This window comes from Ambystoma mexicanum, chromosome 10, assembly GCF_040938575.1.
Source record: "Ambystoma mexicanum isolate Mex_15411 chromosome 10, UKY_AmexF1_1, whole genome shotgun sequence".
In the NCBI taxonomy this organism is placed as follows: Eukaryota; Metazoa; Chordata; class Amphibia; order Caudata; family Ambystomatidae; genus Ambystoma; species Ambystoma mexicanum.
The window spans coordinates 949,518,195-949,662,373 of NC_090932.1; positions in this window are offsets into that span (position 1 = coordinate 949,518,195).

The following is a 144,179-nucleotide window of genomic DNA, read 5'->3' on the forward strand; positions in this document are numbered from 1 at the left end:
CGGTTTTAGCGCACGTGCCTGACGCAGACAATCGCACGCGGACACTCTGCGCCAGCCGCTTGCGACACTTTTCTGCGAAATTCTATGAATTACCCTGCGAAGCTCCCCATTGGACACCTGATACTGGCATGTTTGTTTTTGTTCAATTGTATTCAATTTTGAGTTTTATAAATTGCGTTCTACAATCTCAAATGGATGCCCTACCACCAAATTGTTCTTGTTTAATGTGTCCTTTTAAAAACTATTATTGTTCAGTAATACTGTGTTTCAGGAATTCCTCTGGAAGTGCGACTGGCCTTTCCACTGCCATTTGCACTGATGTATTTTGCTTTAACACGGATGGTGGTTAAGCATTCAACCAAGATATATTCACCCAGATTGGTTTTCACAGTCATACAGAGTGTAACAGTTACACAGCGTGTATACTGCTTGGACAACACAGACACCCCACTAGTGATCTTATGGTAATTCCATTTGCATGCCAAGAGCTATGAAAAATGATCATACGCACCACAAAGAAGTAAACATATCTGCTGTTACCCTTGCATTTGCTGTTTAAACTACTGAATGCAATTAGGAAGCATTCTTGTGAACCACAATCGTTTTCTCATTGGATATATCAGTCCACTTATTTGGATTCAGTAACTTTTTTGCTCTAACTACTGCCTTACATATGCCAATATTGCTACTTATGAAAGGCACAGCGTATTTGATCTAGCTACTCAAAAACTGCCAGTTGATAATGTAGAATCTTCTCTGCCCAAATCCAAATGATATCTTTCTGATCTTTCTAGAGATCGTGACTGGGATGTTTATCATCTCTTTGCATCATAACATTATTCTAGAGACTAATGAATGCCTTGACTCTCAGGATATGCCTACTACATCCAAGGTTCTTAGACATTGTACTTCATCATGGACACAACACTTTCTCTTCAATCATACACACAATTAGGGTTATAGCCAGAAACTAATTTTCTCTTTCAAAGATGCTTTTAGGTTACATCATCAAGGATCAATTGGCTGTTCAGACACATGTGTGTTTCTATAATATTCTGACCACTTGTCTGGTCAGACAATATAAACATTTTGCTTACCATTTCGGGTGTAGAATGTTTTTTTAAGAAACTTAATTTTAATTGTGAACTGTTTTATGAAGCTTCTATGCTTGCTATGTCTCCCATGTCATTAAGTATACTTCTACTCAACATGCAAGAAAAAAATAATAATGGATATGTAAAGAAAATAAAAATGAATTACTACAGAGATTCACATTCTGTGTTCAAAAACAATTTCAACAGACATTGTATCCCAGATTCTTTGTTCTACTGCATCAATCAAATGTTCAAATTCTACTCAGGCCCTTCACCATTTTAACAGTAAGATATCTACAGCTATTGACGCTGGGGCCACTGTAAAATTGTTCACATGCTAATCTAAATCTAATTGTAATAGTTTTGTTTATCTCTATGGAAGTACAGTGCCATGCGTCAATCTCAGGAACGTATCAGGGAAAAGATATTGACAAAGCAAATAAACCTATTTATTTGTGTTCTTTAAGATGTTATACAACTTAAATCTTCTAAGACATGTTCTTTCCTATGCAGTCCTAAATTTTCAGTTTGCACTATTTCATTGCCATTCAAATAATTGGAAGATCTGGCAAATATTTTCCTGAGGAAAACTGTTGGTATGTTTAACAATATAATAATACATGAGGCTTCCATTGCTCCAATATCTTACTCAACATTGTGTCACAGTTTCACTTGCCTGTGTTTTCCCACTTATAAAACAATATTAAACAATATGTTTGAAATAGCAAAACCTCTTGTTCGCCAATAGATCCATACCCACGTCACCCACGTCAACTAAGAAAATCAGTGCTTTTGTTTATTGGTAACATTCTAAATCAAGCAGTTAAACATGTTCAAAAGTTGTGCTAGTTGATCTGAACATGTTATGCCTCTACTTACAGAAGCTGGTCTCAGGTGCTACTGTTGTAACCAAATCTTGGCCCACTTCCCAGTTAATCTTTCCTTGAATGATCCGGGAATACCAGGTGGCTGATCATCTCATCAAATTGTTGAAGACAAGGGCTTATTAAATCCTTTTGAGGTGGGATAATTAGGCAATAAGTCCTGAGCTGGCGGGCCATAACTGCATATGGTAATGCCCCCAGGGCCCATTGTTACCATATGCGGTAATGGCCCACCAGTGAGTGGTCTATTGACATTAGTATTTCGGGCTCGGGATCCCCGGGATACTAATGTTTTTTTTTCTTTTTGATGTGCCGTTAGTATATTACAGCAGCAGTTGCACTACGCGCTAGTGACAATAAAACTAGACCGTGCATACTGCTTCTTTGCTGTGGAACAGCAGCACTCCATTTTGGACTCTGCTGTTTCATAGCAATGCATAGGAAACAACTAGTAAGTGTTTACTTATCCATTGTTATGTAACAGCAGGGCTCCATTTTGGGCTCTTGTTGTTCCGTAGCAATGATTAGGAAACCACTAGTTTGTGCATACTGATTCAATATTAAAGAACAGCTGGACTCCATTTGGAGATCCAATTGTGCAATAGCGATAAAAGTTAAAAAAGGGCACTTGTTGAATAGTGCGTGATTAGCATAATGAATTCTATGGACACATAGTGGCAATATAAAGTTAATGTTAGAAATAAAGAGAAAACATTTAAATCTATAGTGAGGCTTTTATTATTGAAAAAACAACTGGAAAATAACATATTAAGTTGAAGGTGATTTGGCCAGAGCGTCAGGAGGATGCCATGCGGGCACAGAGGCAGTCCGATTTGCCAACGGCATGGTTGTTACCTTTTTCTTTTATGTTTTGTTGGAAAGTATTTTGGAATAAAACGGACAGACTGCCTGTTGATGAAGGAAACGGAGCGATGCATGGGCTGAACGCAGAAAATGGCGTAGTCGGAATGCTAGGTAGGTAAAAAGCGTCACCGGTGCAAGGTGCACCTAGTTGCATTGCTAGACTTACCATGTAGTAAGGCTTGGAAAACAGCCAATCGATGAGAAGATCATCTTGCTTTGTATGTGGACTGTATACTAATTGCCACTAATGGGTACAGATAAAATCTTGGTTTTACAATATAATCATCTATGGTAAGTGGCTGATGCTGGGATTGCCTTGGCACTCATTGTGTTATATTTCCCAGCAATCTTTGACACAATTAATCAGAAACTACTGTTTGTTTTTCTCAACTTTTTGGGCATTATTGGTGTTGCTCTGTCCTGACTACTCATCTTTTCCAGAATGTCTCCCACTCAGTTGCCCTATCTCGATTTGAGTGACATTATTGTATATTGAAAATGAGAATTAATATTAATCAGCATACATTTTGAGAAACTAGAACATATATTATATGAAAAGAAGTTTAACAATTCGAAAGTGCCTATCTGAAAGGATATCCTAACTAGCAAACAATAACATACCATATTGTTTCATTAACATATACCTACATTTTATTACTCACATGTAGTGAAAATTCTCAATAAAAACAATCATATAAGATTATCATATCACATAAAACAATTACAAAAGTAAAAAAGCAACACAAGTATATCTGTATAAGTGGGTCCTAATTGTATGATTTTTCTAAGGTCAATAACAGTGTCAACAATTCACACTCAGATCCTTAAGCCAAGAAGAATCTGGCTGTTTCATATTCATTGATGTATTCAATAGAAACTAGAACACACATATTCTAATGTTTGTTTCCAGCAAGGCAGCTAGGCAAGTGTGTTTTAAATAATGTCTGGTAATTGAAAATTCTCTGTTAGGTGACTAATGTTGGTAATTATGTTTTACTGATAATGTTAGATCTGGATGGCAAGTCCCTTTATGATCACGCCAGAAAGAATACAACCCTCTAGGGAAAAAGGCCAAGATATTGCTTATAAGGATAAAAGGTTTAATTGTACGAAAGACGAGGGTGTCAGCAGAGGATGAATCATCTGTATGAGATATCCTGAACTGTCACAAATGACGTCATTCATAGGGTCTAAACCCACACAGCTGATTGGTGAGACCATAAACAAGGTCCTGCTCCATAGGGGATGCTAGGCTATGATTAGTTGCATTCTCTGCAGTCTGTTCCTACGTGGGTCAGCTGGGCTCATCTCCCCACGTACTGAAGGTCAGGCTCTTCACATGTTGCTGTTCCATGGCTACCTATTATACACTAATATTACCAGTACATCCACATGGCATGCACCTGGGATGCTCAGGAAATGGCACCAGGGGGAGGAGTGCCACACAACCATGCTGACCCACACATTCTGTGCTCTGTCTATATCACACCCCTGGCACACCAAGGCTTCCACCCACATTTTGATCTTTAATGTATCGCTGCCTGTACCTCATACTATAAAGGGTGTATTTATGGGAAGAGGTGAAATGGTTGTGCATGTTAAGATCTTTTATGACCATTGGTTTACTGTTGACGGGCTGGGGTCACTTCACTATCGTGGAATGCAGGGGTTCATGGACTGGGTCACTGGTGGGTGCAATTACTGCTAGTGGGATGAGTCGGGGGTAGAGTAGAGGTCTGCTGTTAGTCTGGCTGTGATGAACATGCTGTGAGGAGCCTGGCCCTGTCTCATGGCCTTGCAGGGCACATTCATTTCTGTGATAATAAGTAATTGCAACAGTTAAGGGACAACAGGAAGTTTCTATGAGAATTAGCAGCATGGGGACATCTAGCCTCATCATTTGGGCATGGTCGGTTTCTTCGCCGGGCCTACATTTACTGTGCAGCCATGTATGTCTGCCTGTGTCTTCCATAACAAAAAGATTGTGTCTCTTTATATGCCCTAAATCTAGGCATCTATAATTCCAGCAATATTGTATCAGTGCCAGATTTTTTAACATGGTCCTTTCAGTCCTAGCACATTGCACCTATGGGATTCACCTCACTCTAAAGCAACTAGGGCGGGGGTGGTATAGACTCATTTTCATCCCAACATGGAACAAGGACAGACAGGGGAAAAGTGTTTGGGAACCAGGGGAGGGGGAAAAATGGAAGGTTGAGCAAAAAGAGGGAAAGAAAGACAGCCATTGACAGAAACAGAGAGCAAGAGAGAGAGAGATAGAGAGTTGTTAAATGTATACAGCTTATGCTTTTAGGAGCAATGTGTGGTTTTCTCATTTTGTATATGCATTTATATGGCCAGCAATAATCTAAGTAAGGTGAGGTAGACTGGTTAACTCTGTTTTAGGTTATTGGCATTGAATTTGGTAGGGCCCTGCAAATGTCTGACAGGTGTATGCAATATAAAAGCCCTTTCACTTGTACTGCAAGAGGGGTTGAAAACATTACATCCTATGGCCCATGGAACCAGGGATTTTTCCACTTGTGCGCAAATCTTCTGACATACACCAATGCCCTTGTCAACAGTGGTTGGGCATGGCCTGTGTCAGATGGTGGAACCGTGGTGTTTTGTGTGTCGTCTGGGTGAGGTGATGCAATTTGTTGCACATGTTAGGTTTGTCAAATAATCCTTGAACTCCTCTCCCAGAATTATTGCAGCTCTAATGGCATCTGATGCCCGCCTCACAGGGGAGATGGGAGTTTGCATGCGTCTGCCTGTCACTATCTCATGTGGTGAGAGGTGATGGTCCTTACTTGACTGAGTGCATAAATTGAACAGGGCCAATGGCAGGCAGTGTACCCAGTTCTTTTTCAGGGTGTTTTACAATTTAGAAAGCCTACTCTTGAGGAGGCCTTGATGTGTTCCACAACACCATTAGCTTGGGGGTGATAAATGGAACACATGCAGTGCTAATTGCCTAACAGTGCTGTGATTTCCACAGAGAGTTCATCAAAAATGTGAGTGCCGTTGTCTGATATCAAAATATCACACACACCACATCGGAGGAATCCCTCACATCTGAGTAATGCATGGGTAATACTTACATAATGCATGGTTAATCTTTTCATTACTAGTGTCTCATACCCCCCACTTTTACGTGCACCACTACTGCCCCAGCATGTCTATGTCCTGGTCAATTGTTGCTAAACCAAAAGTACCTCACCCTCCTCTAAAGGGCTGTGTTTAGCTTTGGGGGGCCATCCTTCTTGCCCTCATAGGTGGCACAGTTGTGTTGCTGTAAGTCTTCATATGTGCACGGTTCAATTAGGAACGAGGCAGGGTTCACTGTTATACATTTTATAACATGAATATGTGTGCTTGACAGGATAATCTCATACGCTGATGCCTGCTGGGTGGTGAGAGTGGACTTGGATCATTCTATGATAGCAAATTCTGAGTGTTCCACATATGTCACTGAGCACCACATCACAATTATGGAGCTCTTCTCAACTGCAAAGGCAGCAAGAGCTTGTTTGCATGCAAATTGTCCTTGCATCACTGATTCTAGGGTACCGCTGCAGTAGGGCAGTGGCTTGTGGCATCAGTACCGATGTGATAAGTGTACTGTTTGAGTGTACAAATATGTAGAACTTTTGCGTGTAGTCTGGGGTGGGAAGAACAGGGGCCATCGAAATTACTTCTTTTAGATCATTGAAACTCTGAATCATGTTTGCGGTCCATTCTTTTTGACTGCTTTCTTTTTGTGCTTCCTTGAGGCCATGTAAGAGTGACCTTATGTATGCTGCATAATCTAGAATCCAGGCCCTGCAATGGTTACATAACCCCAAGAATGTCTGCATATCTTTGACTGTAACTGGTCTAGGCATTGCACGCACTGCCGCTGCCCTGTCAGGGATAATTATTTTGCTCGTAATGAGGCCCAATGTCTTTATTACATAACGTAATTGAACTGTTTTCATAAGCCCACATGCATTTCAAATTTTTCAGTTCACAGCAATCATCAGGGCTCTAAAATGACAATTACTTTGTTGCAGTGAACATGTATATGAAACATATCTTTCCTATGCACAATGGATAGTAATATAAAAAAAAACAGCCATGTTTGGTATTTACACTAAATTGAAAAAAAGCTAAATTTAATCCCAATCAGTAATTATTTATTTATTTGTGATTCTGGTTGCTCTAACTCAACTCTAAACAATATTATACACAAACACACAGTAAAACCGTATCAAATTCATATGAATAAACCCACATATTATCTCAAATATATATCATATAAAAGTTCAAATGAATTCAACACCTTGTTAAAATAGCTAAAAAAGAAGTTATGTTTGTATATTTTCTTGACAACCTGATTGTTACTTCAGCTTTGTCACACTTGACTCTTGAAGAATTGTTAACACTGCAATTGCGACCAAAGTTTTGTCTCCACTAGAGATCTATGCAACAAAAATGTTCAACATTCAGTGCTTCAGAATTGTCTATAAAGCGCCCCAAATATAAAATTCTGCTGATTGTGAATTCTGTGCAATAAAACACAATGGGCCTCATTAGGACCCTGGCGTAAAGGGTTTGCGCCAGCGTTACCTGCGCCGACCCCTTACCGCCAACTACGAGTTCCCATAGCGCCATGGTCATTTTTCCGCCCGCTTTTTGCGGGCGTAAAAATCCATGGCGCTATGGGACCTTGGTGTTAATTACGCCACCGTAATTTACGGTGGCGTAATTAACTCCTTCCCCACTCCCATTATACCCTATGGGGCCGAAATGGGAATGGGGAAGGGTAAATGGGTCAATGGGGACTTACCGCCCCGCCGACCTCGGAATGGGGCGGTAAGTCCACCATCCGCCATGGCGTAAACGGACTTTACGCCATGGCCGGTAAATCCGTCGATGGCGGAAAAAATCCGCCAGGGTCGTAATGAGGGCCAATATATTCTCTATTCTGTTTGATTCTTACATAATGTGCAACCTAGTCCTTTCTTCTTCAGCTGAAATCTGATCTAACAGATCTCACCCATGGGGAGCAGGTTCACCCTGTATCATAAAAACTGCATGGCCCGATACGAGTTTGGAAATTTGTCCAGGTATTTTGTGATACTTCCCAATGACTAGTCCAGAGGTGACAAGCTATAGTACAATTTAAACTGTCTCATGCTTGTCATTGTGGCCATCCAGTCAGTTCTTAGCAGAGCCTTCCTAGCTTCATTTGGCGACTCCTCCAAGTCAGCCGTTGGCAATTCCAAATTAGCCAGGATGTCATCCGTTCTCCTCCTAAATTTGGCAGCATCCTTAAGTCCCCCTTGCATTCAGGACACCCACCAATTCCTCATACAGTGAGTCTTTCGTAGAAACTAAGAACTTTTATTTTTTCAAGTGATACAATCCCCTGGTCTAATGTACATTTCAATGAGGTTTGTCCTAATTCAATCCTCAATGAGGCCATTGGCACACAATACGGCAGGCCTAGTGCCCGGTTCGATACTCTGGGCTCAATTTTATCAAATGGGAGCTAGCATAATTTGTCATTAATCTCTACACCATACAAAAGTCCTGGAATCAAACGCACAAGTTAAACCGAAATATCTTCAGACACCCCCTAGCAACACTTCCCTGAAGTTTTGTGAACAAGTAATGCACAGTAACACTTTAGCAGAAAGATAAGTGAATGAATTGCACTCCACAAGTTAAAACAGTAGGAAGGAAGAGGGGTTTAGAAGATTTAGGTGCATCAACACATTTCTCATTGAAAACCAATCTAGTGAGAGCAGATCTAACAAATCAGCCAGAGTCAAAAGGCCTGAGCCAGAGTCAGTGGTACAGGACCAAGAGCTTAGGAGCAAACATGTTCTTGTAGCTGCAGTTAAGTCTTTAGTAGAAAAATATTGAAGAATTGAAGAGGTAGATGCAAGGCGAAAGACAATGTTAAGAGAGAGGGCGGCCAACCCAACAAGTAGATAAAGGATTTAAAACACCTTTAGGGCTACCACGGGGAAAGGGAGGCCTGGCGGAACAATGTACCTTAAACGTGAAGAAGTGGCTCCTGCGGTGGCGGTTGTTCCTGGTAGTTCCTGCAGTTCGAGGGGTCCAGCAGGGGAAGAGAGGCTCTCGTTGTGGAGGAAGGTTCGAGTCACTGCACTACCCAGGGATGAAACCAGCCGGGGTGCTGCCAAACAAAGTTTAAAAGGTATGCTCCTTTTAATCGTGGTCCGGGTCGATAGCTGCCTGGCTATCCGGTCTGCAAGTGCTGTGCACTGTCGATTCGACCAAGGCAGGTCCGGAGAAGCGATGGGTGAACTGGTTGTTCCCACCAGCTCAAGGGAAGAAGGCTCTTTCGATGAATATCTCCTCTCGTCGTGTGGAAGAAAAGTGGTGAGACGATCCGGCAGGGCTTCCCCGGTGGTGTAGATGCTGAAAATGTCTGTGGCTTCTCTCCCCTTTGGTTCCGTAGTTCCAGTGGCGACGTCTTGCTCTTCCAGTCCTCAGGACCCTGCTTTTATGCAGAAAGAGACCCATTCATACAGCCTAGCTGTCACTCACACACTGGAGTGGTCTTCTTGGCGGGAGACCCTCCTGCCTATCAGGTTAGAGTGCGACCTGAGATGATGTGGCAACTCTGTCCAGGGGTTCTACTCCCCCTCCCAAACAACCGACCAACCCCAGACTCAGAGGCGCCGAAAGGAGGGCTTCTTGGCAGAAGCCCGCCAAAAGAGTGAACAAAGGATCCCCAACCTGGGTTAGGAGTATGGAGTAAGACTTGAGAAAGAAGTTATATTAAAGTTCTGGCAAATGAAACCTACTGGAGTAAAGTTAATAATAAAATAAACCGGCGGCATGGAACCAAACATATACTCAGTAGCATTGACAGGGGAAAAGGACGCAACATCAGGTGTGAATGTCGTCTCGGGGGTGTCAGGGGAGCATGCCAGCCCTGAGAAAAAGGCAGCACACAACCTAGACTTGGGAATTAGTGGTGGCGCCCCACAGCACAATATATGTTTGGTGTCTTCTACATTGCCTCAGAGTAACTCCAGGTGATGGGCCCATGTCGCAATCCATACCTGCGCAATCTTGTAGATTTCATAATCTCGTTTAGCTAGTAACTTGCACCTGCTTTCTTTATGATTGTGAATAGTAGTGCAGTGCAAGACTGGACACCTAGCACTGGGCCCGTCCTGGATAGTTAACTAGGCTAAGGTGCTTCTGGTTCCTTACTTCACTGCCCCTGGCTGTCGGGGTTTAGGCACGCTTTGCAAATTCTTCTCATGACCAATTACTTGACATGGGTCCCTTCGACAGGCATCACCAGTCCAAACGTTCACTCAGCCTTCACTTTATTCAAAGCAAAACGTCATGTGTTCCCCACAAACATGTATGGGAAGAACATAATCTCTGCTTACCAGCTTCTCCCAGGTTCACAGCGGACCACGGCAGACCACTCTCCAGCTCCACTCCACGCGGCGCTATGCACAGGCTTGTTTATTTTCTGATGATCCTGTAACCTAAGAAATGTAACATGTTCATGTACCTGTAACCCAAGATTTATTTCTATGCAAGCGCCCAGTTGCTTAACAGCCAGGCGCACTCTATAAATAAATAAACAATACAATACAATGATGCTAAGGGTTTCCTGCCCCGTCGCTTCTCCGAACTTATAAAGTCAGCAAAGAAAGACTTCAGAGAGAAGTGTTTGCAGCAGGCACATCAGACCACTCTCCAGCTCCACATTGAGTGCTGCTCCGCATCAGTTTGGTTATTTTATGATGCTGCCACTGGTCTCCTGCACCGTCGCTCCTCCCAACTAAGACAGCCACCAAGGAAAGACTCCAGAGAGAAGTGTTTGCAGCAGCCACAACAAACCACTGTCCAGCTCCACTCCATGCAGCATCCTCACAGATTTGGTTATTTTATGATGATGCCGCAGGTCTCATGCACCGTTGCTCCTCCCAAATAAGACAGCCAGCAAAGAAAGACTCCAGAGAGAAGCATTTGCAGCAGGCACACAGACCACTCTCCACTCCACTTAGTAATCCTTTTCTCATAAAGCACATTTAAATCAAAATGCTTGTAGAAAACCACATAAGAAAGTATCATACCTACCAAAAGAATAAAAGCCACCAATAAAATAAAGAACATCTTACATAAAATAGTTGTATTTCTGTGTCATTCCAGGAAACATTATTGGTAAATCTGAAAGCACAGACTGGCTAATAATCACAGACGTGAAGAGGAATGACAGTAAAATTAAGACCAGAAAGGTTTAATCATGAGGCGAGTTCCTTCCAATAGATATGAAAGCCACCTGAATGTCTTAATTTAAGTATAAGGTTGCAAAACGTTCTGCTAAATCAATAAAAATAACGTGAAGGCTTAAACTCTAATTGGAGTGGTCATGGCTCTATAGCAGCTTGATCAATCTCAATGGTTGCATAATGAAAAATCTTACTGGTCAGAAAAACAGAGTCTTGTACTATTTTGGCTGTGTTACGGTACCCAGATGTCCATACTGTAAGCTATCCATTTTAGCTTTGTGGCTCATGAGTTTTTATGGAAAACAGCATTTCTGTTTGTTTCAGTGTTGGTAACTGGAAAACTACATCACTCCTTTTATTAAAGCTATAGTTCATGGTAGGTTTAAAAATGCTAACATAATTAACAGGTTCTATGTTTATGTGTCTCCCATTTGAGGTTGCTGTGAAAATTGTCTGCTTTTCAGGCCAGCTTGAGGTGCCCTCAGAACAGCCAAAAATACCCATTGCATGCATGCATCTTCATGGGTTTTCACCCTTCAATCTCCGGTACCATGCACATCCAACCGTCCCAATCCCACCTTCTTACTGTGCCTTCCTCTTCGTGTCCACTGTTCTCCCTGCATGGCAAAAACCACTCATTCATCTGTTACCCATCTTCTGCCTTGACTCTCTCCAGCCCCAACCCCCTATTTCTAAAACTGACCAACTGCACCACCCCAGCCCAAACCACTAACCTGTTTCACCCTCGTAGGACTTCCAGTTCTGTCTAGAAGACCTGCTCGCCATCCTGCATCTTTCTGTTCTGTGTTGGCAGACTCTGTGGGTGGCCTTTCCTGTGTGTCCTCTTTCAGGAGCCACACAGGAAACACTGTCCACAGACCCCATATGAATGAACGTTAAAAGACTATCCAGCCACTGGACCACTCTTTCAGTGACATTTTTAACAAGATAGATGTATATACAAATCAGGATGGTTAGCCGAGAAATGTTAGGCTGGCTAATCACACAAGGGTTGAGCTTGCCGTGGCCAATCCCTTGTCTGATTATGGTGTGTCAGAAATACAGGCACATGATATGTCCTCTAAATTGCTCTGTCATACTATATTGACTCCAACCTCTTCTTCCCAATGTAATGTCATGGAAAAACACTGAACGTTTGTTCTCGTGGTCAAGTGGAGGAAGAACAATCTGATTTGTACTTTTAAAGGATGTTCCCATGGAAACAAGACTGTTTTTCGAAGAGCTTTGTCTCGTGTGCTGACAGACCATCATGGGATCATTGGCAATGCTAACAAAATGTTGACCCTAATGTGCATCCTCTCAGACTGTATGTTCTGTAGGGGTGAAGCCTTACAATCCCTTTTGCTGATCCTTGTAATCAAAATGTATTTTGGAACATGGGTGAGGTCTTGTCTGAAATTGGCTTTACATTTATTTGGACAATGGAGCTAATATTGCCATCTTCATGAACACTGGTAGCTCCCCAAAGCAGCTCAGTGCTTAAAGAATGGGAGCAACAGCACCAGGAAATCCCAGTGGCTCATGTGTCCTAATTAATTATTCTTCACTCAATATTATGGACATGAATCGCGGGGTCATGCAGATGTTTCTACTGAAGTCACCACAGAGGAAGCTATCAGCTCAAGCTGAAGACCTTGTTTTAATGAATCTGCATGTTATTCTCCCTAAGTGGAGGTACTCCTCTGGGTACTGTTTCTCAATTGTCTCCTGGAACATTGCTGGACTAAACAGACAACTAAGTGACCCTGACATTTTTTTAAATGTTTGTTTATTTGGGTTTGTCAATGTATTGTTCCAGGAGACTTGGTTGATCTACCCAGTTATATTGGATGGCTTTGGTAGCTTATACTCCCTACAAAACAAATGTTTGAGTGGGAGAAATAAATATGTCCTGGCTCTTCTGCTTGCAAATGGGCTTCTTGATCACTACTCCCTGCTATCCACAACTGACACTCTTTAGGCTGTCTTTATAAAGGTAGCTACTGGCCGTTCATTCCACATTTATGGTCTGGGCACAGATGCTATGGGTCTTCCTGACCTTATTAGAAGTATTTGGATTTTGGTGCAACTGAGGATCATAATTGCTTTGCCTCCATACTACTATAATATACAGCAACACGTGCTGAAATACTCAGAATGAGTAGGTCTGGAGAGGTTTTCCTCAGACCAGCATGGTCATTCAACTACACAGTAGCAGATTTGCTTAAATACATTGATTACGTTTTGACTCGGGACTGGCACTGTTAACTTTACTTTCATGTAGACAGTCATCCTGAAAGCAACTACGATAGGTTAATTCTATTTATTCACGCACCCATGGGAAGGGCATTGTGGCACAAGGGGAGTCCTACTAGCATCCCATCCAGTACATTGGGATAAATTAAACAAAGATTATATCTGATACAGATTCAATTATCCTGGATTGGCGCTTCTGGATATATGGTAGACTTATGCTGATTGCAATCTGGATTGTTCAACTGGCTGGTACAAATAGAATGTAGGATCTTGAAGAGTTGTATTTGAAAAGTATTGAAGACTTCATCCGGGATTTTTTCTGAGATTAGTAGGTATAGTCCCAACCATGAAAGAATGACTAGATAGGCGAAAAAGTCTTGGCAACGTCCAGCCGGGGAAATGCTCGAGGATGCAGCTTGTAGCAAAAATGTAGTGTTTTTTTTTTTTTAAATTGGATCTCATGGTTATGGTTACCAATAGTAGCTTGATTCAAGTAATGCTTGTGAGACTATTTGGGTGCATTGTTTAACCTAATGTTTAATCCCTCAGTTGAGACTGATGACAATTTGTCTTTGAGTCAATCACAAAATAAACTGGCATTGAATGAAGGTCTCAGGTGGCGATTTAGTGCTTTCAGAAATGTTTAAATGTAATCCTGCAGTTTGGGTTTGGTCTTTACTTTAATGTATTTGCCAAAGAATATTTCCAACCAACATGTTGGGGCAAGGCAATTGTTGTACCCTTCTTGAAGAAGAGTGATAAACTGGACCTGTGCTAGTATCGTCCGATTTCCCTGCTTGGCTCCTCAGTCAAATGGTTTGGCTCATAGGTTTTTACAAGTGTTTCTGACCGGATTAAAATAAATGAAATTCTGTTTGACGGGAAGTGCACATTCCATAAGGAGTAGGCACTGTGTAACACGTTTTCAACCTCAGACTCATACTGGATACATGTGTTCTTGGTTACAGGTGCCCCATATATTTTGGCTTCATGGGCCTGAGCTCAGCATTGGAAATCATCAGAAATTATGGAAATTGCTGTCTGTTTTGGGACTAACTATTCTACTACTTTGCTTCCTGGTGGCACATCATGATTATTTTAAAGCTAAGATGTATCTTGCCCAATCTGGTGAGTTGTCAGCTATGGTGTTGATGTCTAGGGTTACTCATCTGCTGCCCAAATACTAAACAATGCAAATAATTTCCTTGAACATTTATTTGGGGTGTCAAGGGTTGCCCCAATTATCTCCTGCATTTCGACTCTGGTTTCTGCTACCTTGCAGACCTGCTTAATTTAAAACCATTGCAATTGTGGGTAACACTTTGGGACATCAGTGATTACCATCTTACTCAGTGGATGATATAGGATTTGATATTGCCTGATGTTGGACATTGTAGCCCCTGGCTGTAATTATTTAACAAGAACTTTCCTTGTTGGATTATTCCATGAACCCTCAAAGGTGGTGCAAGTAGATATGAGACCTTTATGTGCTAGATCCTTTCATCAAAAGACAATGCAGCGTCTTAACCTTGAATTTGGTAAGCACTCAGTACAACACTATTTTGAACATGATTATGTTACTGTTGTTAGAAACCAGCGGGCATCTCACCCCCTATCCCCCAGGGATCTCTCACTCAGGTGGCCAGGGCACTGCCTTCAGCTTTGGATTCAGACCGTGGGCCGGACCCATGCGGGATCACCTGGGTGAGGGGTCTTCAGGGAGTGTGGGTGAGACAGCCGATGGTAAGACGCTGTATTCCCCCCTCTTTTTTTCATCTACCCCATCCTATGTTTTAGGATTTTCTGAAGTCCCAACCCCCCACCCCCTTTTTACACAACCACTGGGCCGAGCAAGAGGGTGACTAAGAGTAACCAGACTAACTCTTTCACATCGTACTGGACATGTCCCGTTAATCAGGTGAGGCAAAGTCAGGCACTTTAACTTAACTGCATACACCTGATACCTGTCAACTCTCCTCACATGAATAAAAGGAAAGGCCTAAAGACACACTCTCAGCAAGGTGGAAAACGAGAAGGAGCAGAACTTCCGGCATGAAAGCAGACCTACTGGAGCACAGCAACAGACTAAGGGATGACAGTAGTGGTTCAAAAACCTCAAGTCTTCCCTATAGGAGGTCATTGCCTCTGACAGGCCACAAAAGAGACATGGAGAATGCCAGACCCACCGAATGAAGATTGCATTGTGTTTCAAGGACACCAGCGACCCTCCCGGGTGAACAGCAGAGTTGGGGAGGCGAGGTCAAGCCTGTGGTACCAACCTTGAATCGAAAATCAGAAAGCGCCAAGCAAGAAAGAAGCACTCACTGCCAGTGAGTTGGCAAGTGACATGAGAGACTGGTGTGTTTTAAAGTGAATGAAGTAGCAACATCATATTACAAGTGAAGGCTGCATGTGTGTGGATGAAATGCGCAGAAAGGCAGAGCCGTGAATGAACTTTAAAGTGAAATATAGATGTAAGATAAGTGATACTAAGTAACAGAGTGGTCCAGTGAAAGGAAGTAGCCCATTCAAAAGTCTCTGTGAAAGGTTCATTGTTTGAAGCAAAAAGGCAAACAAAAATCAAGAATGAAAGTAAATAGTGAACATTGAATCTAAGTAGTCCTGCAGCGGTCTAGAAAGAAAGCCACACACATTCGAAAGACTTCAACATCCTAAAGTGGTCCGAGCCCAATTGAGGGAGACCGATGTATATTAAGCTTGGGGAAAGGAGCTCCCTTGTAACTTCGTGTGAACTGTATCGTGAGAGGTCTGAGCCAGGCAGAGTGGAACCTACGAGGACATTGTGCTTAAATGTCTGAGCCCCGCAGAGGGTGACATTTGTGACATTTTGGTTGAAACATTATTTTGAAAGCCAGAGAAAGGAACTTTAAAACATGGAAGACCATGCAGGCCTCTCTCCACCGTTGTGAACTGTGTACTGTGTTGAAAGCTGAGCCAGAGTGTGTCTTCCTGCCTAAAAGGATTGCCTTACCTCTTGAGTCCTAACGTGGGGAGGAGAGCTGGTTCAGCCACCTTATCATTAGAACACTAACTTTTTCTTTTGCATAAATGTTCAACTTTTTACACTTTTTGTACACGAGATAGGGCAGGCATTAGGTTTTTTTTTTTAGCATAGGCCATTTTGATTTGACAGACACCACTAGGACTGTTTGTTTATCGTTTGATGGTTGAGAGTACTCCCATCTTAGTTATATTGCAGAATTGGAGTTTATCCAACCCCAACTTTATCAAAAAAAGTTTTACAAATTGTATCCATTGTGTCACTGTCAATACTTTTGATACCATGCCTTCCCTACACTGTACAGATAGTTATTGCAGTAAAATCTTTAGTGGGAAAATTGAACATGCTTATGAAAGATAGCTGTCAACAATGTATTAAATGGGTGTCAGGAAATGTTGTCGGAGGTGGAGTGGTCGCTGGATAGTTTGGAATGCGAACCACAAAATGTGAAGAGGGCAATTTGGGAAAATGATTGCATCACAACAGGTGAAATCAGTAAGAGTTATTCCTTACATAGTAATGTTTGCAAAGTAGAGAACCCATTGCTAGAATGTGAGTCTTATATTCAGAGATTCACATGCCCTTTTTGAAGGAAACAATTCCTGAGATTTGGTATTAATATTCTGCCAACCATGAAAATAGAAGGTGCCTGAGTGGGAGTTGACAAAAGCAGTAGGATATTTAGATATTGAGGGACAATAGCCTTATAGAAACACTAGAACATCTTTTAACAACCTGCGCTCAAAAATTTTCTATTTGTATTTTAATAAATGTCTATAATCCAGCTTCTATTTGGAACATGAGTTTAGATGGAAAACACATTTCTTTAACTCTAGCAGTTTTAGGATGTGTTGATGAAATTCTGAACTGCAAATTAACATTGTAGCATGGATCAAATTGTAAAACAGTAGTTGGATTTTATGGATTGTTTTTGTTATTTTTCTTTTGTATATATTGTATACATTATGTTTTTTATTTCTTTTCTATTGGAATGTGTAGGTTTGTTGTGAACCATGTGCACATATAAATTAATATAATATAAATGATTTTAGTTTTGTGAATCATACAAGAGGTATTCAACTTAAGGGGGAATTTTCTTTCACTGGCCTCAGTAGCTCACAGGTGGAAATCAAGGAAATATCTGTATGCTTCCCTAACATGTGTATGTGGTGCTAGCTCAGAGATTACTTTATTTTAAATGATTTAAGGACAAAAGTCCTCATAGAAATACTCTGCAATCTAAGGACTGTAATTGCCGCAAAGAAGCTTTCACTTTCCCTCCCAACGAAGAACATGGCCTATGCTTTATTCACTTTTATTGATAATGGTTTGCCACTAAGGAGGAATGTTGTTTTTGTAATGTTCAGCAGTAACATGTTTTTATTTATCTGTTAATATCGTTGTTTTACTTTTGTGATTATCTAATCTTTCAAAATAAAGCTTTGGTGAAGTGAAGTGAAACACAAATCAGTAGAAACAACTTTTGGGTAACATTTTTGAATGTATTAATAGATGTCTATTTTGGCAGGCGTCTTTATTTGTAACCCATGTTTTCTGATATGTGGCTGTGGCTTTAACAGAGAGAGAGCACTTTTTTGTTCTTGGAATGCAACAGAATGAGGGATGGTTCCAATTTGTCTGGTGTTTTAAGAATTTGTCAGGTCAAGCTTGACCAGTCATGAATTTGTGTGTTTCCTTTGTGTTAGAAATGTGTGTTTGTGATTGTTAGTTGAACGCTTGGTTGGATGGGCAAAGAAGCTGGATGCAGGATATAGGATGAGACAAACTCGTTATCTTATATGACTGAGATGCACCCATTCAGGAGTCCTGTGCACAAGATCTTGCACAAGTAGACTGGTCAGTGGTATAGCCAGCAGAGAGAGCAGTAGAGGGAACCCTAAGTTTGTCGACTTCCTCCCGCTTTTGTCTCCTCTCATATTTCATATCTCTGGTATCAGGATAGCCTCCCAGTTCTGGTCTCATTCCCCCTCCCGACATCTTGTTTTACCTATGGCTGACAGTGTCTGCCTCATCATTCCTACTTTCTCTTTCTAAAGAGCTTGTCTCCTTCTCCTTGGGCCGTTCTTTACTCTTGTATCGTTCTAACTCCTATTCATTTCCTTCCACATCTCCTGATGTTTTTTCATCCCTCTCTCTTGCTATCACCAGCTTCTAGTAGCACCTCCAAGCGTGTTTCTGCTTTTGATATTATTTCATGAGAGGTATTCCCTTCTCCCCTTGCGCAATTGTACTTCCCTCCTCCTCTGTACCATCATCACTACCACCATTGCCAGTGAATGTTCCTATCTGTACTTCTACTGTTTCATTTTCTCCACATGATGTTACCACAACCTCTGTGTCACTTGGCCTCCAACGTTATAATCAAATCATCCCATTTTGGTTTCAGAACCTTGTCCTGTACCCTAGATCTTTGCCACATTTTCCAGGCAAATTTCTCCTCTTGTTGTTTCCACATCCTATTGCAATCTCTCTCCATATGGTTTTATCATCTGACCTCTCCACTTCTCATTTTACCACCTCCACCCTCTTATCTCTTGTTGCCTAGCTTTAAATGCTGCCACCCTCTAGCTTCCTCTAGCTTCCTCCATGTTTCCAGCCTCTGCCTTCTACAACTCTCTGTAGTGTCAGGGCCATTGACAAAATTATTTCTCTTGCTCCTCAGACACACTCTGCTGTAATAGGGATTCTGGGTTTTATACTGTCTTTCCTTTTGCACCTGATTGGGATGTTTAGAGAGGGTCTACCCCTGCGGTCCGTAATTAGTACATGGCTGCTAATGGTTGCAGTTCTTGAGTACATTTGGGCTGTTTTGGCTGCAGTGGGCCATCTAAGAATATAGTGGCCTGTCTGCCACATTTTCCTCTCTGACCTTCTCTGCTGTTACAGTGCTGAGTTCAGGTCTCCTCTTCCTCCAGCTGATTAACTGCTTGGGAATATGAGCTGTACACTCTTTTAAAAGTATGTTGTTCACATGATGAAATTACAGCACTCTGCCAAGGAAAATGATTTTGTGGTTTTATTTACTCATTGAACAATTTGAGGTCAGAAAGTCACAAACTTGCAACATTGCATCAATGGGATTCCCATATTCACTGCATGTTCCTTATGTGCTGTGAAATTATTTCCTTAATGTTGCAGACCCACTTGTAGCAATATTAGCAAGCTTATTTTTAAAGGTGAGTGAATAAAATTGATATAAGTAAGGGTGGTTCTGGAAGTTTCTCTCTACCGTCCTCTATCCCGGGTTAGAGTCCCAACCAGAGTCTTTAGCTCACCATCCTTTCACAGAAGAGACATTTCCACCACATATCAGTCTTTTCCTGCCCAAGGGCAGTCCAGCGCCAAAATGCCTGGCAATTCTCTTCTGACCAAGAGTTCCAACAGCAACCCCAGACACGTGTTTCGGCCTGGTTGGGTCTCATCAGTGAGGTGGAGCTGTGCCTCTCTAAGAACAGTGAGCAAGTGTTTCACATCTGGGATACTGTAGTAACTTATAGGGTAATTCATAGAATGCAGCGCACAATTGGCGCACGAGGCTGGCGCACAATGTGCGCGTGCGAATCCCTGCACCAGCCGCGTGCGCTAAAATCCATTCCCGCGCACAGCGTATTCATGGATTCCAGCCACCAAAACCAGCCGTGGCGCACAGTGGCGCAGCGACCCTGCAGCAGCGCCAGTTACGCCCCCAAGAACGGCTCTCGCGCAGGGAAAATCCATCAAAATCCCCAATCCAGTGCAAAGGGCTGCGCTAACCCTGTACCAGCACGGCAAATGGGCTACGTGTATCACTGTGGTGCGCTGGAAGTACCTCACGCGATTGGCCCTGTGCGAGCAGGGTATGTGTATTTCAGGGGTGCGCGGGAAGTTCCACATGCGATTTCAGCAGGGTACGTGTATTTCAGGGGTGCGCAGGAAGTTCCACACGCGATTTCAGCAGGGTACGTGTATTTCAGGGGTCTGCGGGAAGTTCCACATGCGATTTCAGCAGGGTACGTGTATTTCAGGGGTGCGCGGGAAGTTCCACACGCGATTGGCCCCGTGCGAGCAGGGTACGTGTATTTCAGGGGTGCGCGGGAAGTTCCACACGCGATTTCAGCAGGGTACGTGTATTTCAGGGGTGCGCGGGAAGTTCCACACGCGATTTCAGCAGGGTACGTGTATTTCAGGGGTGCGCGGGAAGTTCCACACGCGATTGGCCCCGTGCGAGCAGGGTACGTGTATTTCAGGGGTGCGCGGGAAGTTCCACACGCGATTTCAGCAGGGTACGTGTATTTCAGGGGTGCGCGGGAAGTTCCACACGCGATTGGCCCCGTGCGAGCAGGGTACGCGTATTTCAGGGGTGCGCGGGAAGTTCTACACCCAATTCCAGCAGGGTACGTGTATTTCAGGGGTGCGCGGGAAGTTCCACACGCGATTTCAGCAGGGTACGCATATTTCAGGGGTGCGCGGGAAGTTCCACACGCGATTTCAGCAGGGTACGCGTATTTCAGGGGTGCACGGGAAGTTCCACATGTGATTTCAGCAGGGTTTCAGGTGCGGGGGAAGTTTCACACGCAATTTCAGCAGGGTACAAGTATTTCAGGGGTGCGCGGGAAGTTCCACACGCGATTACAGCAGGGTACGTGTATTTCAGGGGTGCGTGGGAAGTTCCACACGCAATTTCAGCAGGGTACATGTATTTCGGGGTGCGGGGGAAGTTTCACACGCGACATCAGCAGGGTACGTGTATATCAGGGGTGCGCGGGATGTTCCACACGCAATCTCATCAGGGTACGTGTACTTCAGGGTGCGGGGGAAGTATCACACGCAACATCATCAGGGTACGTGTATTCCAGGGGTGCGCGGGAAGTTCCACACGCGATTCCATCAGGGTACGTGTATTACAGGGGTGGGCGGGGAGCACCACACGTGAATTGCACGTGTAGGTCCTCCCAGGTGTTCCCTCTACACCCTCCACGGCCCCTGCAGGTGGCTCACACCACAGGGGCCTACCCTGCACATGTCCTGCAGGCACCCCATCCACCATGGCCATGCCCCCCAGCCAACCCACATGTCAACTTGCACTACTGCCCACCAACGCATGTCCCCCTGCACCCCCAGCCACCAGGGGCACCCTCCACCAGGCCCCCACCCATGTCATACACCCCCCAGCCCCCAGCACTGTGGGGCACCTGCCAGCAGGCCCCCACCCATGTCCAACTCATGTTCCCCACCACCCCCACCTCCCAGCACTGTGGGGCACCTGCCAGCAGGCCCCCACCCATGTCCAACTCATGTTCCCCACCCCCCACCGCCCAGCACTGTGGGGCTCCTGCCAGCAGGCCCCCACCCATGTCCAACTCATGTTCCCCACCACCCCCACCCCCAGCACTGTGGGGCACCTGCCAGCAGGCCCCCATCCATGTCCAACTCATGTTCCCCACCCCACCACCCCCCAGCACTGTGGGGCACCTGCCAGCAGGCCCCCACCCATGTCCAACTCATGTTCCCCAACATCCCCACCCCCCAGCACTGTGGGGCCCCTGCCAGCAGGCCCCCACCCATGTCCAACTCATGTTCCCCACCCCCCCAACCCCCAGCAGTGCAGGGGCACCCTCCACCAGGCCCCCACCCATGTCTCCAACCCCCCCACCCCCCAGCACTGTGGGGCACCTGCCAGCAGGCCCCCACCCATGTCTCCCACCCCCCCCACCCCCCAGGAGTGTGGGGCACCTGCCAGCAGGCCCCCACCCATGTCCAACTCATGTTCCCCACCACCCCCACCCCCCAGCACTGTGGGGCACCTTCCAGCAGGCCCCCACCCATGTCCAACTCATGTTCCCCACCACCCCCACCCCCCAGCACTGTGGGGCACCTGCCAGCAGGCCCCCATCCATGTCCAACTCATTTTCCCGACCCCCCCACCCCCCAGCACTGTGGGGCACCTGCCAGCAGGCCCCCACCCATGTCCAACTCATGTTCCCCACCACCCCCACCCCCCAGCAGTGCTAGGGCACCCTCCAGCAGGCCCCCACCAAGTCTCCCACCCCCCACCCCCCAGCACTGTGGGGCACCTGCCAGCAGGCCCCCACCCATGTCTCCCACCCCCCACCCCCCAGCAGTGCAGGGGCACCCTCCACCAGGCCCCCACCCCCCACCCCCCAGCACTGTGGGGAACCTGCCAGCAGGCCCCCACCCATGTTCAACTCATGTTCCCTACCACCCCCACCCCCCAGCACTGTGGGGCACCTGCCAGCAGGCCCCCACCCATGTCCAACTCATGTTCCCCACCCCCCCCACCCCCCAGCACTGTGGGGCACCTGCCAGCAGGCCCCCACCCATGTCTCCCACCCTCCCCACCCCCCAGCAGTGCAGGGGCACCCTCCACCAGGCCCCCACCCATGTCTCCCACCACCCCCACCCCCCAGCACTGTGGGGCACCTGCTGTTAGGGAGAATTCTCTGTTTAGGCTGAATGTCCTAACCTAGTGAGTCCCCCAGCAGCTTTGCTGGATTTCTGGAGTTTGTTTTTTTTCCATCCTGCCAAGAGTGAGACTCTTTTTCTCCCACTCTTGGACATGTACGTGGGTAATTCCTTTGAATGTCAATGTGTTCTATGGGCTATGGGGTCTTTTACTTCATAGGGTCTCATATGTTTTTCTATGTGTGTTACACCGCACCCTACATGCCATAACACTGGGGCGTCCTAGCGGGCCTCCACCATAGACTCCATACCCGGGGACTGACTACTGTCTCCCCGGGCATGTAAAGTCACCATTGGCTTTACTAGACCTAAATTTACTAACAGAACTAGTACAAACCATCTTATTGTGGACCTACTAGTAGGGGTAATTCGATTACTCCTGGATCTGTTTTTCAAGGGGGCACTGTCCCGTCCCCCCTCGTCGTGTTTTGGCTGCTGGCAGTGGAAACTACTTGTTATGTTCGACCCCGAACATAACCCTATGGGATTTGTCCCATTGTTGGAGATTGATCATTTTTCTCGTTAATCTCTAACGTACCACCAATCTACTTATCTTAAATAAGTTTATCGAATGGTATTTTCTGCCAGAACTCGGTTTGTAAAATGGCGTCTGTGTTCGTCTCTGTGACTCCTAAACCAAAGGTCGAGCCCTTTGTTCCACTTTTGGGGGGCTCTGTACAGAGACCCTCCAAAGTGGTGCCATTCTGTCTGGGTTACCACAGGGGTGTGGGAGGGGGTTTAGGCACCCAGGACCGAGTTGCCTTCCCAACTCCGGTCGCACTCTGGAGTGATTGGCCCAAGTGGTGAGCCTCCCCGCTCACCACGTAGTATGTGTTGATTGACAGCTAGGCTGAATGAATGGGGGTTTTCTACATAAATGCAGGGCTTTTGGGACTGGATCTTCAGAAGTCGCCACAGGACCTAAGAATCCGACGAGGGTAACGCTGAGCCGACCTGCACGACGGCACCTCCGGTGGAGCCCTGCGGAACCGACTCACCACTTCCCGACGACAGAGGAGATCTCCCTGCTGGAGAGTCTCTTCCCCTGACTGGTGGGAACAACCAGTCCCCTTTGCTTTTTATTCGCCTCAGGACGCAGTGATCGAATTGCCCGTGCAGAGCACCTCGGCAACCGGATAGCCACTACCCCTGTACCGCGACCAAAAGGTGTTGCCTTGTGACGGAGCACTCCGCGGCTGGTCTCTTCCCTGGTGGTGCACCGGACTTCACTTTCCTTCGACGACGAGATCATCTCTACTCTTGGCAAAGACCTGACGTGCATCCACCACCAGGAATCACTGCCCCCGCCGGAGCTGCCCTCCACACAAAGTACCGTGTCCGCCTGGCTTCCCTTTTGATCGGTTCGAGTGAGGTGTCTTAATCCTCTCCTTTCCGTTGGGTCGCCTCCAAGCTTTCTCACGTATTTTTCTGAACTAGTTCAATCTGCCGATAACAATTTGCTACAAAGACTCGAACGCATTTCCACTAAGAGACTTTTGTGACATATCGCCTTGCCTCTCTCCAAGTGGGCCTGGCCTCTGAACTTTATGGTCTATTGTGGTTCTTGCCGTCTTGCCTTGCATTTTTCCCGCAAAGTATTGAACTGTGTTGATTTCTTAACCTGCCTATTTTTCTCTCCCGTCCTAACTAATATTAGAGTGCCATCTAGGTTGAGGCATACACCTCTGTCTGTAAAGAAGTGGTGCCAGAAAAACCTAGACTTGTCGACATATTGCTAGGGGGATTGATCGCTTCTTCTTCATAGAGTAATTGTGATTGATTTTTTTGCCATGATAGTGCCATAGTGTTTTTGATAGATGTTTCGTTATAAATAAATACCTTAATATCTTTACACTGAGTCTCGTTGAGTGTTTGCTTGTCTTACTGTGAAGAATTGCCCTATCTTGTATACTCCACATACTGCTTAACTCTTCTTGAGAGAGGTCTGACTGCTCAGCCACAGCTACCAACAGAGAATCTGTGTGGTGCAGACTGCTACCAAGTGGGTTTACTGCCAAACACCTGTAGTCCTAAATCTTTTGCAGTGGTCCCAGAGGGAACTGCACAGATTTCCGCCTAACACTGGTGTACAGCGGTGGGATTTGTATCGAGTATACAGTTTAGAGTGCTTTTCGACACTTTAGGATAACTAACCACAAAACTTAGTACTAAAAAGCAACTTTCAGAAACATGTCTACGATGGGAATTTACAGTCAAGAGTCTTTGTCAGATGAAAATACTGAGAGTTTGCAAGCTCTCTGTAGGCAAGAGAATCTTCCTGTAAGAGGCAAGAAGTTAGAACTAATAGAGAGATTGCTGGCGAACCAAAGTCTGGGTACTGGTTCAGAGGAACCAATCTCTCCAGCAAATGTAGATAACAGTGATGGTGTTGATCTAAATCGTAATTCTGATGATAGCGATGAAGAGGCTGACGAGGACGGAGAGGCTAACGAAACTGTCTCCCCTGTGACGTGACGCGCGCAGGTGTTTCCCTCATTGCACGTGATGACAGAACACATGTGGATTTCCACCAATCGCGTGTGAAAGTTCCCGTGCACCCCGGAGCACACGTACCCATGCTAATCGCGTGTGGAACTTCCCGTGCACCCCGAAACACACGTACCCAGGCCAATCGCGTGTACGCTCACTTCCCTCCGATCACACGCGATGACACTCGGACGAGCAGTTTTTCACGCGCGCTGAAATGGCCATGCACGCCTGTACGCGTCACGTCACAGTGGCTCTTGCGCTTGAGGGGCCTTCTGTCCAATGAAAATGCGTATGCGTGCAGACGCGCTCACGCGCTAAGGGCCTTTGGTCCAATGAAATCGCATATGCGTGCTGTCGTGCATACGCGCTAAGGGCCTTTCCTCGAATTACACGCAGACGTGCAGGATTTTCACGTGCCAAATCACTCCGTATCAAGCTGGCCACGCGTAAGCACACGGAAGACCACGCTCCTGCCCAGAAGGCCGAACTACTGCCCCACAGAGCCCTGTGCACGCTCCCACCTGCCATCTGCTGCTGCCTGACTGCCTGCTGCCCACGTGCCCTGCCATTTGCTGCCTGCACATCAGCCAGGGGTGCTGTTGCTATGACCACCCCTGCTGGAACCGAAGACTCCCGACTGGGATTCCATCGCTCCACAGCCCAGCCCCAGGACCCAGTTGCCCACCCACTCCTGCCTCTGGGGTTGTCATGTCGGGGCAAACATCATCTGAGACCACTGACAACCCCGAGCCAGAGAGGCAGAGGGGCACCAGCTTCAGTGCCAGCGAAGTTGGTGTCCTGGTGGAGCAAGTCCTGGGGCAGTATGATGGGGCAGTATGATGCCCTCTTTGGAAGTTCCCTCAGAAGTTCCAGACTCGGATTTGGACTGACATCGTGACTGCCATCAACGCGGAGGGGGTGGCAGTCCGCGACTTCCAACATGTCAAGGAGCACTGGGAGGACTTCAGGTCCAGGACCCTGAACAAGGCCCGGCGCCTCTTGAAGGCAGCGGATGCCAAGGGGCGCCAGGGCCACTTGTCGGAAGAACAGATGAGGGTCCTGGAACGCATATCCCCAGCGCTGCACGTCCAGGTCCTTGAGAGGCAGACCCGTCTGGAGTCGAGAGGTAAGTGTACATGCATCCTGATTGTGAGCTGTGCGTGTGGCGATTTTTCAGTAGTGTGCAGGTTGCACATCTGTTTGTATGGGGTCGAGTATGGGTGGAGGTGTACAGGGCCGTGGGGCTAACACATGCGAGGGCTGGAATGTGTGAGACATGGATGGTGCTTGTGTGTGTAGGCTTGCATGCCAAATACAGTTGTGTGGGCACACATGTTTGGATGAATGTGTATGTAAGTAGACATGTCCGTGATGTCACGCATGTATGTTGTTTTCAGCTGCATGTATCAGCACTGTGTACATGTGCATCTGTGTGTATTTGACAAGGGTGCAACAGTGATGCAACATGGATTCATGTGACAGCGGTATGTGGAAGTCTGATTGGCAGATGTGTCATGGATGCCCATCTGAACACTGCGACACTTGGCAGAGGTGTACACATGCATGCAAGTGTGGTGGTGTGTGTACATGTGTGGTGCACTTCCTGTGTTGCATGTGATGTCTGGCTCACCTTTGCCTGCTCATGCTGTTGTATGTGTATGGATGGTGCTGGCAGTTGCGATATGGCTGTGGTATGGCTCATGTGTACGAGTTGAAATGACATGTGTGTTGGGGATTCTGATGGCATGTCTGAGGTTTTCCAATGCCACTCATGTACAACTGTCATGTGTGTATGCGTCCATTTTACAGTGCCCTGAGGCCTGTGTTTTATTTCTCCCTGTCTGCAGCGTCAACTGATGAAGAGGGCGGAGAAGGTGCTGTGGAGCACAGCGGCGGGGATCCCACCGCCAGCCGGAGACGCAAGGCTCGGCTCCCCTCCCCTGTTGTCATCTCGTCGGGGAGTGAGGAGTCGGTGCCGCGTCCCAGGCCACAGCTGCCGGGGGGAGGTCCAAGAGGTGGAGGTTGGAGTTGGACTCCTCGGCAGCAGAAGAGGCAGCTGGGACCCAACAGGGCCCAATGGGGGAAGATGGCACGGAGTCATCCAGGTTGGTGGGGGGTTTGGTGGAGGAGGAGGCCGTGCAAGCAACAGAGACGGGGTCTGGAGGTCGGGATCCCACTGGTGCTAGTGGTGCAGTGCAGGACCAGGGACAGGAGGCAGCACAGTCCGCCGCGGAGGTGCCTGTGTGCAATCCTGTCCCTGATCCTGTCCCTGCATCATCTTGCACCAGCAGGGATGCCTACGTCCACACCCGTTTTCAGGCAGGGGATGAGCTCACGACAACTGGCCTTCCTCTGCCTGCGGACGTGGCTATCCGGGTTGAGCCTGTTCTGAGTGGTGTGGCGTTGCGTCAACGGGGCATGCGAGGTGACCTGCAGTCTTTTCATGAGGAGACTGCACGTCATCTCGAATGGCTCGTTGACCACGTCAGCCTGCTGGGACAGGTCACCCAGGCCGGATTCCTCCGTATGATGGTGCTTGCTACGAACCCCTCCTCAACTGAACCCCCTACGTGCCAGTCGTCCTCCGTGCCATCTTCCCACCCATCAGTCACCTGGGTGCCCTGTGGAGCTACCCCTGACGGTGCGGCCAGGCTGGTGGAGGAGGCATCCCTTCCACAGTCGGGATTCGGACGTCTATCAGGGGTGGCCACATCAACGGCTGCACCCCAGCCGGCGGAGGATGTGCAGGCAGCAGGAGGAAGTGCACGGGCAGTGGCACAGGAGCAGCAGCAGCGTGGTCGGAGCATGAAGGCTCGGGGCCTTCAACATCGGAGGGGCAGGCATCGGCCGGAGGGCAGGAGGACCCAGGACAGAGAGTGTCTTCCGTGTGGCAGCGGTTGGGCCACGCCATAGATGCGGAGCGTCAGCGGGCGGAAGAGGCACGGCTCACAATGGTCAGGGCGGAGAACTCCATGCGGAGGGCCCTGAGGTGGGCCGAGTGCCTCGAGGCAATCCGCAGGGGTTTGGAGGTGGACACGTCGACGGCCCTGCGGACCCTCGGGGCCATGGTTGAGGAATGCCTCCGGGACATTGAGCAGGAGTTCGATGATGCCCTGGCCCGGGACATCCACAAGTGAACCGTCAAACTAGCCCTCTGCCCTTGTACATAGTAATGTAGGTGGTATTAGGTTTCATTTTTTTGGGGATTTATTTTGGACCTTTCGGACATTGGCCACATTTTTGTATATAGTTTATTGTATTAGTTAGTGTAGTTAGATAGGTTTCCTTTCTTTTGTTGGGATAATGGACCCTGGCTTGTTCGTATGTACATAGTTCACTGTTGGATTGCATTTTTCTTTCACATTTTAACCATGGAGCAATGGCTTTCAATTTTATTTCCCATTGGATTTTGTTTTCTGGACAGTGACTTTGGACACCATTACTTTGGATTTTGATTTTTGGTTTTCTTTTTTTCACGGACATGCTTCTTTTCATTTTTGTACATTCCCGTTTCTGTTTCTTTATTTTTGGTTCTATTTATGTTTCCTTTAATACATATTTTTTTTATCAGACTTCAATGTGTAGTATCATCTCATTGGTTTCATGCATATCATGATATAGGTTTTGAGATTCACTGACACCCATTGGGTGTATGTGAGGGAAATGTGTTTGTTTCGGAACTTGCAATTGGTGTTCTGTCATGTAATTGACAATTATGAGTGGGTGGATGCAATACTTGGGTGGGTGTTTTGCATTTGGAAGCTGACCATAGGGACCAGGGATCTAGATTGTGATGACATGTTGGCTGGGGAACATGAGTTGGACAAGGGTGGGGGCCTGCTGGCAGGTGCCCCACAGTGCTGGGGGGTGGGGGGGTGGGGAACATAAGTTGGACATGGGTGGGTGCCTGGTGGTGGGTGCCCCTGCACTGCTTGGGGGTGGGGGGGTGGGAGACATGGGTGGGGGCCTGGTGGAGGGTGCTCCTGCACTGCTGGGGGGTGGGGGTGGTGGGGAACATGAGTTGGACATGGGTGGGGGCCTGCTGGCAGGTGCCCCACAGTGCTGGGGGGTGGTGGTGGTGGGGAACATGAGTTGGACATGGGTGGGGGCCTGCTGGCAGGTGCCCCACAGTGCTGGGGGGTGGGGGTGGTGGGGAACATGAGTTGGACATGGGTGGGGGCCTGCTGGCAGGTGCCCCACAGTGCTGGGGGGTGGGGAGGTGGGGAACATGAGTTGGACATGGGTGGGGGCCTGCTGGCAGGTGCCCCACAGTGCTGGGGGTTGGGGGGGGTGGGAGACATGGGTGGGTGCCTGCTGGCAGGTGCCCCACAGTGCTGCGGGGTGGGGGTGTGGGAGACATGGGTGGGGGCCTGGTGGAGGTGCCCCTGCACTGCTGGGGGGTGGGGGGGTGGGAGACATGGGTGGGGGAGTGCTGGGGGGTGGGGGGGTGGTTGACATGGGTGGGGGCCTGGTGGAGGGTGCCCCTGCACTGCTGGGGGTTGGGGGGTGGGGAACATGAGTTGGACATGGGTGGGGGCCAGCTGGCAGGTGCCCCACAGTGCTGGGGGGTGGGGGTGATGGGGAACATGAGTTGGACATGGGTGGGGGCCTGCTGGCAGGTGCCCCGCAGTGCTGGAGGGTGGGGGTGGTGGGGAATATGAGTTGGACATGGGTGGGGGCCTGCTGGCAGGTGCCCCACAGTGCTGGGGGGTGGGGGTGGTGGGGAACATGAGTTGGACATGGGTGGGGGCCTGCTGGCAGGTGCCCCACAGTGCTGGGAGTGGGGAACATGAGTTGGACATGGGTGGGGGCCTGCTGGCAGGTGCCCCAAAGTGCTGGGGGGTGGGGGTGGTGGGGAACATGAGTTTGACATGGGTGGGGGCCTGCTGGCAGGTGGCCCACAGTGCTGGGGGGGGTGGGGGGGGTGGGGAACATGAGTTGGACATGGGTGGGGGCCTGCTGGCAGGTGCCCCACAGTGCTGGGGGGTGGGGGGGGTGGGACACATGGGTGGGGGCCTGCTGGCAGGTGCCCCACAGTGCTGGGGGGTGGGGGGGTGGGAGACATGGGTGGGGGCCTGGTGGATGGTGCCCCTGCACTGCTGGCGGGTGGGGGGGTTTAGACATGGGTTGGGGCCTGGTGGAGGGTGCCCCTGCACTGCTGGGGGTTGGGGGGGACATGAGTTGGACATGGGTGGGGGCCTGCTGGCAGGTGCCCCACAGTGCTGGGGGGTGGAGGTGGTGGGGAACATGGGTTGGTGAGTTGGACATGGGTGGGGGCCTGCTGGCAGGTGCCCCACAGTGCTGGGGGGCGGGGGGGGTAGGGAACATGAGTTGGACATTAGTGGGGGCCTCCTGGCAGGTGCCCCACAGTGCTGGGGGGTGGGGGGGTGAGAGACATGGGTGGGGGCCTGCTGGCAGGTGCCCCACAGTGCTGGGGGGTGGGGGTGGTGGGGAACATGAGTTGGACATGGGTGGGGGCCTGCTGGCAGGTGCCCCACAGTGCTGGGGGGTGGGGAGGGTGGGGTACATGATTTGGACATGGGTGGGGGCCTGCTGGCGGGTGCCCCACAGTGCTGGGGGTGGGGGGGTGGGAGACATGGGTGGGGGCCTGCTGGCAGGTGCCCCACAGTGCTGGGGGGTGGGGGGAGTGGGGGCCTTGTGGAGGGTGCCCCTGCACTGCTGGGGGGTGGGGGGGTGGGAGACATGGGTGGGGGCCTGCTGGCAGGTGCCCCACAGTGCTGGGGGTCGGTGGGGTGGGAGACATGGGTGGGGGCCTGGTAGAGGGTGACCCTGCACTGCTGGGGGATGGGGGTTGTGGGAGACATGGGTGGGGGCCTGGTGGAGGTTGACCCTGCACTGCTGGGGGGTGGGGGTGGTGGGAGACATGGGTGGGGGCCTGGTGGAGGGTGACCCTGCACTGCTGGGGGGTGGGGGTGGTGGGAGACATGGGTGGGGCCTGCTGGCAGGTGCCCCACAGTGCTGGGGGGTGGAGGGGTGGGAGACATGTGTGGGGGCCTGGTGGAGGATGACCCTGCACTGCTGGGGGGTGGGGGGGTGGGAGACATGGGTGGGGGCCTGGTGGAGGGTGACCCTGCACTGCTGGGGGGTGGGGGTGGTTGGAGTCATGGTTGGGGGCCTGGTGGAGGGTGACCCTGCACTGATGGGGGGTGGGGGTGGTGGGAGACATGGGTCGGGGCCTGGTGGAGGGTGACCCTGCACTGCAGGGGGGTGGGGGTGGTGGGAGACATGGGTGGTGCCTGGTGGAGGGTGACCCTGCACTGCTGTGGGGTGGGGGTGGTGGGAGACATGGGTGGGGGCCTGCTGGCAGGTGCCCCACAGTGCTGGGGGGTGGAGGGTGGGAGACATGGGTGGGGGCCTGGTGGAGGGTGACCCTGCACTGCTGGAGGGTGGGGGTGGTGGGAGACATGGGTGGGGGCCTGGTGGAGGGTGACCCTGCACTGCTGGGGGTGGGGGTGGTGGGAGACATGGGTGGGGGCCTGGTGGAGGGTGACCCTGCACTGCTGGGGGTGGGGGTGGTGGGAGACATGGGTGGGCGCCTGGTGGAGGGTGACCCTGCACTGCTGGGGAGTGGGGGTGGTGGGAGACATGGGTGGGGGCCTGCTGGCAGGTGCCCCACAGTGCTGGGGGGTGGGAGACATGGGTGGGGGCTGGTGGAGGGTGACCCTGCACTGCTGGGGGGTGGGGGGGTGGGAGACATGGGTGGGGGCCTGGTGGAGGGTGAGCCTGCACTGCTGGGGGGTGGGGGTGGTGGGAGACATGGGTGGGGGCCTGCTGGCAGGTGCCCCACAATACTGGGGGGTGGGGTTGTGGGGAACATGAGTTGGACGTGGGTGGGGTGGTGGCGGGTGCCCCTGCACTGCTGGGGGGTGGGGGTGGTGGAAGACATGGGTGGGGGCCTGGTGGAGGGTTACCTTGCACTGCTGGGGGGTGGGGGTGGTGGGAGACATGGGTGGGGGCCTGGTGGAGGGTGCCCCTGGTGGCTGGGGGTGCAGGGGGACATGCGTTGGTGGGCAGTAGTGCAAGTTGACATGTGGGTTGGCTGGGGGGCATGGCCATGGTGGATGGGGTGCCTGCAGGACATGTGCAGCGTAGGCCCCTGTGGTGTGAGCCACCTGCAGGGGCCGTGGAGGGTGTAGAGGGAACACCTGGGAGGACCCACACGTGCAATTCACGTGTGGTGCTCCCCGCGCACCCCTGTAATACACGTACCCTTATGAGATCGCGTGTGGAACTTCCTGCGCACCCCTGTAATACACGTACCCTGATGGAATTGCGTGTGGAACTTCCCGCGCACCCCTGGAATACACGTACCCTGCTGATGTTGCGTGTGATACTTCCCCCGCACCCTGAAATACACTTACCATGATGAGATTGCGTGTGGAACTTCCCGCGCACCCCTGTAATAGACGTACCCTGATGGAATCAGGTGTGGAACTTCCCGCGCACCCCCGGAATACACGTACCCTGCTGATGTCGCGTGTGACACTTCCCCCGCACCCCTGTAATACACGTACCCTGATGGAATCACATGTGAGACTTCCCGCGCACCCCGAAATACACGTAGCCTGGACATTCGCGTGTGGAACTTCCCGCGCACCCCTGTAATACACATACCCTGATGGAATCACGTGTGATACTTTCCGCGCACCCCTGATATGCACGTACCCCACTCAATCACGTGTGTAACTTCACGCGCACCCCCGAAATACACGTACCCTGCTCAATCGTGTGTGTAACTTCCCGCGCACCCCCGAAATACACGTACCCCGCTCAGTCGCGTGTGTAACTTCCCGAGCACCCCCGAAATACATGTACCCCGCTCAATCGCGTGCGTAACTTCCCGCGCAACCCCGAAATACACGTACCCCGCTCAATCGCGTGTGTGACTTCCCACGCAACCCCTAAATACACGTACCCCACTCAATCGCGTGTGTAACTTCCCGCGCACCCCCCGAAATACACGTACCCCGCTCAATCGCGTGTGTAACTTCCCGCACACCCCCGAAATACACGTACCCCGCTCAATTGCGTGTGTAACTTCCCGCACACCCCCGAAATACACGTACCCTGCTCAATCGCGTGTGTAACTTCCCGCGCACCCCCGAAATACACGTGCCCCGCTCGCACAGGCCCAATTGCTGTTTGTTGCCACTTTTGTAATGCGCAGGGACGCTACCGCCTGCCTTCGTGTGGCAGACGTGTTTCGGCTTGTGCATGTCTTTGGCTGTGCGTGGCTTTGCCCTTTTCGATTCCATGAATACGTGTGGTTCTAGTGCGTGTGGGCGTTCCGTCTGCTTCCCTGCAGTACATCCCCAGTTACGCCCTTATTTTCGCGTGTTGTTCCCCTCACTTTCTGGTGTATGCGCCGAGGTTGTACGCTTTCACTGTGCGTGTCGCGGACGCCTTTCGGGATGTTGCAGTGACGTGTGCGCCATGCACGGGTTTGGCGCACATCCCGAGGTAAACACGCGCAGGGACTTCCATGAATCGCACGCGTGCACGTGCACCTGTTTTTTTGCGCTTGCGCCTGCTTGCGCCTGCTTGCGCAAAGATTTTCGGCGCACGTTTGTTCCATGAATGGGCCCCTTAGTGTGAAAACCAAAAGCTACTTAATACGCAAGTAAGGGGGATTCTGGGAGTTTGTCTCTACCGGCATACAACCCAGGTTTGATTCTCAACCAGAGTCTTTAGCTCACCATCCTTTCACAGAAGAGAAATGTCCACTACATATCAGTCATTGTCCTGTCCTGCCTGCCTTAAACTGACTACAGTTACAGAAACTGGAGTATTTTCCAGGATTTAGACTTTGGCTCTCATTAGTGAGTGGGAGATGGGGGGAGTATCACTGCCCTGCATGGTCTCAGTACAGGTTTGGGGAGTGCCATGGCATGTTGTTTGAGTGTGAAGGGTTAAGGGCTCCAGGATAGGCCTGGAATGTGGTACTATTATTGTTCCCAGCTACAAGACAAGGGCAAAGGGCGATTAGCCAGGTTATCAGCCCCATTCCACCCCCTTTCCATCATCCACTGGCTTGGGGTGTAGCCGGCTCAATGAACCACCCCATTGGTGCTCCCTAGAACTATGTAGGGGAGTTCAATATAGGTGGCTTATTTTTTAGGATTCATTTTGCTGCATGCTGTTACTATGTTGCTTCAGATGCAAGTTTTTCTACCTGTACCTGTATTGCAGTTATTTCTATGATTTGTGATGTTGTAATTTGATTGGCTATAATTATATGTGTTGTTTTATATTTATATGCTGTTGTGGTGTGCTGTTGCAGTGAGTGGTTCATTTTTGGCACAGTATTCTGCATATTTACATTCAGTGCTTCTGTGCACTATTGAGAGTGTGGAGGTCTTGTTAAAGGACTATTCAACATTTTGTTGTGCTCATCAAACCAGAGTGTGCATGCAAGAATGGGTGGTATGGTAATGTTTATTTGTACAGCACCTATACACAAGGCGAGTGTTTCAAAGCGCTCACAGAGGAAGGGGACATGGGTATTGCTGTTATTTCTATGATTTGTGATGTTGTAATTTGATTGGCTATAACTTTATGTTTTGTTTTACATTTATATGCTGTGATTTTGTGCTGGTGTGGTGAGTGGTTCCTTTTTGGCACAGTATTGTCCATATTTACATGCTGTGATTATGCGCTCTATTGCGAGTGCTAGAGGACTGGCGAGGGAGACCAGGGACCTGTGAGAGTAAGCCCGACGGCCAGGTAGCATGCTGCGTTGAAATGGCGGGAGAGAGGAATAAACCAGAGAGAGAGATTAGCAGGGTTGAGGGAAAGAGAGAAGGAAGAGGAGAAGAGGAATGTCTTAAAGAGTTTCCGGAACTTCAGGAGATCAGGCTCAAGACGGAGGGCGGCAGGGAGGCTATTACAGTGTGTCTGTGTGTGTGTGTGGGGGGGGAGCGGGGGGCTGTGGGTGATTTTCTAAACTTTTCAGAATATTTTTTGTTCCGTAAAATATGTTTCCCCATCCACCCTACTGCACATACACAATCGTCCCAGATCTTGTGCTTGTCTTTCCAACCCAAATGCTTAATTCAAATATTTGGTGTGGCAGATTATATGCTGCATCTCACAAGATGTTTTTAATTCTGTGGTTTAAATCGTGTATCTTTGATTACATACAACCTTTGAAATTTAATATCCGTATATAAAGTATCAACATGACAAACTTAATATAAACTATTAATGTAATAGAGTTCCTTAACATAAATACATATTTTCCCCTAAAATAACATAAGGTAAATAATGAGCCTTGGTACTGCTATAATTAGTGCAGCTTGCTAAGTTCTATTACAAGTTATCCTGTCAAAAAAATAAATCCAAATTGTTCACTTACCTTCAAGACATTTTGAATACATAATTAAATGTTTTGCAGTTTCCACAGCATATACATTCTAACAAATGTGTCAAAGATTGTAATCTTTATTTCGTAGATGTGGCTTTTTATTTAGGACATGAGGTTCTGTTAAATATTTTGGCGAACATCCTTGTTTCCATGGATATCTAATTTATTCGTTTAATATTACATACCTATGTGTTACTAGCTCATCTTCCATCCAATCATTTCCTCATGCTTTCTTTTTTATCACGCTTGTTTATGCAATGTATTGGTAGCCTCCAAGCTCAATTCTAAAATAAGCAATTTACATTGCTGTATAAAATTGGATTAATTCTGACACATTATACTTTTTATCCAAGTTATGAGTCCAGGGGAAGGTTGCATGATCACCCTTGATTCATTGAGTTGGTGTTTCCCACAAGGTTATACCTGATTCAAAGCAGATGGTTGATATTGGGAAACAGCGAGGTAACCTAAAATGATGTTGCCATACGTTCCCTTTATAATCTGAGAACCAATTAAAATAGTGATTTAATCCAATTTCAAGGCCATAGGGTATGTACAGATTTAATTGATGGGATCATCGACAATCTCTGATGTTTTAATAGAATGTTTTATATTTGGCAATTAAAAGGTTTCACTTTACTTGTTTCCCTCTAACGAATATGTTATTCTCCATTCTGATTGCACATATTCGAAGCTAGATATCATATTGCACCCATTACTTTCAAACTGACATCATATCATTGCCATTTAAACTTTCTAAATTTTTATTTAGTTTAAAATGTATATTACTTGATTTGTGTTCATAATCAAATAGTCAATCTCTTCAACTACTTTCAAACTTTGTTGCGAGCAGAAAGGTGGCATGTCCATTAAAACAATATCTTCCAACCAACAAACTGTCATTAGGCCCAAATTAGGAGAAAGTACAGTACTTACACTTAGGTCCTCTTGGATGTCTGCTATGTAAAGACTAGAAATTGTACGGCAAAGGCTACAGGTTTGTGTTATGTTATGTTATGTTATATTTAGTTGTCTTATACTGTGCACCGTTACCATTGGCATGGTCTACAGGCGCTCACATGGTTCTTTAAGAGAGTGGGTTGGGTAGTTAGTGAGAGAAGAGGGAGTAGAATAGAGGTTATGCTTTTCTGTTGGCTCTTGTAGAACTAGGAGGAACAGGAGTCGAGAGCGGGTATGGTTTTTGGTTGTGTTTTGATTGTGCGCACTCAGGCTATTGTATCCGGATGGGCAATGTCCAGTGATTGGGTGTTTATTTGTGTCAGCTAGTTTTGTGGTGTATGTACGGGTTGTGTGTTTCAGTGTGAATTAGACTAAGCCAAGGATCAAGGGAGGTAATTGTGGGTATACTGGAGAGGTGTTGGAAATGGGTGGGTTAGTAGTTGGTGGCTTCCCTTCGGTCCCCATTGGTATTGCTAACAGTGGCCATGTTGTGCTGTCATTGGGAGTTCAAAAGCCATGTAATCAGTCATTTTTTGAAGAGGAGGTAGTCTTCTGTCATCCTAATTTACTCCAGAATTGTGGTCTGTAGATTAGCAATTAGACGTGAGAATGCAGTTCCTCCAAATTCCCTTTTTTATGGTTTTGTTTCGATTTCTAGGTCGTCATTTCATCTTAGGTCTCTTCCTAGTTGGTAGTGATTTGTCTCCATGTCCGTGTAATTATTTATGTGCAATGCAGAGGGCTTTGAATTTATTGTAAATGATTAATTTACTAGCAGCTAATGTAGACTTCTAAGAGCTGGTGTGAAATGGTCTCTTCTGTTTGGTCTCCTTGCTGCACTGTCTTTTAGGTCTTTATGTTTTTTGGTCAGTTGTTCTGGCATTCCAAGGTAGAGGCTGTTTGCATAGTTGATTCTTGATAATACTACAGAGATGATTGCGAGGGTTCTATGTGGGAAGGCGGGATAGTGGAGAATCCCTCTAAATAGTCTCAGGAGGTAGAAGTATTTCTATGTAATAGCTTTCACTTGTATTTTCAGTAAGAGTCTGTTGTCCTTGAATAGTCCTATGTTTTTTACCACATTTGATGTTGGGTTGTGATGCCGGGTGGCCAGTCCAGTTGTGAGCTGGTTATGTTGTCCTCTGGAGGAGAGATCAATATTTCTGTTTTGGCCAGGTTTAATTTGAGGTTGTTTGTTGCCATCCAGCTTTGTATGTCGGTGAGGAAATTGTTGAGGGTGTTGCTTGTGTCTTGGGTCGTGGCTATCTTGATAATGCATAATACGCCCATTCAGCCAAGACTTTGGCCAGTGGCCACAACCCACAAACATAAACCAGCCACCCAAGGCCCTCTGCACTTCTCTACACATACTATTACAGTACTTACAGCCAGTGGGCAGACTCTTGGGTACATGTGTCTAGTGGCTGGTCACAACCACCACAGCATAATACAGCCATGCACCCAGGAATATGCACAGTGGCTGTAAGAGGCTACCACCCACACACATAAAGCAGCCTGAGGCCATGTCCACTTCAGTATGCACACTATTACAGTACTTGCAACCGATGGGCAGACTCTTGGGTACATGGCTGCTGGCCATGCACCCACGAGGCTAGGAGCTTGCGACAACCACCACAGCACCCACTGGCACCCAAGAATCTACCCAGTGGCCACAACCCACACACATAAACCAGCCGCCTGAGGCCCTGTCCACTTCTGTACACATACTATTGCAGTACTTTGCAACCAGTGGGAAGACTCTTGGGTACATGCCAAGTGTCTAGCAGCTTGCCACAACCACCAGATCATAATACAGCCTATACAAACATCCTCATGTCATCTAAATTCCACTCTCCTAATGAAGCCTGCCTGCAGTCACCAGATAAACTGCTCACCCGAGGACCTACCTTCGAACTGCTGCAGTGTCCGCAAACTGCCGCAGACAGAACACAGTCTTCTTCCACCTAAAAAAATACGTCATATGAATCATCCTTCACTCCCCCACCCTTTCCGGCTCCTCTTCCAAACACCAAATTTCCCAAAACATTGTTCCCAGCCCAGTTTGCTGCTGCGCTCTCCACAGATATTCACAGATACAACATGGTGTTCTTTTCGGGAAATCAGAGTCCTGTTCGTGGATCGTACGATGGGGGAATAGACAATGTTATCATTTGTCACACTGTTACACTTTGAATATGGTAAACATGGATATTTTCCTGTTTGCATGCTCCTACTACCATTTTGAGGACGCATAGCATCAGCTTTCACCAACATGTCTTTCAAATAATTGCTCATTTTGAATGCAATTGTAGGCTATGATGAAAACAGAGAGTTCAATTTGTTATCAACTCTCAGAATATCCCAATGTCTAAACATTATGATTTTTGATAATTTGACTTTGCATGGAAAATATAGACACAAATGCAAGCATAGTTTGTGTTCATAGTCTTTGTGTGTGTAACAGAGATTCTTTTGTTTTGACTACCACTTTAGTTCTCGCTTCATCTAGTTCATTTGTCAGATAACCTTCAGATCAAAATGTATCTAGCATTTTTTCTCATTTGAGCATCACCTTGCTGGTGGTAAACCAAAATATATTTAACTCTCAAAAGTTACCCATATGTCACAGATAATTGAAAATGTAATCAATGAAGGAAATGTACATTATCAGTAGAGTTATGGAAAACATGTTTTAAAGAATGGCGAATGACGTATCACATCCAATTCAAGAACGGTATGCCTGGAGTGGCCACATTAACACTAACATGTATCTGATAATCAACTTAATGCAAGTAACTCAAACAATCTTGTAAAGATTCAAAAGAGCCGTTCCAAACAAGTCATCAAGATAACATCCCTTTATTTTAGATATTTGTGCCAAACTGGGTAAAAAAAGCACATGATCTGTATAACATATGTGGATATATCAGTTTGATGTACCTTATGTCTTTAGCTAATGTTGATGCTGTGTTTGAACGTTGGAGAGTAGAGCAACATTGGAGAATACATCCAGCGAACTAAATGTACCCGAATGTACAAGTTACAAAAGTCCCTTTAAAATGAGCGCATAGAATGGAAGCTAGCAGCCACACATACACACAAAGATATTTCCTTGTGTAGACCCAACAAAAGCACATGTAGCCATGCTTTAGTGAGCCATAGTACGTTCACCTTATAGCTGAACTTAACGAAGTGTCCTTGGTAAAAACAGCTGCATTTAATCTTAGTTAGGAAAACATAAACAAGTATTAATAATGATAATGACTGACAATTACCCTTTTACACTAACCTAGCAGACAGTACATGTAGGCCTGGAAATCTAGTTAACCAGCTCACAAGGATGAAAATTCTCACCCCATAGCAGAAAACTTTAGGCAGGCCCTTTCAAGGAAGCACACACATCTCAATTTGCAACTTCCCAGAACAGAAAAAAAATGTTGCACAGTGATTGCTTAACACAAGGTGGGCAATCCACTTCCCAAGCTTGAGTTGCAGTAGTGAGGTCATGAAATAGCAACAGAGAGAGTTAGCAGACCCCAGACCTAAAGGATATAACACTGTACACTGATTGGCTAAAGCATGTCGGCCTAGACGAGTTCCTAAACCAGTATTCAATAGAGATATAACCATTTATGCTCCTGAGCAGTACATCAAAATGTAGGTCACATAAATAAGGCACAACACTTCCCTCTGTAGGATACATTGCACAAATAGAGCACCAATTGCTAAGTGAGAAGTCATGCAAAACCTTATTACACATGAAGTAGAATTGATTAGGAATCAGTGATCTTTACAGATGTTTACACGCAACCCTCACAGTGTGTACATAATAGTAGTAACGACAACTTTGTGAAATTACAAGTTATATAAATGCATGCACATATATGCATATATACACATACACAAATCTTTGTCATTTTAAGAGAATGAAGTTGGCAAGCAGCTAAGCCCTAGCACGAAATGTTAAAGGCAGGATACATGAAATTATGACAAAGTAAGCCAGGCAAGATGATGTTTCCATCAATGAGTTGCAAAGAGTACAAAGTGTACAGTTCACAATGATGAGAATGGTAGTATGGTGCCAATTACTTTGGTCAATGAGAAAGGATGTTGGTTATGAGTTCAATGTCACACTGTAACATCACACATAGGGATTGGTTGAAGTGTACATAATCATTCACTCCACACATACTCCTCTTGGAGCCACCCATTGCAAACTGTGTTTAATAGACATATGTTTAAAAAGAGTGTCATCCAATCAGAAAATGTGTGAAAGTAGATGAGCTCAATGCAAAATAGTTAATAATTTAGTTTGCTCTCGAGGCAAAAATAAATCAATGTAGTTAGGCTATACGCGTGGAAGCATCTATACTGCCAATGACAATAGCCTATAGGAGACTTAGAAACTGTGATATATTCATAACATTTGTTGTCTTTTCTTTTCTGTAATTTGCTATTTAACCGGCCATTTTACATTATGTAGTTGCATGTCATTTAGATAAATCCCTTCCTAGGCTGTATAATAAATGTTTGTTTTTATCATATTGGCTGCATTCATTTGTTGGCTCTTTTGGATTGATTTTTACTGCTTGGATAGTGCCTTGTCTTAAATAATTGATGGTCCGAGTACATGGATCCAGATTTTCCCAAAATCTGTGAGCTCCTCCTCCTCACATTGGGGCAAGCAAGGCCTGCCTGGAGAGAGCAGCAGACTGTGCAAACCACAAGGAGGTAGCAGGCCCTGGGGTAAACTAGAAGGCCTGCCTGATCGCTGCAGGCCTTTGCCCGCCCCCTGAAGTGCAGGTCATTGTGGACAGCGGCAGCCCCAGAAGGCTTCAGATGAACATAGTGAGCCAGTGCACCTGATCAGAGAACTACAATGGGGAAGTGAGTATACATGCGGAAGTTGAGTGAATGATGTTGTGAATCACATGGGTTGTTTTGCTATGTTTTTGTTTCTGTTTATTAGATATTGAAGAGTGTTCCTTTAGCAAGTAGAGGTGATGACACTTAATTTCAAAACTTGGTAAGTGAAATGTACACACTCCCCAGTAAAGGAAGGAGGGGCAGCACTGCTTTCGAAATAAGAGTAGGAGGTCCTGCAGCAGCGAGGACCGTACCCTCTGCCCATGGTAAGGGGTCAGAGGCAGAGAATAGTCAAAAGTTGTAGAACTGTTGAGTTTCTCTTGCATTGTACATACATTTACATATTGATGAATGATCAGAGGCAAATTCTGGTAAGACTTTGAGTGGGGGAAACATTGGGGTGGAGAAACATTTGGGGGAGGTGTGGTTTGTGTTCAGGTTTTGGTTTTCATATTGCATTTTACCTTTTGCAGTTTTCAAAGCAGGTTAGGGGTGCACCATAGAGGGGCAGCCCTTTAAGGTACTGTTGAAGGCATTGGGCCTCATTACATGTATGGCGATAAGGCAACAATGGCGCCAGTATCGCTGCCGTCACTGTTGCTACCGTACCGCCATACTAGAAGTTCTGCTCGTGGGTGCCCTTGCAGCTACCAGGTCTGAACTGGTGGGCGTACCGGCATCTGCAAGCAGAACATGATGGTAGCACTGGTACCGTTATTAATGGTACCGGTGCTACCACCCTCCTCATTCCTATTAAGCCCTATGGGCTCAAATGGGAATGGGGATGTACCTGGCCCGGCACCTGCGAAAGGGCAATTACCGGGTCTGGATGGGCCGTAATAGCCCGGTAATTGTCTTTTCGAGGGTGCCGGACCTAGATGAGAGTTTGGAGGTAGCCTTGCTGGTAAAACCGGCAAGGCTACCTCCAACCTCGTAATGAGGATCATTGTTTTGATTTTGTTTAATGTGCAAAAGGTCATACTGATCAGATGTGTCTGTGCTTTGTCATAAAGAAGAACAATGAGCATTCCATTAGAAAACATGTGTAAAGAGTTACCAATTTATAGAAAAAAGATATAAAATATACTAACACATGGGCAGTAGGAACAGAAGGATTTTTCTTTACAGCTTGGCCAGCTGAGGACACTCATGACAACAGCATCATAGAGCACATTTATACCCATGTATTGTCCACGAATAAGGGTAAGGAGCTGCAAAATAGACAAAGCATATTAGAACTTTGGAGGTTACACAAGGAAGACAAGAGTAATACAAAAGGAAAGGGGAGTATTGAGGGTTTATGCATCCATCCTGTGTCAGGTAGCACAAATATGATACAGGCTTCAACTCCTGCCCAGTTGGTATACTGCACAAGTGTAGAGAAAGGCACCCAGTCAGCAAATGCTCCAGCATCTGCGCAGCAGACAGCCCTGTCCATAATAGGCCACTATCACGTAAAAGTAGGAACTGAAGAACCAAAGCATCAGGATGTAGACTATGATTTGGAGATGATTGAAAGTGAAGATGAGTAGAATGACATTGAGGAGAACTGGGAATCTGAAGAGGATCAGGAAGAGAAGACTCCTCGGGAGAGACGATTAAGACCTTGCCCTTGAACCATGACAGTAATTAGCGGGAGGACAAAGTCTAGAAAACATCATATACCAAAACAGGGAAGACAGTCCCATTAATAAAGAAGGGAGTGAGCAGATCACAAAATATACCATACCTACATATGGACATGCATAATTCAAATACGATGCTACCAACACTTAGAGCAGGGGCATGTAAGTGGATCAGTGCAGTAGAAAAACATACAGCAGGGGCTACCTTAGCAATTGGAGACATGGAGAGGCTATTAGCCAGCATAATCGGAGATGAGACAAACACAATTTGGGAACGAGCAAAGTATCCAGTGGTTGGATTGGAGAATGATATACATGATGGGTCTCCATTTAATAACTGCAGAGCAAGCAGATGGGATGCATTGAGAAGGGCATACCCTGACAGACATGATGTAGGAGCTATAATGGCATGCACAATGAAACATGACAAAGCCCCTGCATTTTATTTACAGGCCATCCAATAAATGTGCTGAGAGGAGACAAGGGACACATGGGAAAAGAATATACAATTTTTCTACCATGTATTATGAAAAGGTCTTCCTACTGCAGTCCAAGTAGATTTAAATAGCATTGTAGGCATTGAAGCAAAAGGATAGGGTGAGGTACAAGTGCACATAGTGCATTTTGGAAGTGCCAGCACGAGAATGAGAGAACAGCAGAAGAAAAAGTGCAGCGTGCATAAGCCAAACTAGTGCAAAAGAAGGTCACGAAAGTGAGTATGGAGGGAGTGGTAGTAACTAACTCTACAGATGCACAGCAGCAGACAGGATCAACACAAGAATGGACAAATACACAGGCAAATAATAATAAGAGAGATAACTCACAGAAGGGTGAGGTGGAGGATTTGGGGAGGTCAACCTCGATTAGGAGGGACACATGGCCAAGGATTTTTGATGCAAACCCAAATGCAATATCACCCAGGAGCAGCCACAGTTTTGCATTATACAAAAGGGCCAAAATAGGGATTGTATGCACCACAGCAAGATACAGCCCGTACCCATGTATGCCCAAGGACCTGCACAGTCCCAGAACGTAGCCTCAGTACAAATGATCACACCCACACAGGGACAGCCCATACAGTATCCAACCCAACATGTCATGCAAAATGTCACCCAACAGACTCCAGCACAAGCCACTACAGTACAATGGAAACAGAGTGCCCTTCCATGAAGGACTGTAACACACTCCACTGGAGCTAGTGTCATAGGCAACAATGCCTTGCCACTTCCAGGGTCCAATACATACACACAATAAGATAGCTCATGGCAAGCCCTGATGTGCCAACGTCTCTCAATCACTCCACGTGCAGACAAGGAACCCAAAGTTGGGGTGAAGGTAGGGAGCAGAATAGTAGACAGCAGAGCCACTCGATCTTGCATAAGGGAAGGACGGTTTCCATTGACAAACAGCAGAATGGACACTTAAGGATTTTCTGGGGCAATTGTGAAGGTTCCTTTTACATAAGACATATCCCTCACTCTCGGGAGTCAATAGATAGTCGCACCATTATTGTAAAGTACAGAAATGCCACACATTTACTTGTGAGGGATCTCTTTCAGAATCTAAAGATGACCATGTCATTCACTGACAAAGGAATTGTGTGTTCTATACCAGGCATGCATTTCAACTGAATAGCCACAGTAATTCAGGCACTGTGCAGCACAACCACAATGCAAGCATTACCATTGTATGATGCTCTATTCACATATGTAGTGACCATTTTGATTTGTTGGTTACCAGGTGTGCACAAAGTAATATTTCACCTGCCAGGAGAGTTTGTATTCAGACAAGCAGTGCCACACAAGGAAGGCCCAGGAACAGTCTTCACATTACACATGGAGGCAGTGATCCAGAGGAGGACAGACTCATCATATCAAGCACACATTGTCCTCACACTGCCACTAAGAGAAGTCACATACAAACAACTATTTGGAAACATGGATACAAATGGAGAAATAGTTTTTAAAATAAGCTACCTTTCCTTATGGTCATACAGCATAGCGAAGTACCACAGAAGATACTGACAGCCGCAACAACAACACCACAAATACATGAGGACTTAGCCCAAGTGCCTAGATGAATATGGACCAGTAACACACATGACGTAGGGTAACTAATCTGCATAGGTGCAGTTAAAATCAAACTCAAACCAGGTGCCATATTCCCTAGAGTAAAGCAGTAGCCATTGTCCAAAGAAGTAGATGAGGGAATGTATGACACCATCAATGCACTACTTGAACAAGGCACCTCAGCTCTGCAGCTGCCTTCTCCACAGAAGCAGCAGTCTGGATTACCTCTGTCATAGAAGGTTGAGTCCTTAAAGTTTTCTCTAATCAAGCACGTGCACCGTCTGCTCCCATCAACACCGGAGTACCCCGAGGTTCATGTGTCTCCCCCATGCTGTACAATATCAAAGCCGCTTTTCAACCTCCTAGATGCTCAAGGCATAATGTACACCAACCACACAGACAACACCCAAATCCTACTCCCATTACAAGGCATTACACCAAAGACTCTGCCTTGCAAAATTCCACATATACCACCATCCAAACATGGATGGCCACCCATGGCCACTGCCTTAACGACGAGTCGACAGAACTGCTCCTAGTCGTCGGACCTCACTCTGTACTAAAAAAACTTGAGCCAGAATACACTGCCTTCGACATAGACGGCACTAACATCACTGTATCACCTGCTGTGAAAACCTTGGGTGTCTACTTAGATGCCACCCTCGCTCTCTCTCACCAAGTAACTGTCATATCCTCATCAGCAACATACTCTACCAAACTCCTTATTGCAGCCAGATCTCACTCATCGGAAGATAGCTGCGTAACCATTGCTCGGGCGTTCTTAAGTGCCAGATTGGATTACTGTATGCCCTTTTCGCAGGTACATCCTCACACAACATACAAAAGCTCCAGACTATTCAAAATAATGCTTTGTGAGCTGCCCTAAACTTAGATAGACGTGATTACATATCAGACACCAGGAAAGAGGTACACTGGCTTTTCATTTGGCAAAGAATCCTATTCAAGACACTTAATATCTCACAAAGGTGTATATAAAAATGGCCCCACTGTCTCTAACCCAAAAGGTTGCTATGCACCAAACAGACTGGCCTAACAGAGCTACAACCAAAATTCAAGCGCACCAGCACAGCAGGCTCCAGCTTCCTCATCCTTGCTGCTAAACAATGGAACACCCCCCCATAGGCACTAAGAGAAGAAGAATACTACTAGGCATTTTGCAAAGCCGTAAAAACCTGGTTGTTCACCTAAATCCCGCTTCATTCACGAAATATTCCAATGCTCTAAATTGTACCTTCTCTGTAATTTATGAATAATAGCTGTCATTATTCTACCTGCCTGCTTAGACATGTATCTCTGCCAAGTTAAGTTTTCATGAAATTGTTGGCCCACGGGCTCTGTGTAACTGGTTCAAACACCCTGATGCATGAGGGAATGTGTGCATTATACAAATGTAAAAATAAATAAATAACATAATAGTGCCTTCAGATTCACCATGAAACATGGCTATATACCCCAGAAGAAAGCAAAGTGATCATCATGCAGAATTATCCATGATCTTCGCCTTCTGAAGGATATAGTGGAAGATGAATATCCGCTAGTGCCAAAACCTGGATGAATATTGTGCAACACCCACTGAAGCAGCTTACTTTTCAGTGATGAATCTCAAGAATGCATTCTTCACAGTACAACTACATCCAGACTCACAATACTTCACTGTGTTTTCATATCACGGAAAAATATTCCAGCACACTCGTTTGCCACAAGAGTACTGCGAATACCCCATTTCTTTAGCAGGATCCTTCAGACAGACTAAGGAAACATGACCAGTGCAGTTCTACAATACTTATATAATGGGCCTCATTACAACCTTGGTGCTAAGTGCACCAACTTTACCACCATGGTGTAAACTCCGTTTACACCATGGTGGATGGCGGATTTACCGCCCCATTCCAAGGTGAGTGGGGCGGTAAATCCCCATTTCCCATTTTCCCTTCCCCATTCCCATTTTTGCCCCATAGGGCATAATGGGAGTGGGGAAGGCGCTAATTACGCCGCCGTAAATTACGGCGGCGTAATTAGCACCATGGCTGGTTAGCGCCATGGATTTTAACGCCTGCTAAAAGCAGGCGTTAAAATCAGAATCAGGCGTTAAGGGTTAACGGTGGCGTTAACCCTTAACGCCTGAGTTGTAATGAGGCCCAATGACTTGCTGGTGTGCAGCACAAGAGAAGAACAGTGCAGAAAGGACACCGTACATCTCCTGACAATACTTGAAGACAAAACATACAAGATGGACAGAGACACGTTACAATACTGCCAGAAAGAAGTGGTATGCTTGGGACAGATTATATCATCATCAGTAAGGAGTAATAGCAGGAAGGAACACGCCACAGCCTAAAACAGAAATGCAGCAGTTCCTAGGCCTATGCAATTATTGCAAAACATGGGTATTCAATTACTCAACATATGTCAGAACATTATTGCAGGCACTCAAGGAAGCACAACAAATTAAAGGATCAATTGTCTGGACGGAAGAGATGGCGGAATGTGTTGAAGACCTAAAAATATGTCACCACACATTCCTTACAAAGTCGGAAGATTAAAGGGATCATCAAAAAGAACTGGCCTATGCTACAGATGGATCTAACTCTACAACCCCTATTCATAGAACCACCAACCTTCGCATATCATAACAGCAAAGCCCTACGGAACAGCCTGATGAATGCAGAAATATGTACATCTGAATCCAACAGCAGGGCATTCAAAGGGACACATCCATGCCTCAATTGTCAACATTGTGCAAATATAATAACAGGGAACACCATTACGCATCCACATCCTTGCAAAAACATCATGTTGAGACACTCCTCCACATGCGACTCTAAAAATATAGTCTACGCATTGACATGCCCATGTGGATACTACTACGTTGGAATCACCACAAGAAAAGCAAAAATCCGGTGTATGGAACACAAATCCAACATGAGGACGAGAAATCCCAAATCACTGGTAGCAATGCATTTTTATGAAGCCCGCCATACGATTGAGAAACTAAAATGCGTGATCCTGGAAAACAGCAGGGTTGCAGGGCAGGGGTGGTGACCTGATTAGGAAATTGCTCCAACGAGAGGTACTATGGATAGATCTTTAAGACTGCATCCAACCGAGAGGAATGAACAGTGAATTAGACCTTATGTGTTTTGTCTAAACCAGGCCCTTTTCTTTCCCTTAGTGGCCCGCAACATTTAGCTTGGCTGACCATGCATGAACAGTGGAGATTCTGGAACCTATGCTAAGGGGTGGCACCCTTTACAGGTTAGGTCCTACCTCCCATAATGAATAATGTCTTAATGCTTTCATAAACCTCTGCAGAGAGGTACGGACTATTAAGCATGATGACCTATCAATGTGGATTCCCACCTAAGAGATGTGTTCTAATTGTGTCTGAACATTGCTTATGTACAATGTATAATTCATGTATAATTCAAGTTCTCATGAACCCTTCGGTATAGGGACTGACCATTGCGTATTATTAACTGTCAAATGTGATGTTCCGCTAAAAATATGTGGTATGATTGTAACCATTTTAAAGTGACAACTGTGCATGTGTGGAATTGGTGCCTACATAAGTGTGATTTAACAGCATATTCATGATGTACAATTAATGTGGAGTCACACCTATGCGATGCGTTCTAATTTTGTGTGAACATTGCCTATGTACAATGTCATATTTGTGCCCTCATGAATTGTTTTGGATAAGGACTGACCATTGTGCACTTATAACTGTTAAATGCAGAGTTTTGCCAGCGAGATGTGTTCTGAATGTGGTTGAACATTGCTTACATGACACACCTGATCTGGGCAAAAATTGCACATTGATAACTGCACATGTGTGGCAGGTTGCCTCCATGAATGTGGTTCAATAGTATACTCCTTGTACTAATGACCATGCCCATAACATGTTTAAGATTGTTTGGAAATGACTGGGCCATTTTTATGCCCAGGGTTAAGTCTTTTATTGAACACATTTCTAGTCCATGTAGCTTTGGGTCAGATCCACCCAGTAGTGACTACTCACCTGCATGTCTTGGTTCCCATAAGTCTATTTAGGGCGGCCATCTGCCTACTTTCAAGGTTTTGTATTGTTGCCATGTATGCATGGGTTGTTGGCTTCAAGGTTTGGATTGCTGTCATTAACACGTTGAGTGCGACTGACCCGGGTACTTACCTAGTCTATGCTCTGTGGACTAGGGACACTTGAAGAAACACAGCTGATTGAATTTTGTCCTCAACAGAACAGGGATGGGGCACCTGACCAACTTTGTTCGGATATGTGCTCCTCCCCCTGTCTTTACATACTATATGGATTGCTCTAATCAATTGATTAGTACAACATGAGACTCACCGTCACTACAGATTTCTACACCAAGTATACATAGGACTACTGCTCTTGTCCACTTTATGTAATGAACATACAATGCACACACAGGCATTGTGTGTCACTATAGCGGCACTCCCACACCAAGATGGCCACTTTACGACTCGTTTGTGCATATGCAAGCTTATTTTACCAACCGTATTATACACAGAATCCTGGGAGCACTCTTGCAATGATTTCTTGCGGTCGAAGGACATTGTTCACATAGGTAGGTTCCTTCTTGCTGCTCTCTCGAGCTTCCATACATACAGCCAGATTAATAGACAGTCTCACCACTCCACTTATCCCTGTCATATATACGCCCACCATGTAGCATATTTGTACTTATCAGCTATAACTATAGACAATCACGCCACTCCAGTGTTTTTTTGTAAATTATCTGTTCGCCCAGCAGCACGTTTGTTCCGATAACATCAACTTGGCACATACACATACTGGTACCGATTATATGCAGAATAGGCATATCGAGCATAGATTAGGTATATTTATGCTGGCCGCACTACACTGAGACTCAAGACACAGCGCTGTGCCGCATTACGCACAGCGCTGACAACATCCTTTCACTGTATGTCTCCGACAGATCACTTCGATCGCTCTATTACATACACAGCAGACAGCAGATGCCTACAGTGATTTATACGTGGTTGTTATGAGCGGCACCAAGATTTTGTTGATAATATCAATACCACTACTGTATGAAGACAGTATGCATTCTTGAATAACGTTCCCACAGGCTGATGAGGCCCTGAGGTCAGTAATTCTATTGAACATTATGCTCCTCAGTAGACAAATATATGTGAAGGTTCTCCCTGACACTAAGTTGTTATATATTATTTTTAGGTCCTCCACCTGGGCCACATTAAGGACACAAGGAATGAATTGCATAAGGAATAATAGGCACCAAAGCCCTGAAGACGGATTCTTTGAAAATCCGAAACATGTCGGCAATTATTTTAACTCCTAAGGAGCCTTTTAGATGCAAATGGAGACATGCACAATCATTTTGTGAATGATGTTGTTATGAATTAGAAATATGGTGGTGTATGTTGTGTAAACACACCCACAGATCCTATTCATTGTATAAGAACAAATACGAACAGTGGAACTATACACCGGTTTTTGTTGATTGAACTTGATTTTCCATTTATGAACTCTATATCTATAATTACAATTTTTTAAAAAGTACATTATTGTGGTGTCATTTTGTTTCATGACATTCTGATGCATTTAAAGTGCTCAATGAATGAACATTTGACATGCTTTAGCGGAATTTATTGAGCAAATAACAATAGTAACAGTAGGATTTAACTCCAACACGTGTTCCGGGCCAACTGGCCTTCCTGAGGCTCGGGAGAGGGAGACAAAAAAAGGGGGGGCAGAACAGACAAACTTACTAGTCCTAGTACATTTAGGTCATGCATGCGTACATACAGAGGTGCAAGGAAGGGGTGGGTGGGACACATACATGTCTAGTCCAGCAGGGCTCTGGGTTAAGTGCAGAGAGGTTGCCCTGATCATGGAGCATAGGCTGAAAGTGCATAATGCTCAACATAGTGTAGCTGTCCGGAGGCAAGTGGAAAAGTCTGGCAGGGGAGCCTGTGGCCTATTAATCACTGGAGATGAACCAGGCAACCAGCCAAAACTGAACAGAGTTAGGGAGGAGAAGAAGGAAGGAGGATGGAGAGAAAAAAGACAGAGGTTAGCTCGGGAGAGAGAAGGAGGAAGAGAAGACAAAGGTCTTGAGTCGTTTCCAGAACTTAAGGTGCGTAGCGGAGGACTCTAGAGGGAGAGTATTTAGGAAGAGATTGTTGTAGATAGTGCAGACCCTGGCACCAGAAAGCCTTGTGGATTATGCAGAGGGTCTTGAACACAGAGAGCTAGTGGAGGGATTTCAGTGCCAAAGAGTTGCAGTCCATGGGCTTAAGGCCAAGCATAAGTCTTGTGGTTCTGTTCTGGATGAGTTGTAGAGGACAGAGAGTAGAAGTAGGAAGATAGAGAAATAAGCTGTTGCATTAGTCCAGCCCAGAGAGAACCAGGGCTCTCGAGGTGGTGAGCCTCTAGGGGAAGTGAGAAAAACTTGAATTCCTCTGAGGAGGTGCAGTTGGTAGTGTTACTTTTTGGAGATGTGAGAAGAGAAGGAGATGGTGGAGTGGAAGATTACCCCTAGATTTTTTGCCTCATTGGTAGGTGAGGGCGCAGGGCCAAGGGCGGCCGGCCAGTGTGAAAGTGTTCATTCTCGGTAGAGGAGCTCCCATACCTTGTACATATACACTCAGAGATGGCCTCGTAGCCAGGCATAAATGTTAGCTGAGTGAATAATTCAATAATGTATTTGATGAACATTGTTCAGAGGATACCAAGGTGTGGTATGATCTCCTGAAAGCTGTCAATAGGGCACAAGTAAATGAGCGATGTTATATATGTGGGCTTATCCCACTTGCAGCTGGCACCCCCAGACTATTCTTATCTCAGGAATGGCCGACTTTAGAGGCAAAGTGCTTAGAACATTCAATAATTTGCTGAATGCTAGGGCAATTCCTGGGAAACACAGTTCGAATAACAATTGAAAAGAGATCCAAAGATGAGTGTGAAGTGATGGGAAGATAAGAAGAAGCACAATGTCCAGCAAAACCGCAAATGCTTATAGAGGGTGCAACATTTTGGAACGGGAAATGGGAGAAGAGGTAGGGAGTGTTTAATGCCGAGGGATGAATGTGATTTAGGAAAGAAGAAATAATGTAAATAGATAAGAGCTGTAGACATGTATGTGCATTGCATATTAAATGGTTCATCATGATGCACTTGTAAAAGTACTGAAACTCAATCGATCTTTGTTTTGTTTCAGAGGCAAATGGAGTGTGCCTGTTGGCACCAACAGTAATTGCACCCAAACATACCTGATGCCAGCACTAAGCGAGGAAACCGCCACCATCATAGGCTTCCTATGGAAGTGCAGCACCAAGGCCTATTTCTACATACCACCATTTTGGAATGGCCTCTACTTTATTTTACATTTACATGCCCCTGTGACGATAATACCTGAGAAGCATTTACAATTGCCCAAAGGACAATCCTAGTTCCCTGAACATCCCCCAACAGTTGTAAGACACATGAAGCTGATGAATCCGTGGGAAAGGTACCTGCATATTACCGATTGTTTTCAAAGACTGAGGTGTTCTTCACCTCACTGCTAGCTCCAGTGATACAGACTGCTACCAATTAAAAACAGATCCAGTTCATCCACTGGAACTGGATGGAGATATCCAATGCCACAGATAATGGTTTTAATGCAATATGTGAGGAACTTCACACCCTCAGACTCATGGCATGGCAAAATTGAATGGGTCTTGATCTACTAACAGCAATGGAGGGCGGTGTCTTTGGGAAAATAGGAAGCACCTGATGTACCTATGCACCTCTCAATGATGCAGACAATTGATCTTTTACCCTTCCAAAAAACAGATGAACAAGTTGGCAATAGACATGGAGAGAGCAGGAGAAATTGTCAAGGATGAAGACTGGTTAACAGTTCTTACATCATGAATGCCCAATGGCTCATAACCATTTGGCAAATTTTGTTTACTATCCTTGTTCTTTTAATAATACTCTGGTGTACTTATTAAATAATTGTAACCTGTTGTGTGTACCATGGTAATACATTAACCTCCTTACAGTTATGATAGGTAGTGTCACTCCTTGTCAGAAAGCTGAAAGCTGCCAACAGGTAGGATAAACAAAGAAGTACTCTAAAATAGGCACTGTTACCCAGAAGAAGCCCTTTGGTCACCACCTGAAGACCAAGATAATTACTTATAGTGCTACCTAAACGCCAAATGAGATTGGCCAACAGTTACTTAAGATGTACCCCCTGGGATTATGCCAGGTGTGGAGGAGATTTAGTGATGTGTGTAAAATATGGATACCCAGAAGAGTGTATGATTGGCTGCAGGAAGAAGATGAATATGAGAGAGAATTAGCGAGGGGGTTCATCCCTCATGGGTTGAAAGGTGCGGATGTTCAGTACTATGAGAATTCTGGAGAGTACAGCAACATTGGAGAATACTTCAGTGCTCGAAACATGCACGAAAGTACAAGCTGCAAATGTTCCTGTAAAATTAATGCATAGCGTGGAAGCATGCAGCCACACATACACACATAGGAATTTCCTTGTGTAGGCCCAACAAAAAAACACATAGCCATGCTTCAGTGAGCCATAGCGCATTCACCTTATAGCTGCCCTTAGTAAAAAAACAGCAGCATGTTAACATTAATTAGGGAAACACACAATCATATTAATAATAATTATGAATGACAATGACAGTTTTACAGTAATTAAGCAGACATTACATGTAGGCCTCTAAATCTTCACCCCTGTAGCAGAAAACATTAGCCTGACCCTTGTAAGGAAGTGCCCACATCTCAAGTTGCAACTTCCCAGAGTGTTAAACGGGATATAATATTGTGCCTCCTTTATTGTATGTATTGGCCTAAGCCCAGTCGCTCTGCAAAGAAAATCGCGTTGCAAAGTTCCGATCTTAGATCGACTTTGCCGCCATTTTCGGTCTGTCTGCCATTTTGATTTCTAGAGTGATTCTGTGTTCTAAAATGGTGGACAGGGTTTCCCGCTTGTAACTAAGCCGTCCTGCACTTTGTGCGTTAGTTAATGTGTAAACTGTCCATTCGCCGAATGTTTGGGTTGAGTAAAGAGACCTTGTCCCATGTCTAACTTGTAGACAGAGAATTATCTGTGCCAACAAGTCCGATCCGCGGACATACATCAACTACAATGTTATACCAATACTGAACATGGACACTAGCTGAACTGCATTGTATAGGACATGTGTTAAGGCTTATTGTTAATCCCGTGAATACACTGTTGCCATTGTGACTTATGCATATGTAAACTGAGGATGATCCATATGCATATAGTTGGACAAGACAGAATTGAACTCGGCACAAAGTCCAGACTATAGAGGGGCTGGACATTATGTTTGGAAATGTATAAAATGTACAACTGTTAGACATCCAGTACCTCTCACTTTTCACACCGAAAGGGCTGGTATTTGCTGTGATGTACTGAGATAGCTATCTGTATCTGATACTTTGTTTCTTTGTAACTGTACAGTTTTAGAATAAAGATCTCTGAATCTTTATAAGCCTATGTTTGGTGTATTTCCTTTTGGGGTACTTAGCCTCAATATTTCATTTTGCTTTAACAAAATGCTGCATAATGATTGGTTAAGACAAGGGGGGCGATCCACTTCCCAGGCTTGAGTTGCAGTAGTGAGGTCATGAAAAAAAACAAAGAGAGATAGCAGACCCCAGAGCTGAAGGAAAGAACACTGAGTATTGATTCAACAACATACATTGGCCTAGCCAAGTTCCCAAGCCATTATTCAAAAGAGATATAACAATTTATTATGTTCCTGAACAGTGCATCAACATGTATAATCATGGAGGACACAAGCCAGTGGAAGCAGAACAATAAACAGTATGAAATCATGCCTAACAAGATAGAACAAATAACACTGCCTCTGTAGGATCGATTGCACTAATATAGCACCAATTGCTAAGTGAGAAACCATGCAACACCTTATTACACATGAAGTAGAATTGATTAGGATTCAGTGATTTTCACAGAGGTTAAACCCTCACAGTGGGTACATAATAGTAAACAACTTCATGACATCACAAGTTATATAAATACACACACATATATGTATATATACACATACACAAATCCTTGTCATTGTAAGAGAATGGGGGTTACAAGCAGCTAAGTCCTAGCATGAAAATACAAAGGCAGGATAGATGAAATAATAAGAACGGAAGCCAAGCAATGAATGTTTCCAATGAAGAGTCGCAAAGTGTACTTGACATAAACAGTTCACAATGATGAGAATGGTAGGATGGTGACAATCACTTAGGTCAATGAGAAAGGATGTAAGGTTATGAGTTCAAGGTCACACTGTCACATCTCACATAGGGATTGGTTGAAGTGTACGTAATCATTCACTCCACACATGCTCCCTTTGGAGCAACCAATTACAAGCTGTATTTAAGGGATACATGTTTAAAAAGAGTCTCATCCAATAAGAGAACATGTGAAAGGAGGTGCACTCAATTCAAATGAGTTAATTGTTAAACATTTATTTTGGTCACAAGGCTAAAATAAACCAATGAAGTTAGGCAATACATGGAAGCACCTATAGTGTCAATGACAACAGCCAATAGGAGACTTAGAAACTGAGAATTATTCATAACATTTGTTGGCTTTTCTTGTCTGTAATTTGCTATAAAAACAGCCATTTTACTTTATGTAGTTCAATGTTTTTTGGACAATTTCCTTCCTAGGCTGTTATAATACATTTGTGTTTTCCTCACATCATGTGCATTAGTTTTTTGGATCTTTGGATGGATTTTTACTGCTTGAATTCTGATATGCTGAACAATGCTTATATCTAAAATATGGGGTCTGTGAAATAAACTATAATTCACACAGAATAAACTCTGTAGAAGTTCCTAACTGTTCTTCTTTCAATGGAAACCATTCTACTGCTTCCATCTTTAAGTCATACAGTACTGAAGCATGCAAACTCTTGACATCTACTGTAAATATGCAATTGTTTATCAACATGTGTAAAAAAATATGGATTGTCTACTTAATATATGTAGAGGTCCTTTGAACTAAATATTGCAAACAATACTCTAAAGATCTAAGTGGTTGTAAAGTAGCATTCTCCGTTGAGACAATAGATCTCCCTGGAAGATTAACCAAATATTTGCACATAATTGGAAGTAGTACTATAAGGTAAGTTATATACAAGAATTTCCTAGTCTTTGCATAGGTCCATTCCTGCAATTCTGCAAGTTCCAATAATTATCAAAAGTCTAATGTGAACAGCTTTAGTAAGGTCACTGTCCAACTTAGAATATCATCTATCACAAGCTCTATCCGACATAACTAGTTAGTAATATTTGTATATCAGTCATTAATAAGTTCATCAAATCTAATAACTCTGGCAGGATTCTGCCTACATCTATCCTTTAATTCAATATTATCGGGATTGTGTGCTGTGCTTCAGAGAAAAGTATAAGCAGAAACCAAGCAGACAATTCTTGGGCCACTCAGACACACGCACACAATTCCCAGGCAGTGTGAGTCTTGATCAGTCTGTCAACAATCACAGTAATCACTTCTTTGGGTTTGCTATTATGCTCCCTGAAAAACACACATATGTTGGTGGCACCACGGCAGTCATCATTCCCACCTCTGTTGTTTTATGTTTTATTGTATGTAGCATCATCAGCTTTGACTTTATGAGATGACAAGGTGTGAAAAGTATGTCATTGAGACTAGGGATCATTTTATGTTATCTTAAAATACTGGCTTTTGCAAAAGCACAGCTTTTGCTAGATTCCTGTCTTCTTGAAGCTTTTGTAGTTTTATGCTCGGGTTCTTTTATTCTGTCTTTACATCAGTGGTGCCACGTAGATTGATTGCAGGATAGCATAATCATGACTAGTGCCTAGAAACGATTTGGAATATACAGTTGTGGCAATCCTAAGCTTTTTTAATGTAAAATGATGGTGGTTTTCTGTCCCCGTAAGCATGCTTTGATAAACATTCCTTACTTTCCAATGCACCATGCTGAAATGTATAGTGAATGCATGTGTACTCTGCTGGACTGTGTCTACTCACACACCAGAAGCTGCAATTTGACTTGGCCGCATCACATAGCACATGAGGAGTAACATGGACATTCCTAAAAGAGTCCATTGGAGTCAAATTGATTCCAACTGCCATGGGTTCCCTTTTCAAGTGATGGCACCCATGTTCAATATACCATTAACTCCATACCCTTCATTATCTGGTGGAATTACATTACTTAAAAACACATTCAACAATATCTATTTAGATATGGTAGCATATGTGGACATATAATTAAACTGCCACATCCCAATGTAATGTAATGTTTGTGTCCTCTTGGTATCCACTGTGACCTTGAAGTGGAGAGCATTTTGTAAATGTGTGTCTGGTTGTAGAAGTTTCATGCACAACAAATAGGGGGCCTACTCAGGATGTCCTTTGTCAAATGACTAGGGGCCCTGACACCTTTCCCATGAGAAAAGGCCATAACATCTCAGGGGATGGGTGGGAGCTGTGAAATGCCAAATAATAGGGAAATCATGCAAGGGACATACATCTAGGGGTCTCTTTCATCTGAGGGGACAGGGGAAAGGGTGAGGTGCAGTGTATCTAAAAGAGGACATATACTCCGGGCAACTAAATTTGCCCATGCACCCACTTCTTTGTGAGATACATTACCTTCCTTCATTCAAGGCACTCTAGTGATTAAATCACAAGGTGTAGCCACTCTATTAGTAGCCAAGATTGGCCCTCTTACAGAAGGTTTGATGTGGATCAAGCTGCTGTGGAAAAGGGACTGCATTAGAGATGAGACGTCCCCTTTGGAAACATCTTTGAGAATTATTTTTGAAAAAACCTTTGGGACACTATATTTGATTATCCACTTTTAGAATCACTTTGGAAATATTTTGCAACAGCTGGGAATGATTGAACTTAAACCTTGTTGTGGAAAAGTCTGCCCCAAATCCCATCCATTGGGTGAAGGTGTGGATTGGCAAGGATGTTGCAAGTCGATACCTAACCACTGCTGATGGACATTTGAAAGAACCTGCTGGATGAAAGCCTAGCTGCTGCTGAATATTGGCACGCAGGACTGCTTAGGTGGAAAAACCTGCAAGTGTTTGTCGGGATGAACTCCTAATTACCTCAACCCAAGCGGGCCCACCACTAGAGGAACGAGTGCACATTTTGTATGTAAAACAAGTGTATTGTACAATCATCTAGGGAGCAGTTTGATGGTGCTGAGGAGCCAAACTAACCTGAGTCTCAACGACCCATATCAGTTGATGCATTTTATAAATTTTTGCAACAGTTAAAACACTTACAGATAATTTATTACAATCCAGGCCCCCACAAATTGATTGTACAAAATCACTACCATCTTCAGCTCATGTGAAGAACACATCACCTTTTATGATTTGTCCATGGTAGTTTATGACATCATTAACCAGTTAAACATTTGTATGCAAAAATAATTCATTACTAGTAATAACCGGCCTAAACACGTTTTACCATAGCTCTTAATTGTGCATGGTTCACAAAATTAGGTTTGAAGAAAGCAGTGTAAACAACTTCTTCGAACTAGTGATTACTATCTCATCCCCTGGTCCCTGGTCCCCATTGGAATATTCTAATCTAAATAATTGCCATTTCATTTCCCATGGCACATCTTGAGAACACAATTGCAACTCCTGGTTTTCAATTACTTAACTTGCAAGCATTGACTCATCCCATGTTTTACTGCTAGTCCAAACCAAATAGCAAAAAACACATCCGTCAAGTTCCCCTGCATTCAAGAGATCACATCTACTTTCTGAGATACTTATCAGACAATAAAAAAACTATGACCATCTCCTTAAGCTGGGTTGACCATCGCCAAGGACTTAGTTACTTATTCACCAGTCCTCTGGCCTTTGAAACTCAGCTGAACCAGTTTGTCAAAGTCATCCCCTGTCTGCCGTGCTTTAATCTGTTTATAGAAAGCCCACAACATGTAGATTCATAAATCCACTTTACATATGTTTTCAGTGTTCATGCATGTTTAATAAATTTCATCGTTCCTTTACAGTGGATTCTTGCAGGACAGGCCCCCTTTCTCGCATGGACATTATAAAAACTGCTCATTGCCTGCTTCTAGGCACTCCATAGCACATCATGCCTGAATCACGTTTGTATTTCATTTAGCGGTTTTAGCATTCGTCTTTCTGCACACATGCAAAGCTAATATGTGTCAGTTTGCCCAAAAAGTAACTTTAAGTAACATATCCCCTTCACATTTAGTGATACTCGATGCATATGAAATTGCAACATCGCTAGAAATGTACCACACCGCCAGTCACAACGATTGCACGCGCAACAAAATCCCCTCTTGATTGTGAGGACCTTTTGTGACCACGCCAACATTTTTCCTGGCAAACTACCAGGCTAGGAAGGGCAGAAGACAGTCTCCCCTTTTCATATGGAACCAGAGGAAGCACCCCCCCTCCCAGAGTGAAAGGACCAACTGAAGCTACCCTTGGAACTTTCTGCAAATTAAAACCATTTAGAGTGCTTCAAGTTCTTATGAGACACCACTAAACCTGTCTTTAATACATAGGGAAACAAAAGAGTTGATGGCTGGAAGGTTTAGAATAAATCTTGACCTCTGGCATTGCTCTGGGCAACCCTCCAGACCATCGTTCTTCGCCTGCCAAGCCATTACAAAAGGGGAAAAACCATATGCAAATCAGGCTTGCTCCCACCCCCAAAGGGGTAGTCCAGCCCGAACTGCTAGGTCACATCCCTTTTGCACGAGACCACAAGCATCCCCAGACATGTTTCAGCCTTGTTGGGCGTCATCAGTGAGGAGTAGCTTGGGTCTCTAGGCCCAGCAGGCAATGGACCCACGTCTGGGCATACCCTTCCCACTCGGGGTGACAATAGCAAAACAAAAGAGTTGATGGCTGGAAGGTTTAGAATAAATATTGACCTCTGGCATTGCTCTGGGCAACCCTCCAGACCATCGTTCTTCGCCTGCCAAGCCATTACAGAAGGGAAAGACCATATGCAAGGGGACCTCGTAATTTTGCGTAATGGGATTAACGGGTCCGCCTCCTTTAGCGGAGCCCGTTAACCCATAACGCAAAACTCGCAATGAGGCCCATAGAGTTTAGGACAACACTGATCAATGCTTGGTTGGAGCCCACTCAAAGCCATGAAGTAATAAAGCTGAATCTCTAATTTCTTTGCATAACCTGCCAGTCACAAGCTTCGAGTTAGAAGTCACTGCAGTTTGTTGAACTTCACCATCTTCTGGAATTCTGCCCAGCCAGCTTGCCGCCTCAACCTCGACTCAATGCACTGGTAATCTCCCGGAACCGTGGCTCAATACTATTGAGACTCAGATAGAAGAAAATTAGTGGTTATCCATCCTGGCTTTTTCTATGTGCCATTGTGACATAAAAGACCCATTTTATGCATTAAAAAGATATTCACAACTCGTGAATGGTGGATTGACCATACACAATCAGCATGTCCTGGGCACGATTGTGCCTTGACCGCTGTGGTTAAAAAAGAATGTAAACAAAGATCGTCACCAGCATTACAATAAAAAGGGGACTAGGTTCCTTTTCGGATGAATGAAACCATTTTTTAACATGTTTTACATGGCCGCCATGTTCCGAAAACGGACCCACTCCCTTTTCTATTGTTATGGCGGCAGCAATTTTTTCCCACTTTTTTTCATTCTGACAGGAGAAGTGCTCATGCTGAGCTTATTGCCGTTTCTGCATAGATTCCACACGCCACCACCGGGGCAGACATGGCGTTTAACAGCCTGCAGCCCAAGCTGAGGCCCTTGCTTCAATCGGGCCTACCAAAGTTTGGGTTGGTGACCCGTTAAATGCTATGTCCGCCTTGACGGCGTGGTGATTGACTTTATACAAGACGACATGTAGACTGGTGATTTTCAATACTGATTGCATTCTCTGTGTACCACCCGGAAGGGGTGTGTTGTTATGTTTTTAATAGTGTATCTCTCCTTTTAGTTTAATAAAGATCTTGTTTTTATCGAACCTCAAGTGGACATTTGTTTTATTGCTATTTTTGAAGCTTCCCTCCTGGCGGGTCATGCCCCCTTGAAGAGTATTCCCTCCTGGTGTGCCTATGTCACCTTTATGATGGAGATCACTGCTGTTGTAATAGTATTGTGTGCCTGAGTAAGAGCCTAGAAACCTTACTCATCCCTGTACTCCTGCAGGGCAGTATTCGTGTTGCCACAGCACTGAATCGGACATTGGGACTCCTCACCCCCCCCCCAGTAGTTGCATTTTTGATATCTATTTTGCCTTGAACTTTAGTTTTATATTGTTGCTTTCTTGTTTGTTATTTCACTGCATTGATAAAGTTGTCCTTTTTGATATAATAAAGAATATTCAAAAATAAGCAAATAATAAATATAATGATGATGCCTTCATACACTTTCGAAAAAGTGCACCATTAAAGATGAACCCCTCCATCATTCGTCTGGGTAATGAACCAACAAAATTGAGTTTGACACATGTGACCGTATCTCAAGGTCTTGCCATCTACGTTTTACTTCTATTAGCCACTTTGAGCCTGATTTACAAAAGTTTTCCAATAATAACATATTTTTGTAAATCAGGCCAAATTGCACTTTCCAGTTGGCAGTAAGATAGCTCATTAAGTTGAGCGCTAACCCCTGATATCTGTAAACAAGTGCAGAGACAGGTTTGAATCCTATTAAAGTCATTTCAGCCCTCCTTCATCTGAGGTTGAAAATGAAGGGCCTCATTCACAAAGGAGTTACATGTAATAACTCCTGGCGTACTCTGACTAACTCCCAGAGAGAGACTATTTGATGAACCAACAGGTTCCTAGTTAAAAAAAAAACATACTTACTCCTGGAAAAAAAAGGTGAGTTACTATAAATAATTTATTTGTAAATCAAGTGCTCTCTTTCCAGGATTAATTCTGAGTGACTCTTGGAGGCTCGTGGTGGGAGCTGCATTCTACCTTTATCAGGTGAGAGTGAAGTGATGACCTACAGAAGGTGTTTTTGTTTTTAAGTTCGAACATGGTTTCTCAACTTGTCATTAAGCTGGAGTTCTTTATGTTACGCATACGGTGATTGTAGACATGGATTTTAGACATGGCTCAATTTGTTTATGCTGTTTTGCAGAATTTACATATCAGTTAAATTTGACAGATTTGTAATGTTTTCTTCATTTCTCCTAGAAACACATTTAACAATGTGTCTAATGATCAGCTCTGCCTGTTCTCTTGAAGCTGTGGCTCTTGTTCGTGTGTCTATTTCTATACAGTATATATACGTAGAAGATGTATCCGTGACATGCTGTTTTATTTTCCTTCTAGAAGGTTCTAAATGTAGCTGTGTGCTTGCAGGCGGACATTCTACCTACCGCTTTGCTGAAAAACCCTATTAATGTACGGTAGAGCGCTTTCAAATGCTGAGAACCCACTCACAGGCAACACCCTCATCCTCACCTTGACCATCACACAGTAAACAAAACCGTAACCCTCCTCCCATAATTATTTACGTATTGTATTGTCATTTTTCAATCCGCCATTTGTGAAATGGATTCACTTCCTGATCACACAAATATGCCTGTGCTGGGAGGTAAGATGATACTCCAGTACGTGAACTAGCATTGTGCGAATTGGGCGTCTCGCCCTTGAACATATTCACCAGCACGTCTCTAAATATGTGGTCACCTGCCAGAGTATCTTCTACATGTCTCGCTCTGCAATCTTATCAGCATTAATACTTCTCCTGCGACTACTGCACTAGCCACCCCACTGCCATCCTGCCCCACTGCCTTAGCCACCCTACTGTCCACCTGCCCTACTGCACTACCCACCCCACTACTTTCCTCCCACTACTGAAATTGCAACCCCACTGCTCTCATCCCACGACTGCACTAGCCAACCCACCGCCATCCTGACCTACTGCATTAGACACCCTATTGCCCCCCACCCTACTGCACTAGCCACCCCAGACCCCACTGATGTTCTCCCACTGCTGCACTAGCCATCCCACTACTCTCCTCCCACTACTGAAATAGCCACCCCACTGCTCTCTACCCACTACTGCACTAGCCAACCCACTGCCATCCTGACCTACTGCACTAGACACCCTACTGCCCTCCCACCCTACTGCACGAGCCACCCCAACTGTTGTTCTCCCACTGCTGCACATGACATCCCACTCCTCTCCACCCACTGCTGCAATAGCCAACTCTCTGCTCTCCTTCCCCTACGGATTGGACACCTCACTGCCCTCCTACCTTGCTGCACTAGCCTCCCAACCACTCTACTCTACTCCCACTACTGCACTAGCCAACCCACTGCCACCCTGCTCTACTGCACTAGACACTCCACTTTTCTCCTCCCACTACTGCCCTCTCTTAGAGTCACCAGCTCTAAGGGGCCAACGCAAAATGTTAACGTCTCTTTGTTCATCACCAAGCCTCTTGTGGCCCTTGTTTCTACTTCATATCTGTCACAAAACAGACATGATTCAAATGTGTATTTCAATTATTTGTCTTTCTTATTTGTGTCCGAGTGTGCCGAGTCAGCACAACAGGTTGTTTCTTTTTTCTCTGAGGATAAAAACCCTTTTGCCAGACTCTGACTTCATCATACAAGCTCCTCGGGAATGTACTGTAAAGTCCAGAGGTACATTTGTGAAATGTGTATCAGAAAACCAGAGGTAATTCTTTTTTCGGTATTGCCTGGAGATAAAGAGGGGGTAAGTTGTCAGGTTGATGCCCTGCTGAGTTTCTGTGGATGCCCACTCCCGCTGTGCTCCTTAGACTCTTCCAAGTGTTTTACCGAATCTCATATGCACTGCTGCCCACACCTGCCCCACTCTGCAGACATGCACCCATGTATTAGAAAGCAATTGTAGTGTCACACAGAACAACGTATATGCAACTCAAGAGTGAACAAAGGTCAAGGTTTTATGGTGTCCGCCTTCTGATTAGTCAGAATGTAGTCAACACTCAAAGGGGCTTATGTTCGTTGAACCGCATGAAAAATTAACATAACACTTGGATGCATTCCATTTATTTCATGGCTTATTTTCAACCATATGTGTAGTGGATTGGAGGCACGGGTCGTAAATTAAGATTCCGCCGCCCATGCCATGAAAATACTCATTTGTATTTTCATGCTGGCACACATGTTGTGGCTTTCTATGCAATCTGCCTTATTTTTACACTAGCAAAAAGCAGGCAGATTCCATCGGAATCCATTTCACCTCAGGTCACCTTCATTCAATTTGTGCAGTGGAGGACAAAATGATGGCGTAAAGGTGAGTACAGCACCACTGTACTCTCCCCTTTTGCACTCTGCTGTGCAAATGAGCAATATTATGAGGCACTTACCTGCATACTTAAAAGTGTAAATGTAACATGCCCAACCCAGTCTTTATACAGAACTTGAAACTCAGACTCAAAACGAGCTCCAGTATCAATGTTACAGTTTTCTATTCCTCTTTCCAGTGAATGCTCCGCATATTTTGGAGGAGATCGTTTTTGTTTCCAACACACATATTGGAGAAAGGACATGGTTACAAGCTGTAGTATGTTTCTGAAATCATGGGAACACGAGGTCAATGAAGGTAACCAGCCCAATGTAGACCCTGGTGGGGCAAGGGCCAACTGGCATAAGCAACATGAGGGAAAGACTCAGCCACATTCGTAATTAACAATTCCTTGGCAACACAGATAAGGACTATTTACTTTACCTTATTACTCTCTCTTCTTCCTTTCTCTTAATTGTCCCATCGCTTTTATGAAGGTGCACTGATTCACAGTGGTGGAGGCCTATCTTTGACAGTAAACTGTAGCTTACAAGTGATTTGTTTAGCCCCTGTGTGCCAAATGACCCGTAGAGAATATAGCATTGCAGATTCTCTCTTAGAGTGTCCCTCCACATGGGTCAGAGGTATACTTTGCATGCATGTGTTGGGAAGCATAATGGGGAGGTGACCCACCCATGACTAGCAGAGAGAGTGCACAGACCTTTCCATAAAGATGAGGGCACATGTCAATTGCTGTTTTTGGCCCCAGACCAGGAGGCCAAAGGATCTAACGCCATCCAACAAGAACTCCTTCCCTGCTGTCACAAGAATAACACTTCTGAAAACCATAAGCCTCTGCTGGCCTGGGTCACCAGAACTACTCACTTAGACTGTCAGCTCTACACTGACACCTTCCTTTCTAAAGGATGCACTTCATTCTAGAGGCTTTTACCAGAGGAACAATGTCATCAATCCTGTTCAGGGCAGGAAGCACATGCAAGCAGTTTGCTAAACTACTAGTCCTGGACTCCTTTTTGAGTAATACACTCCTGCAGCAGAAGACATGCTTTAGAAATGTTTAGATAATACCTACCCTACTTAGTGACCTATCAAAGATGATTACATAACCAAAACCATGGAACAAAAACATTAATTTAAATCAAGTCGGTGATAGCATAGATGTAAAATGCATGTTACAATTAATTGGAGACCGGATGTGAAAATTCCGATCAATCTATCGGTTGACAATTCATGCACCATGACCTCACAGCAAAAGTGAGGGATGTCCTTGTTGCTTCACACAGTGGACATATAGTTGAAATTGTGTTTTTTCTCTTTGCAGCCAAACCTTACATTGGTTGCAGTTTGCGTGATAACTGTCTCTTTTTTATATGACTGAATCGTATTCCAAATGAAGATTATTGTGTTTGTGTCACGATTCCATTACGGGTCCAGCACGGTCGGGCCCAGGGGACAGGTGTTGGATTCTGGTAAAACACTCTATCTTGCCTTCATGGACCTAGAACAGGCATTTGATGGAGTCATCAGGGGAAGCTATGGGCAACGTTTAGGAAATGGGGATGCCTGTTAGACCTGGTTGAAGCCATGGAAGCATTGTATACTTACACCTCTGTTCAGTTCCAAATGTCTAATAAGTGGTTGCTCTCAGATAAAATCAACACCTTCTGTGGACTGAAACAGTGGTGTGCCCTGGTGCCACTTTTTTGTGTCTGTATATAGCTGATCTAGTGGAGTCACATGGTGCGGTAAGGGCCTTTCCTCCAATGATCAATGGTAGGGAGGTACTGTGGATTCTTTTTGCTAATGATCTCGCCTTCTTAGATCAGATGCAGATCAGTTTGCAAAGGAGGCTGAGTGCCTTTGAGACTTTTTTGAGCTTGAATGGCGTGATAACCAATGTCGGGAAATCTAAAATTGTGGTTATGAAATCTGCTGGCAAAAGGAAGTGTGAGAGGTTTACTTGGAGAGTGCAGGGTACCTCTCTAGAAATTGTCAACTCCACATTACATCTGGGAATAACAATAAATAGGAGTTGAAGTGAAATAGACTACTATCAGCATTTAAGATCTAGTCTGTCAATAGTGATAAATCAGGGAAAGAGCTTCCATGGAAAATTTTGGAAATTCACTCTTATCCCAATAGTTTCATTCTATAAACAAAAGGTTGCCCAATTCCTAACATATGGTGTTTTTAATAGTTTCTCTCTCCTTTAAGTTTAATAAAGGTCTTATTTTTATAGTAGTCAAGTAGAAATTTGTTTTATTTTTATTTTTGATTCTTCCCTCCTGGTGGGTCATGCCCCCTTGAAGAGTATTACCTGCCCCTCAACCCATTGTACCATAAAAGGCGAAGGAGGTATACCATTCATGGTGTGCCTATGTCACCTTTATGATGGAGATCACTGCTGTTGTAATAGTATTGTGTGCCTGAGTAAGAGCCTAGAAACCTTACTCATCCCTGTACTCCTGCAGGGCAGTATTCGTGTTGCCACAGCACTGAATCGGACATTGGGACTCCTCACCCCCCCCCCAGTAGTTGCATTTTTGATATCTATTTTGCCTTGAACTTTAGTTTTATATTGTTGCTTTCGTGTTGTTACATATTTCACTGTATTGATGAAGTTGTCCTTTTTGATATAATAAAGAATAGTCAGAAATAATCATATTATAAATATAATGATGATGCCTTCATACACTTTCGAATAGGTGCACTATTATCGAAGCACCCCTCCATCATTCGTCTGGGTAATGAACCAACAAAAGTGAGTTTGACCAATATGACCGTATCACAAGGTCTTGCCATGTACTTTTTGCTTCAATTAGCCACTATGGGCCTGATTTACAAAACGTTTTCCAAACGGATTGCACAATTATAAAATATGTTTGCAAATTAGGCCAAATTGCACTTTCCAGTTGGCAGTAAGATAACTCATTAAGTTGAGCACTAACCCTAGATATTAGTGGGAAAGTGCAGAGACAGGTTTGAATCCTATTAAAGTCATTTCAGCCCTCCATTATTCCGAGGTTGAAAATGAAGGGCCTCATTCATAAAGGAGTTACCTGTATTAACTCTTGGTGTACTCTGACTAACTCCTAGAGATTAACCAAAAGGTTCCTAGTTAAAAACACATAATTACTCCTGGAAAAGTTGAGTTGTGATATATAATCTCTGTGTAAATCAAGTGCTCTCTTTCCAGGATTAATTCTGAGTGACTCTTGGGTATTGAATATTTGATTCACAATGTAGTTTCAGGTAGTAACTGACTAAATATTATTTCCAGGATTAAGTCAGAGTTAATGTTAGTGACTTATTTTTTAATGTGATAGACCACTCCAGGCGTACTATAGGTAGTGTATTTGTAAACAGCCCTTTAATGCATGCACCACATCAATCGCGTTACTGTGCTGGGGATGCTCGTGCTGGGAGCTGCATTCTACTTTTATCAGGTGAGGGTGAAGTGATGGCCTACAGAAGGTTTTTTTTTTAAAGGTCGCACATGGTTTCTCAACTGCAGTGCGATTGCATTCACAACTTGTCATGAAGCTGGAGTTCTTCATTTTACGCATGCGGTGATTTTAGTCATGTCTCAATTTGTTTATGCTGTTTTGCAGCATTTACATATCAGTTACATTTGACAGCTGTGTAATGTTTTCTTCAATGCTCTCATTGCTCCCAGAAACACATTTAACAATGTATCTAATTATCGGCGCTGCCTGTTCTCTTGAAGCTGTGGCTCTTGTTCGTGTGTCTATTTCCATACAGTATATATACGTAGCAGATGTACCTGTCAAATGCAGTTTTTTTGTATCCTTCTAGAAGGTTCTAAAAGTAGCTGTGTGCTTGCAGGTAGATTATTCTCAACAACCCTATTAATGTACGTTAGAGGACTTCAAATGCTGAGAACCCACTCACAGGCAACACCCTCATCCTCACCTTGACCATCACACACTGAACAAAACCGTAACCCGCGTCCCATAATTATTTACGTATTGTAGTGTCATTTTTCAAGCCGCCATTTGCGAAATGGATTCACTTCCTGATCACACAAACATGCCTGTGCTGGGAGGTAAGATGCTACTCCAGTACGTCAACTAGCATTGTGCGAATTGGGCGTCTCGCCCTGGAACATATACACCAGCACATGTTTCTAGATATGTGGTCACCTGCCAGCCACAAAAGAGCACGTTGTCTTCTACATGTCTCGCTCTGCACTGTTCTCCTCCGACTACTGCACTAGCCACCCCACTGCCATCCTGCCCCACTTCCCTAGCCACCCTACTGTCCACCGCCCTACTACACTAGCCAACCCACTACTTTCCGCCCCCTACTGAAATAGCCACTCCACTGCTCTCCTCCCACTGCTGCCCTCTCTTAGAGCCACCAGTTCCAAGGGCCAACGCAAAATGTTAACGTCTCTTTGTTCATCACCAAGCCTCTTGTGGCCCTTGTTTCTACTTCATATCTGTCATAAAACAGACATGATTCAAATGTGTATTTCAATTATTTGTCTTTCTTATTTGTGTCCGAGTGTGCCGAGTCAGCACAACAGGTTCTTTCTTTTTGCTCTGAGGATAAAAACCCTTTTGCCAGACTCTGATTTCATCATTCAAGCTCCTCGGGAATGTACTGTAAAGTCCAGAGGTACATTTGTGAAATGTGTATCAGAAAACCACAGGTAATTCTTTTTTCGGTATTGCCTGGAGATAAAGAGGGGGTAAGTTGTCGGGTTGATGCCCTGCTGAGTTTCTGTGGATGCCCACTCCCGCTGTGCTCCCTAGACCCTTCCAAGTGTTTTACCGAATCTCATATGCACTGCTGCCCACACCTGCCCCACTCTGCAGACATGCACCCATGTATTAGAAAGCAATTGTAGTGTCACACAGAACAACGTATATGCAACTCAAGAGTGAACAAAGGTCAAGGTTTTATGGTGTCCGCCTTCTGATTAGTCAGAATGTAGTCAACACTCAAAGGGGCTTATGTTCGTTGAACCGCATAAAAAATTAACATAACACTTGTATGCATTCCATTTATTTCATGGCTTATTTTCAACCATGTGTGTAGTGGATTGGAGGCACGGGTCGTAAATTAAGATTCCGCTGCCCATGCCATGAAAATACTCATTTGTATTTTCATGCTGGCACACATGTTGTGGCTTTCTATGCAATCTGCCTTATTTTTACACTAGCAAAAAGCAGGCAGATTCCATCGGAATCCATTTCACCTCAGGTCACCTTCATTCAATTTGTGCAGTGGAGGACAAAATGATGGCGTAAAGGTGAGTACAGCGCCACTGTACTCTCCCCTTTTGCACTCTGCTGTGCAAATGAGCAATATTATGAGGCACTTACCTGCATACTTAAAAGTGTAAATGTAACATGCCCAACCCAGTCTTTATACAGAACTTGAAACTCAGACTCAAAACGAGCTCCAGTATCAATGTTACAGTTTTCTATTCCTCTTTCCAGTGAATGCTCCGCATATTTTGGAGGAGATCGTTTTTGTTTCCAACACACATATTGAAGAAAGGACATGGTTACAAGCTGTAGTATGTTTCTGAAATCATGGGAACACGAGGTCAATGAAGGTAACCAGCCCAATGTAGACCCTGGTGGGGCAAGGGCCAACTGGCATAAGCAACATGAGGGAAAGACTCAGCCACATTCGTAATTAACAATTCCTTGGCAACACAGATAAGGACTATTTACTTTACCTTATTACTCTCTATTCTTCCTTTCTCTTAATTGTCCCAGCGCTTTTATGAAGGTGCACTGATTCACAATGCTGGAGGCCTATCTTTGACAGTAAACTGTAGCTTACAAGTGATTTGTTTAGCCCCTGTGTGCCAAATGACCCGTAGAGAATATAGCATTGCAGATTCTCTCTTAGAGTGTCCCTCCACATGGGTCAGAGGTATACTTTGCATGCATGTGTTGGGAAGCATAATGGGGAGGTGACCCACCCATGACTAGCAGAGAGAGTGCACAGACCTTTCCATAAAGATGAGGGCACATGTCAATTGCTGTTTTTGGCCCCAGACCAGGAGGCCAAAGGATCTAACGCCATCCAACAAGAACTCCTTCCCTGCTGTCACAAGAATAACACTTCTGAAAACCATAAGCCTCTGCTGGCCTGGGTCACCAGAACTACTCACTTAGACTGTCAGTTCTACACTGACACCTTCCTTTCTAAAGGATGCACTTCATTCTAGAGGCTTTTACCAGAGGAACAATGTCATCAATCCTGTTCAGGGCAGGAAGCACATGCAAGCAGTTTGCTAAACTACTAGTCCTGGACTCCTTTTTGAGTAATACACTCCTGCAGCAGAAGACATGCTTTAGAAATGTTTAGATAATACCTACCCTACTTAGTGACCTTTCAAAGATGATTACATAACCAAAACCATGGGACAAAAACATTAATTTAAATCAAGTCGGTGATAGCATAGATGTAAAATGCATGTTACAATTAATTGGAGACCGGATGTGAAAATTCCGATCAATCTATCGGTTGACAATTCATGCACCATGACCTCACAGCAAAAGTGAGGGATGTCCTTGTTGCTTCACAGAGTGGACATATAGTTGAAATTGTGTTTTTTCTCTTTGCAGCCAAACCTTACATTGGTTGCAGTTTGCGTGATAACTGTCTCTTTTTTTATATGACTGAATCGTATTCCAAATGAAGATTATTGTGTTTGTGTCACGATTCCATTACGGGTCCAGCACGGTCGGGCCCAGGGGACGGATGTTGGATTCTGGTAAAACACTCTATCTTGCCTTCATGGACCTAGAACAGGCATTTGATGGAGTCATCAGGGGAAGCTATGGGCAACGTTTAGGAAATGGGGATGCCTGTTAGACCTGGTTGAAGCCATGGAAGCATTGTATACTTACACCTCTGTTCAGTTCCGAATGTCTAATAAGTGGTTGCTCTCAGATAAAATCAACACCTTCTGTGGACTAAAACAGTGGTGTGCCCTGGTGCCACTTTTTTGTGTCTGTATATAGCTGATCTAGTGGAGTCACATGGTGCGGTAAGGGCCTTTCCTCCAATGATCAATGGTAGGGAGGTACCGTGGATTCTTTTTGCTAATGATCTCGCCTTCTTAGATCAGATGCAGATCAGTTTGCAAAGGAGGCTGAGTGCCTTTGAGACTTTTTTGAACTTGAATGGCGTGATAACCAATGTCGGGAAATCTAAAATTATGATTATGAAATCTGCTGGCAAAAGGAAGTGTGAGAGGTTTACTTGGAGAGTGCAGGGTACCTCTCTAGAAATTGTCAACTCCATATTACATCTGGGAGTAACAATAAATAGGAGTTGAAGTGAAATAGACTACTATCAGCATTTAAGATCTAGTCTGTCAATAGTGATAAATCAGGGAAAGAGCTTCCATGGAAAATTTTGGAAATTCACTCTTATCCCAATAGTTTCATTCTATAAACAAAAGGTTGCCCAATTCCTAACATATGGTGTTTTTAATAGTTTCTCTCTCCTTTAAGTTTAATAAAGGTCTTATTTTTATAGTAGTCAAGTAGAAATTTGTTTTATTTTTATTTTTGATTCTTCCCTCCTGGCGGGTCATGCCCCCTTGAAGAGTATTACCTGCCCCTCAACCCATTGTACCATAAGAGGCGAAGGAGGTATACCATTCATGGTGTGCCTATGTCACCTTTATAATGGAGATCACTGCTGTTGCAGTAGTAGTGTGTGCCTGAGTAACAGCATAGAAACCTTACTCATCCCTGTACTCCTGCAGGGCATTAGCCATTTTATCACAGCACTGAATCGAGCATTGTGACTGCTCACACCCTGCAGAAGTCGCATTTTGACATGCATGTTGCCTTAAACTTTATTTTCATGTTATTGCTTTCGTGTTGTTACATATTTCACTGTATTGATGAAGTTGTCCTTTTTGATATAATAAAGAATAGTCAGAAATAATCATATTATAAATATAATGATGATGCCTTCATACACTTTCGAATAGGTGTAATATTAACGAAGCACCCCTCTATCATTCGTCTGGGTAATGAACCAACAAAAGTGAGTTTGACCAATATGACCGTATCTCAAGGTCTTGCCATGTACTTTTTGCTTCAATTAGCCACTATGGGCCTGATTTACAAAACGTTTTCCAAACGGATTGCACAATTATAAAATATGTTTGCAAATTAGGCCAAATTGCACTTTCCAGTTGGCAGTAAGATAACTCATTAAGTTGAGCACTAACCCTAGATATTAGTGGGAAAGTGCAGAGACAGGTTTGAATCCTATTAAAGTCATTTCAGCCCTCCATTATTCCGAGGTTGAAAATGAAGGGCCTCATTCATAAAGGAGTTACCTGTATTAACTCTTGGTGTACTCTGACTAACTCCTAGAGATTAACCAAGAGGTACCTAGTTAAAAACACATAATTACTCCTGGAAAAGTTGAGTTGTGATATATAATCTCTGTGTAAATCAAGTGCTCTCTTTCCAGGATTAATTCTGAGTGACTCTTGGGTATTGAATATTTGATTCACAATGTAGTTTCAGGTAGTAACTGACTAAATATTATTTCCAGGATTAAGTCAGAGTTAATGTTAGTGACTTATTTTTTAATGTGATAGACCACTCCAGGCGTACTATAGGTAGTGTATTTGTAAACAGCCCTTTAATGCATGCACCACATCAATCGCGTTACTGTGCTGGGGAGGCTCGTGCTGGGAGCTGCATTCTACTTTTATCAGGTGAGAGTGAAGTGATGGCCTACAGAAGGTTTTTTTTTTAAAGTTCGCACATGGTTTCTCAACTGCAGTGCGATTGCATTCACAACTTGTCATGAAGCTGGAGTTCTTCATTTTACGCATGCGGTGATTTTAGTCATGTCTCAATTTGTTTATGCTGTTTTGCAGCATTTACATATCAGTTACATTTGACAGCTGTGTAATGTTTTCTTCAATGCTCTCATTGCTCCCAGAAACACATTTAACAATGTATCTAATTATCGGCGCTGCCTGTTCTCTTGAAGCTGTGGCTCTTGTTCGTGTGTCTATTTCCATACAGTATATATACGTAGCAGATGTACCTGTCAAATGCAGTTTTTTTGTATCCTTCTAGAAGGTTCTAAAAGTAGCTGTGTGCTTGCAGGTAGATTATTCTCAACAACCCTATTAATGTACGTTAGAGGACTTCAAATGCTGAGAACCCACTCACAGGCAACACCCTCATCCTCACCTTGACCATCACACACTGAACAAAACCGTAACCCGCGTCCCATAATTATTTACGTATTGTAGTGTCATTTTTCAAGCCGCCATTTGCGAAATGGATTCACTTCCTGATCACACAAACATGCCTGTGCTGGGAGGTAAGATGATACTCCAGTACGTCAACTAGCATTGTGCGAATTGGGCGTCTCGCCCTGGAACATATACACCAGCACATGTTTCTAAATATGTGGTCACCTGCCAGCCACAAAAGAGCACGTTGTCTTCTACATGTCTCGCTCTGCACTGTTCTCCTCCGACTACTGCACTAGCCACCCCACTGCCATCCTGCCCCACTTCCCTAGCCACCCTACTGTCCACCGCCCTACTGCACTAGCCACCCCACTACTTTCCGCCCGCTACTGAAATAGCCACTCCACTGTTCTCCTCCCACTACTGCCCTCTCTTAGAGTCCCCAGCTCTAAGGGGCCAACGCAAAATGTTAACGTCTCTTTGTTCATCACCAAGCCTCTTGTGGCTCTTGTTTCTACTTCATATCTGTCATAAAACAGACATGATTCAAATGTGTATTTCAATTATTTGTCTTTCTTATTTGTGTCCGAGTGTGCCGAGTCAGCACAACAGGTTCTTTCTTTTTGCTCTGAGGATAAAAACCCTTTTGCCAGACTCTGACTTCATCATACAAGCTCCTCGGGAATGTACTGTAAAGTCCAGAGGTACATTTGTGAAATGTGTATCAGAAAACCAGAGGTAATTCTTTTTTCGGTATTGCCTGGAGATAAAGAGGAGGTAAGTTGTCGGGTTGATGCCCTGCTGAGTTTCTGTGGATGCCCACTCCCGCTGTGCTCCTTAGACCCTTCCAAGTGTTTTACCGAATCTCATATGCACTGCTGCCCACACCTGCCCCACTGTGCAGACATGCACCCATGTATTAGAAAGCAATTGTAGTGTCACACAGAACAACGTATATGCAACTCAAGAGTGAACAAAGGTCAAGGTTTTATGGTGTCCGCCTTCTGATTAGTCAGAATGTAGTCAACACTCAAAGGGGCTTATGTTCGTTGAACCGCATAAAAAATTAACATAACACTTGTATGCATTCCATTTATTTCATGGCTTATTTTCAACCATGTGTGTAGTGGATTGGAGGCACGGGTCGTAAATTAAGATTCCGCCGCCCATGCCATGAAAATACTCATTTGTATTTTCATGCTGGCACACATGTTGTGGCTTTCTATGCAATCTGCCTTATTTTTACACTAGCAAAAAGCAGGCAGATTCCATCGGAATCCATTTCACCTCAGGTCACCTTCATTCAATTTGTGCAGTGGCGGACAAAATGATGGCGTAAAGGTGAGTACAGCACCACTGTACTCTCCCCTTTTGCACTCTGCTGTGCAAATGAGCAATATTATGAGGCACTTACCTGCATACTTAAAAGTGTAAATGTAACATGCCCAACACAGTCTTTATACGGAACTTGAAACTCAGACTCGAAAACGAGCTCCAGTATCAATGTTACAGTGTTCTATTCCTCTTTCCAGTGAATGCTCCGCATATTTTGGAGGAGATCGTTTTTGTTTCCAACACACATATTGAAGAAAGGACATGGTTACAAGCTGTAGGATTTTTCTGAACTCAAGGGTACACGAGCTCAATGAAGGTAACCAGCCCAATGTAGACCCTGGTGGGGCAAGGGCCAACTGGCATAAGCAACATGAGGGAAAGACTCAGCCACATTCGTAATTAACAATTCCTTGGCAACAGAGATAAGGAATATTTACTTTACCTTATTACTCTCTCTTCTTCCTTTCTCTTAATTGTCCCATCGCTTTTATGAAGGTGCACTGATTCACAGTGGTGGAGGCCTATCTTTGACAGTAAACTGTAGCTTACAAGTGATTTGTTTAGCCCCTGTGTGCCAAATGACCCATAGAGAATATAGCATTGCAGATTCTCTCTTAGGGTGTCCCTCCACATGAGTCAGAGGTATACTTTGCATGCATGTGTTGGGAAGCATAATGGGGAGGTGACCCACCCATGACTAGCAGAGAGGGTGTGCAGACCTTTCCATAAAGATGATGTCACATGTCAATTGCTGTTTTTGGCCCCAGACCAGGAGGCCAAAGGATCTAACTCCACCCAACAAGAACTCCTTCCCTACTGTCACAAGAATAACACTTCTGAAAACCATAAGCCACTGCTGGCCTGGGTCACCATAACTACTCACTTAGACTGTCAGTTCTACATTGACACCTTCCTTTCTAAAGGATGCACTTCATTCTAGAGGCTTTTACCAGAGGAACAATGTCATCAATCCTGTTCAGGGCAGGAAGCACATGCAAGCAGTTTGCTAAACTACTAGTCCTGGACTCCTTTTTGAGTAATACACTCCTGCAGCAGAAGACATGCTTTAGAATTGTTCAGAAAATACCTATCCTACTTGGTGACCTATCAAAGAGTGATTACTTAACAAATACCATGGTACAAAAACATTCATTTAAATCATGTCGGTGATAGCACAGATGTAATGAAAAAAGACATGTTGCAATTAGTTGAAGATCGGATGTGAAAATTCCAATCAATGTATGGGTTGACAATTTCTGCAGCATGATCTCACAGCAAAAATGTGGTATGTCCTTGCTGCTTCACACAGTGGACGTATAGTTGAATTCCTGTTTTCCTGTTTTTTCTCTTCAAAGCCAAACCATACATTGGTTGCATTTTGCGTGATACCTGACTCTTTTTTTTATGTACATGAGTGAATCGTCTTCCAAATGAAGCTTAGTGTGTTTTAATTATCAAAATAAATTGTTTCAAGCCATATTAATCTGTTATGCTCCGGATTACCTGAATGCCAAGATTATGATTTGCCACCACTTGTCGACAGGCTCGATACTTGGCCACAAGGATTCACTGGAGTTTCCACGAAGGCTCCATTGTCAACAATAATGTTGCGATTATAGAATACCTTCTCATCTCAGCTTCTAAAACTGGAGGCCCACTCAATAGAACTCCCAAGAGTGCTAGGAACAAATTACTGGCCAGTGCATTGGTGCATGCACATCACCTACCGCTTCCTGAACTGGTCATAACCGACTTTTCTAGCATCACACCCCCCCTTCTCAATAATAAAAGGGCCTCCAACTATCTCATTCATTTGTACTGCTCCACCCATAGCACATTTCCTGAATCCACACTACCACTATAACTGGGACTAAAACTGGGGGAAGAGAAGATAAGAGGAAAGGTAATAAAGACAAAGGAAATGGCAACTGTAAGGTTAACTTAATGGTCAGCCATCACTAATGCCTGTGAACAGTTTGAAGGCCAGACAAAAAGCATGCACATTTTCTGATGCAGGCACAGACTGTGTCTGTGAGTAACATCATCAGGCAAGAGATTTTTCAAGGGTAAGTATGTTGCTGTATGTCCACCTGCTCCTGCGTCATGCATGTGAATGTGGGTGCCTGATCAGTGATGTATGTCAGATTGTTTGGCCACCTTGCCTGCTGCCTTGTTGCCACGTGACACAAATTATTTAGCTCCAGTGTGGGCAGCACATTTGACCACTGCTAGAACTAATGGAAGCTGCAAAACCTCTATCAGTTGTGATAGCAAGTGTGCATGCACTGTCGCCCCATCATGTTTTCTGAACCCCCTTCTCTTCCATCTGGACAATCCCAAATGTACTGTGGAGGTGGCGTGAGCTGAATCACTGTTAATCATTGTGGTGGAGCCTTTAAACATCTCAACAGCTGATATAAATGCCACCAGTTCATCTGCCTGTGCTGAATAATGCGTTGGTAAACTCATCTGCACTGCCACCTCCAAATCCTCCACCTCAAAGTGAACCACTGCTGCACACGTGTGGCAACAGCCTGTGTTTTAGTACATTTTTCATGTTCCATCACCAAACAGTATTTCTCCCTCTTCTAAGGCGTCTTCTCTCACTGGGTGCTGACCCTGTAGCCCCTATTTGTACGTGGTGCAGCCATGAACATTATGACCCTCCTACACTGGCAACGTGACAAAAGACGCAGGGTTTACATTGTGTCACCTCACAATGTTAATTTATGGGTTAAAAAGTGTAAGCTCATACTCTGACACCCATTGGGTAGTGAGGGTAGACTTGGGTTTTTCCAGGATTGAAAAAATTGCATGGTCTACATAGAGCATCACTTGACATCCAATAGCTAGGGCAGATGACTGTTTTTGTTGCAAAAGCTATTGTAGCAAGCCTTTACTCGCAGTGGAAATGCCCTTGCATTGCTGTATACCACTGTAATAGGTCAGGGGATTGTGTCCTTGGGGTTTCTTCTGAGTGTGGATGCCTGTCATCACTTCCCCATTAGAATGGGAGAACAGTACAAATTATGTATTGTATTCTCGGTTTGCTAAGACTAGTGCATTTGTTAATGTATATTTTAAGTAACTAAAGAAACTTAACATTGCTGCCACCCATGTTATGGGGCCCTTCACCTTCTGTGCTGCCTTGAGCGCTTCCAGTAATGGTTTAGTGTAACTGCAAAAGTCAAAAATCCAGGCCAGGCAATAGTTGCAAAATCCAAGGAATTGCTGTATTTCTTTCATTGTGGTTAGCTGGGGTGTGTTCTGCACTGCTGCTGCTCTTTGAAGTGTTTCCTCCCTTCTGATGAAAATATCTGTCCTAGGTACCCTACCGCTTTCTGGCAATATTGCAGCCTGTCTCTGTCTACCTTGTACCCTTTTCCTACCAGTAGCGTCAACAGTGTTATCGCGTTTTCCCTGCACTATTACCCTGTGGTGCTGCACACCAGGATGTCGTCCACTTATTGTATCACAGTGCTCTGGGTCTGTACATTTCTCAAGTAAGCCTTTAAAACGCTTTTAGATATGCTTGAGGACTCACAGAACCCCTGTGGAAATCTGGTGTTTTGGAATCGCTGCCCGCAGTAGAAAAACGTGGTGAGGTAATGGGAATCGGGGTGTAAAGGTATTGAAAATAATGCATTCTTGTGGACAATAACTGTAAAACATGTCATGCCCATTGGAATATTACACAAAATCATGGCTGGATTTGGAACCTGTGGAAACTCCGTCTCCGGATGTTCTTCAGTGGCAGAGGTCAATATCGCCCCTTTTGCTTTTTTCACAGGGTACTGCGCCAGTGAGTCTGAGTACTGTATTATGCCCTGTTGCCACAATGCTGCCGTACTGTTTTAGATTCCCTCATCTGCCTCCCTGGACAGGGGGTGCTCCCTGAGCCGGGGCAACATGGCAGCCTCCTTCACTTTGATGTTTACTGCCCCTACCCCATTCAACAGTCCCACGTAATGGGGCCCACTGGTCTAAATTTCTGGTTTCACCTTCTCTTCTGCAAATCCTCCTGCAGGTAAGTGGGCATTTCCCTCATGAGGCGTGACAGTGGTTATATCTCCATGTGTTGTATGTGCAGGTGACGTGGTATGCTAATTTGGAACACTATCTCCCCTATGTACTCACCGTCCCCAAAAATGTGTTCATCTATAAAGTCAATCAAGCATTGGGTGGAGTCAACACACAGGTCAGTCTGCCATTCAATACTGTCCTCACACATCCCATGTAAGATCACCTTGTCCTTCTCTGTTATCAGCACATCTAGCTGTATTGTAATGCCAGTTCCTGGTGTCACTTCCTTGTGCGCTTCCGATCTGAGCAAAGATTCTGTGGGCAATCCAAATGTGTGGTCTCTTATTCTGAGTACCCATCCTAGCAGCACCTAGGAACAATTGGGGGTATATTGTGATCTCTCGCTGTGCACTATGTGCGCACAGTGTTTGAAGCACTGCACATGCTCTGTTGTAATACACCTCAGGAGTGGAACACACTATGCCCCTACATCTTTTGTGATAGGGACAATTACATTAGCCACAGAGAATCCATGTGTGCTCATTACTCTGTGCAACAAAGGTAATCTTCCTTCTATAATGGATGATCTGGTAGCCCCTATGTCCGCCAGAAATGAAAATGTTTTTGCTCACTGCAAACTGTGGTTCCTCTTCTTGGCCTGCAGTTACTGATAGGATTAAGCACACCAGAGCACTCTTGGACTGTCCTATTGTGTTTTTATGTTGGTTCTGGGGGGGTAGGAAAGGATTGTCCCCAATACCTCTTCACCCATTTATTGTGTTACAGTGCCCTCGGGTAACAGGGTGGTGTCCCACTGCTGGTTGGTTGTCTGTGTTTTGTTCTGTAGCTTAATCTGCGTCTGTGCCCTGAGAGGACCTGGCAGTTGATATTGCTGTGGAACACCGTCAGTGAACAAGACAAATGGTGACTGCTGCTTTGAAGCTTGTTGTACTTGTTGTACAGGTGCAAGTTACTACGGAATTGCTTGCACAATCTGGGCATTCGGGACAACTGATGGTTCATGTGATGGCATTACTAACTGCTAAAGAATTCCCTGAGTGTATTGAATGTGCTGTGTTGGCTGCTGTGGTGGGGTGCATTGAATAAGCTGAGTTTACTGCTTTGTCTCTGTGAAGTAATGCGTGTTGTGGTGGAATGGGTGCCCTCTATGTCATACTGTGCTCTGCATTCCCTTGCAAAGTGACCTATTCCTCTGCAGGCCCAACACTACCCTCCATATTGCGGCTTCTCTCCTCCATATCCAAAACCTCTTCCTTTTTGGAATCCCCCCTTGTTCTCAGAAAATACCCCCCTGTGGAATAAACCCTCCCTGTTGGGCGAACCCTCCTTAGGGTGGGAAAACTCCTGTTGCGCAAGTGCTCCCTGAGGTGAAAATCTGCCATAGGGTGCAAATCCTTCCTGCTACATGAGATCTTGGGGTCTTCCTTTCAGAATGGCCATTAGGACAGCTCCTTCCATGATTATTTTAGCCAATTTCTTCTGCACTAATTTTGCCTTCTGGGAATAAGCTATTCTCTTTCTATCCCTATCCTGTTTTGCATTGCAGTGATATATTTTGTTTGCCTGTATCACTGAACACCCCCCTATATTCTATCCCCACTACCTTCCGTAGTTCTGTCTGTACCTCCACTGGGAGGCCTACAATAGGATAAGGTAATACAGGTATGTTAGTGTCCCATGGCTGCTGAGTTTCTAATCACCAATTGTTTCTAATCTCTTGAACGTTGTGTGCTGGGTCCTCATCAGGATCCATAGCTCCACTGAGGATGGACTGCATGTCAGTCGAATCTGGGTACATTTCCAGATATTTTTCCTACAGTTACTGAATGGTGCACCTTTCTGGCCGTTGCTCCTTATCCTCACCTCTCACCTTCCTCCATAAGTAATTTGCTTGTTCCTCCAGAAGGGTGGCAAACAAGAGTTTCATTTCGCCCACTGCCATCATAATCCCTGGTGTCTCAATTTCCAGGGCATGAATCAATTTTCCCACACCCTAGGTGAGGGATGGCAAATTGCTCAAGTACTCTCTGACCATATTAGGCCAGGGCACATACTGGGTAACCCCCAATCTCTTTGTGACAGGGGGAACTGCGTCTTCAGTTCTTTTCCTGTTCCCTTCTCTGTGCCCAACTTTTTGGTTGCTACAGCTATCCAAGTGACCTTCCTCCTAAGCCTCTCTGCCAATGTCCTGTAGCCCCCCTCTTCGTACATCCACATGTCCCCCATTTCTTCCTCTTCCTTGGCCCAGCAATCCAACTCAGTGTCTCATTGTCCCAGCGACGGGAAGTTCCTCTATGCGACGAGTTCACTGTCTAATTTAAACATTTTCTGTCCAGATCTCCATTTATCAGAGGGGAGTGTTGTTCCAGTCTGCCACACCTCCTCCTGCTCTTTTGTTGTGCACACAAGGTCCTCCTCTGCCTCTTTCAGCACCTCATCTATCTGTCTCTCAGTGCTATTCAATATTTCCACAACTAATTTAGCACTAGGTGAGTCCCTGGACAAACTACTTGCTTGAAAGGTAATTGTTTTTACTGTATCTTTTTGTACATCAGGGGCATAACTGGGTTGGTATATCATGTGGGAGCCTTTAGAGAAAAGAACCCCACTATGGATGCAGCTGATGGTGTTGTAGCATCCTCTGTGTTCGCTGTAGTGATGGGGCACTCTAGGCACTGCTTCTGGACAATAATTTCTGCTAATTTACCACTATAGTTCAACCTATTTCCTATTTTGGCTGACTGAGAACCCTCACTGTAGCCTTCACAAACATTACAAATTCTTTCTGGATCTGATGAGGCAGAACTTGTTGCCTGGGACCAGAAATTCGTCCCTTGAGAAATGATTCCCTTGCAGTAAAGAGTTGGCACATATCTCAGGCCCCTCCCCACCTGCCCTTGAGCTCTCTGCCTGTCTGCAGGGCAAGGCAAAATTCAGCAAAGTGTTCCCAGCTAATACTTATGGTCTTGTGTCTATAACTGAGCCTAGAAAATGCCAAAGCTCTTGCTCAAACTGCTTAAAACATGCCTACAAACACAGGACACAATAATGTAGTGCCAAGTGTCCCACATTAGGGGTTGTTCAAAGGGTGCAAATGTTTGTTACAAGGATACATATTACAGAAAAGTATGTACCTGTTTGTCAAAAATGTAATGTGATGAAAAGTGTGTGTGTGTGTGTGTGTGAGAGAGAGAGAGAGAGAGAGAGAGAGAGAGAGAGAGAGGGAGAGAGAGAGAGAGAGAGAGAGAGAGAGAGAGAGAGAGGCTGATCCAGATGATGAAAGTGTGGCTGTGGCAGGTGCTTGGCTAGGGGCAGGTGTTGTGTTGTGTGCTCTCTATAGGATGTTTGGGATGAAGCATGTACCTTCAATAATCCTATTGTGTAGGGTCATTGTGCAATTACGGTTCCATGTATTGTGCTGCAAGCTGCTCACAGACGTGGGGCAGTGTGCTATATGAATAGGAATAGTGCATACCAATAATACAGTGTTGTGTGTTAAAATGCTGACAGAAAACTAAAGCTATAATGCTGAAAACAAAAGCTACAATGCCCTAATTATCTATAAAATGAAATGTGCTATTCTGTGCTAGTGCTATCCTGTGCCACCTTATATTAACCTAAAGTTGTCAAAGCTGCTACTTTTCTCATGACAAGTGCCACTCATGTCACTGCCAGGGTTCCGATATGCTGTTAGAAGACCCTCCTCTATCAGTACTTAAGTCCTTCCGTTCACATGGTGGGTGATGCACCTGAACCTGAATCTGGATACCCCTGAGCACAAGCAGCTGTTAAGTCTATTAAATCTGGCAACAAATTACAGGTCCAGACTGTCTTCCTTCAGACTCATGCAAAGCACATATTAACATCTGGGGGTTTTTGCTCATGAACCTCTTTATCATAATGCTACTCTGAACTGAATTTCCGGCTACCTGAAAGTAATCTGCCATATGTTCAAAAGGGGGGACAACAATTGTCTGAGCAGCAACAGGGCAATTCCCATATTACACATGATTTTTGGCAAAATGATGCTTGATAGACCTCAATCTTTGGTGAAGAAAATAACATTCTCTCTCTGACACATCTCAGCTGCAGAGCCGGTTTGGGCATCGAGCTGCAACTGCTTAACCTGCATCTGGTGGCATCACACACTATGTTTGTCATGGACCTAGCAGAGCCTTTTCAGTTGTTGCACTGCTCTAAACTATGGCCCACTCTCTTTTGCTAGGTATCTCCAGGGACATTTTTCCAGTAAGAGAAGTTGTCTATAAAGAAATACAGACAATGGAAGATACACTAGAGGCAATACGATGACAGTTTCTATCCCAATTAAGTTTACACTACATTCAAGAGGTTAATGCACCAGGGTTTTGTACTTGAACCCCCTCCCATTTAATGTATTTTTGTATTCTTTATAGAATCGCCTGTGTAGAACAGGAGCGGATGTTCTCAGAGTAGAGGACTTTGACATCCCCTTGTTGTCGTTTGCAGACAACGTCCTTATCACAAGGACAAATAATTTCTCTCCTCTCTTTTGTGAGATTTGTCAAGGGGAACATTAGCCCACATTCCGAGTTTGGAGGTAAGTACCGTCCCTTACCGGCATGGCGCAAATAGCGTGTCCGAGCTGGCAGCAGCCCGCTAATAGCGGACTATTACGACTTCATGGGCACAAGCTTTACGCCATGCCGGTAAAGTGCCTAGCGCCATGCCGCAAAAGGGCCCCAAAAAGCCTTTACCGGCATGAAGCGCACCGTACATAACACTACCGCCATAGTCCAAAGCGGAATTAGCGGTGACCTTAAATAGCGGTGACCAAACCGTGCCCAAGCCCTGGAGACCGGAGGAGGACAAAGTTTTCCAACTAAGCTCACACCGTGGGAGGAAGCACGTACGAGCATGATAGGCTCAGAATCCATAGAAGGCATAGAAGAGATAGAGTGTGGCACCACGTCTTCTGCTGATGGAGGTGAGTGTCCAAAGTAAAAACTACTAAGCCAAATGTAATGAAGTCAATGCCAATGTCTGTCCTAAGTGTGACACCATGGTCACACACACACTGCTTGTAAAGTATGCCAAAGCAAGTGAGACACTTGCCGATGCCTGGTGCAAGGCCGTAACGCACATGACACATACCACACAAACTAGGAAATGCCATGAGGCACACACCGTGCATGACCTAAATTGTGAGAATGTCAGACAGCACAGTACCTGGCCAACATGAGTGACACCGACATATGGCTGCATTTACCACACATGTATGGAATGACGTGCCATTCCCAACCCAAATGCCTATTACCCACAATTGTGTGGATGTGCATTCATACCAATGTATGTATGATGCCTATCCAAACATCACTCATGCCAACCCTCTCTTTCACCCCCACAGGCAGTGAGCATGACAGTGAGGAGGAGGACACCACCCCTGCACAGGACAGCAACCGTCCCTCCACATCCAGGGCCCAAGCCAGGGGGTGCCGGGTCCCACCAAGGAAGCCAACACAAGGACACATCCCATCAGCAACAACAAGGCCCATGGAGGGAATACCACACCCACCCCCGCCCCTCACTGCACTGCCTGCAGACACCTGTCCAATGCCACGTTCAGAGGAGTCCAGTGTGGCAGGGGAAGTGGCACCCACGGCTCCATCACAATCGAAGACAGCCCCGAAGACATCTGGGGCACCATTGAGGATGACTCAGTGGATGTTGTAAACACCCCAGCACAATTGGCATCCCCCCAGGTATCCATGAGTGACACTGTAGATACCAACACACCGGAGCAGTCTGGGCAAGAACAGACCGAGGGACATATCAGTCCCGTAAACAGTCCCAGCGAGGATGAGCAGGCCGGGCATGCCAGCCAGATCCCCAGCAGGGCCACTGGTGCAGCAGTAGACAATCGGCAGGCCAGGGAGGTGTGGCATGCAGATTTGAGGGCACTGGGCCAGTCCATCACAGATAACACAAACCGCCTCTGCGAGGTGCTCGGCCGCATACTCGATGCTTTAGAGGCAGCTGTTCCCGCCCAACAGCCTCAACATGAGGACACACCGTCCACAAGCAACTCTACACAGACCAACCCGCGCCACCGGTCACTCCGTGCGCTGCGCCAACGGGACATGCCTCCCCCTGGCTCCGGGAGTGCTGAGTGACTGTACTGGCAGCCTCATGTGGGCTCAGTGGATTGTTATTTACGTTAATATTATTACTTTCAATACACTGGTTCTGTTACAAAAAAAGAACCAGAGTGGACATTCATCATTGTGCATGTGTCATTTAATCTTGGACAGTGCATAGTGTACATGTACCCCCACACCCAGTGCACTATGCCCTACCATTATGTCACCCTCTGTTGACATGTAAGTCAGAAATATTGTACAATCACTGACTGGCGCACAGCACGTCCCTCCTGTGCATCATCATTGCATCACCACCATGATGAGGTCCTGCCACATCTTCATCATCCCCTCCTTCTTCATCAGGTGGTAGGTGTTCCATGTCAGGGGGCAGGGTATGTTCCGGCGGATGGTGATCTTGGCCACCTTCCAATGTCTGTAGAGGAGTGCCCCACCCGACCGGCTGAGGAAGCAAAATCGTGCCTTGAACAGGCCAAAGGTCTGCTCAATTACCACACGTGTTCGAGTATGGGAAGGATTGTATTCCTCCTTGTGCCTGTTCTGTGGGTTTTGGACAGGGGTCAGGAGCCACAGCTTCAAGGGATAGCCACCATCACCTGCATGAGAGGGAAATGAAGGTAAATGTTCGCACATTCATGTTGGACAACTGTACTAGTCTCACATGGCTGAAGGTAATTTGTGCCCACATGCACATGTCCCTGGATGCATTGACCCCATTTCAGGTCCCGCTATGTGTCCTGTGCAATGGAATAATGGTGTGGGTTGCATCTTCAAGATGATTCATGGTGTGCACTGACATCTTGTTGCACGTGCATCGTATATGCATACAGCAGAGTTGGAGTAAAATTAGTGATGTTTTGTGTTATGTGCGATTTAGTAGTAGGGAGCGTTGGCTGTAGTCTGTACAATATTGGGCATTCTGCACTGATCATTTCCATGGTGACATGCAGCACTCCTATGGGTGTGCCGAACCAGTGACACACTCGGGAATCCCTGGTTGGCTCAGTTCAACACACTACCAGGGATGATTGTCCTGTGTGATAATATGCTGGAGATAGCAACATAGTGCATATGCACTGCATGGTGCAGAATGGTTTTACGGTGTGTGAGGGCTGCTGATGAGTGGTGCATGTGTTTTGGACTGGTTACCTGTTAGTCAGAGTAGTGATAGGTGTCGGCCTTACTTCATCACTATGGGATTTGGGTGTCATGTACTGTTTCTGAGGCTTTGGGGCAGAGTGTTCGGTGATGTGCACATCATGCACTGACATCAACATTCCCACCCAGGTGGAGTATGCATCCCCCCCTTCCCACCCAGGTGGAGTATGCATCCCCCCATTCCCACTCAGGTGGAGTGTGCATCCCCCCTTCCCACCCAGGTGCAGTGTGCATCCCCCCCTTCCCACCAACGTGGAGTATGCATCCCCCCCTTCCCATCCAGGTGGAGTATGCATCTACCCACCTCACAATCCCGATGCACTGCCATGGCCCAGTCAGGCAACTCACCAAGCAGCTAGGCATGTCGTCCAGCATGTCGCTCCATGAAGCGTGGTAGCGTGGAGTTCCGCAGGACCATAGAGTCATGAGTTGATCCGGGATATCGGGCACAGCCATGTGTGATGATCTTGCTGGCGTCGCATACCATCTGCACATTGATGGAGTGGTATTGCTTGCAGTTGCGATACACCACCTCCATGGCATGCGGGACCACCAACTCCACGCGGGTGCAGTCGAGGGCACCTACACAATTTGGCATGCCTTCCAATGCATGGCAGGCAACTTTTGTATCGAATATCTCCTGGGAAGTCTGTGGTAGGGATATGTAGTCCCTTGTGTGCTTGAGGAGGGCATCCAGCACTTGGTTCAGAATCCGGGAAAATAAGGGTTGTGATATGCCATTCATGTGCCCCACTGTGTGCTGGTAGGTGCCTGTGGCAAGGAAGTGGAGCACAGACACTACCTTCAGTAGAGGGGGATGGTGGTGCGTATTTCTATGAGGCTCACTATGTCGTTGTGTATCAGGTCCACTATGGTGGTGATGGTGTCCCGGTCAAGCCGGTACAGGGTGTGGATCTGCTCAGGGGTTAGATTGAATGGACTGGCTCTGATACAAGGGATTGTGTGCTGCTGGGGTGGTAATGGTGGCTGCACTGGTGGAGCATGCTGGGCCTGTCTCACCCTCCTTCTCCCCCTCCATCTCCTCTGTGGTGGCGGCTGGTGTTGTTGATGTTGAGGCATTGCAAGCAGGGCCTCCAGCTCCAGTAATGCTACTACTATTGGTATCATCTGGTGTGGGAGGGGGTGTGGGTGTGTTCCTTTTGTACTGGCCCTGACTCCATTGCCTCCACCTGTGCTGATTGTGTGCACCTGTGGCACTTGGAAACACTGCTCAGGGCTCTTTACGTCTGGTCGGAGATGCCAGTATTTACACCATGCCGGTGTGCACTTTTTCCGCCTTCATGAGGTCGTTATTTGCATGTCCGCCTCACTTGTGATCTTCTCCGGTTAACAGTATGCTGCTAATGCCGGCATGGTGTGTCGCGTGTGGTCAGAATAGCTGTAGCGGTAGATGATGCCGGTAATCCTTTACCAACATCGTTTTTACCTTACCTCCAAACTCGGAATGAGGGTCATTGTGTCAAAGGTTCTGTTTGGTTTTGAAATCCTTCTTCCCTGGGCTTTGGAAATTGTGCCTGCTATTGAAGGGCTGATGTGGAGGAAGATTTAGTGGGTATCGAGTGGCATTACCTTGGTGGCAGGTGAGGTACGAGCTTGGCCTATACTCACTTAGATGTCGAGCATTATGGAAACATCTATCCCTTTATAATAATATGTTATGTCCAGTGAATAACCTCTGTCTTTTTGCCAACTTCAACTCAATACTTTGTGCACGGAGAAGACATTTATTTGCACATATTCAGAGTTTTGCAACAGGATCCTTTCTGACATTGGCCAATCAATTGGTGCCTTGGTTGAGAATCCGGACAAGGTGAACCGGGCTTATCTCGATCATGATTGGACATCCACACTTAAGTCTCTTAACTCGTATGTATCATTAAAACATCTGAAGTATGGTTATATATGGGTGGGTGTACTTGCTCGATATCTAGCGATTTATCCACATCAGACATTCCGTCAAGACTTTGAAAGATTTTAATGGAATTTTGCTTCATCTAGGGTGGGGTTGGCACAACAAGGCAAGTAACTTAATAATCAGCCGTACGTCGCTAGTGCAACGCTGAAAACACAATGGAGATACTGGAGCACCTATGTAACTTCATGCTCAGGCCTTCAACTGAAACTAGATATATATGTTGGACGTTACAAGGACTTTTGGATCTGGGAGATCAAGGTGCTTTGTGGAACCTTAGTCTCTCTTGGAGATTTGGACCACTTCTCTTGTTTTGGCAATTACAGCATTTTTAAGCTCACTGCCATTGGGGAGTAAATAGGAGGATCCCTGAAAATGGTAACATGATTACTTGAAATATTTTGTTCAGTCTAACTTGTTTACTATGATTAATTGAAAACAATATATATATTTTATGTGTTTTTTTAAATGCTCTGATGAACTAATTGGGACTGTGTATTAATATGTGTTTTACTTGTGTCTGTTCTTTTGGTTAAAGGTTATTGTACAACCATATAACTGTAAAAAAAAAAATAATCTTGTAACAATTAGATAGATGCACGTGTTGATCATATGAATTTCCTAGTAGTAAACTATGCGGTTTTAACTCTTGAACCTAAAAACAAAATATCATGGGAGCCTCACTTTATGGCAGGGAACAAACTGAATTAAAGGTTAAACAATTTGGCCTAAAGTATATTGCCTGCACTAATAAGCAACTAAAATGTATGGCTTTCTGCAGTATCCATATATTTGCCAAAAATGTTAAGACTTAACCACTCACTGATGTGATTTGGACGTATATTGACTAGTGCTCACCAACTCCTGCTCAATATTTGCTATACATTCAGAGACTGGCCTACATTTCCTGTATAATGAGATCTACTGTGGGGTTCAAATGCAGCCCCAAGACAAAAGGAAATTGTGTTCCGCTGACAGAAGCCTAAAAAGGCAGGAACACTGTCTAGGAATTTGAAAGCACATTTTTGACTGTCAGAATGAATGGCCTGAATGGAAATTTCAACATTTCAAAATACATCAACAATTTTGGGAGAAACACGAAGAATAAAATTAGGTGTGTCATGCTTGAATGACAAAGAACTTAACACAGTGGCCTAACTTTCACTACATTATAAAAAAGAATTGAAAGATACTTTTTGAAAAAAGAGACTAGCATGGAAAAATGAAGACAATTGCATATGGGATTGAAAGGAACTATGTACCAGTGAAACCCCAGTGCCTCTGCCAGTTTAATATAAAGTGTAATTTGAAGATAAACATTATTAAAGTTACAGTATTAAAGCAAGCATTGTGTGTAAACGGAATCACAACATTCAAAAGCACCAGATTACTATACATAAAGAAATGCTTGGTTTTCTCAGGAGATTTACAATCCCAACACTGATGACCTCCCTGCCATCAAAGGCAAGGCTAAAAGCTTTGTTCAGTTCTCTAGCTGAAAGTCAGTCTCTTTGAAGCCACAGCTGTGACCAGGAAGGAATGTATGGGGTTGAAGTGCTAAACAACTGTGTAAATAAAGGCAGCCCTTAATGTGTGGAACTCTGAATAATCCTTGAAAATAAAATCCAAATGTATGGTCTCTGCTTGGAGATAATGATACCAGATCTGTCCCAGAGGGATTTCCCATGAGCATGGAAGTGGCACATGCCTCTCTGCTCTCAAAGATAAGGACCTAAATGGGCATTAGCCCTGGGAGAAAGAATGATAATGGATGTATACCAGCCTGTTTCAATGAAAAGAAAAAGATGGCTGGAACTACATCTAAGTGAAGAAAAGAAGTGTACTGTTTATGGAGTTCATAAGATGTATAATTAAGAGATTGCCATAGGTTTAGATGGACAATCATATATGTGTTTTCTTCTCAGGAACCATAGGTCGTACAGTAATGGTTCAAGTATCATTAACAAGTTTATGAACAGACCTATCTGTAGTGACAACTCTACTAGAAATGTGACCTTGGGAACAAGAGTTACAACCTGAAATGTGATTATGACTTCCCAGAAAATGGCACGAAAAAGAGATTTTTGGATATAGTGGTTTAGTGAATGATTAAACTATGTAAACTATTGGGATACTGACATTTATAATCTTTGAGTAGTTCCTAAAAAAAAATTGTCATTTGAACCTGTAAACTCGTGCCGACACGGGACTCATTTCAATAAGTCTGTCATGATCAGACAAAGCCAAAAATATATATTGTAGGAATCGCATTTGTAAATTACATTTTTTGTAATGTAGTTTTTCACTGCATGTTTGAAACTATGAAAATGCTATCCCATATGTGTGGAGTCATACATTCACAGAGATGATGCCTTATAACTTCAGTAATCAATCATTGCAAAGGGAGTCACAATAGAGGTCCAATCCTTACGATGAGCCAATAAGCTGGCAATTGGGTCTGGGTCCAAAATATCTTCAGCTATCCCACTGCAAATACCTCCCCTCTCGAGCTCTTCACTCCTCTACCTCTAACTCCCTCAGGGTCAGTCGTTTTTCAAAGAAACAAGCTGGGGGTAGATCTCTGTCTTCGGCTGGGGCCTCCCTCTGGAATAGCCTTCCTGCCACTCTAAAACTTGATGAGAACCATTTCTGGTTCCGGAAGCACCTCAAGACTTTCCTCTTTGCTTCTGCCTTCGCTCCCCTTCTCCCCTGCTGATCTGCTCTCTCTTGGCACTGTGCATTTCACCACCCTCTGTCCCCTGGGCCCTGGTACTTGCTCACGCTGGCATCCTCCTGCACTGCCTCCTGGCCACCCCTTGCACTGGGGACTTTATCTGTATCCATATAGTCCCCCATTGCCCCCCCCATTTTATTATTTTTCTGCACTTATCAGACTTACCCAGTCTGCTGCCATGAACACAGCACTTGCCACTTGCTGGCTGCACTACCAATGTTTATTGCTTACATCATCTATTTATTTGTATTTATTATTATTTATTTGTTCTCCTCCGCTTCGCACTTTCCACTCCCCGCCTTCCATGCACTTTTCCCCTTTCCCTTTCCCATACACTTGCGCATTCTCATTGTCACTGGGCTTAGTAAGATCATTGTTGTGTTCTCCCCTGTTCCCCTCCCTTGCCTTGTCGCGCTCTGAAACACCTGTGTATGAGCACAATACAAATAAAATATCATATCATATATCCTAATTTTAATAATTTATGATGTGATTATGGATGTATAAGAAGACACACATGGACATGAGGAGAGCTGCCTGAAATCATATGAGTTGGAAATACTGACAAAATGGCTGGAGGAATCCAGGGAAAGACTAAAGTCTGGCTCTCATTTATACAAGGACAGGCAAATAAAGTGATTCATGCTGGAGGCTATTTGTGACTGAACCTATACAGGCCTCTCTCCAATCCTGATGATTCCCCTGAGTATCCAGAAGCCTGAAGGATTTTTCCTGAGTTCAACACCCAGAGATTATATGTAATTAAACGTGTCTAACCAAACCAAGTGTTGTGGGGATATGTTTGATTTAATAGTTTCCCATTATTGAGTGGGTGGGCAGACAAAGTAGATCCATAGCATTTTCTTACTATATAATAATGTAATGAATTCCCATACAGCCAACTAACACAGGCTGATTTTTCAATATCAATATTCCTCCCAGTGTGGTTACAAACATACAATATTAAAGTAAGGGGATATTCCTATTTGTCATTGCCAACCCCAAAATTCCCAAAGGATGGGTAGTGAATGTAAACTGAATATCTGGGATGTTGTGTTAATGCAGTAAAGAGTTTTACCAAATTAAATAAAGTTAACTCTCTGATTGAAAAGCACCATCTCTTCTGAGAGTGAGAAAGTGACTCTTCGTAGAAGAGAGATTCTACAAGACATAGTGGTGACGGAAGAAGTGTTCTAGATATAAAAAAGTGTTCTGTTTTTAATAGGTCTGTTTGATCCAACACTGCTAGCATTTCCAAGTGTGCAGGGAGATTAAAAATACAGCGTGCTGCATCTGTGAAACTGCGTTTTCCAATAGAAAATTATTGCATGTTATTTAAATTAAAGTTCCTGCCAAGTGAATTGCTAAGTGTATGATCCTGTCATGTTTTAAGGTACTACAAGTTATTAAAAGTGAACCTCATGCCAAGTATCTTGACTGTACATGTTGTGAGGTTTAAGAGCCTGTGATCTTTGTTATCCTAAATGAAGTAGTTTTTTCAATGTGCGTGAAAAGGGTATTGTTAGGAAATAAAAGCATTTGGGCCACAGAGAAAGCGGGATATCACATAATATTGTGTAAATATTAATTCACTTGATTAATTAATGATTATATATCATTTCTATATGATAGCCTGGTTCTTTGCATACCTATTTCTAAAGGGTGAGGGAGTTATGTGTTTTTATTTTATTCACAGACAGGACTAGAATGAACATAAAAGGAATATTGGTGTGGTGCTTTTGAGTGAGAGGGAAATCATTCCCTGCATTTATTATTGCTGCATACATATTTCTAAAATAATTAGGGGCTCGTGACCCGGATCTAGATTTCCGCTTTTGATTAATGACAAGTGCATGAGTGTAACAGGCTATTCATTCTAGTGCAACATCTGCAGGGTGCATTGCAGGCTGCTCATGTATTGTTAAACTACCACTGTTGACTTGATCCCTGAGACTCACCATTGCTGGATTCTGCTGTGTGATTCCACGGACCTTGCTGGAGATTGCTATCCATATTTGCTACTTTGTATCCCCTCCAGGCAGCACTGCGAGCGCTCGGCTCTTGCTTCACATACGGATGCGGAGCTGCTGACGATTACGTGACGCTATCACGTGACACTGCTGGGAGGTTCAAATTTCCCGCACAGCCACCCTTGCGGCGTAAGCCCCGGTGGAAGAAGGGCTGGTGCTGTTTGGCTGTTTGACATGGACGGCTGCTGGCTGAAGGGACACAGTAAGTTCATTTTAAACTACTCAGAAACCTTCCTACTACTCGTCATATATGCAAGTCTAACTGTTGGGCTTTCCTGTAGCCAGGATATATTGACACTACTATTCATCCTATGGGGCGCATTCACTGCGCATATGCGTTTTGAGAGAAAAGATGAGACGTAGACTGGTGAAGTTCTATTGACCCTGAACACCCATACTTTTTGTGCCCGGCAAGAACTTCTTCCTGTCAGTTCTCTCCTATACCAGAGAATGAGGGGCTTGTTTTGTTGTTTACATTTCAACAAGCTCTTTGATCTGGTTTCTCAGACTACCTTCTAAAGAATTGGCGCTTGATGATTTCATTTTGGGGCTGTCTTCTTCTTCTGTCAATATAACCAGTCCAGAGACTGCAGGGCTCTTGTTCTACTCTTTGCTCCTACGAGTCCTTTGATCTGTTGTTGTGGTGTTCTCTATTGACTGTCCTAAGGCCTATTTCACTCTTTTAACATGAGGCCTGGCTTGCAAAGCCAAAAATGATCCACAATGTACCCAGATGCTATTATGCCAGACCCGGTGGGTAATAGCTACCCTCCTCCACCTGGGGCCAAGTGCTGGTCACCCTCCATTGTCCAATTAATATCCTCAACCTCACTCTGTGCTCTGACACTGCCTTTTCCAATTCCTTTGCCCTCAAAAGAGTGTCTGTCATTTACCTTTTCTATGGCCCAGAAATTACCATCAACCCATAATGAGTATTGTCCCATGACTTCTACTCACAAAGCGTTGATTCATAACCCTGAGATTGTGGGTGCATTTATTACTCCCCCTATGCCTAATGGGAAACTGCTCCCCAAAACTCCCAAACAACAAAAATCAATCCAGCCTATCCTGGGTCAAACATTCATGGACAATTATATCTTGAAAGCAACCTCTACTAGTACGTAAATTAAATTGGCCAAAGCCTTTAGAGGTAATGCTATTCTGGACCATTCAGCAATGACCACCCAGGCTTTTTTGGCGGCAACAACAATATTACCGATATTAGAATTATTGAATGTGCAGATAAAGCTATGGACCTGCCAGCTGCTGGTGAAACCTCTTCAGGTCCGATCACACAGACCAGGGGCGGTTCTTCCCAAATACTTCAACTGCCTTAACGAACAACATTGAAGAAACAGATGCAAATAAAGTAAATTCCACGGTGGATGTAAGCTCTTGGAACGATAACCCGAGGCATGAGGTATCACCAAGATTGCATCATACCATTAAAGATCTGGATGAACGTATTCGCCTCACTCATCTGACAGTTCCTGCTTTGAATGTGGTGCTCAGCTCATTTGTTGACTTGTACAACAACATTTGGGCAGCAATAAAGAACTCTCAAAGATTAATAACTGAAATCAACTCTAAAATGGACTGTATTGGCACTGAAATCCTTGTAGAATTAACCAACAAAGTGGATTGGATTGGAACTAAATTGTCCCAGAAATTAACTATGCAGGTCCAGTCACTGGGCTCATATGGTGGACCTACCACTTATTCGGCCTCGCAGACACCTCCACCAAGAACTGTGATAATAGAAATCTCTGACAATGTGGCCACCGCAGAGGCTCCTACTACGGCTTTAATACCGATGCCACCTAATGCAGAAGGCTCTGACTGCCCTATTATAGGGGCTACTTTTTTTCACTCATCGGGCAATCTCACACAGAATTCCTCTAATTGGAATTATACTGCTAGCCAAGCTTTAACTGCTGCTAATGCCTCCACCCAGGATGGCAATCCCAAGATCGGCACCTCAAAAAAAAATCTGTCACCACGCAAACCTCGATCTATCAAGCGGAAAATGGCTAGAAAACGCCCCAACTTACTGTTTTCAATATTCCTCCAGTTTCTTTATATCCATCTATCTCGGCTGGCATAAGAGACTTAGTGGATCGGCTCCATAAACCATTGTCTAGGTCCCCACAACTTGATACTCCTAACTTACAAGGTGCAAATTTAAAGGTCCCCAAAGTCATCTTTTGGACACTCTACAGGGACAACACCGCAACAACTCCTCCAACAAGAAACCACTGCACCTGATTAAAATACAGAGTCGGTTGGAGCTGGAAGTACCAATTTGTCTAAACAGATCTAATGTCCTGACCGTCTTTGCGGAAATACCTGCCCTTTCCTTAATTTCTTCTAAGGACATTGCCAGGGTGGCCTTCCCTGATCGAGAGTGCCGAGATACTAGCTTGCTTCTGCTTTCTTCTCCCTTAATTAAGGAACTTATCCTTACTCAAATTGAGCCCCTGAGCGATTTGGTTTTCGAGGTGGAATCTAGACTGTCTTGTGAAACAGAACTTCAGGTGCCTTCTACTACCCAGTTTAATTCTAAATCCTCTGAGGTCCACCAGCGTGGTCCGTAAGAAAAGTCAGATGCAAAGAACTTACTAAAACATCAGGACTCAGATGTTGACTGGGCTGCCATCATCTCAACCTTATGGCAAAAACTTGTGCCCTTTGCAGTCCAACTCCCGGACTGACCCAACTGGCACCTTGGACTTATGTCTCAAATCGTGGAACTCTAGAGGCAACCTTCACTTATTCACCAATCTGGACTGCCTGTTGCTGTTGAGAGATGCTAACATTGGGGGTCATTACGACCCTGGCGTTAAGGGTTTAACGGCGCCGTAAAAGGTGTCAGCGCCGTTAAACCCTTAACGCCTGATTACGAGGTCCCTTTGTGGGACCCTACCTTAACGGCTGGTTTTACCAGCCATTAAAGTAGGGTGCCACAAAGGGACCTCGGTGCTAATTACGGTACCGCAATTTGAGGTACCGTACTTAGCGCCTTCCCCAGTCCCATTGAGCCCTATTGGGCGACAATGGGAATGGGGAAGGGACATGGTGAAATGGGGAAATACTGCCCCGCCAACCTTGGAATGGGGCGGTATTACCCGATTCCACCATGGCGGACTTTTTACAACACCGGCACCAACCATGGTGCTAATAGCGCCATGGTTTAGCGCCGGGGTTGTAATGAGGGCCATTGTCTGTTTACAAGAGACCTGCATGACTTCGACCCCATACCTAGATGGCTACCACATTTTTGACCACCTTGCTAGACACAACTTGGGGGGAAGATCATCAGGGGGCCTACTAGTTGCTGTTGATAACTGCATTGGTCTTAATGGTATTCCTCTTGTGGGCCTTCCAATTGGGGCACTGGGTGTCAAGATTTCATCTAGCAATGGTGACCTGAATTGTGAACATCTATTGGCACAGTGGTATGGCTGTGGTTGAGTCTTTTGTTACAACTGTTTCTCAGATTATCCTTGATTGGCCCTCCACTAATGACTCTGGGCATGTTCGACTAGCTGGGGATTTAAACTGTGATTGTGTATTTGAGAAACCCTCATGGGAAATCTGTGACTTGAATATGGCCAATCTATGCTGTTCTAAGAAAAAAACAAGCAGGCTATATATGGTATGCTGGGTTGAGTAACGTTGGTTTACAACCCCTGGTGGGACATTTAAAATCTCAATCTGATGACACCACCTGGCACACCTGTTGGTGTGGAGACTTAACCTCCATGCTTGAATATATCTTTGTCGATGATTCCCTATGCAATAGATGTTCACTGTTTGAAATCTACATGAATAATTGGAGCGAACATGGTATTCTAACGGCCATCTGTAAGTTAAACTATTCTCATGGGACACTGCAAACTCAGCTGCAGGTTATACCTAACTCATCTGGTACTGCTGTCCGCTGGACTCCAAAAGATATTGATACCCTTAATCTCAATTTGAGCGAAGCTCAATCAAACAACATATGATTGGAAAATTGCAACCTTTAATACTGTTGCTGCCATGTCCCTTGTAAGAGCAACGGGCGATGAATTGAAGAAACAATTGGCTTGCTATGTCCCTGCTGTTTGGCACACTCATTACTATAATCCAGACTTCGCGTTGGCCAAAACTACCATGAAGAAAGCCCTCAGGAGACTCTAATCTTGACGAGACCACACGATCTGGTCTCATTATAAAGACCAAACAGTAAATCAGTCAATCATCCGCTTTTACAACAGGATGCCGAATTAATGCTTCAGGTCCTCATTAAGGCAAATGTGGGAGCATTTTGATCCATTGTTAATGGTCAAAATATTCATCTGGCCACCACCTTATTAAATCCTATTTTGGAACAAGGATGGCTGGACTTCTAAACCAGCAGATTTACCCTTAAACCATCGAAGGGGATTGCAACTTTATAGACCATACACCTACCTGCCCCACCCTTAAATGGGAGCCCTCTATTGAGATTGACACTGTCTTGGTCTTAATTAAAACATGTAAAGATCTAGAGCACCAGGTCCCAATGGGCTAACCAATAATACTTTCAAGTCCGACCCTAATTTGTGGGCTAATCTCTTGTGCCTTGAGTTTAGAGACATTGTTCAATCTGGAGTCTGCCCAAATTCATGGTCTCTAGCAAACATCATTCTGATCTTTAAATGTGGCAGTAGGTCTGATCCAAAAAACTATCGGCCTATTGCTTTGGTAGACGCAGATTGTAAAATCTTCCCTGCTCTACTTATTTCTCATTTTAAGGATTGGGAGAAAAATGATCATCCACTGAGCCCTTTTGAAACAGGGTTTCGCAAATTCCATTCCACTTATATTAACAGAATTGTGGTCAAATGCATTCAGGACGCAGCCTGGAGTAGTTACAGGGGCACTACTTGTGTGGCCTCTGTGGACTTCTCAGCAGCCTTTGACTGTGTGGACCGCGAATAGCTCTGGGGCAAGCTAGCATTTTGGGGCCTACCAAGGAGCCTTCTAAGTCTTCTGGAGGGGATTTATAATAACACTGATCTTAGAATACGCTTAAACCAAAAGGGGGATATGTCAGCTGTTGTTCATTCTTACTGCGGGGTTAGACAGGGGTGTGTCCTAGCCCCGTAGGTATTCAACCAGTATGTTTTTGATGCAGCTGAATACTTACTTAAGGAGGGTTTATTAGCTCCAAGAGTGGGCTCCGCTAAGATTGTATGGTTAGCTTATGCGGATGACTTCCTACTATTCGATTCAACCAAGGTGGGTCTCCAGCATCTTTTGGACGTCTTTGCAAACTATGCCAAGATAAATGGCCTGACCATCAATCCCTCCAAAGATAAAATTCTTGCCCTATCTAAAAGCCCTCATAGGAAAATTACCAATTTTTGGAACTTGGAGGGGGCGAGGGTATCCATTTCCAAAATATTTATTTATCTTGGCTATTACCAAGGTGCAAGTAGAGGTTCGAGAGGGAAGATAAATGTACTTCTAAACAAAGCTAAGGCACTGGGAAATCAGATCATTAAAATCAACCATAAATATGGTTGATTCTTCATTAAACCAGCCCTCATCTTCTTTGAAGGGAAAATAGCCCCCAAATTGACATTCAGTCTCAAGTTATGTACGGTGCTAACTATCTCTAAACTAGATGTGGTCGAAGGTGCCATTTGGAGACGGGTTCTTTCCCTACCAAACACAGTACCTTTTGTTGCAATTCGGTACAAATTAGGCATGTCTCCCTTAGGTCTCGTGTTCATTGGAGGATTCTGATGCTTTATGTGAAACTTATGGTCCCACTACCTAACACCTTATATGAACTTGTTGGAAAGAACATTGATTATTCTGGGTTCCTAACCATTTTTGCTACTCGTTTGAAACAATTCTTCAAAACGTTGACTCTGATTTAAAACAATTAACGTCCAATCCAATGAAAACTAAAAAGAATTAAACCCTTTAAACATCGAAGGATACACAGTTCTTTGCCTACCGGCTTCACAAAAACCATTAGGACGACCATCAGGGGGTCTGCTTATAGCCCTCAAGAACCAAACTTTCAAAAACTAAGTAGAAATATGGAAAAATCCCCTAGGTATCCATGCATGTAGAGCAGAAATAAACGTACAAGAGAAACCTTCAGCTTGGGTGTTGATAAATATATACTGGAACCCCGCCAGCTCAAAACTGGACACTTTCATAGAAGATCTGGGCCTACTACTGGAAGCAGTGAAAGTCAACTCAGCCTCTAGCCACATTATTTTGGCAGGAGATTTTAACACAAACTGTCTATATCCACAAAAGGGAGAGGCATATCACTTGAATGCTGGGAAGATAAGTAGGGGAAGAATGTGGCAAGGACTTATGGAACAATGGGACCTCAAAATGATAAGCAAGAGGGAGACCAAGGAGCATATAAAACAATGCATAGAGGGAAGTCATCCTCTGCTTTAGATTTTATTTTTGTATCCAAAAACCTGCATGCATTGCCATCCATTCTAACTTTAAAACGGGAAGGAGGCAGTAACCACAGCAGACTCGAGCTCTCGTTCCAAAACATTCTAGGAACAAAAATGGAAAGAGAATCTCAGAACCTAGAGGGGAAAAAAGGGAAAATCAGAGTCGTGAAATATAAAGATGGAGGACTTAAGCTTAATAAGCACCTGAAAGAGATTCCTGAACATATCTGTAAACTGGAATGCGACCCGAAGAGGTTTACCAAATTTCTCTGGGCAACACTAACACCTGGAGACTTAGTGGGGAGAAATAAACAAAAACATCTTCATGCCTTTGATGAACCAACGCAAAAGAGAAAAAGAGAACATAGGAAAGCCCTGCGAGAAATTAAGAAAATAGGGTATCCGGCAGAACAACTGAAAATAGAAATAAAAAGAGAGAAAACAAAGTAAAAATCTTGGTCAATTTCACAAAAAGAAATCCGGATGCAAACAGATGGGGAATATGTACTTAATATACTAAGAGAAGATAACAGCAAAAGCTTCTGGGAAACAATGAACCAATTTGAGGGGGAAGCAGGAAACTCTCTCTGTAATCTAGTGTCTGAAGATGGTTGGTAGATATCTAACAGAGACCTATAAGAGCCATAGTACCTGTCACTTTACGATCAAACCAGATACTCCCTGGCAACTCAAGTTTAATGAGGAGGAAATTTATGACATCATAATCAATTCTTCGAAATCTAAAGCTTCAGGATCGAATGCTCTGACCGGTACTTTGGTCAAAACTACTAACCGCACTTTTTGATGAAATACTTAAGAAACAGATTTTTCCAACTACTTGGAAAACGGCTTTGGTAATACCGTTCTTTAAAAATGGGATCCATCGGGCAGCTGCAAACTAAAGACCAATAGCGCTGCTCGACATTGAAAGCAAAATATTTATGAAACTATTATTAAACCATGTTTCAAAAGGGTTAGAAGATTTCGACATCCTATTGCGCTTTCAAACAGGATTCCGGAAAGGACACTCGACATCTGTAAATGCTCTGATCTTAAATCTACTGAATGAACAAACAGAGGAAAAGAAAGCACCTCCACTATATGGAGCCTGGATCGACCTATCGAAAGCTTTCGATCAAGTAGAACGAGCACTACAAAGGTGGGGAATGCCAGAAACACTATTGTCCATCTTAGTGGAACTCCACAGAGAAACAAGCCTAAGAGTTCAGCTTGATACAATGGGTCACCTCTCAAAACTAATAACTAATAGAGGTTAACAGGGGGGTCAGACAAGGGTGCCTAGGAGCGCCTCTTTTTTTCAATCTGTTCTTGGCAGACATGGGACCCTTTCTTGAATCGGCTGCATTGGCCAGCCCCACCATAAATGGGAGAAAAATCGGTTGGCTGGCCTATGCAGACGACATAGTACTACTAGACAGAACACCAATTGGTCTGCAATGGCTCCTCACGAAACTGAATGAGTACATCGGGATAAATAAACTAACAATCAACCTTGCCGAGTCAAATATCCTCATTTTAAACATCCTTTGGTAAAAATCAAATATAAAAATTGGAATCTGGGGGCAAAAGAATAAGAGTTGTAGAAACCATAACATATCTGGGGTACAATGTACACGCCCATCCAGCACAATATAAGGTAGAATCTGAGGTAATGGCCAAGGCTACACAAGCTGGGTCACAAATGATTAAACTGAATTATAAGTTCTGTAAATTTTCCATCCTTCCGTTAGTACTATCTAGCAAAAGTGGTGCCAGTTATATTCTATGGCCTGGAAGCTAAACCAGGGCTTTGGTCAGCTAATTAGGAACATTTTGAGGGTCGACTTTGGAAAAGGGTCTTGGGACTTCCAAGTTGTACATCTACAAAAAGTCTGAGATTCGAGCTGGGACTAAAGTCATTGAAGTGTATGGCAGATTGGAAACTCATCTCCCTGTTCTGAGAAATAATTACAGGGAAAGATACCTCACTCTATGGAGACCTTAGGACTCAGAGACTGCAGGGCAAATCATCCCTTTTGACCTCACTCGGGGAAAGGGTAACGAAGGCTCTCATAAGAATAGATCTGGATGAGGAAAATCTGGTCCTAAACCCACTCAAAGTAAAAAAAAGAAATTAGAACTCTTAGATTGGATCGAAACAATAGAGAAAGTAAGATCCGATCCAATCCAAAGTGACCTTTTGAGGGGGGGGGGAAAGGAACTTGGTTGTCTCTCACGCAATCTATTGAAATTTCCAAATAGAAAGCTGCGCTCAAATTTCCTCAGAATGAGATTAAATCTTGTACATTGTGGGGTGGTCTTGGAAAAGCGGAACCTAGGGGATAAGGCAAAAAAACTGTGTCCGATCTGTATAAACCCTGCCAAACAAACATTAAGGCATTTATTAATGGACTGTGAAGGTTCATGGATGTATCAGTCAAGACTCTTCAGGAACTTTGTGTGCAGAGAGGAGGATATTGTATCAGACTTCCTCTGGGACAGACTCATATCTGGTACCGATGCCGTATTGACGTCAGCAGCCATTCAGGTGTTAACCAACTGTGAAATAGTCATTTAACATACATAGAAAAAGAACATAGTCCTCCAAATCTTGCGCACAAGGTTGGTATAGGGAAAAGATCAAAGTCAAAATGAACAATCCCCTGGAAAATTGTCAGGGTTGGCAAAAAAGGAAAACAATGGTTTAATTATTTCTCTTTTTTCTAATATGTAACATGTTTGTTTTATCTGGTTCTTTTTGTAAAGGTTCAGCAAGCCAAAACGAATAATAAAAAAAAAAATGTTGGACTATGATTGGTGCCTTACCATTGACTGTTTTCATTCTTATATGTCTATGACACACTTATCACATGAACACAAAAAAAAGGTTCTCACCATCTTCCCTAACAGAATCCACCGATACTCACTTTTAAGACTGCGATGGAACTTTCGTCCAATCTTGGACATTAAATTGTGTAGGAAACAAATCAAGGTGGAAGAAAGTCTATGTAGATTCTGCTAGTTAGTTCCTGAAACGGCTAAACACCTTGTGCTGTTCTGCACACAACTTAACGGTCTAAGAGACTCTTATTTGAGTACATTGAAGGTTCTGTACTTGGGTCTATCTGTTGATTTGGTATGGCAACGTTGCCTATGTATTCAAAATACACGAGAGCTATTGGCATTGTCCGGCTTCATATGTAACCTTCAATTGGACTGAACTATCTAAACAGTATGGTTTACAAATATATATAGGTTATCTTTGCCAACACCTGCCCAATTTATTTGTCTGCTCTTTTTCTCTTGGACTTTATTGGCCTATATACCATTGTTTTATCCCTATTTGATGAATGTTTTTCGGCTGTTATCTATCCTCATTGCCTTGAATATGTTTACTGTGTATGAACTCTGTGTATGTATTGTGTATGCATTGTAGACTTTCTATTCATACTTGTTTGTAAAGGTTTAATAAAACTACATACAATAACAATAAAAATGGGGGCTTGTCTCCAGGATCCAGCTTTCTGTTTCAGATTCATGGCAAGTGTATTGCTAACAGGCTATTCCTTCTAGGGTAATGCCAGTAGGGTTTGTGGCAGGTTGTTCATGCATTGATGAAGTACCACTGTTGGTTTGAACACTGAGAGTCAGGGAGGTATACAGTGAAATATAATTGTGCAGAGTAATACAAAATCTGATTTGGTATTGATTGTTGCAATCTAGCAGGAATCAAATGCAAGGTTTTTGTTCCTGTGTAGAGCGAGATTATAAGGTTGCAAAAAGACATTTTTAAAATGAGCACCATTGAAATATAAGCAGCCAGAAAACATCTCCATTCCAAGTTATTTATTTGTGGTGAGTGGCCAAAGATGGAGTCTAGGTGCTGACAGGCTAAAATGAACAACACATTACATCAGTAGGCATTGGCATTTGGCTTGAAGATTGGATTTTGCACAAAACTCCTGAGGAGTTTTGCAATACTCAAAATGCACTTGAGGAGCAGACTAAAATGAGCCAACTGATGGCACAGTTAGATTGTGTTTGCAATTAATTGAAGAGCGATTGCAAAATAAAGTTGTCAGTATGGTGGGTCAGACGGTAGACCTGGAAAAGGCACAGCGATCACTCATGCAATTGGAAGATTAAGTACAACAAAGACAGATTTTAGAATTAAAATATGAAAACATCATTGAGCAACATCAAAATGAGGTAAAAACCTACTTACAGGCCAGTGCAGAGCAAGACATTGGGCATCATTACAACCCAGGCGTTAACCATGGCGCTATTAGCGCCATGGTTGACGCCAGTACCTTACCGATTCCGCCATGGTGAATGGCGGAATTACCGCCCCATTCGAAGGTTGGCAAGGCGGTAATTCCCCATTCACCATTCACCATTGGCCCTTCCCCATTCCCATTTTTGCCCCCATACGGCTCAATGGAAATGGGGAATGTGGTAATTACGGTACCGCAAATTGAGGTACTGTTATTACCTCCAAGGCCCCTTTGCGGGTCCTGTCCTTAACGACCCGCAAAGGGACCTCGGAATTGGGCGGTAAAGGATTACTGGCACCAGTGCCCTTACTGGTACCGGTAATCCCTTACCACCCGGGTCGTAATGAGGCCCATTGAGTTACTGCATTGCGGGACACTCATAAAGTGTGTGCAGAAACCATAAGCCACCTCCAATAGCAACTGAATGACCAGGATATTTACAATAGAGTGTTGTTGGGGGAAATTGGTAGATATGTTTCTGCTTTTGCTGCTCTGTGTCGGCCATTACATTCCCCATTGATATCTTGTTTTATTTTCCGGTGTGTGAGGAGCATTTTATTATTGCCACCTCTACTGGAGCTTGTATGGCCTCATTTATATATTTTAGTAGTTCTGCATGTGGTACAGATGACCTATCACTCCTTTTGAATCCCCTCCTTTCCCACCGTGCCAATCCTGAATGGATAGTTAATGTGACATAGGCAGAGTCAGAAAAGATGTTTGCTGCATGCCTCTCCATACTTTTTAGTGCTCTTATCATCAGCACTAATTCTGCTGCCTCTCTGAATAATGTGAAGATAGATGCTACTGAGATGCTATTACATATTCCCTGTTTATGCAGCACACTACTGCCACACCAGTATGTCTCCTTCCTGTCTCTGGGTCCGTACTTGAGATCCCTCAATATAAACCATGTCTGCTCCTGCTATTTCTTCCTCTTGAACCTGTACATTCACTTACATCCTGTCAATGGGCGCTGCACAATCATGTATGTAACCCCCTTCCTGTATTGGTTCTGCTAGGTAGATTGGAGGTTTATACTCAGCACTTTACCATCTCTATTGCTGGTTGATTAATATGACCTCATAGCCCGATGCACTTTGGGTAGTTAGTGTACTTTTTGATTTCTCAAGAATGGCAAAGAATGAGTGTTCCATGCACGTTATGGTAATCGTTGATGTTTTCTGAATGGCAAACACTGCAGCCGCAAGTGATTGGTCGCAAGGGCAGTGTCTGTGCATTACTGGGTTTAGGCTTCCACTGTAGTAAGCTAATAGTTGGTGTCCCTGTGGTTTCTTTTGTGTGAAGACAGCTGTCATCACTGAGTCATTTGAATGTGAGAACAAATATAATTTCTCGCTGTAATTCGGGGTAGCTAACGCCGGTGAATGTGAGTCTTTTAGTTCTGTAAATCTTTCTTTGATTTCATAGGTCCACTTTATGTCCCTCTTATCTTTTTGTGCTTCCTTGATATGATATGATATGGCATTTATAATGCACCTATACACAAATGTTTCAAGGCTCGACAAAGGCATTGCAGTAGGGGTTTCGTGAATGTGGCATAATCAAGTACCCCTCCTCTGAAGTAATTTAATAGACCTAGAAACTTCTGCATCTGTCTCACAGTCCATGGGTAGGTGGTAGAATTAATGGACTCTGGGCCTCATTACGACCCTGGCGGAAATCGGAAAACGATGGCGGAAATGCAATACCGCCATCGAATAGCGCTCGGTGCGACTATGACCCGTCACCGCAAAGTACGAAGCCATTAGCGACACCGTAGTGAACGCCAACGCTAACTGCACCAAGTACGCGCGCGCGCGCCATGCCAAACCGTAAATACCACCATGGCGCAAGGGTACGCGAATTCCGACCCTAGCGGACATGTACCTAACGCCATCAAGCATGGCGGAAAGTACCATTCCGCCATGGTGAGAAGTACGGCATCGCGAATCAACCGTAAACGGCCCCACTGAGTGCCTGTACACCGCTCCCTGCCCACAAAGTACAACTCCCCGTAGGTGCAATGAAGTCACAATGCAACCAGTGAAATGTACAAGTCACCCATGCATGCCAACGAACAAAAGAATCACAAGAGGGGCCAATGGGAGCTGCAGGGCACAGATGGCACGAATATAGAAGCCATTCCAATGGACATGACCACAGTCCCCACCCCGAAACGCACGCAAACACAGGCACCTGTGACCAGCAATATTCCGAAAAGCACAACATTCCACCAGTCCACCTGGCTGACCGGCATCTGTTACACAAAACCCAATCCCCCGCCCCTGAGCATGACAACATTCAAACAGTCATATTGGCAGCCCCCATCCCTGACCTCACTGGGCTCCGTAGGCAAACGCGCCCAGCACAGTACCACGCAACTAAACTCCGAAGCTGGAACCCAATGCAGATCTCCTCACAATACATCGCTCCCCAAATAGGAATATGCCACATCACTCGCAAAGAAGAACGCTACACGGCCCATATCAGAATAGAAATTTAATGCACAACAAAATCACCAAGCCCATACAGCCATTAGTCCATGAACTCCAAAACACATATCACCATTGTGGGCTGCATCCGCAAGGAATGACCAGCTACTACTTGTGAGACGCCCTGTTCCATCATGGTACACAGAGCCACAATCACGTACGAAAAGGCAACATGGAAGCGCACAGAACCGCAGGGCCGTCCCAATGGGGAGGCACTAGTCCAGCTGAAAGGCCGAAATGTTGCTCCGAGCCACTAGTACTGCGTAAGGGCATGTGGCCCATTGGCGATCGTCCCATAAGATCGTAATGCTGCTCCACTGATTAACACGAAGCAGCAGGTGTCGGGAGTAAAAGCCATCTGCAGGAGTGGCATACAGATGGCAGTGGCAAAAGGGGAGGAGATACCTGTCAACCAAAAGAAAAGAAAAAAAACAGAATGGCCATCAGAACTACATTCGAACAACTCACTTCAATGATCACACTAAATCCACAGCCATATGCATGCTAGCCCACTCCAAAGGATCATCACCACCCCAAAACCACTTGTGACTCATAACCATCTATATCGAGGTGTAAACACCATCACAAACGAGTGTACCTGTGCATGCGTCTGTCAAAACAGATTCCATCAGATGGGAATGTTAACGTGCATGGACACAAGTGTCTGAAGGCGCGTCGAGACAGGGAGGGCTCAACAAGGCCAGATAGACGATGGTCCCACTATGGCAGCCCTGCATCACATAGCGCAGGGGAGGCGGATAGATTCCAACAAGCCCTGTACATGGCAAACCCTGTATCAAATCACCTGCCCATGCATCCATTCATCATTCCCTCATCCCGGTATTAAACCGCCTGAATATTTACTCACATAACATTAGAAATTTCCATTGAGTCTGTGCGTCATGCAGCCTGCAAAATCCACAGTGCCCCAGCCCGTAATTCAAGTGTTGTGAAGTAACATGTATTTGGGAACGTCCGGCCTCATCGCCCACGTCGCTATTGCGCATCCCAAACTATTCATATCAATCATTGCTTCCTCGCCATGGCCCCTGTCTCAAGGACATTGAACAATAGAACGTTATATTTGCAGTCAGACCTGTGGGCATCTCCTCGCCGCTAGCTGAAAACCGAAAGCGCCGCCCTTCGAATTCCTCATTTGCAACATCACGTCGTAAAGGCATCTGTGGCCGTTTGAAATCACAAATTAATCCATCTAGTGCGGCTGTGTGTGAAAATGGCAACTGCCTTCACCCACTAATGGGACACCCCGCCCGTCGTTGCAACTCGGTACAGTGATGCATGAGGGCCCACCGTTACTCGAGTACTACGTTCCACTGACCCATCACAAGTCTGTTCGCGGCTGCAAAGATTGTATGTGAAACAATGGGACCATAGCCGATTGTACATATCAACAAATGTTACACGGCCATCGGGTACAAATACATGATTGCATTTGCAAGATGCCATTCCTCGATTTGTGGCGTTGTGTGCGGGACGTGCTCGCCCAAAGGGGAGAGCTGCTTGCACAGGTGGAATGAATCACCACAGGTGGAGGCCATACAGCCTGAAAACACATGAATTGCACACCCGGTCTCCTCCCACAACCACACCGAAATGCTACCGGCAGGACTCGCGATGTTGGCCCTGGGGGACCTGATAGCACTGCAAGTACTCCAACTCCAAGAAGAAGACGAACACCAACTACAACCGGCCGCACGGAGGAGACGCAGGAGGAGGAGGAGGCCAAGGCAGGGCCAGCAAGGGCCGCCAGCACAGCCACTACCACCACGCAGGCAGCCCGCAATCCCACGCCTCCGAGCACATCCGTTCAACCTCACTGATGAGCAGATCCACACCCTCTACCGTTTGGACCGGGACACCATAGTCGCCATTGTGGACATGACACAGGCTGACCTTGTCAGCATGATAGATAGCCCAACCGCCATCCCACCCCTACTGAAGGTGGTGTCTGTACTACACTTCCTGGCCACAGGCACCTACCAGCACACAGTCGGACAGTTGCATGGCATTTCTCAGCCACTGTTCTCACGGACACTATTGCAAGTGCTCGATGCCCTCCTGCAGCACGCAGACGACTACATCTCTCTACCACGCTCGGAGCAGGACATTACCAACACAAAAGTGGGATTCCATGCTCTTGCCGGCATACCGGGTTGCATTGGTGCCATCGACTGCACCCATGTGGAATTGGTCGTCCCACATGCCATGGAGGCCCAGTACCGCAACCGAAAACAATTCCATTCCCTGAATGTACAAATGGTGTGTGACTCCAACAGGATCATTACACATTGTTGTGCCAGATTCCCTGGATCAACCCATGATTCTATGGTCTTGAGGAACTCCACTATACCACGCTACATGGAGCGACACGCAGGGAACAGATCCTGGCTACTCGGTGAGTCTCATTTCATGCATGATGATGTGGGGTATGTGATGCGGCAATGACCTGGCAGGAAGGGGGGGCGTGTGCGTACGTAGCAATGGCATTCCACATCATACGTTTATCGTCCACATACAGGTGATGCTGGGTATCCACTGAAGAGATGGCTCCTCACACCAGTCCGGAACCCACGGGACCAGCATGAGGAGGACTACAACCATGCCCACTCACGTACCCGTGTAGTCATTGAACAGGCATTCGGCCTACTGAAGACTCGTTTCCGCTGCCTCAGCAGGTCTGGCGGGGCACTCCTGTACCGCCATGAGAAGGTTGCAAAGATGGTCATGGCATGTGTCATGCTACACAACATGTGTGTACGTAGAAATGTGCCCATGCCCCCTGACGCAGAACTGCTAGCACCTGATGATGGTCATGATGAGGGTGGGGATGTGGCAGCACCTCATGGAGTCTGCGAGGCACCGGAGGGCCGTGACATTCGTCAGCATCTCATTGATGCATGCTTCTAGCACTCACGCCTGGTGGCTGATACATGGACACGGGACTCGTGGCACTGTGTGTGTCTGGTACATGCACAATATGGACTGTACGCCTATGATGGCCTAGTACACAAAGATCATTGTCCACACATCTCATTGGTTGATCGTGCACTGTTTATGGCATATGTGATATCATGTTGAACACCCTATCGACCCGCCACCCAAGTGAGCCCAACACACCCCCTCCACCCTCCTACCTCCCCCCCGAACACCAGTGTCCAAAGATGCTCATTGTCAGTGGGCTGTCGCTATTGCAAGCCCCCTCTGCGGGTATCAGGGGCACCCCTGCCTGTGGAGCGCAGGTTCCTCCCAGATCTACCTTGGGGGCTGCCCTGGACGGAACTTGCAACGGATGATGTCTCTGCCTGCTCACGTCCATGCATGTCCCTAAGGGTTTGTGAGAGCTCAGTGAGCACACGGCGCACTGCGGCAAGTTCGGCACATACGTCTTTGGACGTCGCATGCAGTTCCCCCCTCAGGCTCTCGGTGCTTCTCTCCATTTGGACTCTCAGGCTCTCGGTGCTACTCTCCATTTGTGCCCTTAGTGTCTCTGTACTTCTCTCAATTTCTGCCCTAAGTGTCTCAGTTGATGTTTCTATGTCTGCCTTAGTGCCCCCACATTCATTGGCATGGTCCTTGAGGAGCGTGGCCAGTTGCTGCTGTTGCACGATTAACTGGTCGAGGGACTGTTGTCTCTGCTGGGCCATGGCCATTTGCGGGGGTGTCACAGAGGGGCTGTTGTCCTCATGTTGCCTTGCCACAGGGCTTGTGGGGGATGGCCAGTCGTCGTCTTGTGGGTGCCCCTGCGTGGTATCCTCATGTTGTATGGGATGGGACAGACAGGGGGATTGGGACAGGTCATGGATGGATCTGACTTCGACATCCCCGTCTTCTGTGTCGGAGCATGCTGCCATCAATGGGGTGTCACCTATGGTGCTGCTGCCACCAGAGGCAGTGCGTTCTGTGGCATCCGTTGGGGGGACCTGTGGTCGTGGTGTTGTGGGCATGCTGGCTGCTGGGGTGCCTGTTGATGTACCCTCCTCTGTGCTGCCACCTGATTTGTGCTGCTGCCGTGTCTTGATGCGTGCAGCTGAGGTGGAGGGTCTTTGGCCGTTGGTCTTGGCCCTCTTTGCAGGTGTGCTGGTAGGGGTGTCCTGATGCTCGTCGTTTGGATCGGACCCTGTGGTGGAGTAAAGGAGGGCGAGGGTTATTAATGGGTCTGAGGGTATTGGAATGGCATTGTATCACATGCATTGGGGTGGTACCTGAGTGTGATTTGGGTCGGGCCTTGGAGGTGCTTTCATTTGTGTGTGGAGTGAGGGTGCAGTTGTTTGGCAGCCTGCAGTTAGGGTGTGCCTGCTGCACGTGTAGTGGTTGTTTTAGGTGTTTTTAATTATTTATGTATTTATTGTGAGTTTTAAAGTGCGCTATCAGGGCGATGTGTGTGGACGTTCTCCTGGACATGTGTTTCTGTTGCACTATGTGGACACATGGTACTTCACATGATTGGACATTGTGGATTTAGCATTGTTTTATCTGGCCCACCTACCTGAATCTTCGGATGTCTGCACTCCTTTCTCCATCCCTCCGACTCCCTCTATGCTCTCCATTCCGATGGTGGAGGCACAGATTTCTTCCCAGGGGGTCAACTTGATGGGTGATTCAGGACCTCCCCCGGTGGCTGTGGCAATGTTGCGGTTGGCAGAGAGTATGCTGCGGACGCGTATCCGCAGGTCGTCCCATCGCTTTCTGCATTGCTGTGGGTTGCGGGGTGCGGTCCCCACCGCACTTACCCGCTGTGCCACCAGAGCCCATATGGCCTTCTTGTTCGCAAGTGCCGTCCTGGTCATTTGCGTGGAGAAGACGACGGCAGCATTCTCCTGGAGGGTCTCTGTTAGCACGGTGAGTTCCTCACGGGAGAAGTGGACCTGCCGCTTGCGGTCGCACGCTTTCTTCGCTACTTTTCCCATTTTTCTTGGTTTCGCTAGGGTGGATGACGGGTTGGGGTGTGTCTCGGGGTAGTGTTTTTAGTGCTTGTGTGGTTTTTGTGGTTTTATAGGTGTACGGCGGGATGTTTCCCGTTCCGGGTCCATGTTTTTGCTTCCGTTTCCGTATATTTACGGTCACCGTACTTTCCGGTAGGCGCACACTGCGGTGTCCGCTGTGATGGGTGGCGGTATTGCACCTAGGGCGCCGTACGGCGGCGGTGTGGGCCGTTTTGGGGTCATTTCCGCCATCGCGGACTTTGCACTTCCGCCATGCCGTGGTGCTCGTGCCCGATGGGTCGGAATGGGCCGCACTTTGCTCCTTCGTGCAATGGCGGAAACGCTATTTACGCTGTGGCGGTCCGGTCAGTCACTTTCCGCCAGGGTCGTAATGAGGGCCTCTGTCTTTTCGAGTGTTATTCTACGCCCTTAAATGGATATTATTTGCCCCAGCTACACAACCTCTTCTAGGCAATAGTGTAATTTTGCCTTATCCACCTTATCCCCTTCCTCTGCAAGTAGTGACACAACTTGTACTGAGTCTGTTCTACACTCTTCTTCTGTCTCACTATATATTAGCACATTGTCAACATATTGAATCACAGTGCTTGATGTTTGCACATTGCATAGATCCATTTGCATTATCATATTAAAAATACTGAGCGACTTGCAGTAGCCCTGGGGCAAGCAAGTGTGTTCAAATCTAGTCCTGTGATACATGAAGGCAGTCAGAAATCTTGAGTCTGGGTCCAAACGTATAGAGAAGACAGCATTTTTTAAGTCAATGACCGTGAAGTACTTTTCCCTCGCAGGGATATTGCACAATAGTGTGGCAGGGTTTAGAACCACAGGAAATTCTGCTTCTAGCACTTCATTGAAGCGTTACAAATCCTGGATGAAATACCCACCCTTTGATTTAATTAACGGATATATCGCTGTGTTACAGGTTAATGTTGATGTCTGAATTATGTCTTGCTGCCATAATCTCTCTGGTCAATGGGTATTTGATTGCCTGGAGCAGCAGGGCCCCTTGTTACAGTTTTATTTTTACTGTCCCAGTTCCTTTCAGTACCCCCACATCGTGAGGTCCCTTGGTCAACAACTCATCTGGTCCACTTCTGAGATCTCCCTCTGTGTGTTTATTTTCCTTCTTCACAAATTGTGCCAGAATTGGCACAATATTTTCCAATATCTGTATCTAGATCTCCATCTCCACTTCCTCCTCCTCATTGGTGAACAACTGTTCATCTGATTCTCCTGTAATTGTCAAGGTGGGCACAATGCACAGCACTCTCCGCCACTTGATGTTGTCATCATCTGTTCCACACAGAATCACCATGTCTTTGCGTATTACTGCTTCTTCCAGCTGTAACACCATTGTTTTCTCCTCTAAGTCATCTTTCTGGCACTGTGGTCTGAATTGGAACTCCATAGCCAGTCGGAATACCTTCCCCTGTATTCCCGGGACCAATCTTAGCAAAACTTCGACCCTGTACATGAACATGCTGTTGTATACCAGCTGTGCTTGCAATGTGCTTTGTGTGTGAGCTGCCAAGGGAAGAGGTGCTACCGGGGCATAGTAAATGCTGGGCATCCTTTCTCTGTCCTGGTTGCATTCAGTTTGTTGAGCTGGTCTCTCCCCAAGATATTGATGGGTGTGTCCTTGGAATACAGTGAGGGAGCTACAAGGTTGTGTGTCCATATGGTTAATGGTAAATCTTTTGTTACTGGAATCACAACCACCGCCCCAGAAAAGCTGTGCATGTCCATCATGCCGCCCCCCCCCGATGCAGTATTTGGTTGCTCCTGTATCTACAAGAAACGGGAACTCTCTTGGTCCTATTTTCATTGCTATCTCAGCTTCCTCTTCGGTGTCATCAGTTACTGCTAGCACTGTACACACTCAATCTTTCTGTGGGTCCCCCATTGCTGTGTGTTATACGTCAGGAACGGGAAAGGGTTCCCTCCTACAACGTTGATCCCTGTGTAATGGGGAACACGTTTTTCCTAGCACAACTGTAGTTCCACATGCTACTGCCAGTGACTCGACCATCGCTGGGACTGTTACCGCACTGTCAGTTGTGCTTTATTGGGGCTGCACTCCTGTCTGCTGTGCTGGCATCTGTGCTGGTTGTATCCGCCCTGGAGGAAACTGCATCTGGTGTTACTGGAGACCCTGCTGTTGTGCTACCTGATTGCCTGTGCCTTTTGCTTAAGTGGACAGGTGCGCGCTACATGTCCCATGTTCTGACATATTTAGCATGGTCTGAAAACGCTGTATCCTGTTCCTTGATACCCCCTTCTTCCCTTTTGTGAAAACCCTCTTCCTATAGGGAAGTATCCCCCAAGCATGTAATTCCCTGTGGTGGTGTAACCCATTGTGCTCCATGCTGCGGCTGTATGTAGCCTCCTTGATGTGGTGATTGTCTTGCGGGAAGCCATACCTGTGGTGCTGGCGCCACAGCAGCGGCCACGTCTGGCTCTAACAGCATTCCTTGCATGGTGTATTTGGCCAGGTTCTTTTGTACAAATCTGTTTTCTGCCTTGGCAACATTCTCAGATGTCTGCTCTTCGCTTTCCTGCTTCATCTTACAGTAATTTACTATTGAGGCTTGTATTTGAGGCTAGACCTTAGCTTCTATACCTAGTACTTTGTCCAAGGAAGCCTGTACTTCTTTTGGCAGTCCTTTTACTAGTATGTGATAGAACAACGGTATGCTTCATCCCAGGACCTTTGTGTTTCTTGGGTCCATAAATCAAGAACTCGCTTCATATATTCAGATGGGTCATTATGACTTTTCATTTTGTAAGCCATCACTGTCCACAGGTCATAACTGTCTGGATAAATGCTCCTTAAAACTTCACAGACATGTGCTTCACAATTGTTAAATGGAGATTCATCATGAGCATTGGTGCTCAATTCCATTCCCTGTTACAACCGTCACTGTCCTGTCCATTCCGCTCTTTTCTTCCACTACTCCTAAGTTTGTCGGGTGTCCATTCGTGACTGTCCCCCTCACTCCATTCATCTCCTAATAAAACTTCATCTCGGGCTGCGTCTTCCTTATGCCCTTCATCATTTTCTTTGTTTCTTCCTCTTTGTCCTCACCATCTAATTTGAATGTTATTCTTCCTGATAGCCATTCTCCCTTATCCCTCTTGCTCTTCCTGTTCACTTCCTCCTCTATCACCTCTTCCGCCTCACTAAATAACATATCCACCTGTTACCACGTATTATTTTCAATATCTGCTAAGGATTTTATTTCACCCGCATGTGCTCCTCTTCTCTTTGTGCTTCTTTCTATGTTTCCCCCATTTTGTTCCCCTGATCTCCCTTTGAGGTTTCCCGCCGAGGGTCAGTATACCATGTGGTTGGTCCCAAGGCGGGAAATATCCGATAGGGTGGGGTCGGTGAGCTTGGGCCGCCCCTTCCCACTGTCTCTTTTTCTTTCTTCAGTTTTTCCCCTTTAGTCTCCTCGTACAATTTCTAGAGACTCAATATGTTTTGATTGTTTTTTAGCTTAGAGCCTTTATATTATGTCAACAGGTAAAAGAACAAATTCTCTATTAGCTTACTGTCAAATGTCCTTTCCCCTGGCCGCGCATAGTAACAGTGCTCTGCAGTCTCCCCGGCCTACTGTAAGTTATATCTTACAAGTTTATCATGATACTGGGGCAATGTACGGCACATGTGGTTTTGGGGGGCTGTCCACATAAGCCATTATTTCCTTTCTCATTTATTCTACTACCCTGTGTTCCCCCACATTCTGTTCTCCCAACTCTGCCCCTTTTTTTATTTCCAAACACTCCACAAAACGTTCACTGTGGGACTCTCCACTGGCCTTACCAGACACTCCACTCGTTTGCAATTGCCCTCCCTACCGGCCCAACCACTCACTCAATGTTAATACTAATCAGCCCTCTCCACAGGCTAACCACTCCCTATGTTTGTGCAATAATGTCCAGTAACTAACCATGCATCACCGGCCCATTCCCGCTGTTGAAATGCAAAAGCCTGCTATTTTAATACAATTATTTTGTACTGTAGGCCCTTATGTGGCGTATCACAATGGTCTGGTGTGATTACTCTACCCAAGACACTCCGCCCTTCCCTGCCCAACTCCTTTCCTCCCACCCGTTCTCGTGTTTGGCTCGCTCAATCTTAACTTGCATCTGGCAATCGAACTTGCAACAAATCCGACCGACCGGCTATCAGATCCACCATCCCTAGCCAAATATGAGGCACACTCCAGTCTCCGTAAACCCACACTCCCATTTGGTCACCCTGAGTGGCCAACATCAGTACAGCTCAGTAACATACTAGCCATTTTGGCATGTTCCAACGGCCTACCCCACTCTGTCAACAATCTTGACAAGCCATCCCCTGTCGCTAATGCCACTCTAACCCTCTACCACTTTGCACCCAGATTAGGCCAAGATAAAAACTGCACTCATACAAGGAGCATCCGACCAACCCTATCTCCACCCTTACGGAACCCATAATTCCTAGGAAAGTGTCTCCACACCATACCTCCTCAAGTGTAACCTATACCGCAAAGTTCTAAAACCACTGCCTGCTACTCCCATGGACCAGTCCCTATCCCTACATGCCTGCATTCTGTAAAGCGGAAGTTTGACTTAGCTACAACCATTGGCTGTGAACGTCGGCTACTGCAGCTAGCTCCTGTTCTCCATTGGCCATGACTAGAGCCACTACAGCCACCTCCTGCTTTCGGTTGCCCTTCACAAGAGCCACTACAGCCACCATCTGCTGTCCATTGACCTCCACAAGCGCCACTGCAGACACTTCCTGCTGTCTATCGCCCACCACTAGCGCCACAGATAGCCAAAATTGCACCAGCAGCCATGCCTATTGCAGCTCCCCATGCTTATTTAGGCATCCATCAACGTGCCCCTAGTACCTTCTCCCTGCACGGCAACCACACCATCCCACTATCCCAGTGGGGACCTACCTCTTTCCCCGCCGTCATGCACTCTCCGAAAATAAAGAACACATCAACGCATATTACCCCTCCAACGTTATCTGCCCCATATGCTGCCTGCATTCACAGAGCCCACATACCTACTCCCACTTCCTACACCCCTACTATAACACTGGATACTAACTGGCATGTCAGCGTAAGCAGCCCTCCCTTACCCCACTATGCACATGCTCTAGACATGCCTCCTTTGTGGCCATTCACACCCCTCTATTCAACATGGCTCATCTTGCCTTCTCCCACCTCATTCCTCTCACCTATTTCATTCCGCCACAAGCACCACCAGCTGAACTCACATATTTGCACTTACCTCCCCACCAACTCCCCTTATACCAGCCCTGTAGGAGTTCATACCAGACCTAAAGAAACGTTCACCACCTAGGTCCTTTCCTGTTTCTTCCCCCACCCCAAAACCCCATTTGTGACGCTGCCACTATCTAACACCCTGGCTATCATGACCATGACAACCACTAACATGCTATGCACCAGTATGACCCCTGCATTGCCATTTAAGGCTATCATCGCTCCCACTGTGTCACCTCTCTACATCTCACATGCCCCTGAATTCAGAGCCTGTAATACTAACCTAAGACTTAGAACTAGATATTGCCTCAGATCTGCCCAGAAAACCAAAAATGTACCTCCTCATTGTGACTCACTCCCACCTGCAATAGGATCCCAGAACACCAACCTAAGATATCTAACTTTTCCGCCACTCTACCCCAACCAACCCCCGGAGACCAGGCCAGTCGCAACTCTGGCCAAAAACTACCTAAAACAGCCCTGATACACCAACTACTCAAAGCTTCCCCCACTTCTGTGGCCACACCACTAAAAAATCAACCCCTGCATTGTGCCCTACTCAACACCAGATCCATCATTGTCCACCCTCATGAAATCTTAGAACTCATCGGAACCTCCTAGCCCTCACTGAGATGTGGCTCTCCCCCTCAGCTGTCATAACCCTCTCTGTCGTCATCCCATCAGGTCACACCATTCTCCATTGTGATAAGCCATAAAGAAAAGGAGGAGGCGTAAGCCTCATCTGCAGAGAATCTCTTCCAATATACTCAGCCCCACCCACCTCGATTCCCAATTGTGAAGCACTATCAGCCAAAATCAAATGCTCACAAAACAACACAATCATGTTTCATATTCTATACCTCTCCCCTGGCCCAATCTTCTCCTTCAAAGAAGACCTCTGCCACCTCACTACTACCAACCTCAAACCTATCACCCAAATCATAGTTCTAGGGGACTTTACCTTCGGCTTCAATGACACCATTGATACTAACGCAACTGCCATAGCCACCACCCTAGCTGCTTTTGGATCCACCCAAATCATTACAGAACCAAGGGACTCACACGGCTGTATCCTGGACTGATGGCTAGAGTACAATTGCAACATCACCATTTTGTGGAACCATCCTTGCCCTTGGTCAGACCACCACATTATCTTCTTCACCATAACAGCCATTAGCTCTCCTCCCAAGTCAGCTATCACCCCCAACATCACCATGCCTCGTTGCTCTCGAAACCTGCCCCACCCTAACATCATCCCTCTTATCAACTCACCCCTCACCTTCTCACAAGACCCCTCTATCCTAGTGGACCACTATAACGTCTTGCTCACCAACGACGTCAACCTCCTCGCATCCCTTAAAACAAAGTAATCCAAGAACCTCTTATATATTAATTCTTGGTTCACCCCAGAACTGCACACCGCCAGAGCCACACAAAATGAGCAGCAGAAGCCACCTGGCTCAAAACTCCCACAACACTGATTAAGAACCACCTTTCCTTACTCACCCACCAATACAAACAGCACATCCTTTCCTCCAAAGCTGCAAACTACAACAAAAGAATTGCTAATGCATCTTTGTGACCATGCAAACTCTTCACCATACTCTGCAAATTGGAAACCCCTATCTGCCCCCTGGACACCATCATCAAAGACAATGCCTGGTGTATCAACATTCAAGACACCCTCACAGGAAAGATCTCCCAGTTTCAGTCCAAAAAGCAGGCTAAGCAAGCCTCCCTGTCTGTTGACTGCTCCTTGCCCTCTCCCTCCCATGTCGACATCCCACATTTCAAGTACTAACCCATCAACAACATCGACCTTGCAAGTATCATTGCCAGCCTTAAACCTTCTTGATGCAAGGGAGACACACTCTCAGCCTGTGTGGTCAAAGATTGCATAGAACCTCTACTTCACTCATCACCACCATCATCAATGCCTCCTCCACTGCACGCTCCATCCCTTTCGCACTTAAGGAATCCTGGATTGCTCTGCTCTTTATAAACCCTACCCTCGATCCAGCCGTCCCCACCAACTACCGTCTCATTACCATCATACCCTTCATCACCATCCCCTCAAAATCACAGACAGAGTGGCCTACTTACAAATTCAATCCTTCCTTGAGCACTATCACATCTTAAGTTCCTGCCTGTCAGATTTCTGCCCGAAGCACGGGACAGAAACAGCCCTTCACGACCTAAAAAAAGAGCTTGACAATGCCAACAACATTGGATCTTTGTCACTGCTTCTCCTTCTAGACCTATCAGCAGATTGTGACCTTGTTGCCCATAAAATCCTTGCCAAGCTCTCACCACTGCCGCCCACTTCTTCCCTGAATCCTCCAATTGAATCGCCTCTTTCTTGGCTAATAGATCCTCCAGAGTATTCCCTGGCAAAGTATTCTTCTTTGACACCTAACTCTTGTGGGGTTCCCCAAGGCTCTTGCGTGTCACCCAGGCTGTCCAATGTATACACCAAGCCCTCATTCAACCTTCTTGACGTCTTGGGTATCCTGTATACCAACTATGCTGATGATACCCAAATCATCATCCCCTTCTCCAGCAACTATCTGAAAGACACCACCAGGATCAATGAGAACTATGAAACTATCCAAGCCTGGGTGGCCTTATGCAACCTCTGCCTGAATGACAAAAAAACGGAACCTCTTATTGTGGGGCTCTCTGCCTGCCTGCAGAGTCTTCACCAGGAATACTCGTCATCGACAGCCACAATATCCCTGTTGCACCCTCTGTGAAGACCTTTTCTCTTCTCTCTCCATGTCATGCCATGTCAACCAAATTGCCTCCACATCAGGGTGACCACCAGAACTTTAATATGATATGATAGTTTATTTATAAAGTGTCTATGCACAATGTGTTTCAAAGCACTTGCCATTAAACTGCCATTGGTCAGCACCATTGTGAGTGGAACAACAGAGACCCTGCAGCTGGTGGGAAAGGGGACATTCACATGATAACTGTTAGGCATGACCTTCACAAACTCTTTGGTAGATATTGTTTAGGGTGGTCACCTCTCCGAGAGCTTTAAAACGTATTGTCTGACTGGTTCTCCCAGAAACGCCACTTCATCCAGTGTTCCTTTCCCACAGTTACCTGCCAATGGGCATTGGCAATCTTGTGACAGCTGCACTGTTACAGAGCCATTTTTCCATGCTGCTGTGTAAGGCAGCTAGTTTGGCTGACCGCCCTGTAATTACCTTGTTCTAGTTATGTTGTTTTTGTCATGATGAGTAGCTTAAGCCATGACCCCCTTTGCATATCCCTGTCGTATTGGTCACATGTTTCAGACTGATATTTCTCATGTCTAACCCACCAGAGGGATTTCTCACTATGTGTGTTTATGATGGCGCTTTTTTTGACCTTCCCTTCTTTAACTAGACAGGGCGTCTGTGGCTTATAATACCTATGTCATTTCCTGTATAGCTGTCCCTACCATCCCCCTTCTTTATTCTTGCAGTTGGTGGGTGTGTCGCCCTGTCTGGTGCTGAATTAGCATCTTTAATACACTGTTGTGGTCAGAATTGCAAGTCAATTTCATCGGGCCAGTGATTCAACCCTCTAATACATGTTTTTCTAGAGCGTATAGATGCCCTTTCCTCCTTGGTTCTTCTTGTGTTTTCTCATTTCTCCGGATGTCTTCTCCTGAGGATGCACTGGATCTGCTATCAGACTGTGATTGTTCGACCAGCTAATGGGCGTATCACCTGGGCCTTCTCCTGGATCTGGACGGTGGCTTGATGACTTCTGCGGACTCTGAGCCGCTTTTTCCCGGCCGTGTGCTGGTTTTCCACCATTCGCTTCTCCTCTCATCTGACTGCGGTACATGCAGCAAACTGCCTTAAAGTGATTGTCTCTCCCGCATGCTGAACACTGGTGGCCTATGGCTGGGCATTGTCCTTCATGTGGGAACTCATACCCGCATCGGTAACAGAATGGTTCTCCATTTCCTTTGGTTGCAATGCCCAGCGTATTAATGCCTTCACTCTTGCCATGGGTGATCTTTATTTCTCCCAACCCTTCGACCTGGGATGCCAGTGCTGCATCTGAGCGAGCAAGGTGCAGAATTTCTTCCAGTGGTTGTGGTTTTTGCAGTAGGGTTTTCGTAAAGTCAGGTCACTCACAGCCTACTATGATTTGGGACCTCAACACTTCTTCATTTGAGTAGTTATTGAAGTGGCAGTGCTTCATCTTTAGTCTCAAACGCATCACAAATGCGTCCATGGATTCTCCTTTGGTTTGGTTGGTTGTATGAAATATGTGTCTCTCGCAATTCACGTTTGTGTGTGGAGTGAAATAATAAGTCAATGTTGACTTTAGGTTTGCACAGGTGTCTGTGGCACTTGAAGGGAGCTAATCCACGATGTCCCTGACATTTGAGAGTGTCAGGAGTCTATGCTCCTTTTCCTTGTCAAAAAAGGGCCTATCGCTTTTATGCATACCTCAAAATCCCTCATCCACCTTTTCCAGCGAGGGCCCAGGATGCTGGAATCTGTGAGGTCAAAGTTAGTGGGCAGTTGTGTGATTAGACTGTCCTGCAACCGGGTTGGCAGTGTCTTAACTGGAGTTATTGGGCCGGTTAATGAGTCATCTTCTGACACCGTGAGGTCTAATTGGTCACCTCAATGGGTGCTCTGCTCAGGGTGCTGTGCAGTGCTGGTGATACTGTCCCAATTTGCATTGACCTTCTAAGATGATGTCACTTTGCGTGTGCCGGGGAGGAAGATCTTCTTGGTCACTGTGGCTCACTCATGGCCTTTCTTTTGGGATGAGAATGTGCTTCCAGCCGTGGATAGCCACTTCTCCCGCTCCACTGCGTGGTTCCAGAGCGTGCCAGCCACATGTGTTAGTTTTCTCTTTTTTCCTGGACTGCAGCGCTTTTCTGAAGGCTGCTTGTTCTGCTGCTTCCACTCCACGTGTCTCTGTCCTTGATGGCCCATATTGTGCTGGTTAATTCAGTGCCTCGCCCGGGCACTGTTACTTGTTCCTTTCCTCCGCTAGCCCCTGGCTGTGGCAGGGCATGTTTTCCTGCCCGCCCGGGCTCCTGCTTAACTTGCGGTGGAATACGTACTTTTGAATCGGTGGGCGCAGGCATCCCCGTGTCCATGCAGTGTCTTCTGGCTCCTCACACGCCCTCACACGAGCCTGCATTTGCAACTCTAGTGGCGCAGCAAACAAAACTGCCATGAGCGAAGAATACACGGCTGCTGTAGTGTCATATTACGACCTTGTCGCCATTGTGAAGTTGGGACAGTATCTGTCAGGGATCCCACACGGCCTTGCTCATGGATGTCACAAATGAGGCAGAGACAGGAGGCTTAAGCATGACTTTTTTTCATCAACTCCAACCGTGAACTAAATTTCCCTTCCCGCCGAACGCCCCTCCCCTTCCAACACTACACCCCTTATTGAGAGACAGAAGCCTGATGAAATTGTCTCTTTTTCGACTAGTAACTCTAAGCAGGAAGGTGCTTTGGATTCTGACATTGTGTTTCCCATTCCATATTGACACACTTCATATGAACGAAATACAGGGTACCTAGGGAAACATATATAATACAACTCTTAAAATTGAGTGGTGTTTAGCAATGATGACCAGCACTTATTTACCTTCTATGGGTTATCTCTCCTCAGACCCGTGTCTGTGTTAACAATTTTGCAAGAAGTAGTTTCAATAAGGAGGACACACTTGCATTTCCCTGACAACAACAAACAGGGAGTTTAGCAAATTTCTTAACACGATGGCATATTAATAAATGCCTATTAATTCTAGGGCATTTGTATTCGTTTTTGTGGTGGTTCAATCCATTTGGACATAAATATGGATCTATTCATTTTTGTGCTGGTTTTATTTAAATTTTGGAAACAAATATGTGAGTTTTTTAACACACAGTGGGATTGTGCCATTGTAAAATGTGTTTGCAAATCATGTCCTATGTCTTTTAAACGGTTTATTATCGTTGCAATTGTTTATGGATACTGTATCCAAATAGACACATTTGTATGATGGTGACAGAACTGCAGAACATTTTCCAAGAAATGTTGTGCTAAACTTGTGGCTATTTTTATGTTCTCATCATTTGGAAATCCTGGGCATTTCTTTGCAGGGAACAATAGTTTCAAGTGGGAATAATAGTTTCACGACTGAATCTATCTGGAATACCCTTCTCATTGAACCTTGCTAAGAGAAAAGCAAGAGGTATATGTACACTGCACTCCGTAAAAGTCTATAAATGTTAGTAAAGGTGGTTGAACATATAGCTTAAGGATGAAATTCCTGAACTTAAGGTGAGGTTGAGAGAAAGCCTGCCCTGACACATGGGCGTGAAATGTCAAGAAAACAAAATAAGGCCGCTAACAAATCAGTTTCTTCTGACGTTGTGTCACAATCAATATCTGTTATTAGTAGTAAAATGCGACAAGCTTCTTGGCTGAAAGCTAAAATTTTGGCAGATTTAGTGTTCAATGCACTGATTTTAGAACATTACATTATCCAATGAGTGGGTGCAAATGTAGCAGTTGTGCCAAACCTCATGGGTACAAAATGATACCAAAAATATGTATACACTGCACTCCTTATAGGTCTTTGGTTACATACTTCTATACTTGACACTTTGGCATCAATCTCTAAATGTATATGAGTTAAATGATACGTTGTTTTGTTTTGAACATGAAGTACTAGATACATACTGATGAACTTTTTGTGTGATTATTTTCTGGAAAGATTGCCCCTGAAGAAGAGAGATTGTTCTCGAAACACGTTGGGCCATATTAATAAAAACACATTTTGTATGAAATTACCACTGTACTACCGTAGAGACTAAACCCTTATTGAACAAATTGCGTACATTGTTTACATTTAATAAAGTATATTCATTGAATGTTTGGCTGATTTGTTATCGGCTTATGATAGTGTGCATGGGGCGGGAGTTCCTTATTTTTGGGAACTGTTAGTTGGTTTGTTTTTCTAAAAGAAACCCAAACTCAGGATTTGAGTGAGGTGCTTTTCTCGGGTCCAATGAATAACTTATTAAAGGCTGATCGTTGGAGTATGTCAAATTAGAACTGAATCTCTTGAAATGTAATAGTTTATATTACTGCAGAAAAATCAGTGATTCACATGTTCACATCTACATTCTCTAAAATCAGAGACTCCACATCCATTTGCACTGTTATCGCCTTATGAAAATTTAAATTGGAGGTAAAACTTTCAGCTGTGTATATTATAATTGATTCTTAAAGGGAGGAAAGGTGAACCAGATTATTTCCTTCCAAGAGAGATATTTGAAGTCTTTTTTTTTTTTATAAGAAACTACAAATATTTGGCAAAATGTATAGGTCTTTCTCATTTACAGGTTGGAAAGTTTTGGTATATATTGAGTGTAACAAATGTGCATAGGAGGAAGCTCTTTTTGATAGTGTTTTGGTTACAAATTAGAAACCTTTGGGAAACAAAAGATGTACATTTTAGGGTTAAATACATGATATCTTCAGAATAGGGGTATGATGCATCTGAAAGGTAAGATTTGTAATGGATTGCAGTGCCTAAATGTTTGAGTATAAAAGAGCTCCAAATCTTTTTCTAATATGAGGGACATTTTTGGAGCATATTAGTATGTTGTCCATTAAGACGTATGAACCATTGTGAATCCAAATGTGGCATGTTGATTTGTTCGAGTAAAGGAAATTCACTGGTAGAACTGAGGAGTCCTTACTCCCAGAAAATAGGGAAAATGACTGAGGATCCTGGGGACGTAACGAAGAGCACACGTGGGAGAACAAATAAGCATCAACTCATTCATAAATATGTTTACAAAATCAGAGCATCATTGAGGGACATTTAGGGTTGAAATGAAGGATACCACATTTTATAAAGGAGATGAATTGTGAGATCAAAATAAAATACAATATGTGATCCATCAAGAATTGACAAAGGGAAGCAAACCAGATACAAGACACCACAAATAAAGATACATATCTAAGGTTTACTGAGGGGTGACAACAAAGATTTGTATGAATTATATGTCATAGAGGAAGCTTGCCATACATAGATAGAGCAAAAAGGAGTACTAATGTACATGGAATGGGACTATTGGCCTCATCATAGGTTTGGTGGTGTGTCCAAAAAAGGTGGTAATGCAGTCGTAACAGAGTGGCCATTGTATTACCAACGCATTACCGCACCGCCAAACTATGTCTTTGGAAGTAAGGTGTAGGCAAATCCCCCAGCAAAATGCTAGAGGAAATTCTGCCACCTTACTGTGAAAAAAAAGCCCTTTCGGCGCAAATACCGCTGGCGGAATAACTCCCATAGGGTCCTATGGAGTCCATGAATGGAGACTAACACTGCCATATTGCCACTTGTAATCCAGCGGCAATTCCGCATGACCAAATGTCAGTAACTGTAAATCCGTTTGGTGGTATCACTGCGGATTTACCACTGAGAAACCACCAAACTCATAATGAGGCCCTAAGTGCCCTATCTTCTGAAAGTCAAACAGTGTGTATATATTCTAGTTTCCGTTGGTCTAGGAGCCCTGATTCCTGTCAGTGATTGGTTCCATTTCTAGACTCAGGAAGGCAGTCTCCATGCTGGCTCTCTGAATGTACATTACACTAAAATTAATGGATATGAGGGTGCGATGGCACTGGACACTGGGGGGCCCCAGTGAATGCAAGGTGACATCAATAGAGCCTTCTCTGCCCCATGACTTATTTGCTGGTTTCTTGTCAGAACATTCTGGAAGCAGTATCAGAGGAGCCTACAAGAAGGTGCCCCACTTTATGACACTATCGGGAATTGTAAGTACATTGAAACCAACAACGCATTGTTATCTAAACCCTCTTGAAAGTTCGGCGACATTTAAATTCTGAATCTTTCACCATTGGTACAATACACAGTATTGTTTTTACATTTTAACTCTGCTACTGAATTCATGTGAAGTTGTTTGTGAAACTGTGCAACCAGTATTTGCATTAGGTTCTGTATGGATGTGCACTACAAGACTTTTACATGAACAGCAATAAAGAATTAGTGACCGGAAAAGATGTGAAGCAATATACGGGCAAATGCACACATAATTTCCTCCTCTCATTTCTGCAGTGCAATATTTGTGTCGAAACAGAGTTTCATTGCATTCCTATTATCTTGCTGCATGGCCATTGGGAACAATGTAGGTAATATCTGCAATAATAGCTTTTGCTATTAGGCAATTTAATGGTTTGAGATGTATCAGCCTGAAAATGCTGAAGGGATGAGGGGTGGATTCAAACGTGTGAATGCAGGTTGCAGCCAATAACTTCACACTCAGGGGGATGTAACCAGCTGTTTATCAATATTGATGCATCAATCTTCCCACCAAGAGTGCTTTCTGATAGCTTAAAGTGTATGCAGCTTTTAAAAATGTTGTAATGTGAATACAATCCATGATTGAATGTGCTCAAACCAAATAGAGTAATCCGGACCTCTGATTGATTTAAAAGTACACATTTTGCTACCCACCAGATCACTTCTTCTAATTTGGTCTCCAACTTTACAGCTGCGTTCTCTCCCATGCTACATGTGTTCCTTTGCATTTGTTTCTAAGCCATGCTGTCCTTTTTTTCCTGTTTTATTATGGCGATGTTCAAAATTAATCAAACAACATCGGTGGCAAGAATAAAATTGAAATTGCTTTAACCAGAGCTGCACGTTTAATTAACAGTTCATGCAGGCCAACTTCCCATGACATAAAAAAAAAAGCTCTGGGCCTGATTTACAAAGCTCTTTCCAATGCGATTGTGCGGCATTGTGAAAGAAATTTGCTTTTTAAATCAGGCCCTCTGTTTACTGCAGTTAATGTCGTCAACACTAAAGCCGAAGTCAACTCCATTAAAACGCAGACAACTGCACTGTTGAACCTGAAACACAATATTTGACTTCATTTGCCTCTGTGGGGTTGCTCACATATAAATATCTAGACCAGATCCATATTCAAAGAGGATTTTATATACAATATTACTTCTGAATGCCCGTGTCTGTAAAAGGTCTGATACATACACAATGCAGAATACAGCTCTTCGATCTATACAGATTGGCTAGAAAATAGCATCAGTTCAACTGCTGCCAACACACAGATGCTGCCCTACTCTGTACAGCAGCGTGTGCGTGAAAATAATCAGGGCCATAGGCAAAGTCCTATGACAATGCCCTTTTCCCTTCCCTCGACCAACAACATAGCACAGCCAGTTATTGCTGATAATTTACATTGTGGACTTGTATTCATAATGGCAACAGAAAATATCCAAGTACCCGAACATTGGCAGTTAATGATGATGAGTTGGGGACAGAAGAAAAACAGTGACCCCCAATAACTAATAACACTCATCTCCCAAGGGAAGATTTAACTCTCAACCTCTGAGGCACCAAACACATTGAGGAAAGTACAACCAGTGGCGTCACAACACTTCACCTCCCAAGCAGAAATGGCTTAGAGGCTATAGAGAAGGTCACTGGTACCAGGATAGGAAACCCTCATACTAGTCCCCAACATATGAAACTATCTCTGCTGAACACCCGCTTTCTTCCCAAACATACCATAGACATACCATTATATCATTGACAACAATATTGACATTATGTGCATAACCAAAACCTGGTTACAAGAATCTAATGGCTGTAGAATTAACCTAGCAATGTCCCACAGATACAATTTATACTGCAAGAACCGCCTAAAGGGCATGGGGAGTTTGGGGTGGGTGGTGGCATAGCTATAGTAAGTAAAAAAAGGACTTAGCCTCGTGGAATCAAACATTGAATGCGTTGGATGCGAAATCATCCACGCAAGATTCACACCAAAAGACAACTGTGTCAACATTATACTAATTTACCGGCCACCTACAGATATGCCCTCCTTCAATGAGTATTTAGTACATCTCCTTGCACGCTCCAACAGACCCAACTGTGCTACTGTAATTATGGGGGACCTGGACCGGTGGAAGGGGGTTACAAATGGTAAGAAGCCTTAAGTCTAGATCAACATCTTAACAATATGGGTTTACAAATACAAAACTACGATCCCACACATATGAAAGGAAATACCCTTGATTGGGTCACTACAAGAAATATCAGCATTAGTAGGATGAACACTAAATCCTGTATCCATGGATTGTATCATATGTCTGCCAGAAAAATCAAGACATAATTGTAACGCCCACAAGAGAGTACGTAGCTGAAGACTTAAACAGCTCTGCCAAAATGATCACGGGCATCTCCTCAGACCAGGATCCCCCAAGCAAACTGACAAAAGTCTACAGATAACAGTTAGATACTTTCTTAGTCAAAGTCAGCCCATTAAATCTAAGATCTTTCATGACTGTCCAGACCATCAGATCTGGTTCACTATGGCCTTGACCAAACTCAAAAAGTCTAAGAGAAATCCCTACCGAGCCTGGGAGAACAATTCAACCAATGAAAACAAAAAGAAGTTCATATTGCTCGAAAAAGCATACAAACTCAAAATCTATAGGACAAAAATGGCTTCTACAACAAACAAATTGAAAATACAGACAATGACACAAGAAAACCTTTCAAAATCTTTAGAAAGTTGGAAAAATAAAATGCCCTAGATGGATCTTTTTCACCAGAGAAGGAGGACTGTGTTGGGTTTCAAAACGCCTTCAGATAAGGTCTTGTAAGAATATAACAACATTCAAATTAGCTTAAACACAGTAGAGAACCCTGCCGAGGTCACCCTTGTAAAGAATCATAAGAATGTGGACAGAACACCCCAATTCTATTTCAAACATGTCTCTATTGAAGAGATGGAGAAAACGCTAAACAACATGCATCCAAATTCTTGCCTGAGTGATCTTATTCCATCTAAAATCATCTTGAGTATTGTTAAATTGTTCACTCCTTTTCTCAGGAGATTTGTTAATACATTCTTCTCCCACAGATCAGCTCCTACTGCAATGAAGGAAGTGGTAGTAATATCATTAATTAAAAAAATAAGCCTTTTCTCCTAAAGATCATGGATAAAATCACGGCCTCACAGCTGCAGGAACACCTTGAATCACCAGAGTTTTTTCATACTAAATAGTCCGGTTTTCAAATCAACCACGGGACAGAAAGTGCCCTCTTACACTTGCAAACACAGATGCTTGGTACTCTGGATGACAGTAAAGCAGGGATGCTGATCCTGTTAGATCTCTCAGCAGCTTTTGATTTACTGGATCACAAGCTCTGCTACAAACTTTAGCTGCATAGGAAACTGTTCTAATAATGCTACTGAGTGGATCAACTCTTTCCTGAGTGATAGAAGCTCCAGAATCTACTGGGGAAATGCTACCTCTGAAGCAACTCAAATCCATTATGGGGGTCCTCAAGGTGCATGCATATTACCTGTCTTATTATTATTATTTTTTGTTATTCAAACCGTTGTTTATAGTTTGATTGCCAAACTTTCACAACATACTTTTTCATTACACATGTTTCCTTTACAGTTTTCATATGGTTTTCCATACAGAAAGGTTTCTAAATTAAAAACTTCAGAATTATTGTTACTATACAATACAAAACTTAAAAAACACTTTAAATTCATCCCAATACATAAAATATATTTAACATGTAAAATGGCACTTCCCCATTCTTGCCCCTCCAGTTTTTGATTTGCAAAAGGTAACCCCATACTTATGGACCCATTATCAATTTTCAGTTTCACAGCAGGTTGTAATTTTACCCTTGAAGCACTGAGATCAATGCTTTTTAGATATTTCCCTTCAGATCAGACACAAAATCACTTGCATGAGTTGCTGTAGATTTTTCTAACTCAGAATTCACTAGGGTTAAAAAACACGTATGCTGTAAAATGGCTTTGGTTGTTGAGCCCCGTATACAAGCTAGCCATTCCCTACATTCAACAGAGTCGTTCGCATGTTGGATTTTGAATATTTCATTACTTTGCACTTCAAAATAAGCACAGTAAATGGTCAAATGCTTGAGTGTTTCATGAGAGTTGGTCACTTTACAGAATCTACAAGTGTCTCCAGACCCAGTTTCAGTTTCGTTTTTTGTTCTCTCTAGGGTTGGCAGTTGGTTAAGTTTGAACCTCAAATACATATCTCTGGCTATAGAACACGGAAATTGCTGGAGGTATTGCTTGCGTGGAGAGCGAGCTGTAGCAAATTTGGCAGCTTCCTTGTAAAACTTGAATTTTTCCATAGCACTTAGAGTTTTACACCAGTCATAAGCGAATAGGTGATTCTTGACATGTGCTTGGCGAAATTCAAGATCGGCAGGAGTTAATGCCATCTCCTCCAAAAGAGCTTCCATTTTTCTATGATATTTTTCAATGGAAGGAGGGTTGAGATTATTAATCATCCTCCCCAGATCTTCATATAAAGAGTTTTGGAGTGGATAAAGCATTTTTGCAAAATGTGTTAGTTGTCGCCAGTTATAATGGGCAGACAATCATACCAATCCTAATTCCTGTCTTAGAACCGCATTTGGGAGTGAATTAGCTAGATGCAACACGCCCTTCCAAATGCGACCCTGTAATTGATCCAAGAAAGGATTTATATTGGCAAAGCACATGTCAAGAGCGTATAATAAAATCACCTTGACTTTAAGTATGTAAAATGAAAGCAATGAAAATGTACAGTACTTAGCTAATATCATGCGCATTTGTGTTGATAAAGTTGTTGCTTTTTGATTCAAGGTGTTCTTCCACACTGATATTGCATTTGAGTCGGATATCAAATAACCCAAATATCGTATTGTGGAAGTCCATGGAATAGAAAACGAACCAATGGTCCAATTCCTAGGACAGAATCGTTTCTTTAAGTTATTGAATAGAAAGATGTTTGATTTCCCAGCGTTAAACTGCAGATTGTGGGATAAACAATATTCAGCAAACATGATAGCTTCGTTTGCAAACCTGATGGTGTTCGATTGAAGATGACTATATCGTCGGCGAATGCTAGCCACTGGATTTTTAAATCGCCTAGTCGAGCTCGGTAACTAATTTGGTGCGACCATATATCATTGATGCTGCAAAGATATAAATTGAACAGGGTGGCAGCCAACCTGTTTAACCCCTAATGCAATCGCAATTGGACCCGTGGTAGCTCCGGCCAGATTGACTCTAATAAAATACATGGTATTAGTGTGCAATTTGGTGATTAGATATATAAGATAATCTGGAATGCCCATCGCCTGCATTTTTTGCCATAGCAGGCCGCGCACAACGCAGTCAAAGGCAGCAGTTAAATACACTAAGCCGTGTATATTGGTCCTGTGTCTGGAATCTTCGATTTGGCAAGTAGATGTGCCATGAGTGTAGCATTAAGGGAGGTTCCCTCTGAAGCCAATCAGAAAGCGAGATAAAATATGGTTGTTTTTCAGAAATAATTGGAGTTCCCATAAAAGTAGGATGGCAAAAACTTTGGCAGACGCATCTGTCAATGTGATAGGCCGTAGTTGGCGGGATTGCTCCTTTCTCCCTTTTTATAAATTGGGACAATGATGGAGCCCAGCCATTAAGGTGGAATAACTAGGGATGATAGCACATTGTCAAATTGGGGTTTCAATACTTTAGCCCAAAGTGATGGATGTTGTTTCAGAACACAGGGAGGAATCCTGTCTGGGCCGGCTGCCTTTGAATAGTTGAGAGCGTCAATGGCGCACTCAATATCTTGGAGTGACCATGGGATTATTGGCGATTGTGGAGTAGGTGGAGTAATTGCGTTAACGATGGAAAAACATGAGGCAACCGCAAATTTGTTCTCATAAGAATTTGCCCATGTTGCGGCAGTTATCGTGGAAGCCTGGTTCTTGTGTAATTTACCGGCGTCTGACCTCAGAATTACCCATGTTGATCTCCGATCGTTTCGACATAAAGAATGAATTATCTTTTAGTTGTCGAGGTTGTGTGTGTATCATTTAATGTTTTTGCATTTGTTGCGATATGTAGTGCAGATCGTTGTTTTCAACTTAACATATTCATCTGATGTACAGTTGTTTTTTTTTTTATTTACATATTTCTGCATTTTTAGTTCGCTTCGCTAGAAGGAGTTCTGGACAGCCATTTAGTTGATTTGTTGCATTGGGATTGTTTGTTTAGTTTTGGATCCTAGCCATTGTATGCGTTAACATCTGCAAATACTTGGTTGGATCTTTGTCAATTGATTAATACTTTCCAGAGCTGTCCAGGAGTCCCACAAGCCATTTGTCGATGCAAATGTTAATTCTATCGCACAGACGGTTGTTCCATCTTATCGAAAAATGTGGTCTTTCATCTTCCAAGAATTCCTGATTCAAATCCTGGGCTAGAACAGTGACATTAGTATATATGGTCAACGAAATTAGCATATGGTTGGCAACTTCCGGATCTATAGTTAAGATGTCAGTACAACACTCTTGTAAGTTTGCAGAAATAGCAACATCTATACAAGATCTAAGTGGTCCCCTCTTCCAGGTGTAGTCTAGGCCTGGATTTTGATTAGGGAGAAATGTTATTTCCCGGGGTTCTAAGTTCCGGTTCCACATTGATCCCGTACCATATGAGGATAGGGGTAGCTCATTGACCATATTGATAGAGGGTTGCTTCCAACATTCAGCGTTAAATTTGCCGCTGATAATTATCCGGCAGGCAGCATATTTAGTAAGTACTTTGTCTAAAAGTGTATCTAGTTGATCAATGGCACTGTTAGTTTTGACACTATTGGGGTTATGATATAAGAATACACATAAAAAGTAGTCCACTAAGGAAGGTTGGAAAGATATAACAACAGCTACAAACAATGGGGATTCGTAGACTTCGTGACTAATGAAGTGCAGTTTGTTATTTATACAAATAGCAATTCCACCATGGGGACGACCACTTGGACCAGGCTCAGCTGGTTTTTGAAGGACTAGGAAGCCGGGCAGTACAATATCATGCATTGCCATAGTTTCGTGGCAAAACAATATGTCACAATTTATGACACCAAGCTTCTTATTAAACCAACAGTGAAGATTTGTAAAACTTGTTAAGTGGAAATGTTGTCCATGGCGGGATTTAGTGTGGAGGCCAGGGAGGATAACCATGACCAATCCTTGCTGGCATTTGAGGGCAACCAATTGACTAATTACTTCTGGATGGATCCCACATTGATCTTTTGGGGCGACTACAGTTATTGGTGTTGGAGCAGGTTGTCTAAATGGTGTTTCATTGAATGCTAGGGCTTCATCAAGAATTTCAAATGGTATCGGCAGGAGGCCAATCGTTTGCAGTTCGCTCCTGTGTTACCATATCACATCAGAAATAGTGGTGGTTTGCACTTTACAAACCATCCTGTGGTTTTGCGTTTGAGGAAGAGTAATCCATTCTATATCATCTGAATGAAGCGTCCTAAGTGCTGGAATTTGCCTAAAGGTCTTCAGCAAGGCAGACCGATTAAGAGGTCTATTGCCATATATGTCTGGATCGGACTCCCAACCAAATATAGTGGGAAAAGATGTATTAGTTTTTTTTAAAGACTTTGCAGAATCCGCACGTTCGTATGGCATCTTTTCAACTAGTTGCCCTTTCATTTGACATACATTCTCCATGTTTGTATGATCAAATTGGTCAGGGTTAGTATCCCTTACCAGAGGTAGGTTGGATTGTGGACAACCGGTTGTTTCGTTGGACTGCATCTTTGATGTTTTAATCTCTTCATGAAGGGAGGGAGATTGATGTGGTTCATTCCCTGCCTGCACCGCTTTAATCGCAATGGGCTAATAAAATGCTGATAGCTGGCTTTTATTTTTTTACGATTTCCCGTGTTATTCTTTTCTGTGTAATTTATGATTGACAAGCCCGTATCAGTACTTTCGGATGCAGGCTGGCAAGCATTTTTTAATGCACTAAGCGGAACATGTGAGGAAGGGCCTAGTTCATTGGCTGGAGACTGTTTAGCTTCCTGTGCAGTACTGCCAATTCGTAAAGAGTCCGAATTTTTATTGTTTTAATTATCATTTTTGTTTTTTTTATTTGTTTTTGAAATGGAAGGTTTTGCCACAGGAGGCGGTGGCTGCCTATCCTCCTTCTTCTTTAAAGCTCTAAGAAAGAGGCGCTTTTCTTTACGAGATGTAAAGAATTGGCCAGCACTGGCTGAATCGCCAATCTTAACCTTGGCTTGGCCATTCAGGACCGTTGGTTCGCTCCTGGACTCCAAAAAGAGGTTGGTAAAAGCAGATGGACTGTCTGGATGAAAAATTGTATCCACCTCCAAGTCCTCTTGAACCTCTTCACACTCAGTTGGACAGTCGATAGGATTCTTTTGAACAAAGATAAGTATTTGGTCAATCTTCTCCTTGTTCATATTAACCATTTGACATAACTGTGCATGAGTGAGGATGTGATGATTAGAGGGAGCCAGAGGAGCAGCAACCGTTTGGGCAAAGGATTGCGCAAATGAATAGGTGTTCGGCTGAGTTGGAGGCAGCATAGTTGACAGAACCATCTGTTCACTCAATTCAGTTTGAGTAGCTGTATTTGCAAATTCCACCTTTGCTAAGTTGTCAGTGATTACAGGTGCTTGCCCGCCAATCGGAGGATATATTCCTTACGAGCGGATGGAGATGGCAAAAATGAAGCCTTCCAATTTGTTGAGTTTGAATAGTATTTGATTCATTGAGGACTTGCAATCCCTAATTTCATAATGGGTATAGTCGTGACCTTTATCAAGTAAGTTCAAGATTCGTGTTAGAACTGGGTACAACGCCTCTAAGGACTGCAAGTCATCAGAAGGATCCAACAGATCAAAGCCCAAAGGGGGAATAGGGAGCCTAGAAGTAGGAGAAGAGGCAACCACATCTGCCAGGGGAGTTGGATCTGTTTTGGCCGACAGGGGCAAGTCTTTAGGCAGATCCGTTATGGCCGGAGGATTACTGGGCATTATTGAGCTAGAGGAGATGTTAGAAATGTCTAGCGTCGCACTATCCTTGCAGTACAAGTGAACGACGGCTCTTTCGCAACTGGACTGGGTAACCCTGTGGAGGGACCATCCGACAAGCGAACCCTTTTTTCAAGGGCCGCGAGGACTGCCGGGGTGAGAATAGAATTATCAGAGGGCGAGGTATTCAATGGGTCATTTGATCCCTCCCCCATAACTGATGGCTCGTCCATTCTCATGCTCAAGAAACTCTTCCTGGATGAGGACGGGCGAGCCAGAGCTGCCCCCCCCTTTGAAGCAGTTAACTGTTTAGGTAGAGGTGGCATTACTAATTCCACCTGAGAACGTGCACATGCAAAAGCCACTTCGTTTTGATTATATTGTTTTCTGCAGCAGAAGTCCAGGCGGATGGAATGCTTTGTTCGCCCTGAGGTTGCTCCATGTTTAGCGTCTCAACAATTGGAGAAAGATTAGAGGAAACTGTTTTTTTTTTATTTTTAGAATTTTTGTTTTTAGCCGCGGTTTTGCAGGGGGGCGACCTCTGCATAAGGAATACACCATAGGGACTGTACCATAGGAAAACTAATGTCCTTCAAAGTTTGTTACACATTAACAAAGCACCTTTGTTGAGTGGAAAATTATTTTCCAAGTTGGAACAAACACTACAGCAATGCAATAGATAATACACCCATCGTTAAGAAGTTTACCATACATCTGCTGTTGCTGCGGCGCGGCCTGAACAACACCAAATCGGGTGGATGTTTGGTTGGGCGAGGTCGCGAAAATACATAAAAAGTGCAACGCCCCTTCAAAGAGAAAAAATAAAAAAGGAGGAAACCTAGTTAGTCACTGTGAGAGGCACTCTGACCTGTGAACCAGGATTATCCGCCCTCCAGTTCTACTTTAAGTAATAGACAAGTTAAGACTTTGTGCGCAAGGTGGAATACCAACCTCACCCAAAGTCGGTTGGACTGGCTTTAGATATTAATCATCATTCATGCCCTTAGGAGCACCCAGCACACCCGCGCACTATGAACAGTCAACAGTACTTCAGAGTACTTCCACGGTGCGTGCGCGGGTGCGCTGGTTGCTCGTGCTCTATGCGGGCCAGGGGGCGTCACCACAACAGGGGGCGGGGAGGTGTCACAGGGGCACACCTTCAAAGAAGAAAAAAGACAATTTGGTCAATGCGTCCTAAGTTAAATGTTTACACCATTTGTGGATGACATAGGAGGAGGTGTGTCTTAATCAATAGAGTGCCAATGCCCCTTCCCACAAACACAATGTGAACACAACGTAGATATAATTAGAAGTTCCCCAAACACAACATGAAAAGCACAACGTGCACAATGTTGCGCACCTCTCAAGAAGTCAACGGTGTGGTTTAACTAGAACAGCAAACAGTCACCTTTGTTTCCTTTCATATAGTCCAGGTGGCTTGTGCAACCATTAAAGATTTCCTGGCAGGTCCAGACTCTCGCGAAGATAAAGGACCATGTAGTTAAGTAATTGCACAAACGCCAGCCACTTCCAAGTAGACTTCCAAGTACACGTCCAGCAGCGCCCGGCGCCAGTCAACAGTACTTCACAGTACTTCCACGATGCGCGCGCGGGTTCGCTGGATGCTCGTGCTTTATGCGGGCCAGGGGGTGTCGCCACAACAGGGGGCGGGGAGGCGTCACAGGGGCACACCTTTGTTTCCTTTCGTATAGTCCAGGCAGCGTGTGCAAGCAGTATAGACTTCCTGGCAGGTCCAGACTCCCGCGAAGATAAAGGGCCGTGTAGTTATGTAATGTACCCACTGGCGTAACAGGGGCCCCTGCAGCCCCTGCGGTGCAGGGGGCCCCGCCAGCAGATGTCCTGGGAGGGGCCCCCACTTGTAGAAAAAAAAATATTTTTTTTTGCAAAAAAAAAATATTTTTTTTTCTTTTTGAATTCCCTCTGCATTTATAAAGACATTATTTCTGTAACAGAAATAATTTCTTTATGAAGTCAGAGTGACTTCAAAAAGAAATGATGGGCCTCATTACTGGTTTGGCGGCAATCGTGCCATTGCTACCAGCAGGTTGTCGCCAGACCCGTAATGATTTACTGGCGCCCGACTTCCCGGTAACACCGGGGTATTACAACCCCGGCGGTCTGGGAAGTCAGGCGCCGGCAAATGGTAAGTCCCCATTTCCATAAAGTCCTATTGGACTCTATGGGAATGGGGACCATAGAAGCACTGGCACCGTTAAGAACGGTGCCAGTGCTTCTGTGAAAACTATGCGGGTGCGTGCCGTTCTGCCCGGCAGGACTGTAATATGCCGGCCCCAAAACAACAGTGCCAGTGAGCTTACCAGCACCGTTGTTTACAGTCTGGCATAGTTGTAATGAGGCCCAATTTCTTTTTTAAGTGTTAGGGCTCCCCCTCAACCCCATGATGTGTGCGTGTGTGACTGTATGTTGAAAGGGTTAACACTTAAATGTATAGGTGGCTGCCTGGGCGAGTGTATGGTGAAAGGGTGCACACTTAAATGTATGGGTGGGTGCCTGGGTGTGTGTGCCTGTATGGTGAAAGGGTGCACACGTAATTTTATGGGTGGCTGCTTGGGTGTGCCTGTATGGTGAAAGGGTGCACACTTAAATGTATGGATGGCTGCCTGGGTGTGCCAGTATGGTGAAAGAATGCACACTTAAATGTATGGATGGCTGGGTGTGCGTGTGTGTATATGGTGAATGGTGTGTGTGCTTGCATTCAGGGGCGCAACAAAACCTACATTTTGGGGGCTATCCCTTCAAATGTTGGGAGGGGTGCCAACTTCATGGGCGGTGGGGGAGGGGCAAACTTTTTTGTTTGGGTCATCTAATTTCTTTATGCATTTTTATGAGACTATTCTGGTACAGCTTCAATGTTACAAGCAGTTAACTCTCTCATTTAAGGTTTAATGCAGCACCCACTTATGGACTGCTGTGAGAATGAGTGGTCTCCTGTTCCCTCTCTACCCTTCCAATCACTCCCCTGGCATGCAAGTATTAAACCCACATCACGATTTCAATTGCCTAAAAAATGTGGCATTTGAATACAGGTACTAACATTTCTTTATGTTAGTAAGTGGTGGGTTCTTGTTAACAGAGAAACCCAGGTGCCGTTTAACATCTGTGTCCTTTTCTGTCTGGCAACTGCTTTGAAGGTCAGCCAGGTCTGGTCAACATAGCCCAACATTTCAGGGGGGTGGGAAGGGGAGTGCTGAATCCCAGTCAACTCAATGATGTTGCACCAATACTTGTGTTTAATGCCTGGATTACTTATTGGTAATCTTCATTATTCCTAGCCCAATTTTTCCTCGTCCCAGTGTGTATGAGACAGTACTTGTGTATAAGGCACTCTGCCTCATACACAAGTACTGGGATGAGGTAGGGGTACATGGAAGCAATGCTTGATTTAGCTACCTGTAATCTTCATTACTTCTAGTCCCACTCTTCCTCATCCCAGTACTTACCTATGAGGCAAGGAGCCTCAACCGTAAGCTCTGGGGCAAGGAAGAGGGACGTGGAGGTAATTCTGGGCCAAGGAGCTGATTTTGGAGGTTGGGGTGGGAGGGAGAGGGGATGTGTGAGGGGGGCAGGATTATATGACAAATTATAATGGCTGTCCATGTCCAGGCTAAGCAGGCATGATATGTGGTATTAGTGGCTAGAGAGGCATTTTGGTGCAGCCAGTCTAGTCATTCCTCAGTTTGGTATGACTTGTTTTTAATGGGGCATTTATGATAAAGCAGTCCTGCAAAGTGAATTACCTGGCTAGACTGCCATGTGGGTGCTGCCAGTCAGCCGTTTCTTACTGAAGCATTGTATATTTTTCTGGGCATCTGTGATCAAATGATACAAGTCACTTATAACGCACCTGCACACAAGTGTTTCTAGGCGCGACAAGACAAGGGATGGAAGATAGAGGGAGGACAAGACAAACGATCTTACTAGGCCTTGTGTCATTCAGATCGTGCAAGTGTGATAACGAGAAGCGCAGGGGAAAGGGATGGGGGAAGTGCAAGGGAGAGGGGAGGGGAAAAACAGGGCAACAATGCTCTGAGAAAGTGCTGTCAGGGCAGCACAGCTCTGGGAAGTGCAAGGAGAACAAGGGACTGTAGGATTATAGTTACAGCCCCTAAGTGCATGGTAGGACCAGAGGCAGTGCAAGGGTGACTGATCAAGAAAGAGTCTCGACTCAGTGAGACTCTGAAGGTAGCCAAGCAACCAGTCGGTACAGCAGACAGGAAGGTCAGGTAGGCCAGCAGGGGAGGGAGAGAGAGAAAGCAGAGGAGAAGAGGACAGTTTTGAGCTGCTTCCAGAACTTCAGGTGGTCTACTAAAGCTTGAGAGGGGCAGGGAGGCTATTACAGAGGGAGGCACCTGTAGAGGAGAGAGATCTACCCCCCACTCTCTTCCTGGAGAAGCGTCTAACCCTTAGAGAGTTGTAGGTAGCTGAGCGAAGGGCTTGAGAAGGAAGATATTTTGGAAGAGAGCGTTGGATGTAGTGCGGGCCCCGGGCCCTGAAAGCCTTGTGGACAATGCAAAGGGTCTTGAACTTGATACTTGCAGCAACTGGGAGCCAGTGGAGAGATTTCAGGGCTGGAGAGATACGATCCCTGTGCTTAAGGCCAAGGATAAGTCTTGCAGTGCTTTTCTGGGGCTGGATAGTAGAGGAAGGCAGAGTGAGAAAGAGGCTGTTGCAGTAGTCCAGTCTAGAGAGAACCAGGGCTCTGCAAACAGTGAGCTTCTGGGGGAAAGTGAGAAAGGGAAGAGTCCCTTTGAGGAGGAGCAGCTGGTAGTGGGACTTCTTGGCAACGTCTGAGATGTGAGGAGAGAAAGAAAGTGGAGTCAAAGATGACACCAGTGTTGTTTGCCTCACAGGAAGCTGAAGGAAGAGAGCCCAATACGGGCGGCCAGAGTGAGAGAGGGAAAGCAGGGGCAGGAGTCAAAATGAGAAGGATCTCCATCTTACTGACATTAAGGCAGAGATAGTTGGAGGCACACCAATCCTGAATCGCGGATAGACAGTCGGGAATGAGGAGAGATGAGAGGAGTCTGAGGGGAGCCTGAAGGAAAGCTGAGTGTCATCCGCATAACACTGAAAGTTAGAGGAGAATGTAGAGATCAGGTGGGTCAAAGGGGCTACATAGAGGTTGAAAAACCAGAGTGAGAGGATGGAGCGGGGAGAAAGGGACCAAGTTGGACCTGGGAGGGGCAGTCCAAGAGGAAGGAGGTCAGCCACTCAAGGGCCTGATCCATGATGCCCAGTTTCTCATGGAGTCGATTGATCAGGATTGATCAGGATGGCATGGTTGACCGTGTCGAAAGCACAGGAAAGATCAAGGAGGATGAGGACAGAAGGAATGCTGGAATCAAGGTTAGAGAGCAGAACTTCACAGGTGTTCAGGACAGGAGTTTCTGTGTCTCTGGCACTGAAGCCAGACTGATGGTCATGGAGACAACCAACAGATTCCGTGTGGAGAGTAAGCTGGGAGATGGCCAGCTTCTTCAACAGTTTGCCCAGAAAAGGGGTGATGGAGATTGGGCAATAGTTTGCCAGGCAGGCAGGATCGGCAGAAAGCTTCTTGAGGAGTGGGTGCATAAGGGAGTGCTTAACGGGAGAGGAGACAGAGTGATTACAGAAATCGGTCAAGGCTGGAGCGAGGGTGTCAATATGGTTCTTGATAGTTCTGGTGGAGCAGGAGAGCACATGTTTGGATGACACTTTCATAGATCTGACTTGTCTAGAAACCTTGTCAGGTGTTGTCAGAGGGAAAGAGGAGAAAGGAGGAAGAGAGGTTTAGATGGCCAAATGGGGGCCGAAAGAGGAAGAGGGAGAGGAAGAGGAGATGGAGGACAGGATGTCCTGAGTTTTAGCGTAGAAGTGAGATGACAGAGCCATACAGGGGGACTGGGAGGGAACAGGAGATGTAAAGACCTCAACAGGATTGACCAGTTCTTTTCAGATTTTAAAGAGTTTGGCCGTGTTGTTAGAGGCCACAGAGTCACAGGCTTGAATGTGTGTTCTATTCTTGATGAGTGTTATTGCTTCGACTGCCATTTTGGTGCAACCAGTCTAGATATGTCTAAATGTGGCCTGGCAAGCTTTACTATATTGTTATTACATGTCGACACTGGTCTACCTTGTGCAGCCAGTTGGACATGTTTTCATTGTGGCATGGCATTTTTAATAGCAAAGCTGTAATATTCCTGTGCTCTGTTGGTGACTTGCATCTAATGGATTGGTGTTACCCTACAAAACAATTTCAAACACTCTGGCTTTTTAGCCAATTTTTCTCACACAGTCTGCTGTATGTTATATTAAAACACATATGTATATCTTTCTCCTAGTGCAGTGTGCGGCACATCCGTTCAGCAGCACGTGTGTGCGTATTGCGCAAGTGTGATAATCTAGGCTGGCCCAGAGTGTTGCGCAACCCTTGATTTGTTGCTGAGTTGGGGGGCCCCCTCAGCATGGCTCGCAGGGGGGGCCACACATGTTGTGTTACGCCACTGAATGTACCCTGAAAGTGGGTAGGGAGGAGAGTTTACCTCTGCCTTGGACTACTCTTTCTTCACCTCAGTGGATGAGGGCTTTGGAAAGGTCAACTCTCCCGAAAGAGGTGCAAATGATTTATTCATCAGGTGTTTTTCAAGATTGAATCAGAGAAGGAAATCGACCCCTTCTTTTAATGGTACAAGTCTCTAGTTGATTGGGCTAAAGCAAGCCTGCTTAGGGGGTCAAATCTCTGTCCTTGTGACAAGTGCTCTTTGCCTTCTGACATCATATCCAAAGTGCTTTCTGTCAAAGGAAGTGGAAGAGACAGGAAGGAGAGATATATAGAGAATCAAGATGGTGGAATCTTCATCAAACCATGCCAAGCTCCCTCTGTCTACACTACCACTTCATTTGCATCAAAACACTCTTGGCCAGTCATTTTGGGGGGTGGGGAGGTTGTGGCTGTTGATGCCTTTTTCCAGAACAGCTCCTGTTGGGAGGTTGTCCTGTTGGAGAGAGTTGTTACCAGACCTCACAAAGAATTAAAGGAGATGCACAGCCCTTCAGTCTCCTGCCCTGAATGTTGGCAGGGCCTGGATGTCTGACCAGATTATGCATGGACTTTCCACAGCTGAGCTGAGCTTATCGTTGACACATGTACGATATCAATGTAATAGGGTTTTAAGAGGTTTGACAAATGATAGCCAGCATAACTTAAAGTCAGCTATGGAGTTTGCTGAAATGGGGGTCTGGACAGCAGACCACCCTTTTTGAGAGTGAATGATCAGTTATTAATGATCAAAAACGAAAAAGCCAGGACATCTACACCATTGCCAGATGGCAATTCTTCCACAACATCATGCTGAGGAATGTAAACATTTCTTGCCATAGTGGTTACCATAACCTAGCATGCAATCCCCAGGCAACAATTTGTCTACTACAATCACTTCTAAGATTCAAAAGCTGTTGCTTTGGCCTGGGGAGATGAAACTGACTGATATGAGGCTAGAAGGCAGAGTCATGTGGTAAGTGGCTGTGACCCATGTTCATGTATTATGATATTTTGCATCTAACATCAGGTGTTTCAGATAGAAGTGGGCTGCTGTCCAGACAGGAGGGACATACCAACAATATGAGGAAAAGAGACGATTGATTCAGAGTACGGGAGTCAATATGATGAATAATGTTAACATTGAAAAAGCCTCAGGAGCAAATTAGAATCGTCTGAAAATCCCCACTTTCTGTCATTTAGAAGATGTAGTCTAGGTACACAATGGGTAGAGAAATAGATAATAGCAAACATCAACAGACACTGTGCAACCAAAACGTGTTTTACACCAATTCCAAAATATCATTCTCAACCTTATGACTCTAAGGTGCTTTATTATATCACATCCCAAAAGCCATCTATTTAAGCTTCTAAATAGCCATGAATACATTCTGCTAAAATATATATATATTTAGTTACGTTTCATCCAAAGGAACATGCTTCATAGACTAATGGAATGAAAGAATGTGTGACATAGGGGCATACGCGTGTCTTTTAAAGTGCATACAGAAATGTTTTCATGTATGCCTACTGCCTCAAAAACACAGACAGGCAATGTCTTTGTAAAGTAAGATCGGTGTTTAGGTGAAAATAAACATGAAGAACCCTCCTTTTAAAAAAGAAAACATAAAAGACCACATTCTCAAATGTTTATATGGCACAATGGAAGGGACGCACTAGTGAAGCTTTTCTTTTGTGCCCCAAAATGCATAGAAAGGGGGCATGTGTCCACTTTTCAATGTGCACCCTGTCACAAAATGACTTCTGCTCTCCAGAGGTACAAGGATGAGTCGAGGCTAAAGCACCTACTCAGCTCTCATATTTCTACAAATAATGGGGCAACACAATCATAAAGGTAAAAAAGGCATTGTTACCGATATACCTCCTTTGCTTTTGGTACTAACATGGGACGAGGGAAGGCTATACTCTAAAGACGGGTGTGAATAGAAACCCAAACAGCAAAGTATAACAGTATAATGCAAAGGAATGTCCACTCAAAGTTCTATGTAAATATATACTTAAATGAAACACACTATATGAAATAATAACTAAGTATAAAAATGCACACAAAACCCAACACGGAGGAAAGAACACGAAATAAGCAAAGATATCAAGATGCAACAATGTTCTAAAAAAGGATATGATCTTGTGTGCAAAAAGGGTTTAAAGTGAACTAACATACCTCTAGATTCCAGAAATTGACCCAGAGGGCAGTTAGCAGGCAATAGTGTTTTTTTCTGTGGTTCTTGGTATTTGAGCTGTTGTGTGAGTGGTTTGAGCCACTTTCGGTTGCAGAGAGTCGTATTTATCCAAGTGGTAATCTGGCATCGAGCTGGGTGAATCTGGTGCTTAGGGCAGTTTCAAAGGTGGCATTTGAGTGATGCAGGTGTGGGTGCTCACCAATATTGGTTCTGAGTCGAGGATTGTAACCTTTCGGTGGAGTGAGGGAGTGACACTTGTCATCGGGCAAAACAGTTGCTCCACTTTACGGTTTGAGGTTGAGCTGGTTCAAGTTGTTTGTGAAACTGCTACTTCGAGTTGACAAGTGGCACTCCTGCGGTTTGAGTCAGGGCCCAGTGATAAGCATTTGATTTGAGGCACGATGCAGCGCTAAGTTGGCCCAAGATGCAGGCACACTGGTTCACCGAGTTCGGTTGAGTGCTAAAGGCAGCACCAGAGTGTCTTGTGGTTTGAGATGCTGTAACCCGATTTGAAAGCAGTTTGATCGATTTGATGAGATGAAAACAGGGATCCTGCCTTTTTTGACTCTCAGGGTGCTGTGAATCCCAATCCAGGGATTCAAGGAGCATATTCCTAGGGTAATCTAGCACATAACTGCAACTGTATTCAATAGGCGAGGTTTTGGTTACCGTTGTACCTGGTAGGTCTTGCCCCAAAAGTGTGGGTGCTACGAGCCTCCAATACCTTAGTGAAGGTAGCACACTCCTGACACTAATGTAAGCAATGGG